Here is a 101640-nt window from a genome sequence, read left to right as displayed (position 1 = left end):
TCAACGAGTGTTGATATATTTGATATCAAAAGACACGAGGGTGAGATTTTATTTATCATCCAACATCGTTTTCAGTTTGTAGACAGTAATTAGCAGTGTCTTAAGTGTAAAAAGTACTGCTTACAGCTTCAGTAGCAGAGCCATTAGTGATGTCATTTGATTGTGACGTCATGGTAACCAATGACGTCACAATGGTCTGCAAAGCATTGTGATGCAATTTCATTGCAGCGATATCTACAGTATAGATATCGCTTGATCTCATCCAAGCGATATCTCCTAGGGCTGCAACGAATACACTTTGAGGCGAATACGATTCATATCACGAATATAGGGTAACGAATACGAATATTAATTCACAATTACAATAACAAGTCAGCAGTTTATGTAATATTTATTATATTCAGTGAAACAATAACATCATATTGACATTGACATATTATTTGACATGGTTTGTTAATTATTAATAAATTATACATTTATATATAGCACGTATCCAGGTACTAGTATCTGCTCAAATGCGACAATGACCAGTGAAAACAATACTATCAAATTAACTATTATAAGAGTGTTGTCATTGAAAGAAATCTATGCATATAAAATGTTATGGATATTTTTAGGTACAGGGTATGTTAATATACATGATAGCATATTCATAAATATTCGATTCAAGTGGCCATGAATAACGAATTCAATTCATGAATGGTTACGGTTCGATTCATCGAATACGCGAGTGAAGCGTTACAGCCCTATTTTTTTTAACTCCTGTGGGAGCCAGTTTTAGACGATAAATGTCTAAGTGGGACATTGCACTGTGTGAATAAACCTGTGTGTGCTTCTTGTTGTGTGTTTCATTTAGCAACTGGTTATTGGAAATTTATTGTGGGTTGGATGATGATTTTTGTTGTTTAACGCCGCACTCGGCAATATTCCAGCTATATGACGGCGGTCTGTAGATAATCGTATCTGGACCAGACAATCAAGTGTTTGATAACACGATCCTGTAAGTCGCCTCTTACGACAAGCATAGTCGCCTTTCACGGCAAGCATGGGTGGCCGAAGACCTATTCTACCCCGGAATTCCATTCATATATAAAGACTTATCTTGCTTACGTAATTGGCTTTGTTAGTGCACCTTGAATTATGGACAGTATTGGTCAAAAATGTGTTACGTACGCGAGGGCCCGTGTGACCAAAGTATCTAAGACGCCGCAATTCCTTTGGAAGAGTTGCGTCCCTTTGGCCCACCAGAATCCTATTATCGTGGGTTCGAATTCGAGATTCATCCAATATCCATCAAGTTACTCATAGATGTACGCCTTAGTACAAAAATAAGTCATCGATTTTCAAAATTTAATGTATGTAGTCCACCTGGTTTAACCTTTAAAACTTGTGGTAAAACTTATAGACGACATTATACGCAAAAGGTGGTCTTCGCCAACAACACTAAATATGATATTAGTCATGCGTTAAATATTGGTTTAAAGGAAATTAAGTTATGTGTTGTTGAACGTGGCTATGCCTTAGCTCATTTATCAGATCACCAATTATTTATGCAGGCGACCAGGGTCAAACACCAGAACTATAAATTGTGTTGTAGAGGTCAGCGTTAATAATGATATGTCCATTGTGTGCAGTTCAGTTCTCTTTACTGTGGTGACCAGCGAAGATCCGGGGTAGAATAGGTCTTCAGCAACCCTTGATTGCCGTAAGAGGCGACTAACGGGATCGGGTGGTCAGGCTCGCTGACTTGGTTGATGCATGTCATCGTATCCCAATTGCGTGGATTGATGCTCATGATGTCAATCACTGGATTGTCTGGTCCAGACTCGATTATTTACAGACCGACGTCGTATTGCTGGAATATTGATGAGTGCGGCGTTAAACAACAAACAAACAACCAACCAATCTTTACTGTGGTATTATTGATATGTCCGTTTGCGGGGAAACCCAATGCCTGGAATTGCGTGCACTGCGCTGAAGCTTTAGTCGTTATTTATTCATTATTTATCTCGTACCCAACAATTCAAACCTTTGTCATATTTGTCTCGGGCACGCTCTTTCGGTCTGTCTTTATTCCAGATCAATATTTCTATTTTTAACTCGTTGCGTTCAGTCTTCAAGGAACAAAATGAAAATAAATTATGTTAATATATTATAATAAATATACAACCTACATGCATGCTGATGACGGGTCTGTAAGTTATCCCATACGTTTGGTATATCGAACCTCTTTATAAAGATTTGCGCAGGGTGTTATACAGAATATAATATATATAAACCAAAACAAATAAAACATGCTTCTTCACAGATTTAACCTTATCCATTAAACATCAATTAAATATATTTTGTATTGTTATAACATCATATCAATTGCGCATTAATGTTTGTTTGTTTGTTTGTTTAACGCCGCACTCAGCAATATTCCAGCTATATGACAGTAGTCTGTAAATAATCGAGTCTGGACCAGACAATCCAGTGATTGAGATCATGAGCATCGATCTACGCAATTAGGATATGAAGACATGCATCAACCAAGTCAGCGAGCCTGACCACCCGATCCCGCTAGTCGCCTCTTACGACAAACATGGGTTTCTGGGGACCAATTCCAATACGGATCGACAATGGAGGTCACGTTCGAGTCATGATAGGCACATCTGTGTGACTCCTTGCTGAACTAATTTTAACTCTGGATTTCATTTGATGCAAATAATAAAAGGCCCTGTATGATAAACACTTTTTTATTCCATGGCTTATAATCACTAAACGATGGACACAGAAATATACAGGAAATCCGCTTTGTACTCCCACTATGTGCTACATACAGCGCAATAAATAATTTAAGACTAAAGTCTATATATGTACACTCTCGTTACACCGCTGTTACACATTCACCCACATACATACATGGACATCCCATTACAGGTCACGTCAGAACAACCTTTCGCGAACTATGACCTACCAATGAAATGGCCAACAGGAAGTCGACGTTAGCCACTTAGAAAGCAGCTTTCTTAAGCTTTAGGTACCAGTTTCAAAGTTGCGACTTCCATTCCAGACTATGCTTTTTAAAGTATTTTGAATAAGTCATACAGTCCGTAACAGTTGTTTTGTGTTAAACCTTAGAGGTTGCATGATTAGAAAACATATTCCGCCAACAATGTAACATAACAATATAAATATTTATTTTTTATATTTTGTATTACGTGTCTTATATCTATCGTGTAGTTGTCCGATTTTCGATCACGAACGTTGATACTACTTAATTTCGTTTATCCGACATACTCGTTAATCCGACATAATCATATGCAACCATCGATGTCGGATTAACGGGACTTGACTGTACTTACACAGTACACATTCAACTGGCACGGCGAATACGTTGACGTTGTCGTCATGAATTGGAACATCTGTTTAACAGGTGTGAGATAATAATGATGATAATGCATGTTTGTTTCCAGATGCAATTAGGATTTTACACACGTGAAAGGGGCAAGGATGTCACGCCAACCACAGCATCGACACCTACGTAAATAGAGCTTTAAACACGTTTAGCATTGTGATTAACATCGGAACATGTTTAAGATTCTAACGTGTTTATTATATATTCGGAATTTAGGGATTTTGAATATTGGGTGGGGGTATATTTTTTAGTGAAGATTGAGCAAACAATTCATAAAAATAGCCCTACAAATATGCGTGGTCCCTAACAATTTTGTTCAGTATCCTAAAACAGTGGCATTCCATACTTACGTCAATTTCACCATCAACAAAAATATGTTATTATTGTTTACAGTAGATCTAGTGTCTTGTCAGTCGGTAAGTCGGTATAACACATTCTCGAGCACCTCTGTGCGTGAGTGAGTTGGATTTACAGTCGCTTTGAATAGTATTTCAGTTAAGGGACATTTTTGGCTAATATGAATAAGAACTATACGTTGTTCATTTAATAACGTGCATTTTTTGGACTTACAACTCTAAATGTATATAAGGCTGAAATGTGTCGGTAAGGCTGACTTTAGAGGTTTTCAAAGGCATGGTTATAAAATTTGAACATTAGCAAGCCTTTGACACAAGCTGATTTTCTTACATGTAGACAAAAACAGTACTACAAACAAATAACGGTAAAAGCTTATGTTGGGTGAAGGACTTACCCATTAATATACTTTGTCTTGAAGTTAAAAAAATCACCCTTGTTTCGTACATTTTAGTCATTCTTGTAATAAATCATAAATTATAGATATATATAGATCATCTTATGCACAAATTCCGTGCTCAAGATAAACATATAAGAAGCAAATAACTTGCAAGTTTAAGAGAGAATAATAGGGCCCTTGTACTACCTTAGAACAAAAGAACAATGGGATGATGCAAAGGTCAGGAAAGAAAGTCTTAAGGGGATAGCCTTAGTTGCCAACACGAAACACGAATACGTTTATACACCCGAAACACACGTCACAACACGTGTGGTGTCACCCTGGGCAAGTGGCTTAGTGTAAATGTGCATCTTTTCACCCAGCAGGGAATGGGTACGCGATATGTGTGTTGGATGTAAAAGACCTCTAGCGTAGACTCCCCAGGGCGTTGAGAATGATAACGGGAAAGCACGCATATCAACTGGTCGGGGAAACTAATAAACTCCATTTGTTGTTGTTAAAGGACTCAACTGGTAATGGAAACTTATATTAACATGTTGACGTCATAACGATTCAACATAAGGTTGTTCCGCCCTAAAGGACATTGTTTGCTGTAATAGTATACACAGGTTTAGTGTACTCAAACTGCTTTGCACATCCTCTATGACCAAAAAAATCGTTGCGAATGGTGACACAAGTTGATCCGGCTCTATCATTGTGTAACCACCAGTTATCGCTGAAGCAGGATATGCACTGCAAATATGGTAGACGCCATTTCACCAGATATTTGATCTCCATTACTATCGACCGTATTTTTTTTCTGGGGCATATCCGGCCTGTTACAGCGTGACCAGTGTCTGTAGGTCACAGATGGGTCATTTGGAGTGAGTGAGTGAGTGTTGTTGTTTTTGTTTCAAACACATCACAGTGGCAGTAAGTGGAGGAAAGCTCGCAAGGCCTATTCAATAATGTATGGTGCATATACCTCCCCACACACCACACCAACACCCACCCACCTATACCTACATCCACACTCACATCCGCACCCACATCCACGTCAACGTCCACATCCACATCAATACCCATACCCACACCCATACCCACACCCACACCCACACCCACATCCACATCCACATCCACATCCACACCCACGTCAACGTCAACGTCCACATCCACATCAATACCCACACCCACACCCACGTCCACGTCCACACCCACATCCACATCCACATCCACACCCACACCCACACCCACACCCACACCCACAACACGTCCACACCAACATCCAATAGTTTTCATGTATAATTTGTATTTGTGCTCCTCAAAACTTATCAAATAATCATCCAAGTTTTATCCAAGGATTAACTCTACTTTCGTTTTTAGAGCTAGAAATGTAACAAGAAAGGATATATCAATTTCTTTTCCCTTATTTTAGTATCACACTTTGAGACGACCTTAATAAAAGTTCATTTATTTTAAAATAATTTACGACACATATACTTTGTATTGATCAGCAAAGTAAGTGACAATGGCCACTGATTCGTTTGTAATGTATATATCTAAACTGTCGGCCAAAAGAAAGTGTACAGGCATGTTTGATGATGGCTAAAAGGAAACAAGAAATGTTTATTTGATGGTGATGTCTTTGAAACAGGTATCATAGGCGATATTAAATGCATCATATCTCACAGCAGGTAGCCTGGTAACGGTTTCATATAAACGTTTGTCATTTTGGGGTCAAATCCAATTTTCAACTGTATTCTTTCTTCTGCCCGGCACCTTAGAGTTACTTTGGTAAGTAATTTTATTTGCCGCTTTAAGTAGGAGTATCTCAACAAAAGCTGGTTTACATAAATTATACATATACATAAATAGAACCTGGATAGTATGATGAACGAACGCGAAAATCACATCATCTAAGCTTGTGCATGAAAGTCGGATTCTGATTGGCTGAGACCCATATTATTATTTCCAATGTACTCCGCTAACACACATCTCCTATGTTCCCCGCTCGAATTGCCGAACTGTTGGCAACATACGAACCGCAATTTTGTATCTCGAATTAACTATGTAAGACATTCTCCGGATATTTACGATATTTTCCGAATGAAAAGGTCTTGGGGAATGAGTTTGTTTTTTGTCGTCTGCGATAATGCCTAACTGTGGTATTCTTACCGACTCGGACCAAAGCATGCATACATGAGACTAACCTGCAATATGATAAGGTGTGTTGCAAGGTAAATTGGCTGACCACGGGTCAATCAGGTGACATGGGTTGAAGTACCCTCAATGTTAGTGTCTGTCCCCCTCGATACCGGTGTACATCGATGTGTCGATGTGTCTGTAATGTATACTACACCACGCTACTCTCTACGAGCGTAGTGTCCTGTATAGAACACTTAGTTTTGGAGCATATCACGACTGTAACCATGCTTAGATCCAGCATTGTTAAAATATAAAAATCCTCTCTCAGTGGCGGGGATTGTCTCAAACATACTACATTGGTTTTCAAAAGGGGGGTCCGGATTCCATGACACCCCCACCCACCACCCTCATCCCCAGACCCACTCGGCTCCCCACCTATGTTAACAAAATATCAGATTTAAAGTTCAAATTTTCAGTGCAAACCGTGACCCCAACGTCATTCTCTCCCAAGATTATGATCTCGCCTGCTCTCGAATCCTCAGAAACATGATATCATAGCTCTGAGGTCTCTGTTCGCCAAACATGGATTTAATCTTTTTGTCGTGAGGACTTGTACGGGCAATCCTGAAGCCGTCTATGTATATATCACGCATCAACACAAGGTAGTTTATGTAGTCTTCCTTGGAAGGCTCCGTCCTGCTCTGAGACAAGACGTGAATCTCCAGAAGAAACTGTTTCACTTTGCCCATAACTCCACTCTCGAACATTTCCGGTATCGCTCGCCATTCGTTGTCCTCGATATCGACTTTGAGAATATCGATAGCCTGTGGTATAAAGACAGAACATGTTAATTCGTGTTCATTGGGGGAAATGCGAGGGATTTGGATCATATGAAGTGTCGGCAATAATTCAGCTTATATGATGAACTAAGGGAGTATATCGACCAACACAATCGATGTTGGAAAACACAAAAGAAACCAGTTCGCGGCTGTCGGTAGGTAATCTCCGGGACTGGCTCGATCAATTTCATTCAATTATTTCTTGTTGATGCAGATATTCTCAATCCAATTTCTCTTGTCTTTAATAGAATGTTGATGCTCATTTTGGTGTCATATGTTTCAATGGACGGATCAATAGACGGTCTGAGGACGGATGAACGGGTGTTTCAATGGACGGATCAATAGAGCGGTCTGGGGACGGATGAACGGGTGTTTCAATAGACGGATCAATAGAGCGGTCTGGGGACGGATGAACGGGTGTTTCAATGGACGGATCAATAGACGGTCTGAGGACGGATGAACGGGTGTTTCAATGGACGGATCAATAGACGGTCTGAGGACGGATGAACGGGTGTTTGAATGGGCGGATCAATAGAGCGGTCTGGGGACGGATGAACGGGTGTCTGAATGGGCGGATCAGAAGAGCGGTCTGAGGACGGATGAACGGGTGTTTCAATGGACGGATCAGTAGAGCGGTCTGGGGACGGATGAACGGGTGTCTGAATTGGCGGATCAGAAGAGGGTCTGAAGACGGATGAAAGGGTGTTTGAATGGACATATGAATGGAGGTTTGAGGGCGGATAAACGGGTGTTTGACTGGATAGATGAATAGAAGGTCTGAGGACGAATAAACGGGTGTTCCATCAATGAAGGGAGAAGAGATGGAGTTTAATTCCAGACATTGTAACATTTGCTTGAGTTGCAGTAGTGTAACTTAAAACTTGATTCAATTTGGACGTAGTCATGCCCATATTACTGACGTAACGCAAGTAACAATACTGAAATCTTATACACGCTTCTTTCGTTACTCAACCATCCTGGTACGACTGTACGTATGATAATATAATTCTGAATAGCCTCTTGGTAGATCGACCCGTGAAGATCCGGGGTAGAATAGGTCTTCGGCAACCCATGCTTGCCGTAAAAGGCGACTATGCTTGTCGTAAAAGGCGACTAACTGAATCGGGTGGTCAGGCTCGCTGACTTGGTTGATGCATGTCATCGATCCCCATTGCGTGAAGTATTTAGACTCGAGTATTTACAGACCGCCGTCATATAGTTGACATAGTGCTGAGTGCGGCGTAACACAACAACCACCCAACCAACCAATTGTGTAGATCGATGCTCATGGTATCAATCACTGGATTGTCTGGTCCAGATTCGATTATTTACAGACCGCCGTCATATAGCTTGAATATTGCTGAGTGCGGCGTAAAACAACAAACCAACCAACTTGGTATATCGCTTACCTTAGTATGAAACAATTCGTCCTTTACTGTGGCCAGTGTTCGGACCTTCCAACCACTTGGAGTCCGGCCATTGTCCGATGACAACGTGAGGGCATGGATGACCACTCCCGACATGCGTTTTAGCCCGTCCATCGACTTCATCCTGGGAATGGGAAATAATCAGTGTAAGTATGTATGTGCTTATATCCATCCCTATGTCACCGAAGGTTTACCCGAAGGGCAGCCAATGGATAAATGCGTCACGTTAAACGGCGGCACGGACGGCCCATTCGCCTAAGGCAGAGTTGCTTCCCTTTGGTGTGTCAGAAACCTATGATTGTGGGTTCGATTCCGTTTTTAGGTTTGTCAGCACCATCTTCATGCTCATGGGTTTAGCATAAGTGGAAGACGTCTGAGACCTGTATCACTTCGGGCTTTCTTCCCACTATATGCTGACACGCCGTGAAACGGAAATACTGTTCAATGCGCAGTTAAACAAACTCACTCACTCACTCACTCACTCACTCACTCGACGCAGTATTGCTGAAATATTGCCCCAAACGGCATAAAACCGTATCCACACACGCATTTATTCAAGGCAGGCTAAAACGTCATTTCCAGCATAAACCCCTGACTTGAAATGTGTTCGATGCGGTTGACTGACGTTTACGGTCACAAGACCTTGTCCAGTCTACACTGTTTAACAATGATCTCCGAAAAACATATATGGAGAGGTTATCACGCGAGTGTGTTTTGGGATGGTAAATATCCTGTAGTAGGAATAAACATTGTATTTAGCGAACCTTAGCGTCTCTCACAAAAATTATCTAAACTTGCAAGTTTTCCTGGAATTAGCGCATTAATATATATTATAGGTCAGAAGTTAAGTAATGTGTCACTCGGACAGTGAGAACAGTCAATACAGTTCCAGCTGAAACCTGTTTCTTATGCAGTGCCTTCAACAATTGCCATACAGTGACTACAACAATTGCCTACACAAATTGTTTCTACTTGCCTTTCGCGGCAACCCTTTGGTCTTACCGCTGGAGTAATTGTCCTTTATCAAAGGAAAACTACTCTAACACAAAGTCTATAAGACGCCACGTTTGTTGACAGAGTCTACCGGTCGTGTCATAACGTTACAAAGTGCAGTCAGATGTGCATACAGCGACAAGACGAAACAAGGTAACAATTCGGACATATTTCGGTCAAATCCAACTGTTTTAATTTGGGGAAAAGGTTCCAAGCCGCAAAGATCTACAAGCACAGATATGGATACTGATCCCGTAGGGCTAGTGTCATCGCTGAATTGTTTCGCAATTTATATCTCCAAATTTGACATATTCTTGACTATTCTTTTGATAATGATAGCAATTATCCCAGTAGTTTCTCCAGATTCCCAATAGTTAATTCTGACTCGATCGCCGAATGACAAGGGCGACGCCATGTGTGTTTGTAAACACTGAATTAAGTCCCTATACTTGACCTTTGATATTTGCATCTCTATCCGCATATGACCCCAACGGATATCGTTTTCTTCCGTTGGCTTTATCCTTCCGACAAACCTACCCATTATAGGATAAACTGCGATCATGGGAATGAATATGTTCCGTTTGCTTGAACATATACTCCAAAATGAAACATCAACAAAATTCTACTTTTGCATAGCGATTGTATTAATATGTAAGGTAAGTGTAACAATTAGCCTAAAATAAGATTTTGAAATATTATTAAAAGCAATTCGAAAATCCCTTGTTCCCTTTCAAAAACCAATCTCAACCAATAGAGCGTAATTAGTGTCATTTTAAAAACAATGCAATGTCATTACGACAATGACACACTAGCTCATAAACAGCTAAGATCTGATCCGATTTAATGCGTGGCGAATTATGAAGTACCCACCCTGACCCAGAAGCGAGACAAGATTGAATCACTTAAGCCTACATGGCCTTCACCTGGCTGAGGAGAGTTTTATCTGGTAATCTTGAAGCAATTATTTCTTCTAACGCATGCGCCGAATCTCTTTAGTGTTTTTCCACCGTCGCTTTGTGTTCACTTTTCCCCACGAATGAATAGATATCTAATGTCCATCAATCCCCAGCGAGAGAGCGAGAGAGAATGGAGCGTAACGAAAAGGTGCAAGTGGAAAATAGAGCTCTCTGTCACACACACCATTCATTCACTCACACCCCGTATTCATGCGAATCGCTTCAACTATTGCTGAGTTTGGATAAATGGAAGGGAGATAATTCTGAATTTATATCATTGAGGACAAGTCGCACGTAAAATCTCGACTACATGCAATCTCATAAAAATCAGATCTCAGTTCTCGCTGCCTAAACAAAGATCTGAGGACATCCCATTACGGGTCACGTCAGAACGATCTTTCGCGAACTTTGACCGACCACTGAAATGACAAACATCGGCCAATTAGAAAGCAGTTTTCTCGAGCTTTACGGTACTCGTTTCAACCTGGCGACTTCCATTTCAGACTACGCTTGAAAAATATGTTGACACGGTTCTTGATTAAAATTTTGAAAACTGAACAAACGAACATTACGGAATGTCTAATATATGGCTGAGATTGTATGGCAGTACTTCCCATGTACTGTGCAACGCCTCCTCCGTTCAAATGTTTATCCCACGGAAGCGAGAGACAGACGATAATTTTGACGGAATCAGTCGTACGGGGCGTAACTGTCGTTCGGAATACCCCGTGTTAACGTTTTCGAGGTTGCATGATTAGAAAACACATTCCGACTGTCACTTTCATGATCTGGTAAGCGACGCTTTGATTGGTTGGATGAAAGCTCGTTCTGACATGACCCGTAATGGGATGTCCTCAGATCTTTGTTTAGCGATAGCGAGAGCTAAGATCTGATTTTAATGAGATTGGACTACATGTGAGTGACATCCACAGCCAAACAAACGGTGAGGAAATATCCTTATTTGCTAGAGTTCATCATGTCTTTCTCATAAAAAATATTCAGTAAATATTCTCCATTTATCATGTAATAATTAGGTTTTTCGGAAGGATTAAGCCAACGGATAAAAACGGTAGGTACTACTCGGGTCCAAAGATACTGACAATCAGTGTCTAACTGGGCCGTAGTTAACGTATTGTTTCGGCAACTTTGGACATATAAATTGCGAAACAATTTAGCGAAGACACTAGCCTAGCGTGATCAGTTTCCTTATCTGTGATTGTAGATCTTTGCGGCTTTGCGCCTTTTCCCTAATTTTAAACAGTTGGATTTGTACGTAGTTCTTCGTGACGTTATGATAGGACAGACAAAATAAGACTAAACAAACGGGATTTCCCATAGGCTAGCGTTAGAGTAACTTCCCTTTGATGAAGGCCAGTTACTCTAGCGGGCGGGGGGGCGGTCGGGTAGCCTAGTGGTTGAAGCGTTCCCGACATAGGTACAATTTGTGAAGCCCATGTCTGGTGTCCCCCGCCGTGATATTGCTGGAATATTGCTAAAAGCGGCGTAAAACCATATTCACTCACTCACTCTAGCGGGCGGACCTATGGACAATCTTCATTAAAATCAGATCTTAGCTCTCGCTATCGCTAAACAAAGATCTGTGGACATCCCATTGCGGGTCACATCAGACCGACGTTTCGCGAACTTTGACCGACCAATGGAATGACTGACAAGAAGTCGACAATAGCCAATCAGAAGGCAGCTGAATCGAGCTTAATGGCACGACTTTCAAACTGGTGACTACGCTTCGAAACATAATTTGACATATACTCGATTAAAAAAATAAAAACTGAACAAAAGTGAGTGAGTATGGTTTTACGCCGCTTTTAGCAGAATTCCAGCAATATCACAGCGGGGGACACCAGAAATGTGCTTCACACAATATACCTATGTCGGGAATCGAACCCGGGTCTTCGGTGTGACGAGCGAACGCTTTAACCACTAGGCTCACTGAACAAAAGAACATTCTGGAATGCCTAATATATGGTCCAGATTGTATGAATACGGACATAAAGCCCATAACTGTCGTTTGGAATACCCTGTGTGGGTTTTTTTCGATGTTGGACAATCAAAAATCACATTCCAACTGTCACTTTCATAATCTGATAAGCGATGCCCTGATTGGTCAGATGAAAGGTCGTTCTGACATGACCCTTAATGGGATATCCTCAGATCTTTGTTTAGCGATAGCGAGAACAAAGATCTGATTTTAATGAGATTGGACCTATGGATGGACGCGAAAGGCAAATGGAACAATATGTGTTGGCAATTGTTATTTTGTCCAGATGTTGCTACGGCACTGTCTTAGAAACAGGTTTCGGTTGGAACTATACTGTTGTCACTGTCCCACTGACAGATCACTGACCTACTGACGTGATACATATTAATGCGCGCATTCCAGGCAAGGTTGCAATGTATAGGTTATGTTTATAAAAGGTTTTTATAAAAGAATTTAACAATGACATTACATGATAAAGAGGTAATCACGTGAGTGTGTTTTGGTATGTTAAATATCCTGTATTAGGAATAGACACTATGTGCTTAGCTCGCCAAGGCTCTCCAAATGCAATGGGTTTTTTTTCCTTATACAGGATATTTAATATACCAAAACACACTCAGGTGATAACCTCTATTTATCATATAATGGGTAGGTTTCTCAGCAGGATAAAGCCAACGGATAAAAACGATATCCGTTGGGGTCGTATGCGGATAGAGATGCAAATATCAAAGGTCAAGTTGGGACTACTTTCACTGTTTATAAACAAACATGGCGTCGCCCTCATCATTCGGCGATCGAGTCAGGATTAACCATCGGGAATCTGGATAAACTACAGGGAAAATTGCTATCATTATCAAAGGAACAGTCTAATAAACTGAAAATCAGTCTCTAACTGTGACGTAGCTAAGGCATTTTATGAGTTTGGGCAACTTAAGAGATATAAATTTCGAAACAATTTTGCGAGGGCACTAGGCCTAGCCAAGCGGGATCAGTAGCCATATCTGTGCTTGTAGACCTCTGCGGCTTGAACCCTTCTCCACAAATTAAAATAGTTGGATTTGTCCGAAATATGTTTGAATTGTTACCTTGTTTCGTTTTGTCGCTGTGTGTACATCTGACTACACTTCTTAACGTTATGACAGGACATGCCGACTGTCAACGTGGCTGTGACGTCTCATAGACTAGGGTTAGAGTAGCTTCCCTTTGACAAAGGACAGTTACTCTAGCGGACAGACAGATGGATTGCCGCGAAAGGCAATTAAAAACAATTGTTGTTTTGCGTATATGTTGCTTCGCCACTGTATAAGAAACAAATTTCAGTTGGAACTATATTGGCTACTGTCACTGTTCGACTAACACATCACTTACCCTGTGACGTAATAAATATTAATGCGCGCATTCCAGAAAAACTCGCAATGTTTCGGTTATGTATGTGAGAGAGGGAAAGCTATTTTGAAGCACAGAATTAAAGAATGACATTATATGATAAAGAGGTTATCACGCTTGTGTTTGGGGATGGTAAATATCCTGTATTAGGAATAAACACTATGTATTTAGCTCGCCAAGGCTCGCTAAATACAATGTTTATTCCTAATGCAGGATATTTACCATCCCCAAACACACTCGCGTGATAACCTCTATATGTTCGTAAAACATACAGGATATCAATATTATTAGTTGTCAACAGAGCCGGTAGGAATAGTGTACATGGATTCGAAGTGCCTCGCACACAGGGTACATCACACCATATATCACAACGAACCGGTTGACAACGAATTTATCTTTTAACGTATCGCGCGTTTATATAAACGTATGGCAATTAAACCGTTCCGCTGACTGGGTGACATTTGGTAGATTGTGTTAAAACATCCAGAGTTATCGCCCTTGTATTACTTGGCTATGCCCGGTTCGTTTTTGCCAAACAAAATTTCAAGGTGTTCACTTTCGAGAAAAAATAATCATATAATTGTTGTCGCATTGGTAAGAAGTTTGGCATTTTCTTGCGGGATATACAAATCATACCTCATCTCTCAGCGGGATTCATGGGAAAAAACCAATCAGAAACGAGTATCTTAGGGGATTGTAAAATAAATGTATCATGGATTTTTGGGGATAAATAGGAATCCATGTATTGAACATTTACTACAGTTTTAATGAGCCTCCAAAGTTATTCCACATCACAACACCAGGCAATGTGGAATTTCTACCGTTACGTGACAAGTATATTTTTGTTTGTTGTTTTACGTCGAGCTCGGCACTATTCCAGCTATATGACGGCGGTCTGTACATAACCGAGTCTAAACCAAACAATCCCGTGATTAGCTTCATTAACATCGATATGCGCAATTAGGATACGGTGACACGCATTACTCAACATCAAGTTAGAAACCTGACCGCCTAATCCCGTTAGTCGCTTCTTCCGACCAGCATGGGTTGCTGAAGACCAGTTGTAACCCAGCCAGCATGTTTAGTCTCATGTGTCATATTACTCACTTTGGGTCAAAATAATGAGTTTCACATCCGTATCTTTTAGCAACGTCGTCCTCAAACTTAAAGTTTGTATCGAATCTGAAAAATTAAAAAGAAAATCCATTGTAACTTCGTCCTCTAACTTAAAGTTTGTGTCGAATCTGAAAAATTAAAAACAAAATCTGTATCTTCAATGTGTATGAACGAAAACATCGTGGGCTTCATCGAAACGGTTTATGTGAACTTTTATATCAGCCAATCAGCGTCGCGGATTCCTCTCACGTTAAGCTGGCCTGCCTTGGTAAAACTGAAATAGTTTTCAAAGCAGCGATTAACCCAACTCACTTTCTGACCTAAAGTTACTTATTCAGTTACAGTGATACTTTTGACACATCTAGATGTGCATTATCAGTTATATAAAATATGTATATGGACAGTTTGCACAGGTCGCTGTTGAGCGGAACTGTCTGAACCCATTGACTTGCGCACACTAACATTTGGACGATGAAGACGTTGTTGTAGAATAAGCAGTAGTTGAAGTGGTGATAGACATACATGAATTACTATTACATGTGGTAGTAACACATGCAGTGATAGGGTAGAAGGAGCAGTACTAGAAATAGTAGCATTAGTACATGAAGTAGCCGTTGTAGTAACAGGAGTAGGGGTAGCAGGAGCAGTAATAGTAGTAGTACTAGAAATAGTAGCATTAGTACATGAAGTAGCCGTTGTAGTAACAGGAGTAGGGGTAGCAGGAGCAGTAATAGTAGTAGTACTAGAAATAGTAGCATTAGTACATGAAGTAGCCGTTGTAGTAACAGGAGTAGGGGTAGCAGGAGCAGTAATAGTAGTAGTACTAGAAATAGTAGCATTAGTACATGAAGTAGCCGTTGTAGTAACAGGAGTAGGGGTAGCAGGAGCAGTAATAGTAGTAGTACTAGAAATAGTAGCATTAGTACATGAAGTAGCCGTTGTAGTAACAGGAGTAGGGGTAGCAGGAGCAGTAATAGTAGTAGTACTAGAAATAGTAGCATTAGTACATGAAGTAGCCGTTGTAGTAACAGGAGTAGGGGTAGCAGGAGCAGTAATAGTAGCAGTACTAGAAATAGAAGTAGTAGTAGTAGTGCCAGTTGTGGAAGTAGTAGTGGTAGTACTAGTAGCAGTAGTAGAAGTAGTTTGTTTCATGTTTTACGCCGTACTCAGCAACATTCCAGCTTTGTGACGGCGCCCAGTCAATAATCGTGTCTGGACCAGACAATCCGGTGATTGGCATCATAAGCATTGATCTGCACCATTGGGATACGATGACATGCATCAACCAATTAGCCGAACCCGTTAGTCGCCTCTTATGACAAGCATGGGTTAGATCAATTCTAACCCTGTTCTTCATGGGTGGGTCAGTAGTAGTAGTAGCAGCAGTAGTAGTAGTAGTAGTAGTAGTAGTAGTAGTAGTAGTAGTAGTCGATGTAGCAACAGTAGCAGATGTAGTAATATTAATAGACGCAAAGTTAGAACTGCAGACATTACAAAACACGTAGCATAGACTAAGGGGAAGGTATATTAAAAGATAGTAGTTCTAGTCGAAGTAGAACTAGTTACAGTAGTATACGTTGTTGTAAAAGTGGTGAGAGTAGCAGCGTTAGTACATAAAGTATAATTATCAGTTAAAGTAGTAGTAGTAGTTGTTGTTGTAGTAGTAGTTGCAGTAGTAGTAGTTGTTGTAGAAGTAGTAGTAGTAGTGGTAGTAGTAGTAGTAGTAGTAGTAGTAGTAGTAGTAGTGGTGGTTGTAGTAGTAGTAGTAGTAGTAGTAGTAGTAGTAGTAGTAGTAGTAGTAGTGGTGGTGGTAGTAGTAGTAGTAGTAGTAGTAGTGGCGGTGGTGGTAGTAGTAGTAGTAGTAGTAGTAGTAGTAGTAGTAGTAGTAGTAGTAGTAACAGATGAAGTAGTAGAAGTACCAGTAGAGGTGGTAGTGGTTGTAGTTTATCATAATGCATAATGTATAGCGCCTTAATAACGGGTGTCCATTCCCGGCACTTACCCAAATGAGTACATCAAGCAGGGGCGTTCAGGGCGGTACCCGTCTGCATGGCACACGTCCCATGCCCCGTCCCCCTTCTTCCCCATGGGGGCGATTATAGCACACTCAATCTGCGGCACGATCACGTAGCTGAAGACAAAACACGAGACGCTCACGGTTACTTGGCATCACTAAACAATTACTAATAACACAATCCGGGAACAGGTCTGAATGTTTAAGATAAACAATTCTAAATCGAAAATTGCCTGAACTGTTGATCTGCATTATAGATTTTATAATATCATTAATAAAAAACATTATCATATATCACACATTGGAAACATGCTACCACTGACATGAGTCTTGTCAACAGCAGATGAGCGATGATTTGCGATCAAGGTATACAGAGTTACGCCCCTTGTTATTGAAGCCTCGACTCAAGTTTGACGAACGTCTTAAATGAATATGTTAATTCAACAATTTTAAGGATTAATATTAAAGCTAGCATGCACAAAATGAAGAAAATTCGATTCATTGAAAAGGACACGATAATAAAAACGATCCCTGTTTTTTTATAATCTTTGCTACTCAGAGATTTAAGGAAATGTTAGTGAAAATGTTATATCAGCTACATTGAAGTAGATTCTAGTTTTCCAACTACTTTCCACAGCTGAGGTTATGTACTCTGACCTGCGAGATTTGGGTAATGATATGTAATAAGGGGAAATAGGGAAAAGAGTCTACTCGCGGTTGAATATATCTTGAATAGTTTAACCGTCGTGATCGTGTCATGACATTATTTAATCACTTAATTAAAATTAATACATGTACATATGTATTTCAATGTTCTATAAAGATTTTTTTCAATGATGTGTGTGGGCGCGTGCGAGTGTGTGTGCGTGTGTGTGTGAGAGAGAGTGCATGTGTGTGTGCGTGTGTGTGTGAGAGAGTGCATGTGTGTGTTGCGTTGGAGTGGGGAGAGCACTGTTACTGGGATCAGTGGGCCTCTGGTCAACGTAGAGACATACCGGCAGATTACTGCATTCATGATTCTCTGTAAAGGCTCACACGAGCACAGATTACTACATTCATGCCTCTCTGTAGAGGCTCACACGAGCACAGATTACTACATTCATGCCTCTCTGTAGAGGCTCACACGAGCACAGATTACTACATTCATGCCTCTCTGTAAAGGATCACACGAGCACAGATTACTACATTCATGCCTCTCTGTAGAGGCTCACACGAGCACAGATTACTACATTCATGCCTCTCTGTAGAGGCTCACACGAGCACAGATTACTACATTCATGCCTCTCTGTAAAGGATCACACGAGCACAGATAACTGCATTCATGCCTCTCTATAAAGGATCACACGAGCACAGATTACTACATTCATGCCTCTCTGTAGAGGCTCACACGAGCACAGATTACTACATTCATGCCTCTCTGTAAAGGCTCACACGAGCACAGATTACTGCATTCATGCCTCTCTGTAAAGGATCACACGAGCACAGATTACTAAATTCATGCCTCTCTGTAAAGGATCACACGAGCACAGATTACTGCATTCATGCCTCTCTGTAGAGGATCACACGAGCACAGATTACTACATTCATGCCTCTCTGTAAAGGATCACACGAGCACAGATTACTGCATTCATGCCTCTCTGTAGAGGATCACACGAGCACAGATTACTACATTCATGCCTCTCTGTAGAGGCTCACACGAGCACAGATTACTACATTCATGCCTCTCTGTAAAGGATCACACGAGCACAGATTACTGCATTCATGCCTCTCTGTAGAGGATCACACGAGCACAGATTACTACATTCATGCCTCTCTGTAGAGGCTCACACGAGCACAGATTACTACATTCATGCCTCTCTGTAAAGGATCACACGAGCACAGATTACTGCATTCATGCCTCTCTGTAGAGGCTCACACGAGCACAGATTACTACATTCATGTCTCTCTGTAAAGGATCACACGAGCACAGATAACTGCATTCATGCCTCTCTGTAGAGGCTCACACGAGCACAGATTACTACATTCATGCCTCTCTGTAGAGGCTCACACGAGCACAGATTACTACATTCATGCATCTCTGTTAAGGATCACACGAGCACAGATTACTACATTCATGCCTCTCTGTAGAGGCTCACACGAGCACAGATTACTACATTCATGCCTCTCTGTAAAGGATCACACGAGCACAGATAACTGCATTCATGCCTCTCTATAAAGGATCACACGAGCACAGATTACTACATTCATGCCTCTCTGTAGAGGCTCACACGAGCACAGATTACTACATTCATGCCTCTCTGTAAAGGCTCACACGAGCACAGATTACTGCATTCATGCCTCTCTGTAAAGGATCACACGAGCACAGATTACTAAATTCATGCCTCTCTGTAAAGGATCACACGAGCACAGATTACTGCATTCATGCCTCTCTGTAGAGGATCACACGAGCACAGATTACTAAATTCATGCCTCTCTGTAAAGGATCACACGAGCACAGATTACTGCATTCATGCCTCTCTGTAGAGGATCACACGAGCACAGATTACTACATTCATGCCTCTCTGTAGAGGCTCACACGAGCACAGATTACTACATTCATGCCTCTCTGTAAAGGATCACACGAGCACAGATTACTGCATTCATGCCTCTCTGTAGAGGATCACACGAGCACAGATTACTACATTCATGCCTCTCTGTAGAGGCTCACACGAGCACAGATTACTACATTCATGCCTCTCTGTAAAGGATCACACGAGCACAGATTACTGCATTCATGCCTCTCTGTAGAGGCTCACACGAGCACAGATTACTACATTCATGTCTCTCTGTAAAGGATCACACGAGCACAGATAACTGCATTCATGCCTCTCTGTAGAGGCTCACACGAGCACAGATTACTACATTCATGCCTCTCTGTAGAGGCTCACACGAGCACAGATTACTACATTCATGCATCTCTGTTAAGGATCACACGAGCACAGATTACTACATTCATGCCTCTCTGTAGAGGCTCACACGAGCACAGATTACTACATTCATGCCTCTCTGTTAAGGATCACACGAGCACAGATTACTGCATTCATGCCTCTCTTTAAAGGGTCACACGAGCACAGATTACTGCATTCATGCCTCTCTGTAAAGGCTCACACGAGTACAGATTACTACATTCACGCCTCTCTGTTAAGGATCACACGAGCACAGATTACTACATTCATGCCTCTCTGTAGAGGCTCACACGAGCAAAGATTACTACATTCATGCCTCTCTGTAAAGGATCACACGAGCAAAGATTACTACATTCATGCCTCTCTGTAAAGGATCACACGAGCACAGATTACTGCATTCATGCCTCTCTGTGAAGGATCACACGAGCACAGATTACTACATTCATGCCTCTCTGTAAAGGATCACACGAGCAAAGATTACTACATTCATGCCTCTCTGTAAACGATCACACGAGCACAGATTACTACATTCATGCCTCTCTGTAAAGGCTCACACGAGCACAGATTACTACATTCATGCCTCTCTGTAAAGGATCACACGAGCACAGATTACTACATTCATGCCTCTCTGTAAAGGATCACACGAGCACAGATTACTACATCCATGCCTCTCTGTAAAGGATCACACGAGCACAGATTACTACATTCATGCCTCTCTGTAGAGGGTCACACGAGCACTCTCTCTCTATCTATTCAGACGTATTATGCATGCAGGGATAATGATATTATATCTTATTCTTGTGTAGCAATTATTAACGCTCATCGTCCCCTGCATTGCGATAAAATAATTTTATATAAAAAGTGAAAGAATTGTTCTCAACATTCTTACTTGTGGAACGTAGACTCGAGTCGCCCATGGTCCCATGTGCTGAGGGTTGCTCTGTCGGGTAGCACGGCGTCCACCACCCCAGCGCGACCAGGCGGTGCCACATTGTTAGCCTCCTTCTGAGCAAATTCTAATTTTCGCTTCAGAGCGGCAAGTCTCTCTTTGTCAGCACCGAGTATCTTTGCTACTTCATGTTTTTGCATCGCCGGCTCTTTGTTTTGAACTGGTTCTTTGTCCTTTGCAAATTCAATGTTGTTGTTTACATCCTCAACTTCGTCCTTGACCTCAGGGACTTTGTTTTCGACCTTGACCTCAATATTGTTTTGTTCGTCCTTGACCCCAGGAATATGACCTGTGTCTGCTGGCTCTTTTACATCCTGATTGTCATTTTGCACGTCCCCATCCGGCCCATCTATGTCAATGACTTCATCCACTTTGACGACAGGCTTATGTATCGCTATATTGTGTTCGACCTTCACCTCTTCTACATCATTCACATGAGGTTCTCTGTCCTGGCCAAAGTGTACAGGCTCACGAACTGGTTGCCTCACGCGAACCTTTCCATGGCCGACTTTCAGTTCCTCACCCCCGTGTGATTCCCAGAATCCACCTTCTTTCTCTGCGACATTCGAGCCACCCCCGCCTCCGCCAAGTTGCTGATGAAAATATAAAGAGTATATGAAAACCAAAAAACATGTGGAAATATTTTAACACAACCTTCGGTTGGTCAGACATAAATAATGATTATAAGCTATTTGGGGGTGGGGGTGGGTGGGGTAGGGGGAGGGTCTGAGGGTGGCCCACCCCACCAATCCAAAAACGTAACAAGATAACATGTAGATTTGGTGGTTAAAGTAAATTAATAAGGGTTTATCAAATGGCCCAAGTGGGCACGCACGCACGCACAAACAAACAAACAAACAAACAAACAAACAAACAAACAAACAAACAAACACACACACACACACACACACACACACACACACACACACACACACACACACACACACACCTGGATCCGCCCCTGCAGAATCACTGAGTTATTTCTGTTATATCAGGGCGTGTCAGCTTGATGTGGGAGGAAAGCCCTAAGTGATGAATCCACGGGAATGGTTTTGACAAACCTAGACACACATATTCATGGCGAATCTGGAATTCGAACTCTCGAACATGCGTTTTTGTCACGCACAAGGGACGCAACTCCGCATGGCGAATAGCGGCGCTTCAGGCTGCACGTATTCTACTTGTTCTGTTCGCTGTGCGTGAGCCGTACCAGGATCCACTGTCCGCGTGTTATGGCCCTGCGTCTGTCACAATCTCATTAAAATCAGATCTTAGTTCTCGCTGCTTGTTTAGCGGTAGCCAGAACTAAGGTCTGATTTTAATGAGATTGCGTCTGTCAGCACAATACAGGGGAGGTGGGGGCTGGAGGTTAAAGCGTTTGCCAGGCCAGGGTTCGATTCCTCACATAGGTACAATGTGTGAAGCCAGTTTCCTGTGTCCCCGCAGAGACATTGCTGGAAAATTGCATGAAAACGGCGTAAAACCATACTCACTCACTTTCAGCACAACACATGTTCTCGTTTTGGCAAATTGGTAAGCATCTGCGACTTCCAATACGGGCTTTCATTCAAAATTTACATTTTACGCTTCACTTAGTAAAATTCCAGCTATATGACGGTGGACTGTAAATAATCGAGTCTGGACCAATCAATCCAGTCTTTGACGTCGTGAGCGGTTCTTTTTTATGTGGGAAGATGTATATTAATTACACCTGTAAATATGTACTGTTTAAAAATTGATGGTGATATTCTGATTGTGTGACCTGAATATATTGGTCTTGGACAATCAATCAATATTTCAGTAATACTGAACCTGATTAATATACTAGATATGTGTTGTAAGTTTTGGTGTTTAACGGTGACATCAGCAATATACCAGCTATATGACGGCGGTCTGAAATTAATCGAGCCTGGACCAGACAACCCAGTGGTTGACATCACGAGCATCGATTCATGCAATTGGGATACGATGACATGCATCAACCAAGTCAGCGAGTCTGACACCCGATCCCGTGAGTAACCTCTTTCGACAAGCATGGGTTGCTGAAGATCAATTCTAAATCGGAAAGTTTTGAATTTTGTCCCAAACATGCATTGTATCACTGATAACGGCTGTGGTGCTTGAGAGGTCTGATCACGTGCGATGCATCCCTGTTAACTGACAGCGGACAGTTCACCTTACAAGAGCGTGTCAAACCCCATACCATACCCAATGAAATCCTCCCGACTAACACATATTACCATATACTAGGGACCCGTGAAGATTCCGGGATAGAATAGTTCTTCAGCAACCAATGCTTGCCGTAAAAGGTGACTATGCTTGTCGTAAAAGGCGACTAACGGGATCGGGTGGTCAGGCTCGCTGAATTGGTTGATCGCATGTCATCGTATCCCAATTGCGTGGATCGATGCTCATGATATTAATCACTGGATTGTCTGATCCAGACTCGATTATTTTACAGACCGCCGTCATATAGCTGGAGTGCGGCGTTAAACAACAAACAAACCATATACTAGTCACGGGATAATGTGCCTCGTGTATTTTTAAATGGTTCCGCCCAGTAACCGCCCTGAATGTTTGGTGTACGGATTAACGGGGTCCGGGCTAAAGATGTTTCACTGTATTAGGTTGCGCATTGAAGAAGCTTGAGATTGAAACCACCATCAACTAAAGATATGCTCGGCCTCGCCCGCGTTGATTGAGTTTAGATTTAGTTTAGAGTGCCTAAACATGCATCCTGATAATGTATGGCCATGCATCATCTTTGTGTTATAACAAACATGTAGTTGGACAATGTTTATTCGGCCGTATTTCCTCCACGAGATTTCCTCGGATGGACCAGGCGTCGCAATAAGCTATGCAGAGTTGTGTCCCCTGAGTTGCGTCGTGACAAATTCCGATGATCGTGTGTTCGATGATCGATGATCCCCGTGTCACCCTGATTATAATTCTGTGTCGGGTAAAGTCTGGGTATCTGTCCATTCCTGGGGTCAGGCCCGAGAAGTTTCTCAAAACACATCACTACTTTCAGACATTGACAAAACACTCTTTTGTGGAAAATATTAACCAAAACGAAATCAGAACTCTTTGTAGTCGATATTTATATGCCCCTGCGTGACGCACGTGGGTCGTGTTTCTCTGCAACTTTTCTTTACATTGCAAGATGCATTCCCATTTACAATTTCTTGGGGCCCTTAACGAGTATTGTACCAATCACATTTTGAGAGTGAGTGAGTGAGTATGGTTTAAAGCCGCTTTTAGCTATAGTCCAGTAATATCACAGCAGGAGAATCAGAAATGGGCTTCACACATTTTACCCATGTGGGGAATCGAACCCAGGCTTCGGTGTGAAGAACGAACGCTTTAACCACTAGGCTACCCCACCGCCCCTCACATTGAAAACATAATATTTGAAATATAGAGCCCTGAACAAGGATATATATGGGGTTTTTCATCAAGTACATATAAAGTTATTTGACCTTAATATAATTATGGGTAGCATAACTCAACACAACCTTATGCATTTTATTTTCTAAACCTTTAATGATTATGAAAATATTTAAATATATTTAAAAGTTAGTTTCACACAATTTTAACATGTGTCCCTTAGCTGAGGTAGTCTGTCAGCACCTTATTTATCCGTGCATGTTGCTTGAACCAAAGTTGTAATAGCAAGATCAGGGGCTACTTGCACAAAGCGATCTTAGCGCTAAGACTATCGTAAGCTTATGTTAGAGTATGGGAGTTACAATCATCTTAGCGCTAAGATAGTTTTATGCAAGTGGGCCCAGGAGTCCGTGATTGAATTGAACACTGTTCAAGGTAGCGTCAACCGAACTCGCTGTGTCCGCCAATAAACACGGCTTTCGGAATGATGTGTTACATCTGCGGCACCGCTTGTGTAGGTATCGACAGTGTGTTGAGCTTTAGGCGCCAGATGTCACCATTGTTGAAAGGCGGCATATAGATTTTTGATAGAGAAGTAATGATCGAGGAGACTTGTAGTGTTGAATGTCAGCATTCATGGAAGCAGACGTTGTAACGATAACTTGTACGAGTGCGCTTTCATGTCATATTTATAACAGGCAAAAACTTTCAATCACTTTTCAGTGTCGTTGATAATATTTGCGAGCTTTGTGTTTACTCGTTTGTTATATTATTCATGTGTATATTCATTATGATACACACACATAAATAGAGTTTGAGAGTTTGAGAGAGAGAGAGAGAAATTTAAATGAGCTAAGATTTACTGTTCACCGTTTAATATTTAAACGTAGGCAAATTATCTATCGATGTAATCTAGTATCTATTATGATTACAAGCTGTATGACTCGTTAACATTGCTTGCTTGATGAAATAGTAATCATCAGAATTGATATAAATAAAATAATATCAAACAAAACGTCATACTAAAACTGAGGAACCAACGTCAATAAAACTTTACAACCCTACCTATCACCGAAATGGGCTCTATTCTCTTTGTATTTAAAAGCCACATATACAGTATAACAAATATTCCTTATGAAGAAATAATCAGTTAAAACCGAAGTACGCTTACCGGAATGTGCTCCATTAAGGACTGTGTGAAGGCTATGTGTCGCCTCCGGGTGTAAACTAGGTAGGCGACAGCCCCCGCAATCAACAGTGTCCATATTAGGCAGGTTTTCCTCCTGTACCACGGAATCACTCCTCCTCGGCACATCCTCATCTCTCCAGCGGGGTCCTCAGCCATTCAAAATGGCGACCGAGATACGCACGTCGCGTTTATGTCGCTCAATAGTCCTTGAACATGTGACGGCTGGCAGTGTTCCGCATCTTGTTGCGCTGAATTTTGGTTTGCAGGTGCAATATACGTCTTTGAGGCATTTCGATGAATATTCTCAAGAATGTTTGGCATATAGAGGCACCTGAAATCAGACTGTGAGACTTGACTACTTTCTGTACTGAAATCAATAGTTTAATCTATTCGACGTTTCAGAAGAACGAATAATGCCGAAATTACCAGTTGAATGGACATGGTTCACCATACAGGGAATCGAACCCGGTCTTATTAGTGCTTTGTTGTAAATTATCCTAGTTCGTTTATCACGCTAATGTCTTTCCTAAAAGGACCGCCTCCATGGTCTAGAGGTGGAGCGTCCGCATGGTCGATCCCCGGCCACGTCATACCAAAAGACGTTAAAAGATGGTACTTGTTGTTACCCTGTCTGGTGCTCGGCATTATGAGGCTAAACAAGGACTGGTCGGCTCGGAGTCAGTAAACTGTGTCTGAGTGGGGCATCCATTTTAAACAGCGGCATGGTCCGGACTAGTACAATCAGCTACACACACACACACACACACACACACACACACACACACATGTGTGTGCATGCACGTCGCTATATATATAAGTGCAATAACGTCGGACGCGACGTTAAACCCCATTTCACCTCACCTTCCCGTAAAACTGCAATGACAAATATATTATACTGACAGAGGCGCTGTGTAACAAACAGTTATTGTGTTTATAGACGCTTCCATCATGCACAAAAATCATTGGCATCATCTTTGATTTAAGTTAATCTCTGTGTAACAAAACAACAACTCGAAGAAGCAAAACAATTTTTTTTTAAAAAGCCCAAAGATACCCATATCGAACCCCCATGTGACTGACGCTCGTCGTCTGTTAGCCCCCGTCACTAATGCAGTGTGTGAGTGAGCATAGTTTAACGTCGTTTTGGTAACATTCCCGCAACATCACGATGAGGGACACCAGCAATGGGCTTTACACAATGTATCCGTGTGGGTAACACGGGCCTTTGTCGTTACAAGAGGACGCTATAACCAATCGACTGCTCCCTTGAGTAAATTGATGCAAAGCTAATATTCAGGCATCTATTAATAAATTAAATTTATTAAAAACGTATTACGGAAAGGAAACTGGATCTTTTAATAAAAATAACTGTATGTAGGCGTCCTAGTCCTCACTGTGTTCCTCGACACTTAATATCGCGATTATTAGTTAAAGAAGCTATTCCGGCGATAAGGAATATAACAATAATTGCAACTTATAACGTACGCATTTCCATTCGTCACCACTCGCCCCTTTCCGTAACCTGCAAGAAGACTTGTCCCTCTATCGATGAATTTTATGTGCGAAAATACGATCAGAAATGCGAAAAACAATCAGAATCAGAAATTCTGTAGCGTACCTACTTATTGATCCAAGTACTATACTGTCATAAAGCGTACATTTGTAACTCAGAAGGTAAAACAAATTGTAATTTGCATGTTTTACCTTCAGAATCAGACATGAAAATGTGACACATTTCAGTTAAAATATTTATGTAGTATAAAACATTATAAAAAGAAAGCTAGTTTTCACAACAATGGCTCCCGGAAGCACTTGTTATTGTAACAAATGTTATATTTGGGATAACGCTTTCTTAGTATAGTACAGATTCTCGTACCTTATTGGATTGGGTTGAGTTCCGTCCGGGTTTCGAACCCATACTTGCCAGAGTGGGGCACCCAATCGCCAGCACACAAAGTCAGCGATCTAACCCACTAAGCCACCGAGGCTTCCACAAAAAAGCACTTGTTATTGATTTCAAGGAACATGGGGTATTAGGTTGACTCAATCATAGCGTACATGATACCGTTGACATTGATATATCTTCAGTGGCAAAGTTATAAATTTAAGTGAACTGAAGATGGCTCAAGTTATTCATCTTTCCGAGGCAAGGGTGTCAACTGACTATAAAAGTCCAGTTTCAACCCTTGCCGAACTAGGCTGGAATTATAGAGTTACATTTTGGATGGACTAATGAGTCCAACGAGTGCATAGTCCAATAAAAGTCGCATCACGAAATCAACATCCGGTTCGTAAACTATCGTACAGATTTCGGTCGTGTCAGAATTTGCAAAGCATGTATACCGTCAACTTAGCGTCAACAGACATTTTCCAAATCTTTTCATGTTTTTAAACCAGGTGCTCAAGTGATCTGATGCGAAGTAAGACCCGTTTTATTACTATATAGATCTTGATTATCGATCACGTCGTTATTACTGGGCGCCGCCTTTTTGTTTGAAGCAAATGCAAGTGATATCAGAGGTAGAATTTGAATGGTCTATAGAAGGGACGTAACTCGTAATAGCCACTGGTGGCGCTACGATCGAAACCAGAAATTCCGGCCTCGTTCGGCAAGTGTGGAAACTCGACTTTTACAGTCTCGGGAAGATGAAGTTATCGGACTCAGACGTGAACCAGCCTGGAGAAGGTGATGAATCAATGAGGGTCAAGGTGTGGGAAGACAGAAAGATAGACCCAGAATCTTGAAGATTTCTGCCATAAACTACATGGACTCCGTTGCGAAGTTGCTGGGCGCATGGGATTAAACTTTATGTATCAACTTCAAGGTGCAAAACATCCAAATACCGTTTGACTCCCGTGTGTGATTTTATCTAACTTTATGTTGTCATCGTGAAATCTAGGCTTTTGAACTATTCGCTTGTCAGGTATAAAACAGTGCTGACATCCAAACTCTATCTCTTTATCTTTACACCCCTACTGTACTTGATAAAAAGAGAACCGCTCTGTTTTGAAATTGTTAAGCTCCAGGGCCCGCTTGCACAAAGCGATCTTAGCGCTAAGATGATCGTAACTCCCATTCTTTAACATAGGCTTACAATAGTCGTAGCGCTAAGATCGCTTTGTGCAAGTGGGTCTGATCCGTCGATTGTGCTTGAATATATAGTGCTGATCGGCCGAACCCTATTTTCTTCTTCTTAACTATATATTCAGTCGATCTGGATGACACCAAACGAGTCTGGGACAGGGCGTGTCTCTCTCTTATGATTGTTGCCGAATAACATAAACACATCCAGCGTAATACTTTACAGTTATGTGAACACCGTGTAACTTACAGACATCATCTATATGTGTACACAATGACCCGTTTTCCCGGAATAAGGAACACACTTTTTGTGCAAATTTCACAGTAAGACGAATGCATTTCTAAGCTTGGCCAGGCTTTAATGAGCCTTTCTACACACTTATATTTTGGGATGTCATTGTCATACTCTTGTGGCCCAGTATTAAAATAATTTAGTAGTATTACCACGCATGTAGCTCTCCTTTAAAAAAAATCGCGATATTTTGTGGCACTTTTTTATTTCAAGTGGCAAGGACAAGTCAGCCTCGTAATTGCTTTTCTTTTCAATTAAAAAGACGAAATCACACATGTACATTGGATGTGCGGTGGTGATGTTTCTTGAATTTTTGCCTCTGTATATCACTGTTTCCTTGTCTGCGTTTGTGTCAATCCATTAATATATTGTATGTAGGTGCGATATGTGTCATCTCGCCATAATCTGTGTTAGAGTTTGCCCCCGATAACTTACTTGATCGGGGGATAATGCTTGTGGCTTGCATGTCATCGTGCCCCACCGGTGTTGATTGTTGCTCATAATATCAATCACTGGTTTGCCTGACCGTACCTGATTATTTACGGGCCGTGGTGAATACAGCTAGAATTAAACCAACAAACGAACGTCTCCCTGTGTGATACACAACATAAGTCACCTAAACGCTCGTAAAATCCAAACTTTGGCCTTTGTAAGGCGGCCGTTACATATCATCTTCCCTGCAACATTTCTGTATTGTATATTTTCCGACTATTTTCGATTTTCCCATAATAGTCGACTGTCGAGATACGGACTGACGTTTCTAAGTGAACGAAGTGTTTTGGTAGTAGTGAGTGAGTGAGTATGGTTTTAAGCCGCTTTTAGCAATACTCCAGCAATATCACAGCAGGGGAATCAGAAATGGGCTTCACACATTGTACCCCTGTCGGGAATCGAACCCGGGTCTTCGGCGTGACGAGCGAACGCTTTAACCACTAGGCTACCCGACCGCCCCTCCGACTACGAAATTAAAGTTAGTAATCATTTTTACGTGAGCGAGTGAGTATGGTTTTAAGCCGCTTTTAGCAATACTCCAGCAATATCACAGCAGGGGAATCAGAAATGGGCTTCACACATTGTACCCATGTCGGGAATCGAACCCGTTTTCGGCGTGACGAGCGAACGCGTTAACCACTAGGTTACCCCACCGCTCCTCATTTTAAAAGAACATTATGTGGACCAACCAATGTATCACGTGCACCTTCTTAGTGAAACCTTTCATATTAGAGTGTTGTATCTCCTCCAGTGAAACCCTTCATACCCGGTTGTTGTATCACCATCTTAGTGAAACCCGTCATATCAGTGTGTAGTATCCCCGTCTTAGTGAAACCTTTCATATTAGAGACTTGTATCACATTCTTAGTGAAACCCTTCATATCAGGTTGTTGTATCCCATTCTTAGTGAAACCCTTTATATCAAGGTGTTGTATCCCCGTCTTAGTGAAACCCTTCATATCAAGTTGTTGTATCACATTCTTAGTGAAACCCTTTAAATCAGGTTGTTGTATCACATTCTTAATGAAACCCTTTATATCAAGGTGTTGTATCACCGTCTTAGTGAAATCCTTCATATCAAAGTGTTGTATCACATTCTTAGTGAAATCCTTCATATCAAAGTGTTGTATCACATTCTTAGTGAAACCCTTTATATCAAGGTGTTGCATCTCCGTCTTAGTGAAACCCTCCATATCAAGGTGTTGTATCACATTCTTAGTGAAACCCTTCATATCAGGTTGTTGTATCACATTCTTAGTGAAACCATTTATATCAAGGTGTTGTATCACATTTTAATTAAACCCTTTATATCAAGGTGTTGTATCCCCGTCTTAGTGAAACCCTTCATATCAGGTTGTTGTATCACATTCTTAGTGAAACCCTTTATATCAAGGTGTTGTATCCCCGTCTTAGTGAAACCCTTCATATCAAGTTGTTGTATCCCCGTCTTAGTGAAACCCTTCATATCAGGTTGTTGTAACACATTCTTAATGAAACCCTTTATATCAATGTGTTGTATCCCCGTCTTAGTGAAACCCTCCATATCAAGGTGTTGTATCACCTTCTTAGTGAAACCCTTCATATCAGGTTGTTGTATCAAATACTTAGTGAAACCCTTTATATCAAGGTGCTGTATCCCCGTCTTAGTGAAACCCTCCATATCAAAGTGCTGTATCACATCCTTAGTGAAACCCTTGGACTTAGGGTTATTATCACATTCAAAATAAATCTCTATGTCACAAAGTGTTTATTCACCATCTGCCTCCCCATAGCATGTTTTACGGTACATTTTTGTGTTTTTATTGATCAGTTTCGTTTTATGCAACCTGGTTTCAGAACTTAAAAAAAAAATATAAAAAAATGTCAGTGTCGCACGTCTGAAAACTAACATACCCAATAACCTCCCAAGGCACGGCAGTTGATAACAAACCACTTATTGTGTTACAATAGCTTCATTGTGTCCAGGAAAGAGGGGTAATTTATCTCTTGGTTGTCTGCGAACCCTGGCCTTACGGAAACGACGTACGTAACAATGTGTGTGTTTACTGCACGACAAACCAAAAACACCTGAAAGCTTCCACCAGTTACGTGACGGGCTGTCACAATAGATTCCACATTGCTGAGCATGGTACGAAGTGCCCATGTGTGCTGAATAGTGGGTAATTGTGTGACTGGGCCAAGGTTTTCGCTTCATGACAAAATAGTCAGAAAACGGATTGGGAATACAGAAAAATATACAAGAATGCAGAACATTGTATAGATCAGATTGAACGAATAGAAAGATTAAGATAATGACGAAGGCCTTTGTTGTTTTCATTTTATATTTAGAATCTTCATTCTTTGGCCTTCAAACAGTGTCATTGACTAATTTATACGAGAAAAACAGAGTGAGTTAGAAATATATAGCGCTTTTAGCAATATTCCATCAATACCGCGAAGGTAGCACAAGAAACAGGAGCTCCGGGAACATGATATCACCGTGCAGAGCTCTGGAAACGTAATGTTACTGTGCAGAGCTCTTGGAACGTGATATTACTGTGTAGAGCTCCTGGAACGTAATATCACTGTGTGGAGCTCCGGGAACGTGATATTACTGTGCAGAGCTCTGGGAACGTAATATTACTGTGTAGAGCTCCTGGAACGTAATATCATTGTGCAGAGCTCCTGGAACGTAATAGCACTGTGTAGAGCTCCGGGAATGTAATATCATTGTGCAGAGCTCCGGCAACGTAATATTAGTAATACTGTGTAGAGCTCCGGGAACGTGATATTACTTTGTAGAGCTCCTGGAACGTAATATCATTGTGCAGAGCTCTGGAAACGTAATGTTACTGTGCAGAGCTCTGGGAACGTGATATTACTGTGTAGAGCTCCTGGAACGTGATATCACTGTGTGGAGCTCCTGGAACGTGATATTACTGTGTAGAGCTCTGGGAACGTGATATTACTGTGTAGAGCTCTGGGAACGTGATATTACCGTGCAGAGCTCCGGGAACGTAAAAGCACTGTGTAGAGCTCCGGGAACGTAATAGCACTGTGTAGAGCTCTGGGAACGTGATATTACTTTGTAGAGCGTCGGCAACGTAATGTTACTGTGTAGAGCTCTGGGAACGTGATATTACTTTGTAGAGCTCCTGGAACGTAATATCATTGTGTAGAGCTCTGGGAACGTAATAGCACTGTGCAGAGCTCCGGGAACGTAATAGCACTGTGTAGAGCTTCGGCAACGTAATATTACTGTGTAGAGCTCTGGGAACGTGATATTACTTTGTAGAGCTCCTGGAACGTAATATCATTGTGTAGAGCTCTGGGAACGTAATATCACTGTGCACAGCTCTGGGAACGTAATATCACTGTGCAGAGCTCTGGGAACAGAGAACGCCCTTGGAACGTAATATCTCTATGCAGAGCTCCGGGAACTCACTCCAAAAATACATTTCCAAAATAACCATCACAGATGATTGTAAGGAACGCTTACTGATGAGTATTGGTATTAGTTTATGAGTGAAACGGGTTATCTCTTAGGGTCATCTACCTGTGTGCCTGTTTACAACAAATACCTGTTTTTCAACGGCCCATGACGCTTAGCTTACAATAGAGGAGCAGAAGTATCATGTAAGCAGGCGAGCTGATACCCCTACAGGAAAAGGTGTACGCCAAAGTTGTCACGTACTCCCTCATTATTTGTGTACCGACAAGTAAGCACAACTGTGGACAACTGTAGGGTGGTCAATTACATACGGCGTTAAACCCTAAACTAGGCTTGACGGCGTTGACCCCTAAACAAGGCTTGACGGCGTTAACCGAACTCAATTCAAGATTTAAAGATGGAACTCATGAATTTAAATTGAATTTCAAATAAAATAAAACTCTTCTGGTGAGATTTGTGTTGTTAATGTGACATGTTTGCATTCGCCATAAATCATAAAAAGCAATTTGAAATAGAAAGAAAACTTTCTTTTTTTCACCCAGAAATGTATTTAGCGGCATCAAAAACAAACAAACAAACAAACAAACATGTTCCCCGGTTTCTCCTGAAATGTGGTTTGTTGTGTATGCAGGTAGAAAATCTTTATAGTCATTATTTTCATGTTATTATCAATGTTAATTTTGTATTTCAATTTGCGTCCATTGTTAATTAGTATGCAAAAAATGCTGAGTAATTATGTATTCCTACACTGTGATTCGGTCGCTTGCTTCAGGGAATGCAAATCATATTTTCACCCTTTGACATTTGGTCATGTGACCCAAATTAGCCAATCACAACACAGAAAACACTTTCTATAGGTTTACAACTTTCAATAATTGATATGATCATATTTACTTCTGCCTGTAACTAAATGTCGCAGTAACATCATAACAATCTCATTTTGGACATTATTTTATTTCCAGTTATGTGTTACAACATGTTACCAATGGCACCACTCCGGCCATACCAAATATTTGTCCACATATAAAAATTTGAAGATTTGAAATGGACGGTTTTGAACTGCAGAGAAATATCAAAAGCTTATTCGCTAAGCGTCACAGCGATCAACCAGTCAGGACAAAGGTAACAACACATCGATAAACCAATCAGGACAACGTTACAGCGGAAACCAATCTAAACACGTTTAACGAATCGGATACATCTCGCATGGAGAATTACAACCACGTGACAATACTTGATTCAAATATCTAGGTTTGTAACGGGACTTTTTTTTAAATTATTCTTATAAAATCTTGATAACTTTTGATAAATTTTGATAAGTTCGCATTTTGTTTTAGAACTGACGGCTTAAAGAAACTTTGTATGATACAAATGGGAGCCACCCATGCCCACATTGTTGGAACGTTTGGTTGCTCCCATGTTGCTGTACCTAACCTGACGGAACGTTACAGACAGACCGAGCAGACACCAGACAGGCCAAGAACAGGCAGATCCTGGGTAACTACGCCCAATGAAGACCTGTACTTGCGTACTTTGCATGTCCGGAATCGATTCCTGACAGTGACGTCATCAGCGACAACTGCTTTAGGTAGGACATGTGGTTAGTCGACAGACAGTGGCCTGGCGACTCAGAGCTCAAGGAATTCGAGCCTTACAGAGGACAGCTATCGTCGTGTTCGACAGAAACCACTTACTCCAGCCAATTGACAGGAACTGTTCCAGGCCCTCCAAGAGGAATGGTGACGTATCCCAAGTGACGTCATCAGACGACCGAGTTTTTCTGTGCGCGTGTCTTGTAGCAGGGGGTGGTTATCCACGCTATTCAATTACACGCTATTAATGTGACGTGTAATTGAACTTATGTGTGCGCCCTTGGTCCATTACGCTGAAAGCTTGTTCTTGACACCCCACGACAATTAGGGCAACTGTCATGACAATACCGGATGCTGAATGACTTTTTCAATACATTTTACTTCATGCATCTATCTTTTGTGGTTTTTAAAGTAGAGTGATTTTAAACTATGGTAATGTTTCTTTTGGTCGTCAGTACATGTAAATATAAAAGACATAATAATGTTCTTATTAGTACTTTAAAGAAGTGTAAACAATGAAATATTATATTTTCTTGTAACATCTTTACCGGGTACAGTTTATGTTCACATATAACAAATTCCATTATCATATAAAAAGACATCACAATAAAACTGTGCATTATATTCCATAAGGATAATGCATACTGGCCATGTGAAATTAATAAATATTTGACAGACACAAACAAACAAGACATTAACCGTGAAATGAAATGCCTATAAACCAATAAGGTCGGGATACGTCACAGTGTATGCTGAACAATATGAACACATGTATAAATCAGTATATTCCTGGGTGACCTTGACAACGCAACACAGACGCAGAACAATGAACATACGCAGAACAATGAACAGTGCAACCAGGCAAAAGTTAAGGCCATCCACTATGAAGTTCATCTCCTAAACATATCCGATGCGGTACCCTTTTGAGCTCAAGAATGGTTCTAAAAGAATAAGGAAACACCAGTCAAGTTGATTCTTGTTGAAAGACTTCGATGTCATTTCATGACAATGGCATTTCCAATATTACTACACTACGACATCAAGGGCCGACCATTGGACAAGCCACGTTTGTGGCATAATAGTGGCATAGGAATCAAATTAACCTCTTTGATTCATGTGTGCATCAGTCAAAGAAGATGTCGGTTTATGACCTCAAATTTGGTCTTGTCGTAGTGTAGTAAGACTACTCTGGCGGAAAGAGGCGGGGGAAGTTCGAAAAGTAGTCTTACGGTCCCTCGGTCTGACGGTGTTACCTATACCCCAACAGGTCTTACCACGCCCACCAAGGCCGAAATCGAGGTCGTGAACCCTGAATACCTTTATTTAATCCCTTAAAGCGCTGAGTGAGACTATGAGATGATGGGATCCGAGATATGGCATCTATTGCTTGTTCTAGGGTCGTTGGGGGTGTTATTGTGTGCTTTATATCCTATTTTCGATACCCGAAAATGAAATTGTCAAAACGATTTTATTGCTCTCACGATAAAATTGTCTAATCTTGTCACTAAACAAACACGTTCAATTGATTCAATAAAAATCTTGTTCTGTTGGAATAAAAACAAACTGAATGTTTACAAAACAACAACCAGCCACAATCTACCCCGTTCCACCTGTTTTTCTACATCGTACTTTACAATGCACGTACTCTGGCATCAGAATGAGGCCGGGTTCCCAGTCGGCAGGGTTGAAGGACGGAAGTGGTTCGTCGTCGGGTGGTAAAAACTCAAATTGTTGAAAGACCGTAGCAATGAACATGAAGATTCGGGACCGGGCGAAGTTTTGACCAGGACAGCTACGCTTCCCTACCCCGAATTGCACAAACCTGGAATAAATATTGATTTTATCAAAACCAGTAAAATTTTAGGCTGGCATCTGCTGGTCTAAAAGGGGGTATCGCCTTAATTTTAAAATGTACACAAATACCATGTTGTTTTTCTATATAGATAACATAAGTGATGAGCGAGCATGGCTTTCCTCTGTATGTGTTTGGTTTGTCATATCAATATCCATGCCACGTCATTAATCCGCACTCACTCAGATGCTATATACATTTCCACCATCTTCCCAAGGGCGTTAACTGACTATAAGAAACTGGACTTGTATAGTCAGTTAACTCCCTTGTCTCGGGAAGATGCATTGCCACAACTCAGCTTACACTTGGTGTCATCACTGCTTTTCAGTGAGTAAGTGAGTGAGTGAGTTGGATTTAACGCCGCTTTCAACAGTATTCCAGTTAAATCGCGGCGTGTCAGCTTAATGTGGGAGGAAAGCCCGAAGTGATGCAGGTCTCAGACGTTTACCACTTCGGTGAAACCCACGAGCACGGGTATGGTGCTGACAAACCTAGAAACATAATCGGGGCGAACCGGGATTCGAACCCACAATCATAGGTTTCTGGCTTGCCCAAGGGACGCAACTCTGCACAGCGAATCGCGGCGCCTTAGACGACTGGGCCACTCGTGCCCCCTGATTTTCAGTGATTCATTCATATAATTTTCACCGCTATTTTGCCTTTTACGTTCAGTGGAATGTGTTTCGGACTGATTATGCTCTTGCGTTGGTGTTTTATGTCCTACCTTTGTCTTGCCTCACTTAAAGGGCTAACGAGACTGCCATCTTCTTCCAGGAACCTCTCCGGACGGAACAGCCAAGGATCCTCCCACACGCTGGGATCATGGTTCATATAGTACAGGTTCGGCAGGAGCTGAAACCGGAGAGGAACATCTGTCATTTGTGTGAGGGAGTGAGTGAGATTCATGTTGATGCATTCTAGTTATATGACGGCGTGTCACCTTAACATGGGGGACACTTGACAGAGGACTAGACGATTTCCACTTTTGTAAAATATGGGTTTTGTGCTGACAAACCAAGGATCATAATGTGATTGAACTGGAATTCGAGCCTTCTATCATCGGATCCTGCACATCTAAGGGACGCAACTTTTCAGAGCGATTACATCGCTTTAGACATCAGCGTCACCTAAAGACACATTACACGACCATCCTACATGTATTTATTTTAAACCAAATAATGTGCGTCAGTGTTATTTTCCAACGAACTACCACCCAATGTGTTTCGATGTCCACGTTACATCAGCGAGTGAGCGAGTTACATCGGCAGTATTGCAGCCATGTTGTGACTAGCATTAGAAATATAATCGGTTCAGCATTAGCTGAATTTTATTGACAGACCATTGCAGTAATAAAGTTGAGCTTTTGAGCAGACAGAGCTCGTAAAAGTGAGTGAGTTTGATTTTACACCGCTTTAAGCGATATTGTAGCAGAAAAATAAATATTTATATGAGCGCCGGCTTAATATTCTTACCAAGGATTCTTTGGGGATCCGCCATCCTTCGTAATCAATCTCTTCTCTGACCATGTGCGGCAACCCCAAAGGCAGTTGGCTCGTGTATCGCATCATTTCAAAGAGAAGAGCATCAAAGTACGGTATGTTGTCGTGGTCGTTCAGACAGGGGACCCTGTCACCAATGACCTCGTCGATCTCCTTCTGCAGCCTCTGTTGGATGTCCGGTCTGTGTAGGACGGTCAGCATCATTCCAAGGAGCGTTGACTTGGACGTCACGTACCCTGCAGGAAGTACACAAAAAAAGATAAGCAAGCTGCGTTGACTTGGACGTCACGTACCCTGTAGGAAGTACACAAAGGAAGATAAGCAGGCAGCGTTGATTTGGACGTCACGTACCCTGCAGGAAATACATAAAGTAGGATAAGGAGGCAGCGTGGACATGGACGTCACGTACCCTGTAGGAAGTACAACAGGGGGAAAATAAGCAAGCAGCGTTGACTTGGACGTCACGTACCCTGCAGGAAGTACATAAAGTAGGATAGGGAGGCAGCGTGGACTTGGACGTCACGTACCCTGCAGGAAGTACACAAAGGAAGATTAGCAAGCAGCGTGGACTTGGACGTCACGTACCCTGCAGGAAGTACACAAAGGAAGATAAGCAAGCAGCGTGGACTTGGACGTCACGTACCCTGAAGGAAGTACACAAAGAAAGATAAGCAAGCAGCGTGGACTTGGATGTCACGTACCCTGTAGGAAGTACACAAAGGAAGATAAGCAAGCAGCGTGGACTTGGACGTCACGTACCCTGTAGGAAGTACCCAAAGGAAGATAAGCAAGCAGCGTGGACTTGGACGTCACGTACCCTGCAGGAAGTACACAAAGGAAAGTAGGCAGGCAGCGTTGACTTGGACGTCACGTACCCTGCAGGAAATACATAAAGTAGGATAAGCAAGCAGCGTGGACATGGACGTCACGTACCCTGCAGGAAGTACACAAAGGAAGATAAGCAGGCAGCGTGGACATGGACGTCACGTACCCTGTAGGAAGTACACAAAGGAAGATAAGCAGGCAGCGTGGACATGGACGTCACGTACCCTGCAGGAAGTACACAAAGTAGGAAAAGCAAACAGCGTTGACTTGGACGTCACGTACCCTGAAGGAAGTACAGGGGGGGGGGGGGGGGGGGGGGAATACGCAAGCAGCGTGGACATGGACGTCACGTACCCTGCAGGAAGTACACAAAGGAAGATAGGCAGGCAGCGTTGACTTGGACGTCACGTACCCTGCAGGAAATACATAAAGTAGGATGAGCAAGCAGCGTGGACATGAACGTCACGTACCCTGCAGGAAGTACACAAAGGAAGATAAGCAGGCAGCGTGGACATGGACGTCACGTACCCTGCAGGAAATACATAAAGTAGGATAAGGAGGCAGCGTGGACTTGGACGTCACGTACCCTGTAGGAAGTACATAAAGTAGGATAAGGAGGCAGCGTTGACTTGGACGTCACGTACCCTGTAGGAAGTACATAAAGTAGGATAAGGAGGCAGCGTTGACTTGGACGTCACGTACCCTGCAGGAAATACACAAAGGAAGATAAGCAAGCAGCGTTGACTTGGACGTCACGTACCCTGTAGGAAGTACACAAAGGAAGATAAGCAAGCAGCGTGGACTTGGACGTCACGTACCCTGCAGGAAGTACACAAAGGAAGATAGGCAAGCAGCGTTGTTGAGTGCGGCGTTTAAACAACAAGCCAAGCGAGCCTGACCATTCGATCCCGTTCGTCGCCTCTTACGACAAGCATAATCTCCTTTAACGGCCAGCATGGGTTGCTGAAGACCTATCCTAACCCGGATCTTAACGGGTCGCATAGTACATAGTGACACCTACCGGCAGCCACCAGTTCGAAAATGAGGGCGAGGACGTCATCTTTCGTCACCGGGGAGTCTTCTTTGGAGGCCTCTTCCAGAAACTTATCAATGACACCATTTCCGGACCGGAAGTTGACCTTAACAGGAAATTAATTATTGTCAGACACACCTTCGCGTACAGGGGATTATAGTGAGTGAGTTTTTATGCATCTGATAGCAATATCCCAGGCATGTTGCGGCGGGGGGCACTAGAAATAGGCTCCACGCATTGTACCGAGGGGCAGTGGGAAGGGTTAAAACCAGGGTCTTTGGCTTCAAGTACAGAGCTACCCAACGTTTTTGGTATACTAATAAGTACATGTGAACAAGGAATACCCTAACCTACACTGAACGGTGTGTGTGTGTGCGTGCGTGCGTGCGTGCGTGCGTGTATGCGTGCGTGCGTGTGTGTTCGCGTGTGCTGACGCCGTTGTTTTATCCCTATAATGTTTGTTTGTTTGTTTGTTGTTTAACGCCGCACTTAGCAATATTCCAGCTATATGACGGCGATCTGTAAATAATCGAGTCTGTACCAGACAATCCAGTGATTGACACCATGTGCATCGATCCACGCAATTGGGATCGATGACATGCATCAACCAAGTCAGCGAGCATGACAACCCGATCCCGTTCGTCGCCTCTTACGACAAGCATAGTCGCCTTTTACGGCAAGCATGGTTTGCTGAAGACCTATTCTAACCCGGATCTTCACGGGTTCCCCCATAATGTCGATCAAGCAAGATAACAATAAACAAATAGATTTATAAAAGCAGCATTTTCGGAAACAGGCCGTTTTTAATACCCGTAAATGGTCAGCTACTTAGAAGGACAAAGCTAATGGCCTTACCTTGTAGTCGGTGAAGAACAGTTTCGTGAGCTGGGCCCTTAAGGCCTCTGTCCTCTTCCAGCGACGGCCATAGCTGTTGGGGAGATGTCGGAGAAAGGGAAGGTTGACCAGGACAGCTTCTTGGTCGATGCTCAAGGACCTGTTGAGGTGGTCGTCCAACTCTCTCATCATGGCGATGTTGTTACTGCCGGGTGCAGGGGATTCACCAGTTAGCTGAACAGGAAGCACAGAGAGTGACAGAGTGAGTATTTACGTCTGGACGAGGAAAGCACGAAGTGAGTGAGTGAGTGAGTTGGGTTTAACGCCGCTTTTAACAGTATTCCAGTTATATCGCGGCGTGCAAGCTTAATGTGGGAGGAAAGCCCGAATGGATGCAGGTCTCAGACGTTTACCACTTCGGTGAAACCCACGAGCACGGGTATGGTGCTGACAAAACTAGAAACATAATCGGGGCGAACCGGGATTCGAACCCACAATCATAGGTTTCTGGCGTGTCCAAGGGACGCAACTCTGCACATCGAACCCGGGTTTTCAGTGTGACGAAAGTTTAAACAACTAGGCTACCAGACCGATGTACGTCGAAGAACTTTACAATTTTGAAGACACTCAATCACGGATATGGAGCTAATAAACTAAGGATTATGATCAAGGTGAATCCTAGGATTCGAACCTGCAGTCATACGATCCCGGAACGTGTAACGGACGAAATGCTGCACATAGAATAGCGGCGCGTCGGACGACCGGGACAGAGAGATTACTACAGGAGGGTCTTGGATACAAGTTATCTTACGTGTTTTATCTAGAGACGTTTTGAGTGAGTGAGTGAGTTGGGTTTAACGCCGGTTTTAACAGTATTCCACTTATATCACGGCGTGCTGCCAGAAACCCAACTCACTCACTCTTCCTGAATGTATCATACTGTTTTAGTCATGTGCCGTTTGGATGTTAACATGAGACTAATTTCAGCACATGAACATATTACAAATTGTACAAATGTCATTTTTGAACCTGTTCACGCTGCCAATTAGTGCAACCGTTTCACACCATACACACGTATGTGGCAAGGTCGTTGGAGGCCATTGGCCTTGATATGTAACAACTATGAACTAGCTTAAGCTGTCAAGGCCGTTAGTAGACATGTATTTGTATCGACGGCGTACACATAAAAGGCTTTAAGTACCAGTCTTCACTGAACGAAGTGACCCTGAGTCTGCCTGTTCTTGGCCTGTCTGATGCCCGGTCTGCCTGTAACGTTGCACCAGGTTCAGTAACACGGGAGCAACCACAATGTCAGTCGTGGAATTTCTGTGGTGTTTTTGTTGTTTTTTTGTGTTTGTTTTGGGGTTTTTTTTCTTTTTTTATCAGTCTGCCCGGTCTGTCTGTAACGTTGCACCAGGTTCAGTAACACGGGAGCAACCACAATGTCAGTCGTGGAATTTCTGTGGTGTTTTTGTTGTTGTTTTGGGGGGGGTTGGGGTTTTTTTTTCTTTTTTTATCAGTCTGCCCGGTCTGTCTGAAACGTTGCACCAGGTTAGTAACAGTAACACGGGAGCAACCACAATGTCATTCGTGGCATTTCTGGGGTTTTTTTGGTTTGTTTTTTGTTTGTTTGTTTTTTGGGGGTTTTTTTCTTTCTTTTATAAATCAGTGTGAGTGTCTGACATGCCATCAGTATCATCTATTTACCCTTATTGCACAAGAAATTTCGTCGTCAGTTTATTCATGATGCTGTAATTCTTTATGGTTGTTTATTTCAGATCGACACGGTGTTTCCAGAATAACGGAGTCGGGATTAAAGAGTTTTCACAATCAATCTGGGACATGTGGGGATATAAATACAACAATCAATCTGGAACGTGGAGGCGGAGCGTACACAATAATCAATCTGGGACATGTGGGCGGGGCATAAACAACAATCAATCTGGGACATGTGGGCGGGGCATACATATATAATCAATCTGGGACATGTGGGCGGGGCATACACAACAATCAATCGTGAACGTGTAGGCGGAGCGTACACAACAATCAATCTGCGTCATGTGGGCGGGGCATAAACAACAATCAACCTGGGACATGTGGGCGGAGCATACACAACAATAAATCTGGGACATATGGGCGGGGCATACACATCAATCAATCTGGAACGTGTAGGCGGAGCGTACACAACAATCAATCAGCGTCATGTGGGCGGGGCATACACAACAATCAATCTGGAACGTGTAGGCGTAGCGTACACAACAATCAATCAGCGCCATGTGGGCGGGGCATAAACAACAATCAACCTGGGACATGTGGGCGGAGCATAAACAACAATCATTCTGTGGCATGTGGGTGGAGCATACACAACAATAAATCTGGGACATGTGGGCGAGATATACACATCAATCAATCTGGGACATGGGGGCGGGGCATACTCAACAATCATCCTGGGACATGTGCGCGGGGCATACACATCAATCAATCTGGGATATGTGGGCGGGGCATACACATCAATCAATCTGGGACATGTGGGCGGGGCATACACATCAATCAATCTGGGACATGTGGGCGGGGCATACTCAACAATCAATTTGGGACATGTGGGCGGGGCATACTCAACAATCATCCTGGGACACGTGCGCGGGGAATACACATCAATCAATCTGGGATATGTGGGCGGGGCATTCACATCAATCAATCTGGGACATGGGTGTGGGGCATATTCAACAATCATTCTGGGACACGTAGGCGGGGAATACATAAAAATCAATCTGGGACATGTGGGCGGGGCATACACATCAATCAATCTGGGACATGGGGGCGGGGCATACTCAACAATCATCCTGGGACATGTCGACGGGGCATGCACAGCAACACATCTGTCTCCAATGGGCGGGACATACACACAAATTCACTTTTCTCACACATTACAAGTAAACAAAAATTCAAAGTAGATGACATTAATTTATGTGCAGAGTTGCGTCCCTCCAAAGTGTCAGGATCCTTTGAATGTGGGTTGGTATCCCTACATTCGCCTGACTCAGTTTGTCACCACCGTACCTCTACTTATGGGTTTCCCAATAATGGTAAATCATGGAAAGTCATATATCACTTCGAGCTTTCCTCCCACATTAGTTGGTTTGGTTGGTTGGTTTGTTGTTTAACGCCGCACTCAGCAATATTCCAGCTATATGACGGCGGTCTGTAAATAATCCACGCAATTGTCATCGATGACATGCATCAACCAAGTCAGCGAGCCTGACCACCCGATCCCGTTAGTCGCCTTTTACGACAAGCATAGTCGCCTTTTACGGCAAGCATGGGTTGCTGAAGATCTATTCTGACCCGGATCTTCACGGGTCTCCTCCAACATTAAACTGACACACTGTGACATAACTGCAATACTCTTTAAATCGGCGTTGAACCCAATACACTCACCATTTATACCACTGCGGTTTTTTTACAACGACCATAATTCTATTGAACATTTTTTATCTCCATACACGAAGTAGATACTAACAGTATATAATGTTTATGCAGCTACTTGTAAACAAAATTATTGTATTCATACAATAAATAACCGCCTAAACGATATCAGGACAGAGGAGACATTGACGCTCAAGCGTTGGTGTTGTCATGAACACTGATTCTCAATAGCCTCTATATCGTTATCCACCTACTGTCATTTTAATCATATATTGTATACCCAAAAAAAATACAAATACTACAATTTTTTCTGACAGGCAAACAGACAGACTTTATTCTGTACTTTAGAACTAAAGTAGAGAATTTAATTTGTCTGCGGTTGAAGCGGAAACGATTGTACGTGAAACCAGAATTCATATGAAATAATTTCGGATTTGTGCCCAACACGTTATGGCCATAACCAAATGGTGTCCTTCACATCGACCTGATTGGTTACCCACTGACCTTCACCTTTGTTTGGATCAAGCTCCACCACGATCTAAATGTCAAAGTTATCCACTAAAAACCAGTGTCACGCCAAACTGAGTCATTAACGCGACGGCTGACTGTTTTAACTGATTAATCATATGTTGTTTGCTTTCACGTGTCATGTCTACAAATCGGAGTTATCATTATTTGACAAAGTTGAAACCAATTACCTTTTTGCATGGCTCAGTCACCTAAAGCGCAGCATTCGCACAGTTGCGACCCTTAGTCTTGCCAGGATCCGTTGATCGTTGAAATGTGGAACTGATTATATTTCAGTATTGCGTTTTGAAGAAATTCAATTATCTATCCAATAATTCAGCCATGAAAATTTTGAAACACATTAAGTAGGCCCGATTGTCATCCTTGTTTTGTCTGAGATAAAATGATGACCTTACAAAATACCGACAAATAGTGAAAACTGCCTGCATTAAACTTAACATGTCGCAATTACACCATTTTCTTTCTTACTGAGGGGAGGAGAGGGAGTACAAGGCTGTTATAAGAGGTTGAGGGTAATTGTTTTCTATAAATATTTCAGAGCAGGTTCAAATGACAAAGCGAGCTGTAGACATGTTCGTAGCGGCTATTTGTAGCAGTGGACATCTAACTTTAAGAACAACTCAATTTGCGCTATTTGACCTACAAAAACACTGAGAGATCATTAAACAAGTAGTATTTAGGAATTTATTTTATCAAGTGTGTCGCCTCTTATCGATACAGAAAAAGTGAGTGAGTGAGTTGGGTTTAACGCCGCTTTTAACAGTATTCCAGTCATATCGCTGCGTGTCAGCTTAATGTGGGAGGAAAGCCCGAATGGATGCAGGTCTCAGACGTTTACCACTTCGGTGAAACCCACGAGCACGGGTATGGTGCTGACAAACCTAGAAACATATTCGGGGCGAACCGGGATTCGAACCCACAATCATAGGTTTCTGGCGTGCACGGGGGGGGGGGGCAGGGTGATGAGGAGGAGGTCCTGTGATATACAAAATACGCAGAGTAGGATATATATTTATATATATATATATATATAAACACGCATACGCACACGCACCTTATTCTTAAAAATGGTAATTTGAGAACAATTATTTGTATCACATGTATGAAAGCAGTATCAAAACCATTATCAGTGTTGGGACAAAGTCATTTGTACTCACCAGAATATGAAGCACGTTCATCAGATACTTGGAAATGATCTCCTGCAGTTGCACGTTGCCGGTCTCAGCTTCACACTTTATATCACGGACAGTGGTCACCATCTCGGACCGGAGAGTCTGTTCAATCGTCTTGCCCCCGTCCACGTGCATGTTTATCGAGGAATGAAACAGTTGCCGAAGTTTTCTCCAATACTTTCCAGAACTGGAAAAGGTGATGCCGCAGCCTCGGAACATGTACTTGCCCACAAAACTAGGAGGTCGGTCGTTGGTAATGTGTTTGTAGGTTCCAGAAAACAAGTCACGGATGACCCGCACGGAGTTGAGGACAACCACGGTCTGTCCTGGGAGCGACACGGAGAAGACTTCCCCGTATCGTCTAGTCCATTGTTCAAATTGTGCATGAGCAGAGTTTGAAAAACCAGCTTTGAACAAGTCCCGTAAAACAGTCAGGAGACTTGGCCCCGGAGGTAGGGATGATCTCTTTCTGAACAGAGCCCACTTTGCGACCAAAGCACTGCATCCCAATACACCAAAAGCCAACGAGAGGCTTGAGACGAGTTCCATTGTAGATTTGGACACCGGGCCGCTGGTACTGTCGTGTTGTTTCATTGGATTCGCACTTAATATACAGCTGAGTTGTGTGGGCGGAACTTCAGGCCGCCGGGTGTCATTATAACCGCCAATCTATATATGAAAGAGAGGGATAAAACAGGATTTGATAATAGGCGGATATTTATACACTTGTGTGTCTCACGTCGGCCCCTACCCTCAACCGTTACCCACGTGGTAAATGTGTGCGGTACACGCGGTTCTTTTAACAGTAGAGCGGGTTTAGTGCTGCTGTACCACCAAACTGTCTGAAAAATAAATCGCGACGAACTTTTAGAAGCAATAAAAGAAAACGAAGCACCAGACCATCCCAGTTTATATGTACCTCGTGTGGGCTGTAACCACCGATACCCCCCTTTGTGTTGTTGAACATACCAAATACTATGTAACCACGCCCCCTTCCCTTGACGATAGACTCCTCGTGTGTATAAACATGCCTGCACGTAGCCCCGCAAGTTAGTGGAGCGTACCCACTGTTTAAAACTATTTTGATTAAGGCTGTGTTACTACCCCTGATATCCACATTGCCTAACGATGAAAACTATTACACCTTCTATAGGGAAAGTTATATGTGACGTTAAAACCTCAAACACGTCACCATACAAACTGTTGAAGCAAATATAAAAATCTATTTCAGAACGTACGAATTTCCACTTTGTAAGGCTCGTGAAATGCATTTATCTTCTCACAATATTCACGTTTCGAGAAAATACAGCTTAGATAACGTAATGTTCTAATTAAAACCATACACACGGCAATGAAACAGCCTAAGCACTAAGGAATATAGAAATACTTCTACTGAGTGATACATTTCTTGACCTCTTCCCAGCTGTGCCCGGAGATCGTGTCCAAGTGATTAACAAGCATTTCAGACGACACGGTGAAATGTCTAATTCTGAATGAAAAGTTAAACATTATTGTTTGCTCTAAGGGGCATAATGCTGGCCTCGCGTGACTACGGTTCCCGAATTAGCACATCCATGTATGGAGGCAGTATACCTCTCCTCATTATCAAGCAACCCAGGGCTTTGGAAAATATCTACTTTGATGATAAGACGTCATTTCCTTAATGTCAACGCCAGTCTCGATTATGTGCCGAAACTGATTCCATTGGGCGTAAGCACCGCCTCCGTGGTCTAGAGGTAGAGCGTCCGCCCGGAGAGCGGAATGTCCGAGGTTCGATCCCCGCCCGCGTCATACCAAAAGACGTTTAACGATTGTACTTGTTGTTACCCTGTCTGGCGCTCGACATTAAGGGGCTAAAACAAGGACTGGTCGGCTCGGAGTCAGTATACCGTGTCTGAGTGGGGTATTCATGTTAATCTGCGGCATGGTATCTCAGTGGGCTAGCACTATAAATCGGCATCAGTCCGGACTAGTACAAGCAGCCACACAAACACACACACGTACATGCACGTCGCTATATAAGTGCAATAATCTTGGACGCGACGTTAAACCCCATTCCACCACCACATTGGGAGTAAAAGGCAAAATAGTGATGAAAGATGTCTAAAAAGGTCACTGGTAATCAGTGATGACACCAGGTGTTGGGGATAGGGGTGAGCATGTCCCGCTCTACCGGTAGCACCCGCCATACACAATTCTCCTAAAAATGTCAATCTATGTTTGTTGCCTGACGCCACACCCAGCAATACTCATGCCATTTGACAGCGACCTTTGAACAATCTAATCTGGACCATACACTATATAAACCTCCGGCTTTAGAGGGGGGATAGGTCAAAAAGTAAGACCTCTCGGCCAACGTTTTGACCTATCACCCCTCAGGTCAAATTTCCCCCTCAAACCTCCTCCTCGGTTGCGAACCTTAAAATTCAGTGCCCAGTATCACACGAAATGAATGAATGAATGAATGAATTTTGCTTTACGCCGCATCAGCAGGTTTACAGCCATTTGCGATTGAGGGGACGTTAATTTGGAAGAGCAGTGAATACATAGCACTATCATATTGAAATATGTAAAACAGTTTGTGAATATTTTTATGTCCTTTTATTGTCTCTCATTTGTTTTTCCACAGTGAAAAAAAAGCAAGGTCATCTCGAGAAGAAACTCCGTATTACCCCGTGTCTGGGTGTTTAGAGTATTCAACAGATCTTCCAAAGGGTCGAGGGAGGCGATCTGCCTCCGGTACCTCTCCCTTCACCAAACATGATCAGTGTAAATATTTCTGAATATTTAATGACGAAAATGTTCTTTGTATTTAACGAATATTTATTTTCAATGCTTTATAGTTCTTCTCTGTTGAGATCAATCTACAATCGGTAAAATACAATATATTTAGGATTTAGCTATAAACACGTATGTACCAAACTTTGTCTAACGCGAATGAAAAACTGCCGACTGGATCTCGCAGATAAACTGTGTTGACCTCCTTTGACGTGGCCTCCTTTTTGGACAGATTTTGGAGGCTCTATGTGGTGACGTTGTACTTTATGTCGCGTCGAGGCCCTGCCTGTTTACTAAGCCATCTGTCCAGAAACGGGGACAGTTATACAAACGTCGACTCGGGACACATTAGGGTCAGCTTTTAATACATATGGACATGTTTACGTGTAAATACGACGAACTGAATATAACAATGGTAGTCTGACACCCAGATGGAGAGGTATGTGAGTTGATGGATGGATGATGGAGGTTAGATGGATATATATTAGATGGATAGATATATGAGTGGATGGATGGATGGGGATTGGTTGGATAGATATGTGGGTGGATGGATGGTGATTGGATGGATAGATATGTGAGTGGATGGATGGGGATTGGATGGATAGTTATGTGAGTGGATGGATGGATGAATAGATATGTGAGTGGATGGATGGTGATTGGATGGATAGATATGTGAGTGGATGGATGGATGATAGATATGAGTGGGTGGATGGGGATTGGATGGATAGATATGTGAGTGGATGGATGGATAGATAGATATGTGAGTGGGTGGATATGTGAGTGGATGGATATGTGAGTGGATGGATGGATGATAGATATGAGTGGGTGGATGGGGATTGGATGGATAGATATGTGAGTGGATGGATGGATGGATAGATATGTGAGTGGGTGGATATGTGAGTGGATGGATATGTGAGTGGATGGATGGATGGGGATTGGATGGATAGATATGTGAGTGGATGGATGGATGGATAGTTATGTGAGCGGGTGGATGGGGATTGGATGGATAGATATGTGAGTGGACGGATATGTGAGTGGACGGATATGTGAGTGGATGGATGGATGGGGATTGGATGGATAGACATGTGAGTGGATGGATGGATGGGGATTGGATGGACAGATATGTGAATGGATGGACGGGGATTGGATGGACAGATATGTGAATGGATGGACGGGGATTGGATGGATAGATATGTGAGTGGATTGATGTGTGAGTGGATGGATTGATAGAGATTGCTCATTGTTTAACGCCACACTCGGGAATATTCCAGTTATATGACTGTAGTATGTAAATAATCGAGTCTGGACCAGACAATCTAGTGGTTGGCATTATAATCATTGATCTACGCAATTGGGATACGATGACGCGCATCACCCGATACCGTTAGTCATCTCTTTGGACATACAAAAAACTACGGTTATAACGAACTCAGGGAACCACTAATATTATTTCGTAATAACCGTAGTTCGGTATAAGTATATATACATAATATATATAACAAATGGCCGGGTTCGTTATATCTGTAAGTTCGCTATAAGCGTGTTCGTTATAAACGTAGTTTACTGTACTTGCTGAAGATCAATTCTAACCAAGATCTTCACGGACGTTATGTGAATGGATGGAAGGATAGAGATAATATGGATAGATATATCAGTGGATAGATCGATAAGACTTTAGGTGGACAGATATGTGAGTGGACGGAAGAATAAGTGCGTTCATGAGCAGATAGGTGGATACATTGGTGGGTGGATATATAAGCGGGCGGTTGTATAGATATGTGCGCTGTGCGTCTTTACAATGAAAGCCACAAACCCGTTTCCATAGTCACAAGAAATGTCGGCAAAAAGCAGAGTCCCTTGTATCCCCACAAAATCATGACCGTGTTTATGAAATACGATTAAATCGTGCTGACATCAAAAGCAGCAATTCACATTGAGAGTAATATACACATGAGCCTGAGTCAATTTGAACTAAACTTTCAATGCGGTGGGGGCGCTGGGATAGCCAAGTGGATACAGCGTTCGCTCGTCACGCTGAAGATCCCGGTTCGATTCCATACATGGGTACATAGTGTGAAACTCATTTCTGGTTTCCCCGGCGTGATATTGCTTAAATATTGCTAAAAGCGGCGTACAACCACTCTCACTCACTCACTGACTCACTCTCTGCGGCGTGTCACGTCTTCAGGATACATGTCATGCATAATGCTGTTATATCGGTGTTGGTGAGAATAGTCATACGCCGCTTTCAGTGATATCAAGTCACAAGAAATGGGTTTACCGATCGAACAGATGGCAAACCATCAATCAATCATACAATCAATCAATCGACAAAGGATTTAGTCTAGAATGACGAAACGTCTGTATCAAACTGTCTCGCGAGTATGCAAAAAGTGCCACTGGGTCTTGCAGATAAACACCGTTGACCTCAGTTACAGTTGCCTAGTTTCTGGACAAATCTCATGAATTAAACAATGAGCTCTGTGGTGTAGCTTGTTTATGTGTCCGTCTGTCCCGAAACGGGAACAGTTATAATGAGGTCGACTTGCGACACATTCGAGACAGCTTATAAAACGTGCTGACATGTTTACTGTGTATATACGACATGCTGAATACTACCCATATATAATATCTAATATCTAATACTCTGGCGGTAGAGTGTAACAGGTTTGTGTACTGACGCATTTATAGCCTACATCTTTTGTTTGTTTTGTTTTTTCTTTAACGCCGCACTCAGCGATATTCCAATTTTGTGACGGCGGTCTGTAAATAATCGAGTCCGGGACATGCAAACCAGTCTTTGACATCATGTCAAACCATTTGTTTGTTTGTTTGTTTGTTTGTTTTTTTGTTTAACGCCGCACTCCAATATTCTAGCTACACGATGACGGTCTGTAAACAATAGAGTCTGGACCAGACAATCCAGTGATTGACATCATGAGCATCAATCCACGCAGTTGTGATACGATGACAAGTAAGAACCAAGTCAGCGAGCCTGACCACCCGATCCCGTTAGTCGCCTCTTACCACAACTCACAGTCGCCACCCACGGCAAGCATGGGTTTCTGAAGACATTGTTCTACCCCGGGTCGTGACGGGTCGTGACGGATATGTGTAATAGATTAACTGTATTGGGGGTTGGACAGTTAGGCCACGGTAAATGGGTAGATGGATGGGAAAGTGGTTTGATAGATGAATCGGTGGCTCGATAGATGATTGCGTGAGCGAGTGGTTCTAAATCTAAGTGATAAGATATAGAGGATATTATATGAGGTGAAATGGGGTTTAACGTCGCGTCCAAGATTATTGCACTTATATAGCGACGTGCATGCGTGTGTGTGTGTGTGTGGCTGCTTGTCCGGACTGATTTATAGTGCTAGCTCACTGAGATACCGTGCCGCAGTTTAACATGAATACCCCACTCAGACACAGTATACTGACTCCGAGCCGACCAGTCCTTGTTTTAGCCCCTAAATGCCGAGCGTCAGACAGGGTAACAACAAGTACCATATTTTTACGTCTTTTGGTATGACGCGGCTGGGGATCGAACCCCAGACCTTCCGCTCTCCGGGCGGACGCTCTACCACTAGACCACGGAGGCGGTCTTATATGAGTTATCATTTCATACTATGTTTACAACACGTGTGTCTAAATTGAGGCACGAGTGTCGTAAACATAGAATGACATGAACACCAATATACAGAGGTTATCACGCGAGTGTGTTTGGGGATGGTAAATATCCTGTATTTGGAATAAACATTGTATTTAGCGAGGATCGGCAGGATATTTACCATCCCCAAACACATAAGCGTGATAAACTCTTTATCATGTAATGTCATTCTTCAACATCTGTGCCCGACCATCTCTTCCCAACTCTCACAAACATTACCTAAAGATTGCAAGTATTCCTTGAATGTGCGCAATAATATATATTAAGCCAGAAGGTGAGTGATGTGTCAGTCGAACAGTGACAGTAGCCAATATAGTTCCATCTGAAATCTGTTTCTTAAACAGTGGCGTAACTACATTTATGCAAAACAACAACTGCCTACACAAATTGTTTTGTTTTGCCTACAATCCATCGGTCTGTTCGCTAGTGTAACTGCCCTCGTATATGAGACGTCGCGGCCACAGTCAGACTTTGTTGACTGTTGTCCTGTTCTCTTATAATGTAACGAAGTGTAGTCAGGCGTACACACAGCGACAAAACGAAACAAGGTAACAATTCTGACATATTTCGGCCAAATCCAGCTGTTTTAATTTGGGGAAATGGTTCCAAGCCGCTGAGGTCGACAAGTACAGAAATGGAAACTGATCCCGCTTGGCTAGCCTCGTGTTCTCGCAAATTGTTTCGCAATTTATATCGCCAAAGTTGCCAAAACTTGAAAAATGCCTTAGCTACGCCACAGTAAGACACTGACTTTCCTTATATTATACTGTTCTTTTGGTGATGATAGAACTCTCCGGATTTTCGATGTTTCTTTTTGACTCGATCGCCGAATGACGCTTGTTTACAAACACTCACTCTGAAAGTAGTCCCTACTTGACCTTTGACATTTGCATTTCTATCCGCATATGACCCCAAAGGATATAGTTTTTATCCATTGGATTTATCCTGCCGAGAAACATAACCATTATATGATCAAATTTTCTATTTATTACCGAAGAAGATGTCTACATACAGAGACGCGTTTTAGTGTTTACCTACAAGGACAGCAAGTCGCAACAGCAGCGGAACCACAACTTGTCGAATGACGTCAACAATCTTCCGCTATGACGTCGTTTCATTCCGACCTCAGGTCACAATAAGATTCGAATGACGTCAACAATACACTGTATTATCGTGACGTCATATGACCCTAGGGTACATATGTTTTTTATGAACCCCGATATGTTTGCCCTTGTAGGTAATAATATTAGGTATGGTGTCTTTAATTTGCCGTATACGGTGTCGTATTAGGTTAGCAGAAAATAATTGGGCGAAGCGTGAGCCGATCCTAATATTTTTTCTGCTAACCTGATATGACACCGTATACGGCAATTAAAGACACCATAACGAAATTATTATGCCGAAATGTTTAAACTGTTTTGTATCGTTTTGGCACATGTCATGTCAAAATGAAATCTTGACACTTACAACTTGTATTAATGACAGGACCAGTACATGTCTCCGATACAACGCTTTAATGTAAACATAAAGGTCAACAATTGAATATATAACGCGCACAATGTGAACGTTTATACAAGTGCTATAGCTAAAATTATCATAAAAATGCTCGCATGTTATCAAAAATATGCGGGCCACTGCAACGTGATAGCAGTCCACATGTTCCTAACTAAGGGCTGCTATCTACTTTATTGCTATGTGACGTCATTGGCGTCATGTTTATTGTTTCTGAGGTCATCCTATATAATGTGCTATGACGTTGCTATTTGTAAATCAGTGACCTCCGTTGTGGGCTTTTTTTCTCTGTGTTAATTAATAAAGTCACGAACGTGTATTTTTTAGTAATTAATGATTTTGCACATCACAATTAAATGATATATAAACACAAAACAGTGTTGAAAAACGAATTACTGTACCAGATTTTTCAGGTGAAATATGTGCGATGGCTGCTGGAAAATCCAAAGTGGCTGCTACTGACGGTATACGTCTCATATTAGGTCAGTAACAATCGGGCACATATGGGGTTCGTAGTTCAGCTCTCTGATTGGTCAATCTCACTTTGAGGCATAATGATTACAGCTGTGTGCGTGGATTGATAACTGAGTGGATCGATAAGTGGGTAAAATGAATATGTGTCATGTGAACGTGAATGAATAGATATGTGTGGGTAAGTAGATGATTGGATAAGGGATTAACTGATAGATAAGTGAATAGGTGGATGGATCAGTGATTAGATGTATAGATAAGTGGGTAGGTGGATGGATCAGTGATGAGATGTATAGATAAGTGGGTAAATGGATGGATAAGTGATTAGATGTATAGATAAGTGGGTAAATGCACGGATCAGTGATGAGATGTATAGATAAGTGGGTAAATGGATGGATAAGTGATTAGATGTATAGATAAGTGAGTAAATGGATGGATCAGTGATAAGATGTTTAGAGCAGTGAGTAGGTGGATTGATCAGTGATTAGATGTATAGATAAGTGAGTAGGTGGATAGATCAGTCATTAGATTATATATAAGCCAGTAAATGGATGGATCAGTGATTAGATGTATAGATAAGTGAGTAGGTGGATGGATAAGTGATTAGATTATATGTTAGTCAGTAGATGGATGGATCAGTGATTAGATATATAGATAATCAGTAGATGGTTGGATCAGTGATTAGATATATAGATAAGTGGGTAAATGGATGGATCAGTGATAAGATGTATAGATAAGTCAGTAAATGGATGGATCAGCGATAAAATGTATAGAGCAGTGAGTAGGTGGATGGATCAGTGATTAGATGTATAGATAAGTGAGTAGGTGGATGGATAAGTGATTAGATTATATGTAAGTCAGTAGATGGATGGATCAGTGATTAGATGTATAGATAAGTGGGTAAGTGGAAGGATCAGTGATAAGATATATAGATAAGTGGGTAAATGGATGGATCAGTGATAAGATGTATAGATAAGTGATTAGGTGGATGGATCAGTGATTAGATTATAGATAAGTCAGTAGATGGTTGGATCAGTGATTAGATGTTTAGATAAGTGAGTATGTGGATTGATCAGTGATAAGATGTATAGATAAGTGAGTAAATGGATGGATTGGTGATTAGATTATTGATAGATGGAAGTGTGGGTAGACGATAGATAAGTTCATATATGGATGGGTAAGTGAGTAGATGGATAGATACGTGGGAGACGTAGAGATAAGTGCGTGGGTGAGTTGCTGCATAGATATGTGAATGGATGAGTAGAGGCATAAATAGGTGGGTAGATTGATAGATAAGCGTAGATGATCGATGAGAGATATGTGAATAGATAAGTGCGTGGATTACCAGCTGTTAAGTAATTGATAGATAAGTGTTTATTGGGGTAGCTAAATGCGTGTATTAATTAGTGAATGGTTGATAAGAGCGTGGGTGAGTAGGTGATTAAAAGCTATGTAGGAGGACAGATAGATAAGTGAGTAGATGGATAGAAAGAGGGTGGATGGATGAATGGGTAAATGGTGGATAAGTCTTTAGATTGATGAATAAGTGAGTAGATTGATAGATAAGGGAGTAGATGGATTGATACTTGATTAGATGGAAATATAAGAGGGTAGATGGATAGATAAGTGAGTATATTGATGGAAAAGTGTGTAGGTGGGTAGTTAAGTGGGTAGATGGCTAGTTAAGTGAGTGAACGAGTAGATGATAGATAAATAGGTAGAAAGGTGTGTAGATTAGTAGCAGGGTAAATAAGGGCGTGTGAGTAGACGATAGATAAGGGAGTAGATGGATAGATAAGGTAGTATATTGATGGAAAAGTGAGTAGATGGATTGATAAATGAGTAGATGGATAGAACAGTTTAGATGGGTAGATAAGTGGGTAGATGGATGGATAAGTGAGAAGATAATAGATAAGTGAGTAGATAAGTGAGTAGATGGATGGATAAGTGCGCGGATATGTATATAATGGATAAGTGATTAGATGGGTAGATCAACGTGAGCGTGGGTTGTTTGGCAGAGGGATCTCAGTGGGCACAGATAGTTAGATGGAGTCAGTGGGTGGAAGTGTGAAGGAATACTAATCAGATAATTAACATCCAAACTGACAGACGGGAAAATATATCTCGTTCAACGCAACTATATCTGGTTAATTAGTATTTTTTTTAATAAACAGCTATTATCCTAAGCAAATTATCCCAGTGACGTAAATATCGCAATGAAGACTAGATAACGTTGCATGTCCCGGGTTGTTTAGAATATTCAAAGCGCGATGGATTTCCCATCTCATAATTGTCTTCGTCAATATAGCTATCATAGAAATAAGCAGAACGTCAGAAGCACGCTTGCTTCTCCTTCAATAGAAAGATGGATCCCACCCCCGCAAATTAAATATCACTGATCTCTCTATGGAATAGTTAAAGGCACCACATGGATGAAGAACTGATGTCTTTCAGGAAATGTTGAACTCTTCTCTTGTATATTTTTAGACCAGACATTCATTAATGTAAATCATATATAGCGGTTTGTTGAAGAATTTAATTACATTGGTTGATAAACTAATCAAGAAGAATCTGGCTTCCTCAGAGCCTCATAGATACATGACACAAACAAACAACATCCAAGTTGGAGAGACAGCGAGATCTAAAATTGAGATGAAATCTTGATGAGTGAGTGAGTTGGGTTAACCCCGCTTTTTACAGTATTACAGTTATATCGCGTTTTATAATTCCATTTACTTCGAATAAAGGCGTCATACAGACGAGACTCCATTTAATATCACACTCAATGACAAGTCATTAATTTTTGGGGGGTATGTCAATGTATTTAAATATGAACCTTGTATGTCTGTTACCGCAAGGAATATGTCATGTTATCAAAAAGGTTCAAGAACTAATCTTGGCACGATTAAAGTTTGGAATGTTCTTTTACCGTCTACGTCAGTGGCGAATGGTCATAAGTCACGATCAACATTTGTTAAGGGCGAGTCGGTAGACTCAGTCACCTGAGGCGCAGAAACATGTTGTGCAGAGTTGCGTCCCTTATGTGTGCCTGGATCCTATGATCGTGGGTTCGAATCCCACGATCACGGTTAAGGTGCTGACAAACCTAGAAACATAATCAGGGCGAACCGGGATTCAAACCCACAATCATGGATTTCTGAAATGCCAAATGGACGCAGGTCCGCAAGAGAATGACGACACCTTAGACGACTGACCACCTTAGCATTTAGTGGTTCGACATATCACCATGATGTGAGCATATCATGCGAGACTGACCCTTCAACATGCCTTACCTGTGACGCCGAGTCCTTGAAACTGTTTCTCCACAAATTCGGTCGAGAGATGCACACTGCCTACTTCCGAGTGTCACTCACGGCCACTGGATCTCCCGTTGTATCAGAGCATTGTCCTAGTGAACACTGAGCTTCATATCGCAGATAAAGAAATCCACCTCTGCTATCATCTTTTTTAACCACACTCTGGACATAATCTTATCAGTATGCCTTGTCGATTATGTATCGTCTAGTCTGGGATTTGGGCGAACAAACAGAGATAGCCTATGTAAAGAAAATGTCTTAAAGAATTACTCACCATGTCCTCCCACTTGTCAGACCCCGTACGTTGTGTCAGACTCGATACATAGGCTTGTGTCTGCTTTATGTTTTGTTTGTTTTCGTTTGTTTGTTGTTTAATTCCGCACCCAGAAATATTCCAGCTATATGACGGCGCTCTGTAAATAATCGAGTCCGGATCACACAATCCAGTAATTGATATTATGAGCATCGATCCACGCAATAGGGATACGATGACATGCATCAACCAGGTCAGCGAGCCTGACCACCCGATCCCGTTAGTCGCGGTTTTAATCATATGTTTGATTTTCGATTGAAAATATCTTAAGTTAATACTCCTATATGGTTGTTTTTTTTAAATATAATTTGATTTAAAACTTTTTAAAATTAAAAATAATCGCATATTTGGTGCACTGCTGATTGGTATCTTAGACATCCAATGCATTTGCTTTTATCGGCACAAATGTACAACATCTCCAAACACGATAGGGGTCATGTGGTTGCAAATTTATTCCTTATCCAAGTCTTCATTGAACCAATTTATTTTTTTCAAAATTACACAGCCACAGATTACTTTTTACAAACTGAAGCAGGAATGAGTGATGGCAACATAGACATAATCAAATTTAACAACAGTTCTTTCAACTTTCAATTTCATAAAAATCAAACTAGGTATACTTTCTTTTTCCCCTTAATTTATTAATAATGTAAAACAATTCGAGTCTGGACCAGTCAATCCAGTGATTGAGATCATGACCAAACGGTCCACGCTGTCGGGGTACGATGACATGCAAATCAAACCAAATCAACTAGCCTGACCCCCCGACTCCTGAAGTAGCCTCATACAAGCACAGGGGGCATGGGTGGCCCTGTGGTCTAAGGCGCCGCGATTCTCTGTGCAGAGTTACGTCCCTTGGTCACGCCAGAAACCTATGATTGTGGGTTCGAATCCCGGTTCGCCCCGAAAATGTTTCAAGGTTTGTCAGCACCATACCCGTGCTCGTGGGTTTCACCGAACTGGTAAACGTGTGAGACCTGCATCACATCGAGCTTTCCTCCCACATTAAGCTGACACGCCGCGATATAACTGGAATACTGTTAAAAGCGGCGTTAAACCCAACTCACACACTCACTCATACAAGCACGGGTTGCTGAGTACCTACCTTTGTACCCGGATTCCTAGCGGGGTCATATACCAATAACACATGCGAGGCGTTATCAAAGGGCACACAAGCCAAAACGTGAAAGGTACGTGTAGAGATGACCTGTAGCTGTGTCAACTGACCCACGGACTGCCAATTGGCTACAGCTCTTGATATGTCATACTGAACTGCATTAACGTGGCCTTTAACCGGACCAGCCTGACCACAGATTTACATAAGTGTGGGGTGGTTAAAAAGCCCTGAGCCTAACTATGATGGACTGCATTGGTGGAGTTACAATCTAATTACATTCGATACCTCAAAATTAACAACCTTTTCAAGGAAAGAAATTCGGGTGAATGCATAGATCTATCGATAGCTTACATGTCGATACATATTAGAACTGTATACGTTCGGCATGGGAACATTATCAGATGTTCTTGTCATTCATTTGGTCACAGCAGCTAAACAAACAATATAAAAGCTATGTCAGAACTATGGAATACTGTAAGGGACATTCTCGCGATCTCACATTCTCGCGATCTCGACTTTTGACAAAAACTGCTATGTACCAAAAACACGAGAATGCGAGATCGCGAGAACGCGAGATTTTGGCTAAATCTCGCGTTCTCGCGATCTCGCATTCTCGTGTTTTGGGCATATTTACCTCGTTTCCAAAGGTCGAGATCGCGAGAATGCGAGATCGCGAGAATGTCCCTTACAGTATTCCATACAGAACACATACAAAGAGGTGAAACATACACTAACAACTGTGTCACAAACAGCAGTCTCACATGTCGCACAGGGCCGGTGTAGGGGGATCAGATCACTCCCTACGCTCGTCTTTAGCTAAACGAACGGGCCCGTGAAGATCCGGGTAGAGAATAGGTCTTCAGTAACCCATGCTTGCCGTAAGAGTCGACTATGTTTGTCGAAAGAGGCGACTAACGGGATCGGGTGGTCAGGCTTGCTGACATGGTTGATGCATGTCATCGTATCCCAATGGCGTGGATGATATCAATCACTGGATTGTCTGGTCCAGACTCGATTATTTACAGATCGCCGTCATATAGCTGGAATATTGCTGAGTGAAGCTTTATACAACAAACAAAATCACAAAATCTAAAAGAACGGTGGTATTCACACATGTTTCATGTGATTACGTTGACCCTGGTCAAAACTAATTAAACACGGCAAGGATTGAAAATTCTTATTCCTTGTAAAAATATGTATAGCGATAAGAAATTGTATGTCAAAGTAAGAAGCTAGCCGTCCGATCTTTTCACAAGTTTCTCCGGTGTACGTCAAGGTGAATACCTCTGTCCGCTACTTATATATTCTCTCTATATTTCTGAATGACCTGAAACCCCGGTTAAAGACACATGAGTGTGAGAGAGTTATTGTGACAATTGTGTCGTATATATCTGTGCCTAGTTCCTCCTGTCACTTTATCCTGGCGACATTGTTCTCGGTGAAACACCAGCTGCGTTTCTTCAGAAATCATTTGATGCTTTTAATCTCTATTGTATCAGGTGGAAACTTGATGGAAATATCTCGAAAACAAACGTTGTAATGTTTGGAAGAGGAAATGTTAAGAAGAATTCATTTGACTTTTACTTTTACGATAAATAGTAGACAGCTATACTTACCCAGGTGTGAAATTGGGGGGGGGGGGGGGGGGGGGGGGGGGGGCTAATAGAAAGTGTTAGCTTTTGACACAGGGCAAGGGGGTTCCGTTCTTACACTAACATGGTCATAAATGTTCTCGCGAACTCCTGGTATCATTACTATTTTTACTCTTTGATAGTGATTCATGATCACATGCTCATGGTATAGTCGGAATCGTACAATGGTTTTATGCAGAGATTTCTACTGGATATGGAAATGGTTTTGTTGCTTTATTATTATTAGTAGTATTAGTATTAGTATTAGTAGTATTATATAGCTGGAATAGTGCTCAGTGCGGCGTTAAACAACAAACAAACACTCACTCTAACCACATACAACATCAAGGTAATATCATAAACTTGTATTATGAATTAATATGTCCTGGAATCAGGATACAGCCTATCCCATCTACACCAGTCGTCAAGTGCACGTTATTTGGGGGTTTGTTTATAGAAGGCAAAGTGCAAAGACGTATATTCGTTATCGCGCGGTAAACATTGTTTTTCACTAAGACTGTCTCAGTCATTTTAAAAATATATTTACAAACGTGGTTAGTCGATCCAACCTCAAATACAAAAACGTAGTCGGTGACTCCCAAAATGCATATCCGTAAAATAAACCACATGCTGACTAGTTGAATACACCAGATTGGGAACTTCAAACAGGTACAACTTCATCCCATGTAGATCTTTTAATGTGATATCATCCCAAAGACATGTTCTATTTTCAGCATATCTAATCGTATGTCGCTAGTTTACTCAATGGAATGACTAATAAATATCCGCCCACACACCAGCGTTGACCTCGAGAGCGTGCCCAGAAGGCAGGCCGGATGCATTCATAGACACTGTCAATGTCTCCTGCGGTTTTTGTCCTAGGTCACTCAGACATGTGCCCCTCTCTGGATTTATATTTTTTTTAAATTTAATAACTATGAAAATATTTAGAGTGGTCGTATATTTAATGATCTGGCTCTGGTTGCGCAAAGCGATCGCAGCCCTACGACTCATATATTTAAAACATAGACTTGTTATAGACTTGCCTTTAGTTTTCTTTGTTAAAGAAATCCCTTGGACATTCTTTGAGGCAACCAATGCCGACTAGTTGACTAAAACTAGCTAACTGAAATAAATGTGATTACGAAATGATTAAATAATTAATATAGAATTATATATTGTTTTTTCCCGCTATTGTCCCATTGCTATATCTAAAGCTGGTAACGTTAAAGGACGTGCGATAGGCACGTTTTTACAAAGCTTCAGCAATATCGTTGTTCGTGAAGATCTCCTCGCTCTGTTTAACTGGTCAGTTGGAGCTACAAAGCTACAGCGATCACATATAGTGGCGTCCACGTTGCGCGGGGCCCGTGAAGATTCCGGGGTAGAATAGGTCTTCAGCAACCCATACTTGCCGTAAAAGGCGACTTTGCTTGTCGTAAAAGGCGACTAACGGGATCGGGTGGTCAGGCTCGCTGACTTGGTTGATGCATGTCATCGATCCCAATTGCGTGGATCGATGCTCATGATATTATTCACTGGATTGTCTGTCCAGACTCGATTATTTACAGACCGCCGTCATATAGCTGGAATATTGGTGAGTGCGGCGTAAAACAACCAACCAACCAACCAACCAACCACGTTGCGGGGATCTCGTTTTTCTAGACTTTGAGCTGGAGCGTCTAGATCTTCAGGACTCCAGTGTGCAGATCTCGTGTTTCTGGACTTTGAGCGTGTAGATCTTCAGTTAATATTGATGCCGTTGGTCAGGACCTCGTAAATCTTCACCTCGTCAGTCTTTACCTCGCTAGTCATTGCTTAGTTAATATTGATGCCGTTGGTCAGGACCTCGTAAATCTTGACCACGTCAGTCTTTACCTCGCTAGTCATTGCTTAGTTAATATTGATGCCGTTGGTCAGGACCTCGTAAATCTTCACCTCGTCAGTCTTTACCTCGCTAGTCATTGCTTAGTTAATATTGATGCCATTGGTCAGGACCTCGTAAATCTTGACCTCGTCAGTCTTTACCTCGCTTGTCATTGCTTAGTTAATATTGATGCCATTGGTCAGGACCTCGTAAATCTTCACCTCGTCAGTCTTTACCTCGCTAGTCATGGCTTAGTTAATATTGATGCCATTGGTCAGGACCTCGTAAATCTTCACCTCGTCAGTCTTTACCTCGCTAGTCATGGCTTAGTTAATATTGATGCTGTTGGTCAGGACCTCGTAAAGCTTTACCTCGCTGGTCATTGCTTAGTTAATATTGATGCCATTGGTCAGGACCTGGTAAATCTGGACCTCGCTAGTCATTGCTTAGTTAACATTGATGCCGTCGGTCAGGACCTCGTAAATCTTGACCTCGCTAGTCATTGCTTAGTTAATATTGATGCCGTCGGTCAGGACCTCGTAAATCTTGACCTCGCTAGTCACTGCTTAGTTAATATTGATGCCGTCGGTCAGGACCTTCAGTATGCTCTTCAGGATTGTATATGCAATGTTGGCGAGCGTTGACGGAATGTGGATATATACTGGCTTCTACCATCTATAATTTGGTTGTTGTTTTACCCCGCATTCAGAAATATTCCAGCAACATCACAGCTATAATAATCGATACGTCACGGAGCCTGATCACCGGAGTCGCCTCTTAGGTGGTGAGGTGAGGTGAAATGGGGTTTAACGTCGCGTCCAAGATTATTGCACTTCTATAGCGACGTGCATGTACGTGTGTGTTTGTTTGGCTGCTTGTAAAGTCCGGACTGATGCCGATTTATAGTGCTAGCTCACTGAGATACCATGCCGCAGATTAACATGAATATCCCACTCAGACACTGTATACTGACTCCGAGCCGACCAGTCCTTGTTTTAGCCCTTAATGCCGAGCGCCAGACAGGGTAACAACAAGTACCATCTTTTAACGTCTTTTGGTATGACGCGACCGGGGATCGAACCCCGGACCTTCCGCTTCGGGCGGACGCTCTACCACTAGACCACGGAGGCGGTCTTCGCCTCTTAGGGAGCAGCTCAAAATGTCAGTAGGATTAAAAATACTTTCCATAACTTTTGATACCTACCCCTACGCAACCAAATCCCAACTTAATTGTGAAAATGTTGACAACCTCAAGAAATTATTTTGTTAAACGAATCCCATTCCTCAATAATTCATAAACTATTGAGATTATGTTGGGGTGGTTCGGGTCACATCAATGTTCTCAAAAGGTAAACAAATTAATCATAGAATGCTCACCGATAGAACGTTGTCATCTCTTAGTGATAGTGCGCCTGGATTACGTTCTGTGAACGTTTGTCCTCCTCAATGCTCAGGTCGCTTTTTGGAGAGGTGAATTCCTAGTTGCAAGGATCCGCTTATTCTGGTTCGAACCCGTGATTAGCACGGTTAATATCCTTTGTCTGTCATAGGGACCACCATACAGTGTCATCAAAGTCGTAAACGTCTGCGGCTAGAGCTTTCTCCCTGAATATCTTAACCTTCTGTGATAGACGTTGAACATGAACTCATTCACTCACCTCTTGTTTCCAGGACGACAAATGATTGTGCAAGATGTAAGCGTCAAGTCTTGATTGTCCTTAAATGACAAAGTACAAAAAGTACATTCAAGCTTTCCGCGATTATTTGCCTTATTTACCTGTACTAATCATTAGTCCTGATAACACAAGCTACAGTTATCCATTCAGTCATTAGCGATAGCCTACTGACATTTCCGATCCAAGCACATCACACTGGCCATATAATAACAAAGCTACTTACGGGCATTATGCCCAGAGAACGTTCTGCCGACTGACTACTTCCTGTCAGGGTGACACACTCTCCGTTTACCCCGCGGGGATTCCTGGTTAGAACAGGTTCCTAGAGTGAGTGAGTGAGTTGATCCAATTATACCACGGCGTGCCAACTTAATGTGGGAGGAGTGAGTGAGTGAGTGAGTTGGGTTTAACGCCGCTTTTGACAGTATTCCAGTTATATCGCTTCGTGTCAGCTTAATGTGGGAGGAAAGCCCGAAGTGATGCAGGTCTCACACGTTTACCACTTCGGTGAAACCCACGAGCACTGGTATGGTGCTGACAAACCTAGAAACATAATCGGGGCGAACCGGGATTCGAACCCACAATCATAGGTTTCTGGCGTGCCCAAGGGATGCAACTCTGCACAGCGAATCGCGGCGCCTTAGACGACTGGGCCACCCGTGTCCCCTAATGTGGGAGGAAAGGACAATGCAGGTCTGAGACGTTTACCACTTACATATAGGTGAGGATCCTAGAAACCTGTGTTTCGTGACTTGGTTAATTGCGTGTCACCGTACCCCCACGGTTACGTTGCTCGCAATATCGATCACTGGATTGTTTAGACTCTTTAATTTACAGGCTGCTGTTATATAATTATAATAATGCTTAGTGTCGCTTTAAATAACAAACGACAGAACAAACACTTGTAGTTCACGGATTGATCGACCGTTAATTATTGGATTAAGTATTTGTTCGAAGAATTCCATGTGTTTATACGTAGACTTTCAAACGCAGGAGACCGCCTCCGTGGTCAATTGTATAGAGCGTATGGCCGAAGAGGGGAAGGTCGGTAGTTGTGATCCCGGTAGCGTCCTACCAACAGGCAGTAAAAGATGGTACTTGTTGTCACCCTGCCTGGCGCTTGACATTAAAGGGAAACAACAAGAACTGGTCGGCTCGGAGTCAGTATACTGTGTCTGAGTGGGGTATCCATGTTCAACTGCCATATGGTATCTCATTGGCTTAGCACTATAAAACCGACATTAGTCCTGAGTAGTACAACTACACGCACGCACGCACGCAAGTCGTTATATAAGTGCAGTAATCATATTCGTTAAACCCCATTTCACCGCACCTCAACAAAGAACGTTCTGACGTCAGGGTTTCCTAACAGAGCCTTCCAGGTTTCTCTGTACTTGACGACCGCCTCCGTGGTCTAGTGGTAGAGCGTCCGCCCGGAGAGCGGAGGGTCCGGGGTTTGATCCGAGGCCGCGTCATACCAAAAGACGTTAAAAGATTGTACTTGTTTTACCCTGTCTGGCGCTCGGCATTAAGGGGCTAAAACAAGGACTGGTCGGCACGGCTCGGTCGGCTACTGAGTCTGAGTGGGATATTCATGTTAAACTGCGGCATGGTATCTCAGTGGGCTAGCACTATAAATCGGCATTAGTCCGGACTAGTACATGCAGCCACACACACACACACGTACATGCACGTCGCAAGTGCAATAATCTTGGACGCGACGTTAAACCCCATTTCACCCCACCTCACCTTCTCTGTACTTGAAGGACTGATGGAACTGCGAGTATAATTACACTGCAACTGAACATTTATAGTTCAGTCAATACAGGCGCAACACAATGAATATTTAATTATTTACAATAATTTACTTTACCATCAGTCTTTGACCAAAATGCACCTTATTTGAAGGGATGTGTGGTTATCCAAAAGGCCTTTTAATAGGCTCAACCCCTCAACAACTCCCCTGACAAGCAGCTTTACTTGACGAACAAGGAGACTGTGAGTGAGTGAGTGAGTGAGTTGACTTTAACGACGCTTCGAACAGTATATCAGTTATATCAAATCGCGTCAGCTTGACGTTGGAGGAAAGCCCCTACTGATTAGCACTTACTGGACAACGAAATGTACTTATCTCGCCTTACATTAAAGTACAAGCTTCTGATTGGTTAAGGAACGGGCAATTATTTTCCACGCCAAGAAAACAATCGGAACACAACTTAGGTAACTTGCTTATCTCGCATGAGTATCGTTGAGCTGTCATGAACCGATGTTTATCCGAATGCTTTGGGTAAAGGAAAGTAATTTGGTTTGCGTCGTCTGCTAGCTGTCAAAATGCAACGCTTTATATATATATATTCCGGATTTGAAACATATTCCGGAGTTCGTTGTCAACCGATCCCTCGGGGCTTATGGTGTCATGTACCCTGTGTGTTAACCTATGTATCCCTTGCTGTCGACTCGGGTACATAGGTTCATACACAGGTACATCACACTATACCCATCGAGATCGGTTGACAACTCTAAACTCGTATGTACGTTTGGGTTATTGACTGAGTGAGTGTGTATGGTTTTACGCCGCTTTTAGCAATATTCCAGCAATATCACGGCGGGAGACACCAGAAATGAGCTTCACACATTGTACCAATGTCAGGAATCGAACCCGGGTCTTCGGCGTGACGAGCGAACGCTTTAACCACGAGGCTATCCGACCGCCCCCATTTGGGTAATTGACACTGCGTGATAAGTGGGTTTCATTCTGTATTCTGCTATTCAACGTAGATCAAGAAGTGGGACAGTATTTTGATAAATGTGAAGCACAAGTTATCTTGCCATGCCTGTCATCTTGACCTTTGTCCCCAACCGTTGAATAACTCCCAGACCAGGCTTGTCCAGAAACGAGGACAGTAGTGTGGGGTTTCACCGAGCGCAAAGTACGCACAACCAGTTGGAAGCTGTTGAACCGCTTAGTGTTACGTCTCCTTCGTTTGAAAAGAAATTGCCCTAAATCTGAAACTCGATATCACTGGGTTTACCTTTATTTGAGTTGGGTTTAACGCCGCTTTTGATCGTATTCCAGTTATATCACGGCGTGTCAGCTTCGTGTGGGAGGAAAGCCTGAAGTAATGCAGGTCTCGTTTACCACTTCGGTGAAACCCACGAGCACGGGTGTGGTGCTGACAAACCTAGAAACATAATCGGGGCGAACTGGGATTCGAACCTATGATCAAAGGTTTCCGGACAGCAAATTGCGGCTCTAGGCCACCCGAGTTCACCTCGGTTAGATAATCTTTATAAATACTTTTTGAATAGGTCAGCCCGTCCATCAATTAAGTGCGTTTCCAAATTTGCGGTGGGTAGCCCAGTGCTAATAGTGTTGAATCGTCATTCTGATGACCTAGATTCAAGTCCCAATTATGTGTCATGCCAAGTCCTAACTTCTGTAGCCACTTTGACAACCATACATACCCCGTCGTGCTGATGTTAGCGTCTAAACCTTGTCACTCACTCACTCACTCACTCACCCAACCACTCACTCACTCACAATTCTAAACCTAGTCACTCACTCACTGACAATTAGTTGGCAAGGGCATATCACACACACACACACACACACACACACACACACACGGACACACGGACGGACACACACGGACACACGGACACACACACACGGACACACGCACGCACACACACACACGGACACACACACACGGACACACGGACACACGCACACACACAGGGACACGGACACACGGACACACGCGCGCACACACACACACACACGGACACACACACACACGCGCGCACACACACGGACACACACACACGCACACACACGGACACACGCACGCACACACGGACACACACACACGGACACACACACACGGACACGGACACACACGGACACACACACACACACACACACACATACAGGTCGCTATTTAAGAGCAGTCATCTTGAATATACATATTGTCCCAGTCCATCTGCCTTAACTACATCATTTACCATTTTATCTTAAAAAGTTTACCGAATGTTTTTATTCTCATTCTTAGCTGATAAAGTTCTTTATCTGGAGGTCAATTTGACGCGACTGTGCTGATTTAGACCTCGTAACGGGACAGACTGCGCTGTCAGCAAATCAGGGCATACATCTAGTACAAAGTAGAGAAAACATGTTCCAAAAAGTAGAGCAAACTAGGGCCCGTATCGAGCACTTCTATACCACAACACAAGACACCCATTGACAAACTGAAATAACCCACGCAGAACTGCAACTGGCATTTGGTGTGGGCGTTCCGAGAAAAATGGGGTTAGGCTTGTGCGTCGAGTCGAAACGCTGAATTTCAGATGTTCTTATTAATTAACGTAAGAAAAAGATTGGTAACTTATTATTATTATTATCGTACTTGGCCTTATACGGCTAAATACCGTAAAATGTTTTTTACAAACAAACTATTTTGTGACTTTGGGCGGATGTTACATTTGCATGTGTTGGAGGCTGAAGACGACTGCTGATACACTGACCGTAAAAATCTGGTAAGAAGAAAACAAAATAATTCTCACTTGATAGTTTTTACGTCGTGTCTGAAAACCCCATTTAGCAATAAAATGCATCACAAAGTGCTTTCATGCATGTCCCGACACAATATATTAAACCCATCGCGACAGCATGTTTCAATAATTGTTCGAGAACTTGGCCCTCATGACACTGAATTATAACATATTTATTTTTTAATGCCTACCGAACATATGTTTACACAAGAGATAAAAACAATTAAACGTGCTTTTTTAGGGGGATTTTCCACCACCGTCTTCAAGTTTTGAGAGGAAAAATCCATAAAACACCTGATAAAAACAGGTCACAACTGCTGCTCACGTTATCGATCACCAATCATTGATCGAAGTTGCCCTTTGCAGTCAGCTTCAGTCATCGAGTCTATCAGCTGATGCCGGGAGGAAGGTAGATCACATAGATCACGTTCATAAAGTCATCCAGTCAATCGGCTGATCCCTGGGGCAAGGTAGATAACATAGGCCAAGGAGATCATATAAACATTCACAGTGGCTTAAAGTGGCACAGGAGACATCAAAACGTGTCTCTATAAATGGTTTAGTTTGGCTAAATGGTTTAGCCTTAACAAGCAAAACAAAGGTCTGTTGTATCGTCCTCTCAAATTGCATCGAATATAACATTAGATGTTCATGTAAAAGTTATATTACTGGTGCATGGGACCTGAGGGGATGAGCGACTGAGTATTGTTTTACTCCGCTCTCAGCAATATTCCGGGTACACCATAGCGTGAACATCAATAACTGCCTTTGCGCATTACACCCACTGAATAAATTGAACCCGGCCTTCGGCGTGACAAGCGAATGCTTGAACAAATAATCTCGCCTCGGCTTGGTCAATCCGAAAAACGTATATCCGTAAAAATACCATGTTTGTTTTGTTTTTGTTTTTATTTGTTTGGGGTTTTTTTAGCTGGGAGGGGGGCTTGGAAGTACAAATGTATAACGCGCACAAACACACTTGACAACTGTTCGATAAGCATTCTAGATGTTGGTGAGTGAATACGCACTACACAGAATGTGAAATTCTGCGGGATTATTCTGTTCTGAGATATCACCCCAAGTTATTTAGTCAAGCTACTTTCCGTTTCGAATGTGTAAGGTTATGAATAAACACACAAATCATGAGTGAGTGTGGTTTTTCGCCGATTTTAGCAATATTCAAGCAATATCACGGCGGGGACACCAGAAATATGACAAAGCTCCAAATAATAAACCCAGTTACGTTAGACGAATATTCTTCGGTGTATAGCTACACGATAAAGGTCCAGTTCTAATGTTCCCAAAAGGATCCGAGTTAGAATAGGTCTTCAGCCACCCAAGAGGCGACTAACGGTGGTCGGGTGATCGGGCGGTCAGGCCCGCTGACTTGCTTGATGCATGTCATCGTATCCCAATTGTGTAGATCCATGCTCATGATGTCAACCACTGGATTGTCTGGTACAGACTCGATTATTTACAGACCGCCGTCATATAGCTGGAATATTGCTCAGTGCGGCGTGTTAAACAACAAACAAACAGGTTATAATTGTTATTTCTAGCTACCAATAATATATTTCCGCCAAAAGATTCCAATAATAGACCCAGTCCTTATTGTTTTACAAGTATCGGCCAGCAGTACCAAAAATGATAGGTTCACTTTCTATGTATGTATGTTGTTGGTAAAGCTATCCGTCACATCGCTGCTTCAAATAATAGACAATGAGTGAGTATGGTTTTACTCCGCTTTTAGCAATATTCCAGCAATATCACGGCGGTGGACACCAAACTTGGGCTTCACACATTGTGCCCATGAGGGGAATCGAACCTTGATCTTCGGCGTGACGAGCGAACGCTGTAACCACTAGACTACCCCACCGACCCCCAAATCATAACATGATATATCATTGTCATTCAGATATTAAGCATCATTTTCCCCGTTCACATTAGATGGCTATAAAATATTATAATTTTCGAACAGTATACGATTAACGGCGAACGATAAAATGTTGCAAAATCGTACTGTTCTTTTATGCAAACTCTTTGAACTTAGAACTGTCTATTTTTCAAACCAGTTTTAAATCTGTATTTAATTTTACACCATCGGATAGAAATAGCTTTATCTACATCTCTGGGTAAGTTTAATTTCAGGGGTATACTCAGTGTCGCGTGACTGGAATTCACCCACAGCGCTGACATAATTCACGTTTCAAAAATTATGAAAAGGTGCGTCAGAAAATAAACTCGTGAAAACTGTAGCCTACTAAACTACCGGACAAAAGAAAGTATCCGCACACACTGATCAGGGCAATGCATGCTTCACTCCGCTCATAACTGTGTAGTGTGGAATTGCGAATCCCAAAGTTCCTCAAGCATTGCTATGATGAATGTAATGTATCAAATATTTCACCATCGAATAACCATTTCTTGTTTGGTTCATTCTGGGCCATCATAAAACATAGGTGTAAACTTCTTTTGCCCGGTAGTGTAGTTTAGATCGAGCTGGCGGTGTAAACATCTGCGGTGATGCATGGCCGACTTGTTGACTCGCATGTTATTATTTTCATCAAAAGAAGCCTTGTATTGTGTTTTCAAGGACATGTGTCAAGCACGGCATGTTTGACCTCTTATCGTTAATACAGTAAATGTCTGTTCTCACACTGACCTGGTACAAAGACACCCAAGGATTCGGGTATAGTCCTTGAAATCTCTCCGCAGCCAATAAATCTATTGTCTTCTACGTAAAGCTATCGATTATGACAGAGCTCAAAATAATAAACCCAGTTACGTTAGACGAATATTCTTCGGTGTATAGCTACACGCAAAAGGTCCAGTTCTAATGTTCCCGAAAGTATCCGAGTTAGAATAGGTCTTCAGCAACCCAAGAGGCGACTAACGGTGGTCGGGTGATCGGGTGGTCAGGCCCGCTGACAAGCTTGATGCATGTCATCGTATCCCAATTGTGTAGATCCATGCTCATGATGTCAATCACTGGATTGTCTGGTACAGACTCGATTATTTACAGACCGCCGTCATATAGCTGGAATATTGCTCAGTGCGGCGTTAAATAACAAACAAACAAGTTATATTTGTTATTTCTAGCTACCAATGATATATTTCCTCCAAAAGATTCCAATAATAGACCCAGTTCTTATTGTTTTACAAGTATCGGCAATCAGTACTAAAAATGATAGGTTCACTTTCTTTTGTCGTAATGTATGTTGTTGGTAAAGCTATCCGTCACATCGCTGCTTCAAATAATAGACAATGAGTGAGTATGGTTTTACTCCGCTTTTAGCAATATTCCAGCAATATCACGGCGGTGGACACCAAACTTGGGCTTCACACATTGTGCCCATGTCGGAAATCGAGGCCGGGTATTCGGCCTGACGAGGGAACGCTTTAACCACTAGACTACCCCACCGCCCCTATAACACATATGAATGGCGTAACAATCGTATCTAGTCAGAAAATATGACTATCCTCTATTCATCAACCTTTATCTTAAATGATATATAGGTACTAAAAAACAAATTAATGCAGTCTTCATTAAAAAAAACCTGTTTTCAAGATACATTTCTTCGAAGTTGAACTCACAGAGGACAAGTGCACTAAGTCTCAATGCCCGCACGCATGTTCAGCCACACCACATGTTGATAGAACGCTACAGGACATCACATAAAATGTTATACAACACACGGCCCGTACCGAGGATATGTCCTACAGTCGAGTCAGACAATATCTGGTTCCCTTTCTGAACTAGACCTGTTTACAATAGTTAAAAGAAAAGTAGGTCAACCATCGACATGACACAAAGATGTGAGCTCCGTTGAACAGTTGTTCAAAGGAGTTACCCTTAAAATAGATGCATTTATATTCATCCTGGAGGCACAAGGATGGTCCGATATCATAACACGTGGGTGTCTAGCTTTTCAATATGAACACATATATAACCCCCTGCATATATATAAGACCCCTGCATTATGTTTAATCAAACATATCCTACTTTGAATGTTATACTCCCCATGATATTATTTGTTGTTGTTGTTCACCGTTCTTTTAGATTTTGTGATTTTGTTTGCTGTTTAACGCCTCACTCAGTAATATTCAAGCCATATAACGGCGATCTGTAAATAATCGAGTTTGGACCAGACAATCCAGTAATTGACATCAAACGCATCGATCCACGCAATTGGGATACGATGACATGCATCAACCAAGTCAGCGAGCCTGACCACCCGATCCCGTTCGTAGCATCTTTCGACATTCGATATTCGCCTTTTACGGCAAGCATGGGTTGCTGAAGACCTATTTTACATATCCAATTGGTCGCTGAAACTAGCTAGGCGTCACAGATGTGTTTTGAGGATCAGAAGCGTCTGTCGAAGCGCACTCCTGTGACCCGTGAAGATCCGGGGTAGAATAGGTCTTCAGCAACCCATGCTTGCCGTAAAAGGCGACTATGCTTGTAAAAGGCGACTAACGGGATCGAGTGGTCAGGCTCGCTGACTGGGTTGATGCATGTCATCGATCCCAATTGTGTGGATCGATGCTCATGATATTAATCACTGGATTGTCTGGTCCAGACTCGATTATTTACAGATCGCCGTCATAAAGCTGGAATATTTTGCTGAGTGTGGCGTTAAACAACAAACCAGCCAACCAACCAACCTTCTTCGTTCATTAATTGCGTGGCAGATACTTACGTATCCTCGTACAACGATGTCATACGGATACCATAGAATCTTTACGAGTACGACAATAAAGATGGTGATTTCAGTGATATTATATGTCCGCTTCATTCAATAATTCACCGCTTTCAAAAGCTGGTTGGTTTGTTGTTTAACGCCACACTCAGCAATATTCCAGCTATATGACGGCGGTCTGTAAATAATCGAGGCTGGACCAGACAATCCTGTGATTAATATCATGAGCATCGATCCACGCAAATTGGATCGATGACATACTTGTCACCTTTTACGGCAAGCATGGGTTGCTGAAGACCTATTTTACCCCGGATCTTCACGGGTCGCTTTCAAAAGAGTGAATGCGTTGAGCATACGTCGTTAGCAGTATTTCAATTATATCCATGTTTCAGTCTGACTTGAATGCTCAAAGTAGCACTTTTCATAGATGTTTACCCTTTGCTTAACGTTGGCATATGAAGCCGAAGGCCCAGGGACGAGTCCTCAAACATATATGTATATCCATTGTTGGTGACCTCCGCTGTGGTATGGCTGGGATATTGATGAAGGCAGCGTGAAACCTCACTCACGTACTTCAACCTATGTTGTTTGTGTGTTTGTTTATTAACGCCGCACTCAGCAATATGCCAGCAATATGCCAGCCGTCTGTAAATAATCGAGTCTTGAACAGACAATCCAGTGATTGACATCATAATCATTGATCCACGCAATTGGGATACGATGACATGCATCATCCAAAACAGCGAACCTGACCACCTGATCCCGTTAGTCGCCTCTTACGACGAGCGTAGTCGCCTTTTACGGCAAAACAGACAAGATTCAAGATCTGAGACAGGACTCTGTCAAGACATTTAACAGTGACAATATTGTGAACTTTCGTGAGTGCAGTAACATGAATTCTGGGGCCTGTTACTTTATTGCGTCTGACACAAATTTGACCTATTGTGTTGCATGTACCGCTGTATGAGTACAATAACACGACGTTAAACCCCACCTCACCTCACCTCACCTCACCTCACCTCAACTCAACTCAACTCAACTCATTTCATTAATGTCAAGTAATACCAAAGCTACACTGCCAGCCATAGAACGTAACATGCCATTGTGTTCATAGATAACATTTAGACAGATGTCATTCATTTTATGTCTGGGCAAAGTTGAAGTTAAAAATGTGAAAACAAGCAATTGTGTTCAGGGGCGGATCCATGATTTTAAAAAAAAGGGGTTCCAACTTGGCCATCTGTACCTTCCGTTGAGGGTTCCACCGAAACATCACACATACGATATGTGAACCATTTTTTATTTTACGTAAACCAAATGAACACGTTATCATGGTAGGTAACATTTTTTTTTTCACATTCACATTTCAAAAAAGGGGTGTGGCCACACCTAGAACACGACCTGCACCCTCCCCTTGGATTCGCCACTTGTGTGGATGATAGCTAGATGTAGATACTAGCATGCAACTTCATCAAGCATGTAAACTATGACAAACAGATTCTTGTAACTGAATACCACTAATTTAACCTTATTTATATTTTTTTGGTATTTTCATCCTCATCAACATGACACCTTGTTGTGTTGGGATCTTCATACTTGAGGAACGACAGACTTAATAAATCCCATGAACCCCATGCATGTATTCGTGGGTTCTGAAAGCATACAAGTACAATTGAATTAACACGTGCGTGGGATGACCGATCAAACTCATCACTTCGAATAAGAGTCTCTGAGAAAGAAGCGCTTGCATCACTTCTGTAGGCGACAAGAAACTCTACAGGTGAACTTCAGCGGTTGTATGATGATGCCAGGGTTCCAGAGACTCGGGTCGAAAGGCGGAAGCGTCTCGCCCTCTGGTGGCAGAAACACGAAACGCTGTAACAGGAACGTGACGTACAGGAACAGCCTTGACCTCGCAAGAGTTTCGCCAGGACACTGACGTCTTCCGGTCCCAAACGGAAGTAGACTGTAAAAGAGGATAAGAGGCTAAATATAACATTATTCACGCAATTAAACGTTTAAAAACATTGAGAGCAATTATAAAACAATATTTTTTGTATTTAGAATAGCATGTCAGGCTGGACGATGAGGTCATGCTTTATTAAACGACGCTCTGCAAAGGGAATATGAGACAGAATTGGCCCAAGTTCCTCAAATGGTTATCGGACGAGTCCACTTAATCGGACATAGACTGTGCTCGAGCTGATTGTGCGTCATCTTTGCACGACGGCGTGGGTGGTTGCTTTTGCGGTTTACCGCTGAAGCTTGATTCAAGATTACTTTCAAGACACGTCTGAGCCGTGAAGTTCCAGGTAGACAATTCAGCAACCAATGCGTGTCGTAAAAGGCGACTATGCCCGTCCTAAGAGGCGACTAATGGGATCGGGTTGTCAGGCTCGCTAACTTGGTTGATCGTATACCAAATGCGTGGATCGATGCTCATGATATCAATCACTGGATTGTCTGGTCCAAACTCGATAATTTACAGACCGTCGTCATATAGCTGGAATATTGCTGAGTGCGGTGTTAAACAGCAAACAAACAAACAAACAAAAACAAGCCACGTCATATATATGCAATGCTGCTGACTGCGACATTGTAAGCAGACACTACTCTTAGGAGGATCTATGTTCCGTGACCTGGTGCCCATGCCCAAGGTCAAGGTTATCAGTTCCAGGTGGTACTAAAACATTGTTTCTGTGTGGCAACTCTTCTCATTAGCAGGGGACACGGGTGGCCCAGTCGTCTAAGGCGCCGCAATTCGCTGTGCAGAGTTGCGTCCCTAGGGCACGCCTGAAACCTATGATTGTGGATTCGAATCCCGCTTCGCCCCGATTATGTTTCTAGGTTTGTCAGCAACATACCCGTGCTCATGGGTTTCACCGAAGTGGGAAACGTCTGAGACCTACATCACTTCGGGCTTTCCCCCCACATTAAGCTGACACGCCGCGATATAACTGGAATACTGTTAAAAGCGGCATTAAACCCAACTCACTCACTCACTCACTCTCCTCATTAGCTGCAAGGTTGATTTTGAAAATTATACAAAAACGAGTCTGCAGCCAAAATGGTGTGTGAATTAATTGAATCAAACCAGTTCTGCCAAGTGACCAAGCCTAGTGCCTCAGTCACGTTAAAATACGTACTTTTACCCTGCCTTGCGCTCGGTATTAAGGGGATAAAACAAGGACTGGTCGGCTCGGAGCCAGTACACTGTATCTGAGTGAGGTATCCATGTTAAACGTCGGGATGGTATCTCAGTGGACTAGCACTATAAAACCTGCATTAGTCCGGACTAGTACATACCGATACGCGCGCCCGCGTCGCTATATTAATGCAATAATCTTGAACGCGACGTTAAACCAAATTTCACCCGTCATTTAAATGGTCAGTGTCAACAGGGACTATGTCTCGTCATATTTACGAGTGAGTGAGTGAGTATGGTTTCACACCGCTTTTGGCATTATTCCAGCAATATCACTGCGGGGGACACAAGAAATGGGCTTCGCACATTGTACCCAAGTAGGGAATCGAACCCGGGTCTTCGGCGTAACTGGCGAACGCTATAACGCTTTAAGGCTACCTCACCGCCCCTTTCGAGAACACCAAATATTGATGTTTCCAAAACATGTGACTATTTACTATTACGATGGAGCTGAGGTTTTTGTCTTTGTTGCCTGTCTTTTCTCTTGAAGCAGAACCTACAACACATCATCTCCAAAACCTTTAAAATTTTTAGAACAGATTTCTTTTTAAAAAATCCTATTTTCACCTAATATTCCACCCCAAAGAAAGTCCCCAAGAACATGTTTACTTACTTCCGCCTGAGGGGGTGTTCCCCGCCGAGGAGTGTCCCGTCATCTCGGAGGAACCTCTCCGGACGGAACTTCCACGGGTCTCCCCACACAGCCTCGTCGTGGTGGATGTACCACAGGTTGGAGACCACCTGACACAGAATCAGAGTGGGTGTGATGGGGTTAACACAGCTGGGAACAGCATTTCAGTGTCACGTTTTAGTGAAACCCGAGAGCATCATAATGAAGGCGAATATTGAACGTGCTTTGACGTATAGCTCGTAAAATGTCTAAGGTCCGGACTCCTATATGTACACCTGTATGGGAAGGAGTATAGGGGTAGGATAGGTCTTCAGCAACCCATGCTTGTCGTAATAGGCGACTAACGGGATCGGGTGGTCAGGCTCGCTGATTTGGTTGATGCATGTCATTGTATCCCAATTGCGTGGATCGATGCTCATGATGTCAATTGCTGGATTGTCTGGTCCAGCCTCGATTATTTACAGACCGCCGTCATATAGCTGGAATATTGCTGAGTGTGGCGTTAAACAACACACAAAACATGAAGCAACAATACCATAATCATAAATATGAAAGCCAACGCCAGAAAATAACCAGTCTCGATTGTCCGACGAAACAGATTCCATTGAGCATAGAAGGCAAAATAGCGGTAAAACTTATATGAATTGATCACTGAAAATCAGTGACGACACCAGGTGGTCTTTGAAAATCGTAAGCATGACATGCCCTACAGAGAGCACCCGCCCTTCACACAATTTGCATAGAATGTATGTGTTAGTTGCCTGGCACCGCACAGCAGTACTCTTGAGAAATCGCCAATGTACGATTCATCATAAGCACGTGTTAATGAATCATCATCATCATCATCATCATTATCACTACCACAGTACTCTTGATGCACCCCTCCCCTGAAAATCAGTATTCATTCCTCACATGACAAATGCATGCTAAAGACCCGTTGCCAATAAGTTCTACGTACCATAGCATTCTTTGGAATGGTGAACCCTCTTACTTCGATGTCCTTTCTACAACTGTGTGGAACTCCCAGCACTGCATGACTGATGTACCTCAGGAGCTCTAGAATGGTTGCTTCGGTGTAAGGAAGACTGGAGCGGTCCTCAATAACAGGGTTACGAGTTCCTATCTTAGCCTCGATCTCGTTATATATCCGTTCCTGAATATGTGGGTAATGCAGAAACGACAGGAACATGCCGACGAGAGCCCCTTTCGAAGTCAGGTATGCTGTAACGATAACGCCATCTATAACGCTGGTTTAAATAACAGATGATCGCAGAAATACAAAGAGGTGCCGAGTGATTGTAATGGATGGATAAGAAAATGGAAGGACGAGGTCTAACATAACACAATAGAACATGTTGGCGGAGTATTGTGAGTGTGCAAATAATGGAGAAGGATGACAAGGGCGTGTAGTCAGAAGGTGAACGTTTCAGATGACTTGATTAACAAGAAAACAGCATTATCACTTTCCACCGCCATTGGGCACTTTAGAATTTTCTTTTTCACATAACAGTGGATAAAAACTATCAAAAAAGTCCTATATAGCCTTAGAAGAGATGGGCACTTGGGGCGTTTTATGTCTTCAGATATTAAATGTAAAATTAATACACACAAAAATCCCTTTCTCAAGAAAATTAACTGTCTTGATAAGTATCTCTTAGCTAAGCTAACTTCCGTAGTTTCTGAGAAAACATGTCCGCATTGCACACACTATGCACCAAGAACAAAAACATGGATCAAGGTCCGTTACTCTGTAAATAAATAATTTACGGGACCAACTTTCGAAAACTCAGTCTCGACAAATATCTCTTAAATAGGCATGTAAACTTTTACAAATGTAACTTCAGTAGTTTCTGAGAAAACGTGTCCCCATTGCACACACTACGCACTAAGCTGAAAAGCATGGAGCAAGGGCCATAACTCTGTAAATAATAATTGACAGGACCAATTTTCGATTTAAGTGTTGACAAGTATCTCTTACCCGCCATACCCGCCCCACTTCATGCTCCCAAGATGGGTCAAACATTCGTTTATGCGGTGTGACATGGTCCGAATCAATCTCCGAATGATAATTTGAGGGTGTTGTCCGCTACTCTGCAGCGCCTGGACCCGTTCCGCTGAGTAGCGGGTGGCCTTTGACTCGGGTGGCCTCCCGATCATGGTCCAGACGTGCTCTATTGGGGAAAGGCCAGGACTCAGGGCTGGACATTGCATTCTGGTGTTGTTTTGCTGCTGGAGGTAGTGTCTGTAGGGTGGGCACAGACGTTTTCGTCTTGAAAGGCAAATCGTGGACGAGTATAGTGCGCAAACGACACAGAAACTATGTGTATAGTGTTGTCTTCTCTGTATCTCACCTGCTGCACTCATGTCGAGTGTGATGGCTGATATCTGGTCGTCCGTGAGTCCCCGGGCACCTGCCTGCTGCTGCTGCTGCTGCTCCTCCTTCCGTCTCTGTTCCTCCAGCAACACGGACACCACCCCACCCCGATCTTCCCCGAGGGTGTTTCGCTTCTGAGAGCAGTACAAATCGACAGCACTACATACATGTAGAAGTGTGGTGAGTGTACGGTATTCCAGTTTTATCATTATAGAATGTCAGCTTAATGTGAGAGGAAAGTCCGAAGTGATGCAGGTCGCAGACGTTTACCACTTCGGTGAAACCCACGAGCACAGTTATGGGGCTGACAAACCTGGAAACGTAATCAGGGCGAAAAAAATAATTAATAATTACAAATATTACCATAACCTAACTTTATCCGACTACTGAAGAAAACAAAATACTCACCTTCCGATCCTTGACAAATACTTGAGCCACGGCGTCCCTATACTTGACAGCGTTCTGCCAGATGCGGCCATGTTTGATAGGGAAATGCCGCAGCACGGGGATGGTAGCAAGCACCGTCTGGACGTCGAAGCCGTTCAGGCGATTACCCCACAAGTTGTAGTTCTTCATGTCATCGATGATGTTCGTCTCCCTGTGGGCACTATCGCCAGTTATCTGTTGTTAAAAAAATCTCCAGTTTTCTATACGTCACAGGAGGCATGGATGACTACAAACTTGTTGTAAGAGTTGAATACCTAAGCTAGGCCAGGATCCGCTGCTCGTGTGAACTCCAGATTCTCCCCGATCTACGTCACAGGAGGCATGGATGACTACAAACTTGTTGTAAGAGTTGCATACCTAAGCTAGGCCAGGATCAGCTGCTCGTGTGAACTCCAGATTCTCCCCGATCTACGTCACAGGAGGCATGGATGACTACAAACTTGTTGTAAGAGTTGAATACCTAAGCTATGCCAGGATCTGCTGCTCGTGTGAACTCCAGATTCTCCCCGATCTACGTCACAGGAGGCATGGATGACTACAAACTTGTTGTAAGAGTTGAATACCTAAGCTAGGCCAGGATCCGCTGCTCGTGTGAACTCCAGATTCTCCCCGATCTACGTCACAGGAGGCATGGATGACTACAAACTTGTTGTAAGAGTTGAATACCTAAGCTAGGCCAGGATCAGCTGCTCGTGTGAACTCCAGATTCTCCCCGATCTACGTCACAGGAGGCATGGATGACTACAAACTTGTTGTAAGAGTTGAATACCTAAGCTAGGCCAGGATCCGCTGCTCGTGTGAACTCCAGATTCTCCCCGATCTACGTCACAGGAGGCATGGATGACTACAAACTTGTTGTAAGAGTTGCATACCTAAGCTATGCCAGGATCAGCTGCTCGTGTGAACTCCAGATTCTCCCCGATCTACGTCACAGGAGGCATGGATGACTACAAACTTGTTGTAAGAGTTGAATACCTAAGCTAGGCCAGGATCCGCTGCTCGTGTGAACTCCAGATTCTCCCCGATCTACGTCACAGGAGGCATGGATGACTACAAACTTGTTGTAAGAGTTGAATACCTAAGCTAGGCCAGGATCCGCTGCTCGTGTGAACTCCAGATTCTCCCCGATCTACGTCACAGGAGGCATGGATGACTACAAACTTGTTGTAAGAGTTGAATACCTAAGCTAGGCCAGGATCCGCTGCTCGTGTGAACTCCATATTCTCCCCGATCTACGTCACAGGAGGCATGGATGACTACAAACTTGTTGTAAGAGTTGAATACCTAAGCTAGGCCAGGATCCGCTGCTCGTGTGAACTCCAGATTCTCCCCGATCTACGTCACAGGAGGCATGGATGACTACAAACTTGTTGTAAGAGTTGAATACCTAAGCTAGGCCAGGATCCGCTGCTCGTGTGAACTCCAGATTCTCCCCGATCTTTACCCGTAGTTCGACCTTGGTAATACTAGTTGTCAAAGTGAATCCGGTTTCGAATCACTACATGGTTATAACATGCCTGAAGCCAATTCTTGGTGTGGCTTCGCCGACATATGGCTTGTTTTTCTTCTTCTAAAATGACGCAAACCATACCCGCTCCCAATGATCAGAGGTCTTTGCATGTGCCATGTGGCTTTCTCCACTAAGGCGTACACTTTACTTTTGATCATGAGCATAATCAGACGGGGCAGTGTAATCTGATACACAGAATCCATGCATAATTGGTATGCAAGAACACTATCAAATACTAATGCATAAATTAATTATTTATAAAGCAGAACGTGTGGTCGTATAACCCAGTAAGCGTTACCGTATTTCCTCGTCTACATGTCCCACTACCGGGGGTAGGGTTAGGTTAGTGAGAAAGTTAGTTAGAAACATGTACCAATGTTCCTTGGGGGATTTACCTCACATTACTCCCATTGGCTACAAATTTGAAAAATTAAGGCGATTTTATCGATATATGGATTTTAAAAACCTGGACAATGATCACCTCCAACTACGTGTGCATTATTTCATCGAAAGTTTACATTGAATAAGGATTCCCGAAAACGTAAAACGATTAAAGGTTTCGTGGGGGCGTCACCAGTGACATGTGGAACACCTATCATTACGATATTACACTCGACATATGAGGTAAAACACATATAAACATCAACATATCAACACGATCTACATCACGGCGGAAGACGTTCTGGAGCTAATACTTATCGTGTGTGCTACCAAAGCTGACCTACAAAATTATAAACATTTTCTTCGCCAATGTTAAAAATTAGAACAGGAAATACAATGTTTGGATAAGTATGATACCGTTTCATAATCCAGTTTAATCGTCATGAACGCAGTTTCAATCGATGATAAGTTTAACGGCAAAAGAGAAAATCAAAAGAAAGATAGTTTTCGTGCGTTAAATAAATGTGAGGTTTACTCACTGAACACGATATAAAAGAATTGGGAAGTTGGTTAGAAAGGGGTCATTTGGAAAAAAACGATTCAAATAAGGACGTAAGTAAGGGGTCGAAGTCGACTAACGTTCTTTAATCATAATTACTAACAAACAAGATTTGAACAATCGCGGCGACCCAGATAAGGCCACCGGGTTAAAGTTCAAATCAAACATCTTATTGAATGACCTTCACATTCACTAATATGGATTACCTCCACCAAGAAGAATATGTATTACCTTCCCCTTCCTGAATATGATTGACATTCACCTACCAGGATATGAATGACCTTCACCTACCAGAATATGAATTACACGTAAAAGTGACTCCGAAAACACTGTTTCCATGTCCACGTTTCCGGAAGACGTACTCAGAATGTGGGCAACGTTCTGAAGCTCTTCCAATGCCAATGCTTCAAAACTGTGAACACCGTCCCCGTACAGTTTCAGAGAGTTGTGAAACATTTTCCTGAAATACACCAACGTGCTGTCGTACGTCACGAACTCTGTGATGTTACTGTAGTTGTTGGCCACGTATTTACCGAAGAAGGTCTCGGGTCTGTCGTTGGTGACTGCTTTGAAGTCCGCACCGTTCATCACTTCTCGGACCAGTTCAGATGTGTTCAAGAACACCATGGTCTTCCCGATGGCATTCACGGAAAACATGTCGCCGTGCTCCTTGGCCCATTTTACCGCCGACAGGTGGACTCTCTGCGACTGAAGGGCGCTGATTATCTCCGAGAATACCCTCACACCAGAGGGTCCTGGGGGTAAAGGGCGTTTCCGATAGCTCGACCATTTCTGGTAAAGTAGCCAGACCAATAACCCTACGATGAGGGAAAGTAGATAGGTAAGCGCCATGTCCATCGTTAACGTACGTGAACTATTCTGTGAAGTGATTCGCAGTGTTAACAAGCTATTGCAGTCAATGTCACGTTGATAGTGAAGACGGACGTGAGAATCACCGTCACACAGCATTAAGGGTCAATTTGTTGTCAGTTTTGGTTTACGCAATATCATGCATAGCACGATATGTGTTCGTTATATTCAGGTTTCATATTTAATTACCCTTTCGGACATTTTGATCTCACAAAAGTATCAGCTCGTGTCATGCTCTCTAGATCTCTTCACTTAAGATAAGGTCAGTATGAGGTCACACGTACCTCCACACACAAATTTTGTGTTAAGGTCACTGGTCACACGTTCCTCCATACACAAACTCTGTGTTGAGGTCACTGGTCACATATTCCTCCATACACAAACTCTGTGTTGAGGTCACTGATCACATATTCCTCCACACACAAACTCTGTGTTAAGGTCACTGGTCTCATATTCCTCCACACACAAACTCTGTGTTGAGGTCACTGGTCACACGTTCCTCCACACACAAACTTTGTGTTAAGGTCACTGGTCACATATTCCTCCACACACAAACTCTGTGTTAAGGTCAATGGTCACACTTTCCTCCATACACAAACTCTGTGTTGAGGTCAATGGTCACATGTTCCTCCACACACAAACTTTGTGTTGAGGTCACACGTTCCTCCATACACAAACTCTGTGTTGAGGTCACACGTTCCTCCATACACAAACTCTGTGTTGAGGTCAATGGTCACATGTTCCTCCATACACAAACTCCGTGTTGAGGTCACACGTTCCTCCATACACAAACTCTGTGTTGAGGTCACATGTTCCTCCACACACAAAATCTGTGTTGAGGTCACTGGTCACATATTCCTCCATACACAAACTCTGTGTTGAGGTCAATGGTCACATGTTCCTCCACACACAAACTTTGTGTTGAGGTCACACGTTCCTCCATACACAAACTCTGTGTTGAGGTCACACGTTCCTCCATACACAAACTCTGTGTTGAGGTCAATGGTCACATGTTCCTCCATACACAAACTCTGTGTTGAGGTCACACGTTCCTCCATACACAAACTCTGTGTTGAGGTCACACTTTCCTCCATACACAAACTCTGTGTTGGGGTCACATGTTCCTCCACACACAAACTTTGTGTTAAGGTCACTGGTCATACGTTCCTCCACACACAAAATCTGTGTTGAGGTCACTGGTCACATATTCCTCCACACACAAACTCTGTGTTAAGGTCACTGGTCACATATTCCTCCACACACAAACTCTGTGTTGAGGTCAATGGTCACATGTTCCTCCACACACAAACTCTGTGTTAAGGTCACTGGTCACATGTTCCTCCACACACAAACTCTGTGTTGAGGTCAATGGTCACATGTTCCTCCACACACAAACTCTGTGTTAAGGTCACTGGTCACACGTTCCTCACGTTTTATTTTATATTTATTTAATACATCAATGGGGTCATGATGATGGTGGTGATGATGCAAATAAAAACAAATGTAAACTATTTCTGAATATATTTTCTGATTATGGGTTTTGTCTCCGATGAATCACATGCATCAACTGAACGAACCTTGACTAATCCGGACTACTGCCTAACCAAATTAAACTTTTGGCCACGGCAAGGTTTTGACAAGTTCCACTGTACAAATAAATCTGCAGAAAAAAATGGTACTGATTTAAATTCAAAAGTGTCATCTTTATTATGTCAGAACACAATTTCTGTATCACATGTTGTTCAAACACAAACTGTTTTGACATCACACATTCTTTGAATTACACACAAACTTTGTTCAGGTCACTGGTCACACGTTGATCACCACACAAACTTGTGCTGAGATCAATAGTCATACATTCCTCCAAACACAAACTTTGTGTTGAGGTCACTGGTCGGACGTACCTCCACACACAAACTCTGTGTTAGGTCACTGGTCACACATTCCTCCATACACAAACTCTTTGTTGAGGTCAATGGTCACACGTTCCTCCATACACAAACTCTGTGTTGAGGTCACACGTTCCTCCATACACAAACTCTGTGTTGAGGTCAATGGTCACATGTTCCTCCACACACAAACTCTGTGTTGAGGTCACACATTCCTCCACACACAAACTCTGTGTTGAAGTCACATGTTCCTCCACACACAAACTCTGTGTTGAGGTCACACGTTCCTCCACACACAAACTCTGTGTTGAGGTCACACGTTCCTCCATACACAAACTCTGTGTTGAGGTCAATGGTCACACTTTCCTCCATACACAAACTCTGTGTTGAGGTCACACGTTCCTCCACACACAAACTCTGTGTTGAGGTCACACATTCCTCCACACACAAACTCGTGTTGAGGTCAATGGTCACACGTTCCTCCATACACAAACTCTGTGTTGAGGTCACACGTTCCTCCATACACAAACTCTGTGTTGAGGTCACACGTTCCTCCATACACAAACTCTGTGTTGAGGTCACACATTCCTCCATACACAAACTCTGTGTTGAGGTCACACGTTCCTCCATACACAAACTCTGTGTTGAGGTCACGTGTTCCTCCACACACAAATTTTGTGTTAAGGTCACTGGTCACACGTTCCTCCACACACAAACTCTGTGTTGAGGTCACTGGTCACATATTCCTCCATACACAAACTCTGTGTTGAGGTCACTGGTCACATATTCCTCCACACACAAACTCTGTGTTAAGGTCACTGGTCACATATTCCTCCACACACAAACTCTGTGTTGAGGTCACTGGTCACACGTTCCTCCACACACAAAATTTGTGTTAAGGTCACTGGTCACATATTCCTCCACACACAAACTCTGTGTTGAGGTCACACGTTCCTCCACACACAAACTCTGTGTTAAGGTCACTGGTCACATATTCCTCCACACACCATCTCTGTGTTGAGGTCACAGGTTCCTCCACACACAAACTCTGTGTTAAGGTCACTGGTCACATATTCCTCCACACACCATCTCTGTGTTGAGGTCAATGGTCACATATTCCTCCACACACAAAATCTGTGTTGAGGTCAATGGTCACATGTTCCTCCACACACAAACTCTGTGTTGAGGTCACTGGTCACACGTTCCTCCACACACAAACTTTGTGTTAAGGTCACTGGTCACATATTCCTCCACACACAAACTCTGTGTTAAGGTCAATGGTCACACTTTCCTCCATACACAAACTCTGTGTTGAGGTCAATGGTCACATGTTCCTCCACACACAAACTTTGTGTTGAGGTCACACGTTCCTCCATACACAAACTCTGTGTTGAGGTCACACGTTCCTCCATACACAAACTCTGTGTTGAGGTCAATGGTCACATGTTCCTCCATACACAAACTCTGTGTTGAGGTCACACTTTCCTCCATACACAAACTTTGTGTTGAGGTCACATGTTCCTCCACACACAAAATCTGTGTTGAGGTCACTGGTCACATATTCCTCCATACACAAAATCTGTGTTGAGGTCACTGGTCACATATTCCTCCACACACAAACTCTGTGTTGAGGTCAATGGTCACATGTTTCTCCATACACAAACTCTGTGTTAAGGTCACTGGTCACATATTCCTCCACACACAAACTCTGTGTTGAGGTCAATGGTCACATGTTCCTCCACACACAAACTCTGTGTTAAGGTCACTGGTCACACGTTCCTCCACACACAAACTTGTGTTGAGGTCACTGGTCACATATTCCTCCACACACAAACTCTGTGTTGAGGTCAATGGTCACATGTTCCTCCACACACAAACTCTGTGTTGAGGTCAATGGTCACACGTTCCTCCATACACAAACTCTGTGTTGAGGTCACTGGTCACACGTTCCTCCATACACAAACTCTGTGTTGAGGTCACTGGTCACACGTTCCTCCATACACAAACTCTGTGTTGAGGTCACTGGGCAAACTTTCTTTCACCTTCTCTTTCTGTTTCTTTTTCTTTAACTTCCTCTTCTGATTTTTTGTCAATTTTGTCAGTTCACCTGAATTGGAATCAAAATTATTTGTTTGTTTTGATGATTCAGATTTTACATCTAATGTTCCTGACTCACATCGAGGCACATCAGCTTTTTTTGGATCAATCTTAAACCTTTTTCCTCTTCTTTTTCTCCTTTTATATGGTGTTTGAGCGCCATCATCAGCTGAAACACCAAAATGCAATAGGTATTACTTACATTTACAAAAAAATAATTAGTTTAATATAGCACGATTTCAATGTCTGTTTGGTTGTTTGTTGTTTATTGCTGCACTCAGCAATATTCCAGCTATATGATGACTGTCCGTAAATAATCAAGTCTGAACCAGACAATCCCGTGATTGACATCATGAGCATCAACCCACGCAATTGGGATACGATGACATGCATCAACCAAGTCCGCAAGCTTGACCACCCAATCCCGTCAGTCGCCTCTTACAACAAGCATAGTCGCCTTTAACGGTAAGAATGGGTTGCTGAAGGCATATTCTACCCCTGATCTTCACGGGTCAGCTTGATTTCAAACACCAAGGTAATGCCACATTACAAAATATCTATAGGTTGACCAACTGGAGATACTAAGGCAGAATATGAGGAAGAAAATAAGAATCAACTGAACACAATGTTGACCTGGTGGATTGGTCTCCTCCTACTGAACTCAAGTCATCCAGTGATTGACATCATGAGCATCAATCTACACAATTGACATGTATCAACCAAGTCAGCGAGTCTGCCCACAACTGAACTGACTGAACTTGGTATGGCTAGGCGATATTCCCATCTAGAGTCTGCCCACAACTGAACTGACTGAACTTGGTATGGCTAGGCGATATTCCCATCTAGAGTCTGCCCTCATACAACAGTGCCTTGAGAAAACACATCATTCTAACGGGCTTGAAATAAAAACACAAGTTTGCATCTGACATTATGGATACAAATGAAAATTTGTTTGCCTTTCTTCAGGGTCAGGGGGGTCGTGTAGCCCCGAGGTTAAAGCACTCGCTCGTCACGCTGAAGACCCAGGTTCGATTCCTGACATGGGTACAATATGTGAAGCCCATTTCTGGTGACCCCCGGCGTGATATTGCTGGAATATTGCTATAAGCAGGCGTAAAACCATACTCACTCACTCACTATTTCACACTTCCTCAGAGTTTGTAGCCAGTCCTGTGTGACCGAGACAGAAATGTACAATGTACAAATTTTCTTTCAGTTTGAAACGTAATTGAAACATGAAGTACTGGTTCAGAATTATTGCCCTCATATGCTTCTAGTCTATGAGGACTAACATAGTTGGATTTTTACTTGGTCTCAGCACAATTTAGTAGACTTGGGGTAGCGGACTAGCCTGAATTTTTGAAGTACCTGGTGACATGGGTACAATGTGTAAAGCCCATTTCTGGAGTCCCCAGGAGTGATATTGATGGAATATTGCTAAAAGCGGCGTCAAACCATATTCACTCACTCTTCAGGGACAACTTACCTGGTGGTCCATGACATGTTATGTGTCAAGCAGAAATGTCAGAAAGCTTGCTGGCATCTAAAGTGAGTGGTCCCGAGGGCTGGTCCATAATTTATACTCCACATACTCACACACACCCATCTTCATGAGGCAAGGGAGTTAACTGACCATTAAATTCCAGTTTCCACCCTTGCCGAACTAAGCTGGAATTTCTAAGCTCGATTGTAGCGCCACCAGTGGCTATTATGAGTTATGTCCCTTCTATTGACCAATCAAATTCCATCTCTCATATCACTTGCATTTGCTTCAAACAAACTGGCGGCCCCCAGTCAAGACAATCTGATCAATAATCAAGATCTATACTGTAATTAGACAGGTTTTACCTCATGAAGTGCATCAAATCACTTGAGTACCCTTATTAAACATGGCTAGTTGGCACTACACATGATTTGTAAACCCTGCAGTTGACCAAAATCTGCACGACAGTCTCCAAGTAGTTATGTTACGCTATTTTGTATTGGACTATGCATAGTCTCGTCAGGCCAGCCAAAAAAATCTGTTTCTGTCTCCAAAGAAACATCAGCACAGATATAAGAACAATACATATTAGATAGCCATATACATATACCAGAAACAGAAAATTACATTCGTTTGTCTCTGACGAGTCTGATTCACTGATGATGGGAGGTAACTCTGTCGAGGTTTTGACATTGTTGTTGACAGAGTTGTCCCCCCAGTCACAGGGAGCTGGAGACACGGTGTACATCTTCCTCTTTGCAGCCACCTGGTGGCTGGGGCTTGTCCTAGTTGTCTCATGTGATGACCGATCATTCTGATGCTTCACTAGGTCAGTATCTTTGTCTCCATAGAGTCTGTGTAGCACTCTGTCCTTGAAAACTGAAACATGGGCATGTCATGTCATAACAGAAAAAGAAATTCAAATAATTGAATATATACTCACCACCAAAAGAAACACGAACCATTGAAACATAGAGAGAATAATGTACGTTAAGAAGAGATGTTTCCCATGTGTACGATTTTAATGACAAAACAAACTATCAGTCAAGTGTTACCACAGTGTCTCTATTCTCATCACAATATGCTGTGACATGATTTTCAAACTTAACACACTAATCCTGCCCCGAGATAAATGGTGCATCTTGTCACATGTGATATTAACCAACATGTATGGTTTGTGTTTGTTTTGTCCGTGAGTATATTTGCAGACATTCTTTAGCCGAAAAATTTGTTTTTAAAAAACTACATCATTAAACAAATGGCAAATAGAACCTGTACCTATTCTAAGTTGACCTTAAAGTACCATGTATGGGACCATTTATTGGAACTTAATGTCCCCTCGGGCATTACCATGATTACCTTCCCTTATAGCTAAAATAGATAGAATTATCACAAAAAGGCTACATGTTATCAGAAATCTGTGGGCCACTGTAACTTGATAGCAGCCTGCATTTCCCTAATGACGGGCTGCTATCTGTTCTATTGTTATGTGACATCATTGGCGTCACATATCTCGTTTGTGGTGTCATCTTATATCATATTCTATGACGTTGCTATACGTAACTCGGTGACCTCCTTCGTCAGGCTATTTACGGCAGACCTCGAGCTTCTGTAAAATGATAATGCCCTGAAAAATATTGTTACCATTATATTAGTAACAGTAGTTAGCATGTATATACTCAAAGTGAGTGAAACCTTTGAACAGTATTTCAGTTATTAATCCGGAATCCAGATTTGCCACAACACCCATGCTCATGGCTGGGTTGTACCAAGTTGATGAAATCATGCATCACATCAGACTCTTTTCCCACATGAAGCAAACACGCTGTGACACGATTAACCACCCACAATGAATTAAATGTGTTGTCACTAGTTGACGAGAAGTAGTGAAGAAACTTGAGATGTTTCCAATAACCATGAATAATGGGGTGCAGTCTAAAACGGCACCTCAGCAAAACGTTTGCTGAGGTGCCGTTTTCGCTATAACCCTGAATAATGCGCGCGCCCAGATTGACAAATCGATCCTGGACTGGAAACGGTATCCCGAATAGCGATAGCATAAAAAACATCCCATAAAAGGTCTACTACCCATCATGATATTTTAACTGTTGGGAAATTTCCTTGGGCTAGCGGACTCTTTACCTGTTGTCTACCCCTGTAGTGTTGCTGTCGCCTAATGTTAACCCCTCACAACTGAGGGTTTACTAATATACACGTTTTTGTTACCGTAACAAAACTGTAAATGTTGTAGGAAATGTGTTCCGAGTAACAGACTGCACTTACATGAATCTTTGTCCATCTTCACGTCTGTTTATCGTACCATTGTTTGATAATAACAACTGCATGCCTGTTCTTAAAAAGCTAAACAATTCTAACGGAAGTGCTTTTATCAGTGTCACCTAGCGAGTGTAAACAAAGGGACATAACTCCAAAAAGAAGGCATTAGATGCTATTTAGGCGATTTAACGGATTAGTGATGTTGCTCAAAACAAAAGGAGTACGATGATTTATGCGACAATAAAAACATGCTAGACATTGTTGTTACGAAGTTGTGCCAAAGATAGCGTCTCTTATATCTCCCCTTTCTGCTGGCAGCCGACATCACAAGAATAACCGACCGTGTCCCCGCCCAAGGATAACATATACCACAACATGTAATAATGAAGCATGTAAATAAATTATATATACTACTACGTTTTTATCGTTATTAAAAACAGAGGTGCCGTTTTCGCCAAATGAGGTTTCGTTTTCGCCCGAGAAGTCGGTGACGTTTTGCTGAGGTGCCTTTTTGCATGCACCCTGTTCAATAAGTACTGATTAAAATACATTTCGACTCACCCAGCTTTTACAGATAAAGGTTTTGTACTTAGTACCATCCAAAGTATAATGAACAATTACTCAGTCAGATGATACCATGGTCGTATTTCAAAATATGTGTGTGTTTTAGGTATAACGTTCAAGGTAAATTTGCTTTAAAACTGTTGTTTTTCATGTTGTTGTTTTTGTTTTGTTGGTTTTTGTTTGTTTGTTGTTGTTGTTTGTTTTGTTTTTTTTGGGGGGGGGTGTTAAGGTTGTTGTTTTTATTGGTGTTTTGATTTTGGTGTTTTTTCTTCTTTTTTAAAATTATTTTTGGTGTTTGGTTGGTTGGTGTTTGGAAAGGGTGTCCAAAATTACGATTTACACAGCGGATAAACTTGGTAAGCCAACTCAACGGAATCCTTCCGCCAGCCCCCTTTCTATTTTAAGTTACGATTTATTATCAAATGTGTTTACAGAAATAGCTTAGCATTGAACAAATAAACCAGATATTGGCTGTGTGAAATATTTTAAGTGGGTTCGGACGGAGTCGTATCTTTATAAATTTATGAACACGTATAGTGTTATTATTTGTAAAATAGCTTGGACTTACACTGAAATTTACATCACTACAAAACGTCATCGTTACCTGACAATCTTGTACAAAAACGTGCAAGCATTTTGCACGGAACTTTCGCCAGTGTGTTATGGTGATAGAAGCCTATCCATTTGGGTCCTAGTCAATCAAAACATGGTCACTAGCAAAACAAGTACGTGAAACACGCAGGACGCGTGGCGTCAGATTACAGGACAATAGCCAATGCTTGAAATCACAATGTTTTCATTTCATCCAAATTTGTTATTTTGCCAAGTCTACTCAGACAACGAGTGAGAATAGTTTGTATCTTCAAGCGGTAATCCGTTTGAAATATTTTGTCTACCAATCACTTTCTGACGTTTAAGGACTACTTTAAAGCTATAAGGTGGCAGTACAGCTTTCGACACGCGCAGCATTGTACTGAAAATGAAAGATACCAGTTTGCCTGAAAAGGCGTTTGTTACGTGATGCCGAAAGTTGCAGAAGACGCAGACGACGGACCGACGGAGGACGGAACTGATATCGCGATGGTGTGTGATGTGATTTATCGCCAATCGCGATCCCTGAGTTTACCAAACAATACATATGACTACACCATCGAGAGTCTCAGTGGTGCAACCTTATCGAAAAAAGACGTGTCCCTGGGTCGTTTGTTAGGCTCGGGGGGGTTTGGGTCGGTGTATTTGGGGACGTACAAAAACAAAGAAGTTGCAGTCAAAATTCTCCACGCTGTAACCAAAAACCCCCAAGCTCAAATACAGAGCTTCAAGGCTGAGCTGGCGATTTTGAACTTCAAACATCCCCATATTATCAGGACCATCACTGCAACGACGCTGGAGGACTTCAACGACGGTGCATGGGTAGTGATGGAGTATGTGAGTGACCAGACACTACACGGTGTTATAAACAATATGGACCAGCAGTTGTGCATGGTACGGAGGCTGAAGTACGCCCTTCAGATCGCAAGTGCTGTCCAATACGCTCACGACAACTGCATCGTTCACTTGGACATTAAACCCGTGAACATTCTTCTCACCCAAGATGACGACTGCAAGTTGGGCGATTTTGGTTGTTGTCAAGAAGTGGAGTTCAATACGGGTCGAGTTAGTCCCACAAACCGATCTGCGTTAACCGGAACCTTTGCATACCGGGCACCTGAACTCCTCAAAGGAGGGCCGCCGTCTTTACAAGCTGACATTTATTCCTTTGGAGTGACATTGTGGCAGATGCTAAGTCGGGAAACTCCCTACGCTAATGAAAACCAGCACGTTGTCATCTTCGGTGTTGTCGCGTATGGACTCCGACCAAAACATCCCGTCATTGGAGATGAGCCGTTTGATAAACTGTATCAAGATCTGTACACCCAGTGCTGGGTTGCTGGCCCGGAGGATAGACCGACGTCCACTGATTTGATGGAAATCTTGGAAACTTGGAAACAATATCTCGACTAGGTTGGGTATTTTTCAATATGATTCATTTCACGTGACCTCCGTGCTCTGTTACCGAGATAGCATCGGAGATTGGCCAACATCATCAGAGGTTACCAACATCATCGCCCGTGATGTTTCGATTTGACTTGCTTGATATGAAATGAACAATAGTGATCCGTGTTTTAGGTTGAGATACTTATCACACTTTGTGTCCCCATGACATAATTTCTACATGGGTTTTCTATATGTTCCGTGGGTCATACTGACATATCTGATGACTGCTTTTGTTTTGATGGTGCCATGGGTATTATTTCAGCTGTTAATAAATGTGCACCCGACAGTCTATCGTGATATAAGGTGCTACTACTTTGCGATCGTGATTTATAAAAAGTGCTGAATATATTCATTAATTATGTTTATTTAATTTGTGCTACATTGTTCAAAGCATTTGTATCTTGTCTGCAGCGAACTTTAACGCTGCTCTATGTATATATATATATATGGCTCATACTTACTGAATTGATATCATAACGGGACTATCTTGTCTGTTGTTCACGCTCCGAACAAGTGCCGTAGACCTGTATATGAGATATATGATAAAAAAAAATATAAAAAAATATTATCATCTGTTATATCCATTATTTCAATGGAGACAAAAAATGTTATTGTTAATATTTTTTATACATTGTTATACATCGAATGTTGTGACGTCATGTATATACTTTGAATCTGTCCAAGTTTTATTTTGTCATGTTGTTGGTATGACATATACTGTACATTTACACAGCTGTATATATTATCAGATATTGGCGTTTTTGCCAACCTGAAAAATTGTACAATATCGAAACAGCACGTATTGTAAATCTATAACCTTTTGACCTACTAACTTGCTCTCACTGACCACAAGTTGTATATTTTGTAAAGTTTTTGTAAAAGGACTAATATCACGGAATTGGTCCTTTCTATGTTGTAATTAATTTGTACATATACACTTTCGCATTTTTACCTTTTTTACAATGAGACAAAATGCTTTTATTTTGTATTCGATATGTTAAATGACACTGCTTGTAAAATAGTTAAGGATGAAAGCAACTTGTAAATATTGAAATGGAAATCAGTGTCGATGTTCTGTGAAGTGTAACCCAATTTGTTCTTGCAATACACTTTCACTATTTTAGATTTCTAGGTTAAGCTTCCGAACGTTAACCCTGCCGCGAAGTTTGAAAAACAATATACTCCTGGTTAAAAGTATCATTTATTTAGCACAGGAAATTGAATTGAAGCAGGGTTACAGACGGAAATCTTTTCCGATTTAGACCTTATTTATAAATGTAATATTTTCCCATGTATGTGGTCTAAATAAGTTCTATGATCTACATGAGTTATCGCCCATGAGTTGTAAATACCAGTAAGACCCACCCGTCAATCAACTTTACGAAATAAACTATTGTTATCAACGACGTTGCCTTATTCATTTGACACTGACAAACTCGAACTAATATCGTGCAGCACGCGCGGCATCATATTACACGTACCCAAAGGAAGGGCTCTATATGCCATATCTTGCACGTGCAGCACATGTTTTTGCTAAACTTGGCTCCTATATACCCGTCATGGAGTGCACGTAATTTCCATGAAACAAATTACTTAAATACAAACTGTTTGCCTGACTTTATTATGTTTGCATCAGATTTGACATAAATTTAAAACATCAAATGTTGTATGTGAATGTGGGTAAAATTAATTTACTTCAACAAACAAATCAACATAATATCATGGCAGGCAATACTCCCCCTATGGATCCGCCACTGATCTTAATACACAAAGGGGCATTATTCCGTACTGATTGTTCGTTATAATACGGACAATTTAACCGGGGACGGTACCGTCCAGATTACAGAAATCATTAAGGACCATGTTTAAATAATTTCATGATATTTATTATATCTATTTCTTTACCAAAGAGTTGCCAATGTTGTTGACGTTAATGTTACTTAATGTACCTATATATAGTGAAACCGGTAGCGTAACGTATTGGTTGAACGGTGGGCTTGCCCATGATCTTGGTTCGAATTCCTAAGTGGGTACAAGACTTGATGTCGTGCCATCTGAACACGATCGGCATTTTCCGGTTCGATTACGGAATAGGGCGAGGTTGGCCGAAAGAATGCATTGCATTGTCACGCGCCGCGATTGATGGGAATATTGCTAAAAGCGGCTCAAATTCCAACTGACTCACTCAGTCAGGCACTTGACTTATGTGTTGGCCATTATCCCATTTTATTGCGCGATAGTTTTACTTTGATAATATTCCCACTGCCACGTCGTTTACATGAAGAACTGGGTATCCTGACTCAAAGTTCACTCATTAAACTCCTTCAAACACGTAATGGAATCAATACTGCAATTGTGATGGTTACAACTTCACCTCGCCTGCGGGAGAAGTTTGCCAATTCCGTCATCGCTGTATCGATCGCTTCTGACTCAGTATTCCAAGATGGCGGAAAACCTGGCATCAGACGATAGTTCTGAGGACGAAAATGTTATGTTTACCAATGAATCCGCTACAACAGATCTTATAATCATAGTCGAAGACAAGAAGATCTATGTTGAAAGAATCGTCTTGGCGCTATCCTCGCCTGTTTTCTGCCGCATGTTTCATTCAGACTTCAAAGAGAAATCTGCAATGGAGATTCCTCTCCCAGGCAAGAAATACAGAGACTTTGTCGAATTCCTTCTGTGTATCTACCCCTCGACGATGAAACAGATCGACAAGGACAACGTAGATGTCGTCCTGTCCCTGGCGGACGAGTACCAAATGGAACAGCTGAAGAAACGCTGCGAGACGTATCTGTTGTGCCGATGCGAGAAAAACAACCCCTCGAACAGCGACCTCGCTCATATACTCTACCTGGCAGACCGGTACTGTTTGAGAAAAGCGTTTGATAAATTTGCAAGCATGGCAGTTTACAGACCGACATACGTCATGAAGTCCTACTCTGATTTCAATTCACTGAGCGGGGATGCTAAAGCCGATATTTTGTTCCGACGTTTGGAGCTCATCGAACGCCCTTCAAGGGAAATTCTCCGTCATCTACCCGGATTAATCACAGCCATCCAGAACAGCTCGCTCGACTGTGGGCGGAACCACAAAGAACGGGTAGCAAGTGGCAGGTGCTTGGAGTGCATCACCTCCATCCTGAACGTCAACAGCATAGAGTGTTTGCGACAGCTTCGACAGTGTAAATCCCTCACTGACAAACTGGCATCTGCTTTCAAGGATGATAATACATACGTTGTCAAGAAGAAGGTGGCGATTGCTGACATGCCGAACGTGTATCGACCCCTGTAGTGATCATGATAATAATTATAATGGCTCGTGCTATCTCATGAGGTCACCTAGATTGTGGATTCTGTGCAAAACGAGCTTGTCTGGAAGCGTGAGAGACAATTGCTATCGATTTTCTGAAAGAAGGTTTATATATGTGTCGGTGTGTGAAGCTGTATGCAGCCTGGTTCCCTGGGTATGTTGCGCTGGTAGCGCCAGCGCAGCATACCCAGGGAACCAGGCTGAGCTGTATGTTGTTTCACCGATGTCCCAGAATGCAAAACGGTGATGTGCAAGAGACAAATGGCTACCTTATGAAACCGAAGTCGGAACATGCACTTGGTATTCCGATTGATTGACGCTTCTTCAGTGGTGCTGTTGATGGAGACTTGTAACCATACGACTGGTTTGGTTTTTTTTAACATCTATGATTGACAACTTATGTTTAGAGTGAGGATAAGATATGTAGTTCAAGCTAACGGTAACAAAAGACTTTAAGAACTGTATGAATATTGTATACTCTTCTACAAGAGAAACGTATTTACACACATCCTGGGAGTCGCCCTGATTATGTTACTGGACCCGTGAAGATCCGGGTAATAGTTGGTCTTCAGCAACCCATGCTTGCCGTAAAAGGCAACTATGCGACTATGCCTGTTGTAAGAGGCGACTAACGGGATCGGGTGGATAGGTTCGCTGACTTGGTTGATGCATGTCAACGTATCCCAATTACGTAGATCGATGGTCATGATATCAATCACTGGATTGTCTGATCCAGACTTGATTATTTGCAGACCGCCGTCATATAGATGGAATATTTGCTGAGTGCGGCGTTAAACAACAAACAAACAAACAAGATTACGTCACTGGGTTTGTCAGCACGATATACGTGCTCGTTGGTTTCGTGGGTCACTCACATAATTTTATTGAGCAAAGTATGCTGAAACGTAACGGTGTTCGCTCGTACAGACTCTTACCCAAGTAGTAATACAGTTATACTGTATTTTCGGCCACTTCTGACTAATTTTATCGAGCTTATACATGTTTCATATTTCATGTCGCTGCTTTTGAAACTTCCGATTTCAAGTGTTCAAGTGTTATATTAGATGACCACCCGTGTTTTGATCAGAACACAAAATGAACGTTCTCCGTACATAACGGTAATACGCTGTAGCAATGTCTACGCTGTGCGTGCGATGATGCGTTCGAAGGTGTATGTAAGAAATTTTGACTGAAAGAATCTGGAGAAACGGGTTTAAGGCAAAGGACTTTCCATGATTTTTGGGGACAACACTTCACATCAACTTCATAAGTTAACATGAAGGATCACATCTGCTTGAACTGCTTCTCCGTGGTCTAGTGGTAGAGCGTCCGCCCGTAGAGCGGAAGGTCCGGGGTTCGATCCCCGGCCGCGTCATACCAAAAGACGTTAAAAGATTGTACTTGTTGTTACCCTGTCTGGCGCTCGGCATTAGGGGGCTAAAACAAGGACTGGTCGGCTCGGAGTCGGTATACTGTGTCTGAGTGGGGTATTCATGATAAACTGCGGCATGGTATCTCAGTGGGCCAGCACTATAAATCGGCATCAGTCCGGACTAGTACAAGCACGCACACACACACACACACACACACACACACACACACACATGCACGTCGCTAGATCAGTGCAATAATCTTGGACGCGACGTTAAATTTCATTTCACCTCAACACCCGCTTGAAACGCGTTCGGTATTATAACTCCCAAATTACAATATCACATGATCGCTTTGTGAAACTTGTTGTATTAACTGATTATAGTCGTATTACAGTTGATTGTGGAGATGGGTTTTCATTGACGTTTTACAGACAACAAATAATGCATTTTTTTAAATTGAAATGATTTATTTTCACAACTTATATAAAATGAATATAGCTGCAAAAAACTGAAGACTTTGGATGTGTTTTTGACGTATTGAATCCAGTATTTTTGGATTTCTACGTTCGCATTTAAAACGTTCACAAACATTTTCTTTAGACCATGTGAATATGTGTGCTTCCATCTATGACAGTCCAGGGTATTTAGTATGGGGGTATATTTAAAGATATATCATTTGTGAAACTGTTCTTTCATTTTTCTATTTCAACCCCATACCTCAAACGTAACCTTTTTTATGATTAATATTGTGTTCATTTTGTTGAAATTACTTGCTGAAACACATCTGAACAGGAAATTCTGAGGCACAAGAGCCCAATTTCCTAAGCGGCCGCCAAACGCTGTGCGATGTGTCCGAAATCTATGACCGCGTGTTGGAATCCCAGATGCGTCCTGACATCTATAGCTTAGTCAGCGCCATACCCGTGCTCGTGGCGTTCATAGATAAGCTAAAGGTCTAAGCTCTGCGTCACTTTGGGTTTTCCTCCCACAACAAACTGCCCCCTCGTTACAACTGAAACTCTGCTCAAAGCAACGCGCGGACTCCCGTACATGAAACAACTGTACTGGAGAACATGGCCGAATCGCTGTTCATGATTGCAGTCACACACGCACCTGTTACAGGCTCGACTATTTACATGTCTACCATATATAGCTGGCTTACTCCTGACTGTGGCGTTAAACAACATTCACTCACTGTTGGCCAGGATGAACAATTGGTCTCCAGCAGTGTATGCTGGTCGTGAGAGGCGACCAAATGGATCGTGTAGTCAGACGCGGTGCCTTGGTTGATTGTGTGTCGTGGGGGGGGGGGGGAGAGAATGCTCACAATATTGATCATTGGACTGTCTGGCCCATACTTGATTGGTTACAGGCCGCTGTCATAAAACTGGAATATTGCTGATTGTGGCATTAAACAACAAACAAATATTATGCGTGGTCTCGCCTACATGCTTTAGAATGTTGATACTGTTACAGTAGACTAGGCATTTGTATTAGTCCCAATAATACGTTTTACCATTTATACCAAAAACATGCATGGTTTTGCACACTTGGCGTATTGGCATCATAGCATTCACACTTTTGTTGTGACATAACTAGTAAAGTGACATGACAACCATTTTGTTATTGTTAATTTTTTAAAATGGTTAAAAAATACTGAAATAATATATTTTGGCCTTACAAACAAACAACATGGTGTGGGTGGGGGGTTCATTTCCCGAAAATCAATTTATCTTTAATTTTCCACACAGTATTTCAAGATAGTTCAAGACAGTTTTCAACTTAATAATTTGAATTTTAAGACAGCTACTTGTTTTTTTAATATCAATTTTCACAATATTAAAAAAGTATCCCTGCCTAATCATAAATGGGGTTCCTACCCCGCTTTATAGGCAGACACGAGATTAACCTGCACGGTGGCTAAGGCCGATCACTTCCTGTTGTAGTCATGTGTTTAATACCTGTATTCATCAGGCCCTGTGTTTGTATCTTATAGATACATATGATGTGTTCACTGAAATTCAAATGAATTTTTCCTGTTGTGCTAGTTTTGTCATTATGGGACGATTTACTGTGCCCTGTAGTAATTCCTTGGCAATATATTACGACTGTATATGCATGCAAATTTCAGGAATCCCACGAACACTGCGTGTTTTAAGTGTTGTTTGTCACATAACAAGCATATTGTGATAAGTAGTGGACGCTATAAATGTGATATTTGTCGACACGGACTAGTTGCATTGGTACTTTGTGTAACCGTTGAATGTGGACCTCCAATGTCATTCAACTTTTAGGCCACACTTTTTTAATCTTACGTTTCACGGAACTATTCCAGATTTGCCACACAGGGTCGGTCGAAATAAAAAAAATTATTTATTTATTTATTTATTTATTTATTTATTTATTTACTGTGGAGTTTCAGATGGCCTCTTGAATCACGGATTGTGATGTATACATAGAATTTATATAAAACATTTTATGTTGTAAAAGAGGGTCTATATTACTAGCAGAGACATAATAAAAATTATTTTTTTATGTTTAATTTATTTCGTAGACCGGCTGCTTTTCATTAGGGGCGGCTGGCCCGTGAAACGAAAAATAAAAATTATGTGGTCCTATTATTTGTGTGTTGGTGTACTGCGGCGTGATTGAGTGTGAAGCTTCTTTGCCCGATGGCGTCGATCGTTGCGGATTCAGCCAATCACTGATTTGCCTTCCTCCTACTATTATTTACAGTCCGCTTACACACAACTTGATAACATGTATTACTGTGGCATTGTACACCATTCGCTAATCATCCCAAAGATAAATATGGCACATTGCGAGTAGATTCTCAGTGCATGTGCAAAACGTGCACCTTTTCGCCGTCTCCCGATACTTGCTGAATAAATTAATTTCATGAGTGAAGTATAAAGGAGAATAGTTTAAATGAAACCGATTTTGGTGAAGAATGTACCATAACATGATGACATTAATGGAAACTCCTATTCCTGACACGGGTGTCTACTAGATAAATGTAGTGCACGTGTCGACGTTCCAGCGTTTGGACACACCCGTTTCGATAATGTACTCGACTTACCGAGTTCTTGGCCACTTTAAAAAAGTTCTTGTTCGTGACATTTTTTTCAAAACTGAATGGGTTCGTACAGGGATGACCTTATTTTTTAATTTTAAATCGTAACTAGGTCACAGGTCTATATGAAGGTAAATTATATAATAGTGTACTACTTGACCTCTTTCCTGGCGCTTCGAATTATGAAGAGACGGACCAGAAACTTGGTTCCTGTGCGAGTCCAATACACCCTGGTGTGAGAAAATAGTTAGAATTTGAATCGCAATAGTTGTTTCTTAACAGTACACACAAATGAAATATAAATGGGTTGGGGAAAAGTTTAGGGGGCGCGGGACCTAAAAAAAGGGACTCTTTCTAACAAGCGTATCACGTTTTCCATGAAATCCAAATTTTCTTTCACCCAAGAAAACCCA

At 42.3% G+C, this 101640-nt stretch overlaps 6 protein-coding genes and 2 long non-coding RNA genes across 11 annotated transcripts; 4 read left to right on the top strand and 4 right to left on the bottom strand.

The window, feature by feature from the left end:
* Positions 1-5732: 5732 nt before the first annotated feature.
* LOC124140776 lies at positions 5733-25689 on the bottom strand. Its single transcript, XM_046508526.2, has 6 exons — positions 25461-25689; positions 20843-21495; positions 16997-17125; positions 14986-15060; positions 8527-8668; positions 5733-7102 (listed from the first exon to the last, which is right to left on the bottom strand). The coding sequence occupies exons 1-6, from the start codon at positions 25632-25634 to the stop codon at positions 6791-6793; spliced, it is 1485 nt and encodes a 494-aa protein (XP_046364482.2). The 5' UTR covers positions 25635-25689; the 3' UTR covers positions 5733-6790.
* An 8020-nt stretch (positions 25690-33709) lies between these two features.
* On the bottom strand, positions 33710-57397 carry LOC124140770 (cytochrome P450 2D6-like). Of its 2 annotated transcripts, XM_048400162.1 has the most exons (7): positions 57260-57397; positions 45521-46204; positions 40431-40643; positions 39564-39681; positions 37691-37953; positions 36943-37070; positions 33710-36188 (listed from the first exon to the last, which is right to left on the bottom strand). In XM_048400162.1, exons 2-7 carry the CDS (start codon positions 46127-46129, stop codon positions 35963-35965), a joined length of 1557 nt encoding a protein of 518 aa, XP_048256119.1. In that variant the 5' UTR covers positions 46130-46204; positions 57260-57397; the 3' UTR covers positions 33710-35962. The 2 variants fall into 2 exon arrangements, with proteins under 2 accessions (XP_048256119.1, XP_046364469.1); XM_046508513.2 differs by lacking the exon at positions 57260-57397 and having other exon boundaries at positions 45521-46461.
* A 17035-nt stretch (positions 57398-74432) lies between these two features.
* Positions 74433-83164, bottom strand: LOC124140764 (steroid 17-alpha-hydroxylase/17,20 lyase-like). The gene is made up of 6 exons (XM_046508499.2): positions 82540-83164; positions 79760-79972; positions 79329-79485; positions 77936-78198; positions 76960-77087; positions 74433-75107 (listed from the first exon to the last, which is right to left on the bottom strand). The coding sequence occupies exons 1-6, from the start codon at positions 83104-83106 to the stop codon at positions 74891-74893; spliced, it is 1545 nt and encodes a 514-aa protein (XP_046364455.2). The 5' UTR covers positions 83107-83164; the 3' UTR covers positions 74433-74890.
* Positions 83165-83461: 297 nt separating this feature from the next.
* Positions 83462-83864, top strand: LOC125382102. 2 transcript variants are annotated; one of them, XR_007222318.1, is made up of 3 exons: positions 83462-83477; positions 83772-83807; positions 83844-83864. It is a non-coding gene; the product is annotated as an uncharacterized LOC125382102 (long non-coding RNA). The 2 variants fall into 2 exon arrangements; XR_007222317.1 differs by lacking the exon at positions 83462-83477 and adding an exon at positions 83673-83692.
* Positions 83865-83949: 85 nt separating this feature from the next.
* On the top strand, positions 83950-84422 carry LOC125382101. 2 transcript variants are annotated; one of them, XR_007222316.1, is made up of 3 exons: positions 83950-83965; positions 84045-84159; positions 84397-84422. It is a non-coding gene; the product is annotated as an uncharacterized LOC125382101 (long non-coding RNA). The 2 variants fall into 2 exon arrangements; XR_007222315.1 differs by lacking the exon at positions 83950-83965 and adding an exon at positions 84160-84195 and having other exon boundaries at positions 83991-84116; positions 84397-84417.
* Positions 84423-86015: 1593 nt separating this feature from the next.
* On the bottom strand, positions 86016-90994 carry LOC124140754. Its single transcript, XM_046508488.2, has 3 exons — positions 90871-90994; positions 89215-89466; positions 86016-87273 (listed from the first exon to the last, which is right to left on the bottom strand). The coding sequence occupies exons 1-3, from the start codon at positions 90884-90886 to the stop codon at positions 86984-86986; spliced, it is 558 nt and encodes a 185-aa protein (XP_046364444.2). The 5' UTR covers positions 90887-90994; the 3' UTR covers positions 86016-86983.
* Positions 90995-92251: 1257 nt separating this feature from the next.
* Positions 92252-94868, top strand: LOC124140752 (serine/threonine-protein kinase mos-like). Its single transcript, XM_046508474.2, has one exon. It carries the CDS (start codon positions 92449-92451, stop codon positions 93430-93432), a length of 984 nt encoding a protein of 327 aa, XP_046364430.1. The 5' UTR covers positions 92252-92448; the 3' UTR covers positions 93433-94868.
* A 945-nt stretch (positions 94869-95813) lies between these two features.
* Positions 95814-97417, top strand: LOC124143511 (BTB and MATH domain-containing protein 38-like). The gene has a single exon (XM_046512515.2). The coding sequence runs from the start codon at positions 95909-95911 to the stop codon at positions 96761-96763; it is 855 nt and encodes a 284-aa protein (XP_046368471.1). The 5' UTR covers positions 95814-95908; the 3' UTR covers positions 96764-97417.
* Positions 97418-101640: the final 4223 nt, after the last annotated feature.

Source organism: Haliotis rufescens, unplaced genomic scaffold (assembly GCF_023055435.1).
Source record: "Haliotis rufescens isolate VD_foot unplaced genomic scaffold, xgHalRufe1.0.p SCAF_2, whole genome shotgun sequence".
Taxonomy (NCBI): domain Eukaryota; kingdom Metazoa; phylum Mollusca; class Gastropoda; order Lepetellida; family Haliotidae; genus Haliotis; species Haliotis rufescens.
This window is presented reverse-complemented; position numbering and strand designations above follow the sequence as displayed.

Bases quoted from the DNA above. Each gene is read 5' to 3' on its own strand.
- LOC124140776 (XM_046508526.2), bottom strand. From the start codon at position 25,634: ATGGCTGAGGACCCCGCTGGAGAGATGAGGATGTGCCGAGGAGGAGTG. The intron at 17,126-20,842 runs GTAAGAATGTTG...TTTTGTCTTCAG, and splicing joins CTCGAGTCTACGTTCCACAA to CTACGTGATCGTGCCGCAGA. The intron at 7,103-8,526 runs GTAAGCGATATA...TTTATACCACAG, and splicing joins ACGAATTGTTTCATACTAAG to GCTATCGATATTCTCAAAGT.
- LOC124140770 (XM_048400162.1), bottom strand. From the start codon at position 46,129: ATGAAACAACACGACAGTACCAGCGGCCCGGTGTCCAAATCTACAATG. The intron at 37,071-37,690 runs GTAAGAATATTA...CTCCGGTTTCAG, and splicing joins GGATCCCCAAAGAATCCTTG to CTCCTGCCGAACCTGTACTA. The intron at 36,189-36,942 runs GTAGGACATAAA...TATTTATTCCAG, and splicing joins TTAAGTGAGGCAAGACAAAG to GTTTGTGCAATTCGGGGTAG.
- LOC124140764 (XM_046508499.2), bottom strand. From the start codon at position 83,106: ATGGACATGGCGCTTACCTATCTACTTTCCCTCATCGTAGGGTTATTG. The intron at 79,973-82,539 runs GTAGGTGAAGGT...TTTTAACAACAG, and splicing joins TACGTGTAATTCATATTCTG to ATAACTGGCGATAGTGCCCA. The intron at 77,088-77,935 runs GTACGTAGAACT...ATTCTGTGTCAG, and splicing joins CCATTCCAAAGAATGCTATG to GTGGTCTCCAACCTGTGGTA.
- LOC124140754 (XM_046508488.2), bottom strand. The intron at 87,274-89,214 runs GTAATTTTCTGT...TTGGTGTTTCAG, and splicing joins CTCGTCAGAGACAAACGAAT to CTGATGATGGCGCTCAAACA.
- LOC124140752 (XM_046508474.2), top strand. From the start codon at position 92,449: ATGCCGAAAGTTGCAGAAGACGCAGACGACGGACCGACGGAGGACGGA.
- LOC124143511 (XM_046512515.2), top strand. From the start codon at position 95,909: ATGGCGGAAAACCTGGCATCAGACGATAGTTCTGAGGACGAAAATGTT.